This window comes from Danio rerio, chromosome 2 (assembly GCF_052040795.2).
Source record: "Danio rerio strain M-AB ecotype USA chromosome 2, GRCz13ab, whole genome shotgun sequence".
Taxonomy (NCBI): domain Eukaryota; kingdom Metazoa; phylum Chordata; class Actinopteri; order Cypriniformes; family Danionidae; genus Danio; species Danio rerio.
The window spans coordinates 10,994,328-11,112,672 of record NC_141022.1 but is presented as its reverse complement, the minus strand read 5'-3'; the positions used below and the strand labels follow the sequence as shown (position 1 = coordinate 11,112,672).

General features: G+C 36.2%; 3 protein-coding genes across 5 annotated transcripts; 2 read left to right on the top strand and 1 right to left on the bottom strand.

Annotated features, from left to right (window-relative positions):
- Positions 1 to 6,872: 6,872 nt before the first annotated feature.
- Positions 6,873 to 49,968, top strand: wls (Wnt ligand secretion mediator). Of its 2 annotated transcripts, XM_087239163.1 has the most exons (13): positions 6,880 to 7,100; positions 16,719 to 16,994; positions 29,681 to 29,805; positions 29,930 to 30,091; positions 30,408 to 30,544; positions 36,375 to 36,543; positions 38,909 to 39,006; positions 39,138 to 39,201; positions 39,546 to 39,689; positions 41,457 to 41,540; positions 41,638 to 41,791; positions 48,984 to 49,136; positions 49,235 to 49,875. In XM_087239163.1, exons 1-12 carry the CDS (start codon positions 6,995 to 6,997, stop codon positions 49,091 to 49,093), a joined length of 1,629 nt encoding a protein of 542 aa, XP_087095289.1. In that variant the 5' UTR covers positions 6,880 to 6,994; the 3' UTR covers positions 49,094 to 49,136; positions 49,235 to 49,875.
- Positions 49,969 to 53,311: 3,343 nt separating this feature from the next.
- Positions 53,312 to 106,236, top strand: gng12a (guanine nucleotide binding protein (G protein), gamma 12a). 2 transcript variants are annotated; one of them, NM_213312.2, is given in 3 exon segments: positions 53,312 to 53,537; positions 101,908 to 102,016; positions 104,807 to 106,236. In NM_213312.2, coding segments are annotated over 2 exon segments (231 nt in total). In that variant the 5' UTR covers positions 53,312 to 53,537; positions 101,908 to 101,911; the 3' UTR covers positions 104,933 to 106,236.
- Positions 106,237 to 108,791: 2,555 nt separating this feature from the next.
- Positions 108,792 to 112,750, bottom strand: gadd45aa (growth arrest and DNA-damage-inducible, alpha, a). The gene is given in 4 exon segments (NM_200576.2): positions 108,792 to 109,565; positions 111,752 to 111,968; positions 112,060 to 112,161; positions 112,602 to 112,750. Coding segments are annotated over 4 exon segments (474 nt in total). The 5' UTR covers positions 112,643 to 112,750; the 3' UTR covers positions 108,792 to 109,451.
- Between the last annotated feature and the right edge of the window lie 5,595 nt (positions 112,751 to 118,345).

The following is a 118,345-nucleotide window of genomic DNA, read 5'->3' as shown; positions in this document are numbered from 1 at the left end:
GAGAGATATGACTTGGCCCAGGTTGACAGCAGTGGGTAACGTTGTGCATTGTCTTTCCCCCACTTGAGAGGACAAACCATGAGTGAGATAGAGGTCTCATGTCTGCATCAATCTGAACAGTGTGCTGTGTTTCTGCAGTCCCCATGACTGTTATTAGTCGTGTTCCCCAACTTGCAGGCACGTGCACACACAGGGCTCAACCTGTGCAGTGCACATGCCCTTTTTAGTCTTGGATAGAAAGTTCCCTTCCAAAATGATCAAAAGTGCCCCCGCAACGCGACACACCATCCGTCCTGCTTTACAGTACGCGCGCGACAACACAGCTGATAAGAACTCGCGCGACAACACCGCTATTCAGTACGCGTGCAGCGACAACACCCGCTTTAGGGTTTTCCAGCTCTTTTTCATCCCCGCTTCTAGCAGCACACTCCATTTCCGCATTACTGGATCTGTAGCGACAAAAGACCGCAAGGGATGATGGCCAAGCCTGGGCTGATGGGAATTGTAGTTTCCGGTACCTCCCGTTCGCTTCATTCACCTGAGCAAATTTTCTCAGAAGACCTATAGTTTTACCGAGTCATGCGACTACGGTAATACCGAAAAAAATTTATGTTGCGGTATGACGGTATTTACAATACCGTTACATCCCTAATATATATATATATATATATATATATATATATATATATATATATATATATATATATATATATATATATATATATATATATATTTATATATATATATATATATATATATATATATATATATATATATATATGAAAATTATTAGCCCCCCTGTTTATTTTTTCGTCCTTTTTCTGTTTAACAGAGAGAAGATTTTTTTCAACACATTTCTAAACATAATAGTTTTAATAATTCATTTCTAATAACTGATTTATTTTATCTTTGCCATGATGACTGTAAAAAATATTTCATCAGATATTTTCAAGACATTTCTATACAGCTTAAAGTGACTTTTAAAAGCTTAACTATGTTAATAAGGTTAACTAGGCCGGTTAGGGTAATTAGGCAAGTTATTGTATAACGATGGTTTGTAGAATATTGAAACAAATTGTTTAAAGGGGCTAATAATTTTATCCTTAAAATGGTGTCAAAAAAATTGAAAACTGCTTTTATTCTTGCCAAAATAAAATAATTAACATTTTCTCCGAAAGAAAAAATATATTATCAGACATACTGTGAAAATTTTCTTGCTCTGTTAAACATTATTTGGGAAATATTTAAAAAAGAGAAAAAAAAATTCAAAGGGGGACAATAATTATGACTATACTGTAAAACATGTTTGTAAATTTACAGTTTCAAAGTGTTTTCCATACTGTGTTTTCCATCTCTGCTCAGTCGACTTTTAATATAGAAAATTCAACTCTACAGTTTAACAGAGTGACTTTTATTGTCATTTTAGTAGTTTGAAATAATATATGGAGAAGCAAGTCTGTAAAATAAACAGAAAAAGTACTGGCAGCTTATTACAATCACAAAATGCAGTAAAATGCTAATTTACGGATAACTTTTATTTTACCAAATCTGCTTCTTTGAATTACTAATGAGCTCATTTCCTTCTCGATTCATTTTTTTGTTTCTTAAAGGGAAAGTTCACCCATGAATGAAAATTCTGTCATCATTTGTTCTCCTTTTACTTGTTCCAAACCTTTATGTTTTCTTCTTTTGTTGAACACAAAATAAGATAATTTGACGAAAGATTAAAAAAACATGTAACCATTGACTTCCGTTGTATTTTTTTTTTCCTACTATGGAAGTCAATAGTTACAGGTTTTCAGCTTTCTTCAAAAATATCTGTTTTTAGAACCACTTGAGTGAATAGCGAGTTTACAATTTGTTTTTGAATGAACTGTCACTTTTAATATTTGCTATTGTCTTGACAAATGTAACCTTCTTTAGTGGAAAAATCAAATTAATCTTCAAAATATATTCGTATAACTAAAGAAAAAAATGACTCTGCTTATATGTACATATTAGGCAAGTATAAGTATCCATAATTAAATGACCCAAAATGAAAAGTATTCTCTTACTTGACCTAAACAGCAGAAAAGTTATTTAATTACAATAACTAATTACACCCAACACTGCATGACCCACCTCAGAGTTAAACATTTAGCAGGGGAAGGAGGCTGGAGTGAAGCAGCTCTGTGTTGTTGTCATGTTCTGCATGGGAGCTCTCTCTCTCTGTCTCTCTCTCAGACTCGCTTTTGCCTCCAGCACCATCTGAAAAATTCATCGAATTGCATAATTTTAGCCACATAGCTAAGAGCCTGTCGGTGAATGTTGTTCTGTAGAAAGTTTCATCAACTCCGGTGGCAGTTGTGCAGTTTTCAACTGAGAATAATTGTCATCATTAAAGTTTTATATAGTATTAATAATTTACGTTTGTCCAGAGCAACGTACGACTTGGTACAATAGTTAACAAAGCAACAAAAGTATAAAATTCGCAATTCATATAAGTAACTTTTTCTCTCTCTCTTTATATTCAAATATTTGAGCTAGGGTGAAGCAGTGGCGCAGTAAGTAGTGCTGTCGCCTCACAGCAAGAAGGTCGCTGGGTCGAACCTCGGCTCAGTTGGCGTTTCTGTGTGGAGTTTGCATGTTCTCCCTGTGTTCGCGTGGGGGTGCTCCGGTTTTCCCCACAGTCCAAAGACATGTGGTACAGGTGAATTGGGTAGGCTAAATTGTCCGTAGTGTATGAGTGTGTGTGTGAATGTGTGTGTGTGGATGTTTCCCAGAGATGGGTTGCGGCTGGAAGGGCATCCGCACATTCACACACACACTCATACACTACAGACAATTTAGCTTATTCAATTCACCTGTACCACATGTCTTTGGACTGTGGGGGAAACCCGGAGCACCTGGAGGAAAACCCACGGGAAGGCAGGGAGAACATGCAAACTTCACACAGAAACGCCAACTGAGCCGAGTTTCAAACCAGCGACCTTCTTGCTGAGCCGACAGCACTACCTACTGCGCCACTGCCTCGCCCATAATAATAATATTAATAATAATATTAACAATAATAATTAGAATAATATTAATAATAATAATTACAGTAATAATAATATGAATTATAACAACAACAATAATAATAATAATAGCAATAATAATAATAATAATAATAATAATAATAACATTAATAATAACAAAACCACAACAACAATAATAATAATAATAATAATAAACCACACTGGAAAAAAACTTTCATACATGCAATAAAAAAATTTGGGTAATAGTTCACATATAAATTTGATCACTTGAGCCAATGAAAAGTAAATCATTTTCCTAAAACAATATTTTCTATCTTCATGAGAGCAGTTTTATATAACCTGGTACACAGCATATTTGTCTTGTTGAAGAAAGTCAGTTATTTGAAATTCTTGTTTTGTTCTAAACAAGACGATATCAACTGTAAAAAGTGATGAGTTACTTAAAGCGAGTAAACCAATTGCCTTAAAAGCAACACGTTGACTTTACAAAATTAAATTAAGTAAACCCAATGCAACCTGGAACTTTTAAGTTGGCTTAATTATAATTATGCGAATTGTACTTAAAGTAAACTAATCAATTTTTTCGCAATACACCTTTATTGTATTGATTTTTTCCCCTAGCTTTTTTGTATTTACACTCAGAAATGAAGGTACGAGGCGAACTGTTACTGGGGTGGTATTTCAAAAGGTACACATTTGTACTTGAAGGGTACATATTGGTACCTAAAAAGTATATATTAGCACCTAAACATTTTAAGAGGAACACTTTTGTACTCTATGTACCAATATGTACCCTTAAGGTATTAATATGGACCTTCTAGGTACAAATTTCTTTTGAAAAGGTACCACCCCTGAGACAATTCATGTACCTTTATTTTTGTGAGTGTAGCAAAATGATAGAGTAAAATAAATCTGCTCTTCTAGACTCCACGGTGTCTTCTAAATGCAATACAGACTATAATTAGATTTTATAGACTTAGTGAAGCACCAAATATGTAATATTGTGATAATTACAATTAATTATTTGGAAACAGACTTGCTAAAATAGTCTGACACTGTAAAAAAGGATTAGTTTGCTTTAAAAAAAAAAAGAAAAAGAAAAAAAAATACGATTTGCATAATTATACAAATTAAGTCAACTTAACAGTTCCAAGTTGCAATGGGTTTAATTAAATTACTTTTGTAAAGTCAACGTATTGCTTTTGAGGCAATTGGTTTACTCGCTTTAAGTAACTAATCACTCCAGTGTAGCTTCAATCAAAACGTTCATTCATGCATTTAAAAAAAATATTTCAGGTAATGGTTTCACATTGTAACGAGGAGACTGACACGGAGGGATCCATTATATAGTATTTATTAATCACAATCTTACTCAAACATTCAATATGCACAAAGGTGCAAACACACATCAACAGTAGCAACAATGGTCTCAAGGCTGGCGGCTGACAGACACAGAGTGATTACCAGGCATGGGTCAGAGGCAGGCGGCATGATTCAGAGTCCGTGTATCAGGCCTGGGTCGTGGGCAGGCAGACTTCGCACTGAGTGAATGTTTGAGTGCGGCTTATAAAGGGTACGTGGGTCGTTAACTGGGATTCAGTTCAGGTGTGTGCACAATCAGTCTAGGTGGATGATGTAATGCTTAGAAATCCAGGGATGGCGGCCTCTGCTGGCCAGCGAGGGGAATGACTGGGACCGAGTCGGTGACACACATCTAAATTTGATTACTAGGACCAATAAAATATAAATCATTTGCCTTAAAAAAAATTTTCATGGCCATAAAAAGTACAAAGCATATTGAGTTTCTGTTTAATACACATACACTGGCCTGCTTAAGTAACCTTCAAATTTTACATTGGTCAAAACAAATATTTCTTAGTTGAGCTCTTAATAAAAAAAAGATGTAAATATATTTAAAGAGTTCACACTTAGCTGATGATTTATAAAAGCTTGTTTGGCATGCTGTCCCGGGAGAGAGCCCCGAGCTCAAGGGCTCCTCGAGCCCGGGGCTTCCTCCCGTTGGCAGAGCAAGAGGGGAGCCTGAGCTCGGTGGATCTCAGAACTCCCCTGCTGCGGTAGCTAAGGGAACACAAGGGGTTAGACAAAAGCTTGGTTGTTATGTATGTTGAATGTCTTCGGATGGTGGGAGGAAACCGGAGAACCCGGGGAAAACCCACGCGGACACGGGGAGAACATACAAACTCCACACAGAAACACCCACCGGTCCAGTGGAACCAGGGCTGGCAGTGTTCTTGCTGTGGGGCTCACAGTGCTAACCACTGGGCCGCCATGCCGCCCAATCAGAGGTAAAGGAGGCGAATAGGGTAGGAGGGGGGTTTCTTCCAAACGAAGATAAAGTGAACTGAAAACTGTGGCTATTTATAGTAGCTTAGGGCTCATATGATTGGAAGATAGTGATTAGCAAATGAGAGACCGGCCGTGATAAATCATAAGCACGTGATCCTCTCGAAATTAGTTTATGAATAAACTTCACATAAATATAAAACAAATAATGTCAAATTAAAATGAAAGAGGACAACGTAGTTCCAGAGTGGGTAGCACGTTTAACTCACAGCAATAAGATAATAATAAGATAATAATCAAACAGCTTTTCTGTGTGGAGTTTGCATGTTCTCCCAGTGTTCTTTCCGGTTTCCCCCACAAGTTCAAAGGCATGTGGTATAGGGGAATTGGGTAGGCTAAATGTCCATATCGTATGAGTGTGTGAGGATTTTTTCAATGATGGGTTGCAGCTGGAAGGGCATCTATTGTGGCGACCCCGGATTAATAAAGGGACTAAACCGAAAAGAAAATGAATGATTGAATAAAATGAAAGATTGGATGAAGTCTGCTTGAATAGGAAAAATGTTATTATAACTTTTATTGTTGTTGTAAATGTGTTTGTTTATTATTGATTGACATTATTATTATAATAATAATATTATAATAATAATATTGTTTCAGTGTTTCAGATGTGATTTAGTGTATAAACAATGCAATTGTTTTTATTATTACTTTTACAATATACTGTAGGTATAATTATTATAACTATTATTGTTGTTGATGTAAATGTGTTTGTTTATAACTGATTGACATTATTACAACAACAACAACAACAACAATAATAATACTATTATTAATCTGGGGTTGCCATAGCGGAATGAACAGCCAACTTATCCAGCATATGTTTTACGCAGCTGATGCCCTTCCAGTTCCAACCCATCTCTGGAAAACATCCATGCACACTCATACACTATGAACAATTTAGCTAGCTTACCCAATTTACCTGTACGGCATGTCTTTGGACTGTGGAGGAAACTGGAGCATCCGGAGGAAACCCACGTGAACGCAGGAAGAACATGCAAACTCCACACAGAAACGCCAACAAACCCAACCGAGGCTCAAAACAGCGACCTTCTTGCTGTGAGGCGATAGCATTACCTACTGCTCCACTGCGTCGCCTATTGTTATTATCATTATTATTTTAATTATTATTAAAAAGCTCTTAATATCTTTGTCCAGTCTACACATTTTTTTCTAAAGTGTTCATAGATATTTACATTTATTTCTATGATCAGTGCAACGTCAGCTTATTGTCAATGCTGCCGCAAATACAGACTTAGGAAGAATTGAAATGACATGAAATGTGCTTCGTATCAAACTATCAAACAAATGTTTTTCATACACAGTCTTAAAATGAAAACCGCTGAAACCCTAAAAATTCACCTCAAAGTTTCGCACATCTGGCGGAGAGCCTGGCCGTGTGACGTCACGTGCACTTTCCTCGCTTGAGTTCCTGATGCAGGGCGGGTCACGTGGTCGCTCCCTTTCCCCTAAAGTTCCCTAGGAAGCGCGCAACGCAGGCAATTGACTAGGGTTTGAGACGCGCTCTCAATCTCGGGCAGCGCACTGGTCCACCTGGATGCCGTGAATTTCGCCTGCTTGCTTTCAATCCTGTCTGAAGACGCACTTTGAAAATGGCTGGGGCAATTATTGAGAATATGAGCACCAAAAAGTTGGTGATTCTGGGAGTGATTCTCATGTTATTCCAAGCGTTTTCCTTTATGGTCGGAGGGCTGATTGGTGAGTAGCTACTTTTACAGATCTGTCTTGATTTGATAGTTCGGGCTTTGTTGGCGACTGCTGCACAGTGTGTTTCCAGTTTGGTGGTTTTGTCCAGAATAAAGAGTCTTCAGGGAAGCGGCGAAAAGTTGCGGAATGGCTTTGTTACAGGAGTGTCAAAGATGGGCGCTTATTTTCACCCGTCGACTGCTGCAGTCTTTGTGCTGCTGCTGCTCTCCGTGTTCCGCCTGAAGTTTAAGAGCAGACCCGACTGTGATTTTTTTTTTCTCGGTATTTTGAGCCTTGATGAATCTTTTTGTATTCGGCTACCTGTAAATGCCACGAGGAACTGGACGGAGAGACACTCGAGGCTTGTTTAAAGCCAGTTCAGCTTGAATTTGACTATAAAACAGTGTATTTGTCGTTCACTTTTGCTCAGGGTAAAACACATGTATAATTATTTGGCAGTTTTTTGTAACGTTACTGTATGGAAAAATCGTTTAATTAATCGAAACAAATTAAACAACTTTAAAATCACGTTAAAAGGATAGTTCACCTAAAAAATAGTAATTTAACGTTACTCACCCTTTAGTGGTTTCAAACCTTTAGGAGTTTCTTTATTCTACACCGAAGAAGATAATTTGTAGAAAGCTGAAAGCCTGTAACCGTTGACATTCATAGTAGGAAAAACAAAGGAAAGTCAATGGTTACAGGTTTCCAAGTGTTCTTCAGAATATCTTCTTTTCTGTTCAACAGAAGAAAAAAGCTGTAAAGGTTTAGACCAAGTGAGGGTTTGAAAATGATTACAGAATTTATTTTTGTGTTAACTATCTCTTTAACTGAAAGTTTTTCTTGTAAACTAAGAGAACCTTAATATGGTAATTAAGCAACAACTTCACAACCAGTCATAGTATGATATTATGGACCTTTTGACTGTGGCTAAGTTGCTTAACATTTCTTTTAACAACAAGGTTTATAAAAATTGATCATTTTAATGACATTTATATGCTCCAAAATTGGCATTCAAGAATCAAAACAAGTGTAATAGCTTTATTTATTCCCCACATGAAAATATGATCTCTTTTATAACTTTTTCAAAGACTTTTTAAAATTCTGTTGCTAACATAAGGAGGATTTTTACCAATGCATCCAGGTTTAGTTCTAAAGTTGTTGTTTTGGAAGAAAAATAATCTTATTAAAGATTATTATAAAAAATCCTCTCATTTTGGAAATGTCTAACCTGACTTTTGCAACTAATATAGCCATGGATGGATTCAATTACGAAATAAATTGTGACCATTTATGCGCATGTTTAGATAAGTACATTTTAGAATAAATATTTAAATTTGCATTCTTCTATGACAAAAATCTCATCTTTGTCTCATGCTACTGTAAATTGTGCCAGTCTTGCAGAAAAGAGGACACTTTTCAGCCATTAAAGGGTTAAAGGAGGTGCATCTCTAGAACTTTTCTTTGATCTTCCCTCTGAACAGACAAGCCCTCCCCTCCTCTGTGCCCCCTAGCTCTTCCAGCTCCTGCTTTCTGACAAACATTCTTGTTTTGTTGCCTTTTTTGATAGTACTCATCCAGAGTTTCCCTCCTGAGTGTTCTTTTCCATTTAAATTGTTCCATCTGACAACAACAGACTTCAAACCTCAGACTTCCTTTTTGGTTTAAATAGGAAAGGAATCGTTTCTGGGTCTCTTACAGAATTTGGATAAATGGTGATAAATTAGCTTGCTTTGGCTATTCTTGCCTGCGATTGATTTAATGAAGCAGGATTCCTTTGTGTTTGTTCGGTGGCTGGTGGCAGCCGGGGTAATTGAGTAGAAAGGCACGCTGCTTGCCCTGTTATTGGACATCTAAAACACGGCATGAGGTCACCGGGCCGAAAGGCCACTATCATTTTTATGTTGGGATTTTGAGATGGTTAGATCTTCGAATTATGGCTCAACGAATAATTGAACTCAGAGACTGTTAATCTAGGTCATTTTGTTTGTTTAATGTGAGCTCCAATTGAGAGAAGAGCAATTTGTAAATACCTTATTAGCCTTTCGGATTTAACATTTTTAATAGTGCTCTCGCTTATGTAAAAAGGACATCCAAAAATATTTTTTGCTGTTAATCTCAAGCCATTCAAGATGTTGCTGAGTATTTTTCTTCAGGAGAACATTAAAGACGATTTTTTAACTGGAACTGTGGTTTTTGGTGATTCGTAAAAGGCAAATGTGTGTCTAAATGTACTCGCAGAACCAAAAAAGCATATACAGTCAAAACAAAATTAGTGCCTATAGCTCTTGATGATACATTGAGTGCTTATGAAGTGAAATGATTGGTCTGTGCTGTAAAGTTAACGTTATTTACAACATTGTTACCTTTAATTCACATCCTTGTCAAACAATCCTGAACATGTTCATGACAACCTGAAGCCTGAGCTTTCCGTCCAGGGGCGGACTGGCCATGTGGCAATTCTGGCAAATGCCAGAAGGGCCGGACCAATTTTTAAATGTGGGCCGTTCAGTTTTTTTAAATTTTTTTATATGTATTGTTTTTAAGTGAAGACAGCTTTTATCTCTTGCTAGATGCTATTATGATGATGATGATAATAATAATAAATGTTAAGCATTTGGCCCAATCGGCAATTGCCGCCTGGTTTCAAGATGGGCCGACCCAATCCGAGGTTACCTGGACATAATCAAAATCTGGCAAGAATGTCATATTATTTCACCATCTGTACACCAAAATAAATAGTGAATGTGCGTGTCCGTGGGTGGGGCTGTGTCGGTGTGGTAATTTGTGTCGGTGTGGTAATTTGTGTAGCTACAGTGCCAGGGCTGAGTTTTTGTCCCAGTCCGCCCCTGTTTCCGTCATAAGCGTGTATATCAGTGGTTCTCTAACTGTGGTACGTGTTCCACTAGTGGTACGCAGGCTTCGTTCTAGTGGTACGCAGAGGAATAAAATATGTCATGTACATGCTACACACATTTCAAAATCTTTCAAAAATGATGTATAAGTAACATATAATGATAGATGTATAATTTAACATATGGCCTATATTTCTGAGGTAATCTGCCACGTTTTTTAACTGCAGAGTTGTAGCTGCTTTACTGGGCCTACTACGCTACTGTATTTCAATACTGCTTATTTTGGTGGTATTTGGTGAGTAGGGTTGTAACGGTATGAATTTTTCACGGTATGATAATCGTCTAAAACAATACCACGGTTTGACGGTTTCGCGGTATACGGTATGTTACAAATGTTACAAAATAATAGAACAGTGAAGCAAATTTGACTTTTTCTAAATAATATATTTTTAGTTACTATAAACAAAACCACTTACAATGAACAAATAAAAATAAGAAAATAATAAATAATGTGTCAAAGTCCAAATAAAGTCCAAATAAACATGGTGCAAATCCTCAGTAAAAAATAGATATAAATATTTACTATACTATAAATAGTTACATAACGAAACTAGATTCAATATGGAACATCCTTAGGTTTTATGTGCCAGCATAGATATGGTTGTCTGTGGATATGGATTTGGATATGGTTGTCTGCAATGCAGACAAACAGCTGCATCTTCATTTGCGTCTTTTGAAAACAGCAAGAGCAGCAGTTCGTCTTTGCTGTGTCACTGTTTTGTCATGTTTCTGTGCTGCTGTGCATGCAAAAGTACTTAGTATGAGAATTATTTCATGCAAAACTTTTTTTTTTTTGCGTTTTATTTAGCCGCGCATAAATGTATGCCTATCTCTCATTCCGTGTTGTTCAAAAAGCTTGGTCCACAAACAAAAGCGAAACCTATGCTTATTGGTTGTGATATAGCGAGTTTGAACCAATCGGGGCATGGAGGAGGGACAATGCATCAATGTATCATGTCTGATTTGTCCGGAGACACAGTGACGAGCGTTTCTTTGTCAAATCAGCGTTGTCAAATGTTGATGACGTAACCGCACTGACTCCGGAGTCCGCGAATGTTATGTGATACAGCACTGGAAAGCTGAGATTCTCTTCTTTATGCCAATCTTTGAATTGTATGAATCGGATCAGCGGATCAAAAGTTATTAAACATTTAAGAGCAATACTTAATTTTAGCCGCGGGCGGCTGTCTCGGTCTTTAAGGGTTAAAACCGTTGATATGCCATTGTTCATGGTATGATAATCGTGCACGTTCAAATCGTGGTAAACCGTCATACCGGTATATTGTTACAACCCTATTGGTGAGACAATTTTTTTTCTGAGGTGGTACTTAATGAAAAAAGTTTGGGAACCACTGGTGTATAATATATGTTGGGAATCTGTTAGTACTCCCAATTGAGGGTGCGCATGCACATAATCTAACAGTTATAAGAAAATACAGCACAAACATCCTCACTCTGTTGCCAACAAACAGTAGTTGGGTTTCCATGCACATTTTAAAGTATCGCATGAGAAAGGAGTCAATGGAAAACTTGATTTTGGGTGAAAAAGTGCTCGCTTGAGGTGGTTTCAGATTTATGATACAAGAGTTAATGCGAGTGAAGGAAGATTGAAAACATATTTGCAAAATTAATTCTGACATCATGAACATTACATCCACATGACTAATCACCATTATGCTTGCTTGGTATACTGCTGGTTATTCACCTTATTCTTCGTCGACGAGCGGGCGCAGCCACTTGAATCTTTTTGGTTCGAGACTTCCGATCTCAATCACTTCCATTCATTTTTAAACATTGAAAACTGCTCATTTTGCAGTTTGATGTTGCAAACTGATATTTTCTTATTATATTATTCTACTTGGTCTGTAAAGTCATGCAAACATTTGTTTGTAGAGAAAGCAGTTTGATTGTTTTCTAGGGTTTATTATTCCTAGTCATTTCTCCCATAGGCGACTGAATCGGAAGTTTTAAAACAGTCGTGAAAATGGGAGCACTTCCGCATTTGAGAAAAAGGTCAATAGGTTCCCCATACTGCAGTCAGCTGCTCAAACAACTTGATGGAAATGCGCCTAATTCACTTTTTGCTTTTTTTTTTGGTGAACTTTATAAATATTCTCTTAATGTTAGGATGGAAACCCTATTGTCAGCTTTTGTGTATGATTGTGAATATGTCATTATGCAGAAGCTCACACGCCAGTTCTGAATCAACTCATGTCGGTGGATTTAAGTTGTTAATCTTAAAAATAACGTTCAGTGTCTTGCACAGACACAGTCATTTGACTTTAAACAATTAGTTTGTTAATCCAAATTGAATATACTGTTATTAATTACTCACCCTATTAAAGATATTTTAGATTATCATCGAAAACAGTGTTTCTCAACCACAATCCTGGAGGACTACCAGCTCTGAACATTTTCCAGGTTTTCTTAACCTGATTCCGATCATCAGCTCATTAGCGGAGACTGAAAGGCCTGTTATGGGTGTGACACAAAGGAGAGATCCAAAACATGCAGTGTTGGTGGTCCTCCAGGAACATGGTTGAGAAACACTGTTTTCGATGATAATCGAGATTTCAAATCTCAAAATTTGTCCAATACCTCCATTGAACTTAAAGCCAATAATTTGTTCATATAAGAATTATAAATGGCAAAGAGAATGGGATCTGCATACAAGAAATAAACTTATTGAAATGATCACAATGTTGGAAGAAGACTCTTTTGAGTTTCCCAATGGTCTGAGGCCAGGCGGGTGCAGGCTAGTTTACCCGCTGTAGAATTGGTCAATCCAGGATGAAGTTTTTCATCTAAAATAGTAAAAATCTCCTAAGAGAGATATTATAGCGGCCTCCTGATGGTGAATGCAGTTAAACTCACGGATGGTATCATTTGGTAGTTTGGTCATTTATTTCACTAATTTGGCAAACGTCATCAGGGAAACGGTTTAAATTTACGGTTGGTAAAAAAAGAAATTAGTGCTCCGTTTGGGATGGCACTACTTACATATACTATACTATTGAGTTACACACGTGCATGAGTGCATTGTGTATGTTGTGCCATTTGTGACTCAGCTTGTGATAGTAATAGGAAAAATCTGTTAGTAAATATACTTGGGCGGCTGTTAATACACCTGGGCGGCCCACCCAAGTAAAGTCTATGTGTGGGAAGCAATGGAATTGCATTAAGATATGATATTTTAGATATAGACAGGCCTCATGATGTAATACTAGTTGTTTACAAACAAAAAAAAGAAGACATCCTATTAAACTGTATAGTTCTATTCTGAGATAAAAATTTAATATACGTTTATTAAATTTTTTTTAATCGTCCATGAATAAATGTCATGTTTTAAAAACATTGGATACTTTAAGTCATTATTTGGTGCTGAGCAAAACATCTTGACATGTGAAAGCTAACGAGGCAAATCAGGATGTTCAGTTGAATGTTATGCTGCTGGTATAGACATGTCAAATTGGTTTTAAATATAACATGATCATATTGATGTCTGATTATTAAATTTAAAGCCTGGCTCAGACTATTTCTGTATTTGAATCTTTGTGCCACTGGGATCTCTGTGTGAGTGACGAGTGTTTGTGTGCTTCAGTGCCGCACATTGATTTGGATGGTAATTATTTATATTGTGGCTTTTCCCAAGTGAAAAGTAGATTTATTTCTGACGTATCAGCAGCACAGCACACACACAATCATCACATTTTTAACTTTTGAGATAGATTTTCTAGCCCGACTGAAAAAGCAAAGCCCGTGGACTTCAGGCTACCGGATTTTGCGAGCCCTGGAGTCTATTTAATAACAGCTAATAATACAAGGTTTACACGTAAGCAGAAGAAATAATTAAGCAAATTATCTGTCCTACGTACTTCTATATACTTTTTTCAAGTTATTTAGAAAATGCATTTACATTACGTAATTTGTAGATATTGTAATTTTGAAATTGTTTAAATACATAAATAAGAGTTCGGTTTTCTAGATAATGCATGTGTAAAAGAATAAGAGAAAAAAAAACACTTTTACACAGCAAGTATTACGCACTAAAATTGTGATTTAAAAATATTCAGTACATATTCATCTTGTATGTAAATTACACATCTATTATTAAAATAATCTTTTGTAAATATTGTTCAAAATAGTATAAAAAATGTTCTGACTATTTTATAATTTTAAATAGCTAGCACTAATTCATTTCAATATTGATAATAATAAGAGGTAAAAAGCACTGATCGGGATGTTATAATGCTTTCAGAAGGATCATGTGACACTGAAGACTTGATTAATGATGCTAAATATTTAGTAATCAAAAATAATTACATTTTAAAAACTACTGCAAATGCCAAGCTACTCTATTGAAGGGTTCAACGCTAAGGATTTTTTCTACTGGTCCAATCGGGCAAGTGGTTCAGATTTTTACTTGCCCTGCCAAAATTTTCACTGGCCCCACCAAAAAAAAAAGGGAAGTTAATAGCCATGTTTTAGCCGCATATTTTAAATAATGTGTCAAAAATAAAGTCTGCGAATCTAGAATTTCAATACTTAAAAATTTGTTAATAAAAGTGTTATGCAAACAAAAAGAGGAGTATGGAAAATGTGGAAATATTTTATTGTGGTTCGAAATTATTGAACAAACGGTGTGTGACTTGTCAAACTGACGGCAAACTTTGCAAAACATCACTTAATTTTTTTTGTTGCGTTGTTCACACGTAAATATCTGCTCTCAAGACATTAAAAACAGACATTTTCTTTTAGCCCTATAATTTGATGCTGCCGCCATGTTGCCGTTTCTTCGCTGTACTGGTTGTTGCCAGGTTACGGAAAAAAATAGCATGCTCAAAACATAAAATCAGATAAAAGGAAACAGAAAGCAATATGGTGTTTACAATATCACGGAGAAGGTATTGTTTAAAGACTTAAAAGCACAAACTTAAAATGCATGCAATTGACAAATAGTCACAGACAAATTAAATGTTAGTGACAAGGCAGCACTGTCCCAATCGGGCCAGTAATGATCCTGTCTACTGTCCCAAGTGTCTCTCACACTGGCCCTGGGCCACTGGGCAGTCCTTATTGTTGAGCCCTGTCTATTGCAAGAATGTGACAATTATCATATTTATCTTTGATCAAATAAATGAGGACTTGCTCAACACAAGGCACATTTTAAAAACTATTCAAATATCACCAGCGCCAAACTTTGGATGAGTAGTGCATACAATAAAACACAAAGCTAGACAATGAATACAAGACTCGTAAAGTGACTCTCTGATACACTCTTTCTAAGAGGGGTCATTAGCATGAGAAAGTACAGACAGGCTTGCTCCTCCATTCAGGAGGCCGGTCTTGGTAGTTTGTTAAGTACGAGTCAATAGAGCTCTTCCTGGGTCATCGAGGACATCTAAACTGTGCAAATGACCAGGAAGTGAGAGAGAATGTGAACCAGCCTGTATGGCTTGAGGACAGTGTTAAAAGGATATTATTAAAATGATAGTTCATGCAAAAATGAACATTTGCCCTTCGTTTACTCGCACTCAGGACATGCAAGATACAAGTGAGCATATTTTAAGCTAAAATGGCAGACCTTTTAATATCTACCAGCACTTTGAGAGTCAAAAACATGTACAGGCAAAGCTGAATTCATTATTTATGACTTCTGAACATAAAATGAGGACTTTTAAATAGATAGTTCACCCAAAAATTAAGTTATTAATTACTCACCCTTATGTCTTTTCAATCACATCTGGCATCTGTTCATCTTTGGGACACACATACTTTCACACTTTTTAAAAAAAAATCTATCCACTATAATCAAACATCCTCGATCGATTACGTATTTGAAAATTTCTCTTGTTTACATATTTTGTACTGCCCGAGGACTGCCAAAACTCCAAAAGAATCTCACATGCTCTGGAAATCCCCACTCTGGAGACCCACACCGGCCAGGTTTTTTTTTAAATGTTAGAGATTTATCTTTTCCTTTCGCTCTTTAAACCTGTCGTTAATTTTATGCGCACAGTCGCGAGAGTGAGATAAATATTAAATAATAAATAATTTTAAAATAAACGACTCAGAAAAACTTTACTAAACACTCGGAGGACGAAATCTAAATAGGCAAAGTATTTGTACAGCATCAGAAATGGTTAATCAACTATTTTAGAACGACAACGATTTGACATACACAGTGGCGTGTAGCATTTCTGAGCAGCCCTCCTTCCCCTCTACCTCTGAAAATGCACATCACGTGACCACACAGACGCACACACAGCCATGCGCTCGAGACAGCAGGTCCAGGCAGTAAGAGGACTGCTTCAATCTTTCACTCACTTGTACTTAGTCATTTTAGCGAACACCTCAGCTACTGTTGACTGGTTCATGTTGGTTGTGCGTCTTTTTTACCGACGCCATTATAACGACACAGATCACTGCCTATTCACAAGTCCCGCAGTAAAACTGATTGACAGGTGGTAATTATGTGTGTATCTTGCCTTTATTCATTTACTGTATGATTTGTTTATGGGTAAAACAAAGACCATGCAGGTCAGGTAGTTTAAACGGTAGGCTACAAATAATTAATTGGTCATTATTTAATTATTCATAATCGAAAATCGAATCGTGCCTTTAGAATCGAAAATGTAATCGAATAGAGGATTTCTAGGATCGTGACACCCTTATAATTTATTCATAATCATAATCTATAAATCTGTTTTCACAGCTCCGAGCCCCACCGCTGCCGTTTCCTATCTGGCCACCAAGTGTGTGGACAATGAGAAGACCCACCATAAGAACCCCAAGTGGTTCACGCCATGGGGCCCGGACCAGTGCAGCAAGATCAAAGACTTTGATGAGGCCATGGTCAAGAAAATCGAGGCTAACAATATCGTGTTTGCCATCCACATTCCCCCGCCCAACACAGAGATGAGTACCTGGTTTCAGTTCCTGTTGTTGATCCTCCATTTCGACATCGCCTTCAAAATTCAAAACCAGATTGGTGAGTAATGAGAATAAAGCCATAAGCTCACACACACTGGTTATGTTTTAGCTTTATTATGGCATTTTTAGAATGAAAACCCTCCTCATCCATATTGGCGATTTAAAAACAGATTAATAATGTTCTGCTTTGTAACTGTAACCTCCCCCACTGTATAGTGTAAACAGTTCAATATTTATCTTCATGCTGAACTCACAATACAATATTTTCTGCCGACACAGTTGGAAAAAATCCTAGAGGAAACACTATTGCATATGATATCGTCACGCAATAGTTAAATAATAAAACTAAAATAATCACAAATAATCATTCTGCAATTTTTATTAACAGCTGTTTGCGTAGCTTTTCGATGAACTACAACCTTCTGTAGTAAATGTTGGTAATATTAAACCTGAAAGCACGGAGGGAGGAAGGGAGAGAGCTCTTTCTGGCCTTCAGAGGAAATTTACTACTGATAACATCTTACTTTCCTCAGATAATATGCAAGACAATCGCAACTTTTGTTAAATCTTAAATGCTATTTTAGGTTAAAATATCATTCAGCTCTAATTGTAAATCAAGGTGAAATTTACATGCATACAAGTGAAGTATAGCTTAAAAATGCATTATTATACCTTTAGAAAAATATTATTATACCTAAAAAAAAAAAGCTAACTTGGATGAAATGAGCTCAATATCACAATCATATTGTTTACATCAGCGATATGCATTGTCACTTGCTTTTTAATATTGTTTCTCGATATTATGATGCACCATTAAACGACATATTACTGATCACACTGCTGGCATCTATACTGCATTTCAGTCCATCTATACTGCGATGGAACACCAGCATTTCCAAACTAAAATGTGGCCTTCAGCATTTTCAAAACGCATCATCTTCATTGGTCGAAGATGCCGGAGCATTGTAGACGCCAGTCTGTAGATCTGTAAAAACACACACACACACACACACACACACACACACCTACACACACACACACAAAAACATGTTTTCAAATGAAATCGCACTAGTGTAAACGGCACCTGTTTCTGCCTGTTTATAAAGCACACCTCTGCCTCAAACACAAACATGAAATGGCTATACGGTTTATAAGCTTATGAGCTCTTCGTCATTGTGCTGAAAGTGTAAGCAGGGACGCATGAACTCCCAGAGGAATTTCCCATTCTATTCACCCAAAAGTAGATTGGATTTCTCACATGCTGTGAGAGGACTAACAATGATGGATGGCCTGTTTTCTCACTGTTGTAGTCAGAGCCTGAGGGACCTCAATAAGGATTTAGTCAGCAGCATGCAGGTAGGGGGGATTTGCTCAAGGCTTTGGCACAGACAATTGGAGGATAATAAAAAGCAATGTAGTCCTGTTGTCTGGTTTCACTGCCATTTCGCAAATAAAGATACACCTATAAAATCAGCTTTTATAAAAATGAAAGAGCTCCTGTTATCTGTTGTGCACTGGAGAAAATATTTTCCCAGATGTAGGAAAAAAAAACTATAGAAGTCATGGATATTGTTATGTACCATACCATTTGGATGTAAAAATACAGGACACCCCACTACCAAAATGACCCCAAACTATTTAATCTGTTCATCAGGAGCAGTTTAATTGTGTGTGTGTGTGTGTGTGTGTGTGTGTGTGTGTGTGTGTGTGTGTGTGTGTGTGTGTGTGTGTGTGTGTGTATAAGCCTATTGTAACTGTTACAAATATAGGGAGAAAATTAGCTTTAAATGATAGAATACATAGGGGCAACGCAGTGGCGCACTTGGTAGTGCTGTCGCCTCACAGCAAGAAGGTCACTGGTTTGAGCCTCGGCTGGGTCAGTTGGCGTTTCTGTGTGGAGTTTTCATGTTCTCCCTGTGTTTGTGTGGGTTTCGTGCGGTTGCTCCGGTTTCTCCAAAATCCACATCACTCATTGGCCAGATGTTGTTGAACATAATTCCTAAACTGCTTATGGATTGGTCAGAATTCACGTGCAGGAAAATGCTAATGGAACTGCTGCTACAATGTATCATTTATTGCCCTTGTTCCGGACCACATGTAACAAACTACAGATGTGAAAGCACCCTTAGATCCACTTTTATTTGTGATCGACTTAAGGGTGCTTTCACACCTGCCTTATTTAGTTAGATTGAATCGCACTAGAGTTCGTTTCCCCTTTTGGTACGGTTCGTTTGGGCAGGTGGAAATGCAGCAATCGTACTCGAGTGAGCACCAAAATCGGACCAAATAAGCGTACCGAGACCTGTTTGAAGAGGTGGTCTCGATACGCTTTCAAACAAACCCTGGAGCGGTTTGTTTGTGGTGAGAATATGATCCGTACTAAAACAGGTCCAACCGCAAAAAAGTACTGCACGTTTTGGACTAATTCAGCTGCCGTAGGCTAATGCGCTGTGCATTATGGGATATGGAGGAAAAATATTTGTTGACAGTGCTTTACCAACAGAGAGAGAGAGAGAGGGGAAAACATTACCTGATGGATCGTTGGTAATATTTCCGCAAGATGCAGTTTAGCTAAATTTATTAACGGCTCCTCCTGAAGTGACGAGCGATGCATTAAACACTGTTTTCCAGCCGCGGCCACGCTTCATTTTCGTAATGTATAGTTTGTCTAAAGCAGGGATACAATCAGCCAGCGCAGTCGTCCCTCCAGAGTAAAAGGTTTTGTTTACCTGCGGGAGTTCACTGGCATTTTCCCGCACGTGAATTCTGACCAATCAATAAGCAGTTTAGGAAATATGTTTAACAACATCTGGCCAATGAGAGATGTGGATTTTGTCAGATGACTGCATTTTGGATCGTTTCAACTGGTTCGGACCAAAGCCAGCAGTGTGGTGTGAAAACGACCCAAAGACGGCAGAAGATGCAACAATGTATCATTTATTGCGCTTGGTCTGGACCAAATGAAGCGAACTACAGATGTGAAAGCACCCTTAAAGAGAGACTCAATATAAGATTTTACATAGGCTGCATATAACGCCTTCTATACCAGCTCTTTGTGTTAAGTGTCATACAGAGCCCGGGGCATACTTTCCTTGCTTTTGGAAGTGCAAACTCATTTCAAGATTCTGAAACTTTGTTGCGCATAAAATTAGCACAATTTTTAAGATCACATTTAAAAAAAAAAAAGATCCCAGTCTTTTTTTTTTTTTTTTTACTCCCTTCTAAAACACAAGCAATATCGTTGACCCTTGACACAACAGGTTATGAATTGTTTGATAAACTGCTGCTTGTGGCAAGAAAATACATCCTTATCAGATGGATAAAAAAACACTCTCTCCACTGTGACACAATGGTACAGAGAGATTTTTGCAGTTTTCCCCCATGAGAGGCTTGCAGCTGTGCTTAATTATAACATACAGAGTTTTCAAAATATTTGGTCTCCCTTTATAGATCACCTGCCCTCACATGTAAGAGAAATGGTTTGTGTGTCAATTAGTTTTTTTGTGGAGGAAGGCTGTCGGAGGCTCAGGGAATGGTCTTTTGTTGTTTGTTTGTTTGTTTGTTTGTTACTTTTGTTGTTTTTTTATTTTCTTTTGTTCAGTTCTTATGTTCTTGTTTCAAATGGCATGTCTATTTTATAGAAATGTGCTGTGATGAGGAAAATATGTTTAGTTTTATGTGCCTTTCCAGAGACTGTGACTTAATGGTAGTCAATATTAGTACTTATAGATGGTATCATGTTTCCCTTTTTTTTCCTCTTAACTTCATCTATCTGTTGGCTTATTTTTAAGGATTACTATAATTTCTACAACCCATTGAACATGTTTTTTGTAAAACTTTTTTTTCTTTGACTATGTATGTAAAAGCTCATTGTACAATCATTTTGATAACCTTAAATAAACATGTTACAAAAAAACAAAAACAAATTACGGACGTTTCCCGGAAGAGATAACAAAACGTGAGGGTGGCAGGAGATGGGTTTGAAATACAGGAGACTCCCAGGAAAAACGGGAGTGTTGGCATGTATGCTCACATATAAACTCTGCACTCTGACAACTTCAAAACTGTTAATGAGCCATGGTGGACATTTCTCTCTATCATGCGCTAAACGCAGTTGACCAATCACAACTGGGTCATCGGACCAATCAGCGCTGATTAGAGTCACGCTAAATCCTGGTTTATACTTCTGCGTCAAGTGACCGGCATGACCCACAGCGCATGCAACGCGCGTAGCTTTGCATTTATACTTCTGCGCGCTGTCTTTGTTGGTCTGAATTAAGACTTCCCAAACGCTAGTGGGCAGTGAGGTGTTAATGTTCCTCTGTGTCGAGTTTCTTCTCTGCTGTTTTGCTTTTCCTGAACACTTCCTGGATGTACAAGTGGCTCAAACTCGCTCACTTTGAGGCAGGAACCGGCGGTCGTGCAACAACTTTAACTATGGGGTAAAACTTTAACTATGAGGTAACTATGATGGAAAAACTTTCCATCAGGTGCTCCTTCACGGGACTCCACACTTGTAAACAATCGCTCCATTGGGCTCGCGTCCAGCTCACGCGGCTCTCGGTCCCGCCCAGACTCGTCAGCGCTACCAAGCCGGCCAATCACAGAGCTTGCGCTACACTTCGTTGCGACGTGAAGTTACAATTTTTGAGAGTTGCACGTCAGCGACACCGACGGCCACTGCGAAGGGCTATGCGTCAGCGCCGTAGCATACGCCAGCGTTTGACGCAAAAGTATAAATCAGCCTTAAGGAGGGGTTTAGGAACAAATGAATCACTGAATGAATCACATGGAAGTTCATGGGAAAATTTGATAAAAATAACTGCATATTATAAGATTATAAGGGTTTTTTGACCTTGCATGCATATCAGTCTGTTGTTGGAGACTCCCAAAACTACAATATGACCCTTTTAATGCATAACAGATGCTCTTTAAATGGGATGATGGTGGGATAGAATGCTAAAACACAGGAGAATCCTGGCAAACATGGGATGGTTGACTGGTATGTTGTAAACATATCGGTGGCATGTACCAAGGTATTGTTCTGTTGAAGAAAAAAACAAAAGATGTTTTGTTGAATTGTGGAAAGTAGTAATCATTGACTTCCATAGTAGGAAAAACAAATACTAGGGGTTACAGGTTTCCAACATTTTTCAAAATAACTTCTTTAGTGTTCAGCAGAACATAAATAAAAATAAACTTTAATTGGTTTGGATCAAGCCAAAGGTGAGTAAATGATTATCATTTTTAGGTGAAGTATGATCAAGTTTCCAAATCTTTCTTTGCACCTGACTGGTTCCGGCCTGTGAGCCTGTATAGCACTGTTGCCATTTAAAATCATCTGGCTGTGGGAGGGTGGAGATTTGGAAAGGCTCCAAGTCTGCCCTTTCAAAAGACGGGATTAAGCGGATAACACTGGCCACTAATGAAGAGCCATTGTTGAGCCAGAGCAGTCTGGGAAAGTGATCGGAACGTCGGCTCCTTCTAGCCGCAGGAGCACCTTTTGCTGGCTATTCATGTCTTGAGAAATGTAGGAGGAGTCTTTGTGGTTCCTTAACACATTAAGTGCTAGTGCACAATCCAACCGGCTCCTGCTGTTACATAATTTACACTAAAACACATACACTACCAGTCAAAAGTTTGGAAACAATCTTTTTTTTTATGTTGTTAAATTGAAATTCTGCTGACCAAGGCTGCATTTATTTGATAAATATTATTACATTTTTAAATAACAGTTTTCTTATTAAATGTAAATTCACATTTAATTTATTTCTGTGATACAAAGCTGATTTTTATTTATTAGTCTAGTCTTTAGTGTCACATGATCTTTCAGTAAGCATCCTGATATGATGATTTGCTGTTCTATTATGACGTTATTATTGGTACAAAATCAAGCATCAATAATGGTTAATTAATTACATTTAATTTCAGCTCAGATTTTTTTTTGTTTTGTTTCATAGTAAGACTGTGCAGTTCAGGAAAACATGTAATTGCGACATTTATTTATTTATTTCATATATTGTGATTTGCGTTTTTTTTAACTGTGTTGTCAAGCTTCAGCTCAATAATCTGTAAGCCTTGGCAAGAATTATGCAACGACTCTTAAAAATGACCTGTTTTTGTTCAGTGTCTGCGAGTTTGAAACCAAAATATTCCCATATTACTAATGCTGTTTTTCTTTTACATTTATTTGTCTAATAAAGCTTTTGAAGCAGCAGATGCCATCATTCACATTTTTCCGCACTTTTCTGTTTGTATGTTTTTTCATTTTTATTGTGGGCGTTCCGCATAGTCCGGTTGCGCAATTCAGATTGAGCAGAACGAAAGTGTGCTCACTCAATCGGCTAGTATGACTGTTATACACAGACGCAGTCACACATTTGCTATGGGCGGGGGAAATTAAATAATACATTTTTAACTAATTGCAACGTTTCAAATTGCGACTTTGATTTCGCTTAATTGCACAGCCTTACTTTAAAGAAGTGGTGGGCTGTTATCAGTGTTAACGTGCTGCATTTTATTCTCTTATTGTGCGATTAAAAATATCACTGTTATTTTATTCCTAAAGTTGATTCGGAAGCTGGGTCTATTCTACGCAAGCTATGATGACTTTCACCTTGATGTTTTAGTGTGGATGTATACCTGATCGGTGAGCCGTCTGACAAAAAAGTGCCCTTCTGAATCAAATCAGCTGGATGACTGACTTTAACTACTGTTAGGCAGTTTCACTTTAACTCATGAACATTTCATTCATGCCGCCGAGACAAACTGGGGGTATTAGATGCAAATAAGGAGTAAGGACTGGTGAGAGTATGTTTGCTAACAGAGTATATGTGTTAACAGTTAGTAAACACGAGTACATCTTATTGAACATCATTTATTTTCATCACTAGTTATCATAGAAGAACAGTTTCTCAAGCAGTTTGTGATGCATTTCGGAAACAGGAGATGAGCCTTTGGTCTAATGCGCCACCTGAATTGAAACCCGTTTTCAAAGACTTATTATTTGGGTAGCACACATATTCTGAATGCCTTTGGCAGAATTCAAATCAATTCGGAGATTAATCTAGATTAAAAAAATTTACCTATGCCCACCTATACTTTAAAGTATCATGAAAACTGTAATACATTTTACTTTTTAATATTCTTTGATTAAAAAAAAGTTAGAAAAATATTAAATATTATAATATTTTAAAATATTATAAATGTATTTACATTCACTGTTGAACAATAAATTGTTTGTCATAAATGAATGCAAATATTTTTTTATGGTATTGTATCAGTTCCCCAAACGATGACAACAACAGTACATTTTTCTTCATGTGCAGATCATGATATTAGAATATTATAAAATATAAGGATTATGTGACGTGGGAGAAATTCTAATTAAACCACAAGGATAAATAAAATTGACAACATTAAAAAAATTAACAGTTATTTATTATTGTTATAACATTTAGATTAGATTAGATTAGATTAGATTAGAAGTCTTTAATATCCACAGAACTTTGGTCTAACAAATGCACTTGCCATCACAATACAACTCACAAAGCACAAATGGTTCTGTAGAACTACAAATAAATCTGTACTTTATTCTATAAAACATTAAAAGAATATGAGGATGTCATAAATGTAAACGTGGTCATTTGTTTAATAAAGTAATGGCAAATGGTATAAAATATTTCTTAAAAATAATTCATTTTGTGCGGATACTCTTCATCTACCTGAAGGAAAATTTTCACAATTCATTTTCTCTTAAAAAAATCCATAATAAATGCTTATTATAAAAAAGAAGAATCCTACTATTACCAAACCTGTAACTGCTAGTGAATTTTTGTGCAAACTAGAAAACATTAATGAGCATTTTTGCTTATTTGGCCCAGCGTTCTCTCTGTGACTTTACTGCAGGTCTTTGCATTATTACTTATGCATTCAGCGCTTGAAACTATATTTGTACTGTTCAGGGTTCTGGAACATGCTCTCTGAGGACATCCTCCTCAGCCAGATGTTACGTGTTTACCACGAGTGTTGTGTGATCTTTTGCCAGCAGATTCTCTCGTTGTATATCTTGTACTCTGAGCAGGACCTCACAGAGTCTCTTCTAACAAGGTCCTAATAGGGATTCATTTGGCACTCGTTGTTTGCATGCTTACTAGTTCTGCATTGTTTGGAGAGTCATTTTATTTTGGAAATAGTAATGTTGAGGAAAGAAGCATGTCATTGCAATTCTGAATTATAGATGGCTCATGGGTAAAGATACAAGTGCAAATCAGTTTCAAACAAGCATAGAAGAGTTTAGTAAAGCCAAAAGGTTTATAACCCACTTTCAACTCAATGTAATTAAGTTGCATTGCTAATTAAAAATATATATTTAAAGGCACGTTTTGGATGGCTTAAAGATGGTTTTAAATAAAGTACAGTGTATCCGGAAAGTATTCATAGCACTTCACTTTTTCTACATTTGTTTATTAAGTTACAGCCTTATTCCAAAATAAATTAAGTTCATTTAATTCCTCAAAACTACACATCATCGAAACAAAACTTGCCCATAATGACAATGTGAAAAAGTTTTTTTTTTAAATTGTTGCGAATTTATTAAAAATAAGAAACCTGAAGAATCACATGTACATGTCCGAGCCTGAGCACGATTACATCATCGATGATGCGCTGTTCAGTTTAACAGAGGAGAAGTGCTCTCGCTCAGCACAGTGAAGGTTTCAGTTATATAATTTTAGTCGTCTGGGATGCTGTGACAAGCAGTCAAATATTTTGCCGACCAGATCAGCCACTTATAAACAATCATAAAGTCCTCATGCTGCAGGAATTAGGAGGTTTGCTGAAGGTGCAGCTGTCGGGCAGTGAGGGGTTTGCGTCTTTAATAAATTACGATAGTTTGCGTTCATTGAATAGTAAGAATGACTAATAAATCCATGTCAAAAAGTCCCTTTAAAGTCATGTCTCGTCTTCAGTTTCGGGCTCTGAGCCCAAGTGAACCGTGCTTTGGCACAACTCTCCAATTGGGCTAGGGCCGGCCAACTGAACCACGCCTGAGCCTGATTCAGAGCACTCGCACTTCTCAAATGATCTGGGGAAATGTGCCTGGGCACACAACAGTGTGAGTGTACCCTAAAACCACCATTGGTTTGTGCTAATGATGTAATATAGTCATGGCTTTGGGGCTTCACCTTCTTTGGAATAAAAATATCTGGTTCTGTTCAGTCTGAGTTCAGATTTTTGGGATTTATACAAGAAAAAACAACAACACTGACCCTTTTTTCCTGTTTAAAATTTAAATGTCCCTCTGTTTAAGCAATCTGTTGTATAAAATGATACAAAGAAAATGACTTTTCTAAAGTGTTGAATTTCAGAGCTCACCTTGTTTTCTTTGTGTGTATTTTGTTACTCAGAAGGAAGCATGCCAAATATATTTACAGTACATATTCATCTAAATGTCTCTCTCAGCAGTGTGGATGACTGTCGGATGGTTGCTAACAGTATACTTCTTTTACCCCTATGAAAAAAGAAAACTTTTGTCATGAGTATATATCAAGACCTTAAAGGGACAGTTCAGACAAAAATGAAAATTCTGTCATTGTGAGCAGGGACCCTCTCAAAAATTAAAAGGTTCATCCCAGGTGGTGTCCAATTTAATAAGTTGAAATTTTGTATCAAATTAATGGATTTTGATTTATTAAAAGCTGGACAGTCAGTCCATTTTCTCATTTTCACACATTTCCATTACTTAAACTCTAAACTCATTCTGGTCATACAATTCCACCAGTTCCATCAGACATGGCCTATTAATTTAATAGTTGTGAATTAATTAATAGTTGTGAATTGCAATTATTTGCATTTGTTGCACTTTTATTGATTGGAAGTTAGTAACAGATTTTTTTTCTTTCGTTTAATTTGTCCTGCTTTATTTTACTATTACGTTATGTTTCTACTCACTTTAGGGACTTGTATTGAGAATACCTTTTAAACTATTCTCTTTCTTTTTAGACAAAAGTGTTTGAGAATAAACACCAAGATTGGTGTTTTAACTCAACTCATGGCAGCAATATGGAAAGAAAGTGAAATAATTTCAGCCCTTGTGCTCTGTAAATGAAATAGATTTCTTTTTGTGTGTTTACTGAAATATGTGGTCAACCTTTCTATGACAATAATCAGATATAGACTGCTTCCTGCACTTATCTCAAGCGCCAAACATGTAAATGATCTAATGAATGCACAACTGGTTAATGGCAGGTAGGGGGCACGAATCCAACCTGATTGGTCAACCAAAACTGAACAAAAACTGCCTGTAATTCTCACTACATGGCAATTCATACATTTTACCTGCCTCCACAATAAGTACTCGCCAACACTTGCATTTGGAGCTTGGGGAGTCTTAATTTTTGGTACTGGTTACAGGTTTCCAACATTCTTCACAATATATCCTTTTGTGTTCATCAGAACAGGTTTGGAACAAGTTGAGGGTGACTAAATGATTACAGAATTTTCATTTTTACCTGAACTATCCCTTTAAGACCTGCATTTTTACTTTTTCAAAAGTTAAGGCAGCCCCTCTGCTTCATTTGCAGTTGGCTCTCTCTGCCTCTGGTCTCTCTGGCTCAAGCAGCACAGTTTGGCCAGTCTCCAGCAATAACACAGCTGTTGAAATGGCTTAGTCGCCGGGGTGATGCGCGCTGCACCCGGCCGGAATGTTTGTGTGCGTTAAGCTGACATTCAAAGCTTTTTGGCACAGTCGCTTGTAGGTGGGGGCCGCTGCAGACACACTGGAGGAGAGAGAGAGAGGAGAGGGCTAATGTCTGCCGCTCCGTTCCTTCTGCACCTCCCCCATAAGGCTCAACCCTCCATGTGCAGGAATTCTCTTTAGTGCTCTCCAGCTTGTTTCATAACACAACAAGGATCTCTTCAGAGAGGTGAAGTGGAACTCACAGGGCTGTGCAAAGCGATCTAAACCACCGGCTCCTTTCTTACCTCCTGCTTACACAAGGCTCCAGAGAATCACACCACATGACTGTAATACTTTGACAATCCCTCATGCAAAGTTGAATCTGTTTTTTTTTTTTTTTTTGTGGGTTTGTGTGGACTGGAATTTTTAATGTTAGTCTGTGTGCCTCTGGGTGTCCATAGATTAAATGAGTCCAAGGTTACCTTGAGCTGCTTTTAGCCACACTGCTGACAAACACGTTGTTCATAAGAATAGTATGGGCTGTCATGAATCTGTCACTTGACGTATCTGCATTTGGCCTTGTTCATAAGCACCGCTGAGCGTCCACTCTTCAGTCAGCAGGCATTCATTTAGTTACCCAGGTGTGATGGTCTTGAAGAAATAGGTCTTAACTCAAAGTAACATTCTGTCATCATAATTTAGTTCTCATCGTTTTAAGGCGGTTGGAAATGTCCGAAGATTGTTTTGAAGACACTTGATAATTGTATGAGCTACAGACTGTGGGAACGCTTTGGGTGTAGTTTCTTGTTTCTGAGTTTTGTGGTTTTTAAAAAGTTTTCAGAATTTCAAATAGAGGGCGAGGCAGTGGCGCAGTAGGTAGTCCTGTTGCCTCACAGCAAAAAGGTCGCTGGGTCAAACCTTGGCTCAGTTGGCGTTTCTATGTGGAGTTTGCATGTTCTCCCTGCCTTCGCGTGGGTTTCCTCCGGGTGCTCGGGTTTCCCCCACAGTCCAAAGACATGCGGTACAGGTGAATTGGGTAGGCTAAATTGTCCATAGTGTATGTGTGTGTGTGTGTGGATGCTTCCCAGAGATGGGTTGCGGCTGGAAGGGCATCCGCTGCATAAAACCTTGCTTGATAAGTTGGCGGTTCATTCCGCTGTGGCGACCCTGGATTAATAAAGGGACTAAGCCGACAAAAAATTGAATGAATGAATTTCAAATAGGTCCATATTCACATACTTCTAGAAAAATCCAAATTTGTATCTCTTTTTTTGCATCGTTGTATTTATTATGATTGACCAAACTTCCAATCACTCTCTATTTAACACCATTATTCATTATTCATTCAAGCCGTTTCAAGTTTTGCTCATTGTATGTTTGTTTTATGCCGTGAAATCATTGTTAAAGATGTATCGGACACTGTCACCTTGAAGTAAAGGTGTAAAATAAATTGTAGTAATCACATTGAATAATCACAAATTACGTCAACACTTACAAACTTTGGGTCACTAGTGCCGATTCTAATTCAGTTTTTTTCTTTATTGTATTGTTTATAATAGATAACCTGAGGAACACTGAGGCAGCTGATATTATATATAGAAATATAACAACTTCAGGCGTCCTTATTTTGAGTCCCGGCTCACACAGACCTTTTATGATCTCCAACTTTTCTTCCTGTCTACACACAGTCCAATCATAATAAAGTCAAAAACGGCCAAAATAAATCCGATATATATAGCAATTTCACTTTGGTCGTCCCGAGTCTATGATCCCTTCCCCTTCTTTTTCCAGCTTACCATCCTCTGTTGTAATAAATGTCAAAAATAAATCTTCAAAAAAAGAAAAGATATTGAAGACGGGGAAGGGTGGTGAATGAGGTTTCAGGTATCTAAAGACCTGAGGTATGTGTTTAGGGGTTGAGAGCAATGGTATTAGCATTAAAGCTTGTAGTATCCTTGTTTTTGTGTACTTTCATAATGGAGCACAGTAAACTACTCTACAGTGCAGCAACGTTTACTGTTTATAGTGCATTAACTTTAAGACCTGTGTTTTGTGTTGTCCTGTAGCGGATGGAGCTTCGATCACCATTGATGTCAGGCTGGCCTACAGAGACGACAAACTGAGCGAGTGGACACAGATGGCCCATTCCGTAGAGCAACGCAAACTCAGCTGCAATTTCACTGCAGCAAAGGTAAATGATCAACTCCATTCTATGTAATTAGGCACTAAATAGGGAACTAGTGGAATCGATTAAAATCTGGTTGTGTTTTTTTTTAAACTTTGAAAACTTCAGTTGCTTTATTTTGAATTTGCAGACTATAGAAAATGAGGGTCGCCTCTATGATTGTGACCTGTTGCCCTTTATGGAGCTTGGCAGTGTGGCCCATAAGTACTATCTTCTCAATGTCCGACTGCCTGTTAATGAACGAAAAAAGGTCAACATCGGGATTGGGGAAATCAACGACATGCGTCTTGTGGTGAGTCTTCAGACTGTGACTTTGATGAATAAGCTTTTAGGATGCATGTCTAAAACGCACAGCTATGTAGTCGGTTTTGTTTGAGCTTTGTTTGCCTGGGAGGATTTTGGCTAGTCTCGTCTTGTTATAATTGGCACACGCTTCAGGACAGGGCAATGGTTATACAAATGTCAGTGGACCAAGGACATCTGGATTGCATCTTGACTTAATCTTCGCCTTTGTTTGGATTACTCCTCTTATTTGACTCTTAGCAAACAACGATACCCATCAATTAAGTGTGCTTAATGTGTTTCTCAATGTCACTGTAACTCTTCAGGGCATTCATCAAAATGGTGGCTTCACCAAGGTTTGGTTTGCCATGAAGACGTTCCTCACTCCCAGCGTCCTTATTATTATGATCTGGTACTGGAAGAGAATCACTCAGATGACCAGACCACCTGTCCTGCTGGAAAAGTAAGGCTTTGTTTTGATCACTTGAAATGTAAATGCTGTTTTGTGGTTGTCTGGGTGTTCTGTGTTGTAAGTGGCCAACTTAGGCCCCGTTTACACTAGTGCGTTTTAGTTTTAAAACTGCGTTTTAGAATGAAAACTATCCGCGTCCACACTAGCATTTCACCCTGCGTTTCTAAACAGCTCTCAGTCTACACCAAAACGCTGAAAACGCACATCACGTGACCACACACACACACTCTCTGACATGCGCAGCAGCCCATCTACCCAGATGAGTGTTCATCAAAGATTTCCCGCTGGATCTAACCTCACTATATTTGCTAAACTTAATATTTAATTAATCTTGTTGTCTATATCTAACGACTTGTTCCCAGACTTTGGTCTTTTGAATCTAGTACTTGTTCTCGGGTAACGTGTTTTGGCTGAGCGCAAAGATAAGTTGATAATTAATCTAACCACACACATTCTGTATATTAAGTATTTGCTTGCCTTTATTTCCAATAACGTATACACTTATTGTACATTATACTTTTATAATGGCCATTATTGATTATTAAAACTAATATTTAGCAAATTAGAGGGTATGTTTCATAATTTGTATGAAAATGAAAAGAGGCATTAATGTTAGGCTTCGTTTTGTTATGAATACACATACAGTGAAGATGAAGCTCATATATGCAGCACAACGCCTCAACATTTCTGCTGTCTGTTAAGTTGTTAATTTCACAATGAAAAAAGCAGTTCCTTCATGTTTTTATTTTATTGTTAAGAAATTGAAACAATGTAGCCAGAATGATGTGAATAAGGTTATAAAGTACACTGTTCCCTTTGAAGATTTACCTGATATGTTCTCGGGAATCTGTTTTCCATATCAAACTTGCGAAGTCGGCGAGGCAGTGGCGCAGTAGGTAGTGCTGTTGCCTCACAGCAAGAAGGTCGCTGGTTCGAACCTCGGCTCAGTTGGCGTTTCTGTGTGGAGTTTGCATGTTCTCCCTGCCTTCGTGTGGGTTTCCTCCGGGTGCTCCGGTTTCCCCCACAGTCCAAAGACATGCGGTACAGGTGAATTGGGTAGGCTAAATTGTCCTTAGTGTATGAGTGTGTGTGTGAATGTGTGTGTGGATGTTTCCCTGAGATGGGTTGCGGCTGGAAGGGCATCCGCTGCGCAAAAAACTTGCTGGACAAGTTGGTGGTTCATTCCGCTGTGGCGACCCCGGATTAATAAAGGGACTAAGCCGACAAGAAAATTAATGAATGAACTTGCGAAGTCTGAACTTACAAAGAGAGGATGCAGAACTTTAACTGTGTGTAGGCTGCTTAATATTGAAGAAAAGCCCCAATCAGAGAGGCGAATGTCGGCAGCCCCGCTTCCGTTTTCAGATGTCTCTGTTTTCCCCTATCCTCACTGAGACGGAGCAGTAGCGTTTTTGGATGAAAACGACCTCTTTAGCATTTCCAAAACGATCCGTTTTCGGCGCTCGAAAACTCCGGCAGAGTGTGGACAAATGGTGTAGCCGTAGCAAAACTTATGCTTTTTCAAACTAAAACACATTAGTGTAAACGGGGCCCTAAACATCCCTCAAGTTTTTGCTCTGTAAACACACCTGGTGTTAAATAGGGGTGGGAATCTTTAGGGACTTTAAGATTCGATTCCAATTCTGGGGGTCACGATACGATTCCAAAATGATTCTTAAATATTTCTGCTGTCCATTTACAACATTACATTTTAACCAAAATTAGAGTTTCAATGCTTGTTTAGTAATTGGAATATCTGTACGACAGCACTGGGTTGTCACAATACTGGAATTCGATATCAGTCGTACAGAAATTTTAAAGACTTCCATTCCCCTCTAACATTTGAGCACTGTTGAGCAAGTCATTAAACGGCAATTGTGCACAATGAACACAACCATTGTGTTTACGTGTAAATAATGTGCCGGCTCTCTGCAGGTCGCTTGCAGAAGCTAAGTAGGGCTGAGCCCAGTTAGTACCGGGATGGGAGACCACATGGGAAAGCTAGGTTGCTGCCGGAAGTGGTGTTAGTGAGGCCAGCAGGTGGAACTCAATCTGTCCTGATGACCCAGTATAGCCACAGGGACTCCATACTGCTCAGTGAGCGCCGTCTTTCGGATGAGCCATCTAAGCGTGGTCCTTACTCTCTGTGGACGGTAAACATCCCAGGATGTCTGTCGAAAAAGAGTAGGGGTTTAACCTGGCCAAATTTGCCCACCGGGCTCTGTCCATCATTGCCTCCTAACTATCCCTTTATCATAATTGGTTTCATCACTTTGTCTCCTCTCCATCAATCAGCTGGTGTGCGGTCTGGCGCAATATGGCTGCCGTTGCGTCATCCAGGTGGATGCTGCGCACTGGTGTTGGATAAGGATATTTCCCCTAATGTGTAAAGTGCTTTGAGTGCACAGAAAAGTGCCATATAAATAAAAGGAATTAATTAAATTAATTTTTTATTTTTTATTTTGTTTATAACGTTAGGGGTACATGCGTCTCTTGACATCTTTAAATTGGCCTGTGTGAAGTATTTAGTTAATTTAAATTCAACCGTAAATGGTGCCATGCAATATATTTTGCACATACAGTTGATTTATTAGCCCCCCTGTATAATTTTTTTCCCCAATTTGTGTTTAACGGAGAGATTTGTTTTTCAACACATTTTTAAACATAATAGTTTTAATAACTCATCTCTAATAACTGATTTATTTGATCTTTGCCATGATGACAGTAAATAATATTTTACTAGATATTTTTCAAGACACTTCTATACAGCTTAAAGTGACATTTAAAGGCTTAACTAGGTTAATTAGGTTAACTAGGCAGGTTAGGGTAATTAGACAAGTTATTGTATAACGATGGTTTGTTCTGTTGACTATCAAAAAATGTAGCCTAAAGGGGCTAATAATTTTTACCTTAAAATATATATATATTTTTTTTATTAAAAACTGCTTTTATTCTTGTCGAAACAAAAAAAAAAAACTTTCTCCAGAAGAAAAAATATTATCAGACATACTTTGAAAATTTCCATGCTCTGTTAAACATCATTTGGGAAATATTAAAAAAAGAAAAAAAAATCAAAGGGGGCTATTAATTTTGATTTCAACTTTATATTTTGGACAGAACTGTTTAACTGTATTGATCCGGTCCTTAAAACTGCCCCAGTTTCTAATGTGACCCCTAATAATTTTGCTCCTGGAAGCAGATTAAGTTATTGTTAATGAACAGTGAGATTTTTCTACCTCTTTTAAAAGTCTATAAAATATATATATATATATATATATATATATATATATATATATATATATATATATATATATATATATATATATATATATATATATATATATATATATATATATATATATACACATTATATGAATATGTTTATTTGTAGCATTTCTACATTTAAAAACATTAATCATCAAACACTTTTACTGCATTTAAATGTAGTTAAGGAAGTTCAGCCATGCTTGTTTAATGTGTGAGAACCAATGAGGTCCATTCTTGTCAGTTGATGAAGGGCTGCTTGATTGCATTGATGGAAATCATGATTATTTTATGTGATCACAAGTCTGTGGTAAAAGAGAAGCCAAAAAATAAATAAATAAATAAATCAAAACAATTAGACTGAAATAAGCGTGCTCATGTATGAGATATTTTATTGTGCATGTGCCTTTCTGAGCTGCATGTGTTTGTTCCTCTTACTGTTTCTTTATTATTATTAGTCTGTCATTTGTCTGTTTAAGTTTTATGTGGTTAAAAAAATAGTGGTGTTAGAAAGAGGCGCAGACCACCGCTCGGCAAATCTTGCAAATCTTCCTTGTTTTTCTGAAATCAATCTCTTTAACATGTGATCCGATTAACAAAAACACAAGTAGACATTTACTAAGTACAGGTGTAAACAGTGTTTGAAATGTTTTGAGTTGTCCACTTTCGAGCACATCCACTGTTCCCACTTTTGGTTCAGTTGAAAGGCTTTTTTGGCTGCTGATTTTTACATGCCACCAACTTGCACAATAGGCATTGGATGATAACCGCTTTCAAGGTTCACCATACTGTTCCTATGGTAGATGTAAAGTTTTATGTTTTCATGTTTTTTTGTGACTATTGTATTTAGCTTTTTAGGGCAACAGTATCCTCAGCAGAGAATCTACTTTTCCTAAAGAATTTAAATGTTTTTAAAAATTAAAATATCTTGTATTCAATGGGGGAAATAGTTGTTATTATTATTATCTATCTTTCTGAAAGTTTATTCATTTATTAATTTTCTTTTAGGCTTAGTCCCTTTATTAATTTAGGGTCGCCACAGTGGAATGACCCGCCAACTTATCCAGCATATGTTTTACGCAGCGGATTCCCTTTCAGCCGCAACCCATCACTGGGAAACCCATACACACTCATTCGCACACATACATACACTATGGACAATTTGGCTTACCCAATTCACCTGTACCGCATGTCTTTGGACTTGTGGGGGAAACCAGAGCACCCGGAGGAAACTCACGCAAACATTGGGAGAACATGCCAACTCCACATAGAAATGCCAACTGACCCGGCCGAGGCTCAAACCAGCGACATTTTTGCTGTGAGGCGACAGCACTACCTACTGCGCCACCGTGTCGCCTTTCTGAAAATTTTAAAGCATAAATGTTGTTTTGGGGAATATACGTACTGTGGACAGACGGAAATCTCTGATTATATCTCTGATCAGATTTGTTTTTCCCTCTCATTTTAAAGTTAAATGAAAGTCTTGGTTTTTGGAATGATGTGAGGTTCAGTAAATGATAATAGAATTTACTTTTTTGGTAAATTAATCTCTTAATGGAAAGTATATATTCATTGGTGAAATCTTTTTTCATCATTTAAGCTTTCTTCTTTACAAACTGGGTCTCACAAAAATGAAATGTCCTTCTATTTCTTTTTCATCTGGTCCGACACTAGATGTCCCAGCAGACAGAAAGCTCTCAGGCAGTCTTGCGACTCGCAGACAGGATCATTATTTTTTCATGTTGTAAAAGCTTTGCCGCAGCATGCTTTTCCACAAGAGCATCAAGATGGAAACTGGAATCCTTTTTACAACTCTGAGAGAAGGCCAAGAAAATGTGTGACACGGGCTCCCTGCTGATTCTCTTATTATTGAAATGCAGCCAGATTCCTGCTTCTTGCCACTGGAGCAGACAGAGACGTCATGGATGTGTGCTATCTTGTTTATCTTAATTCAGTTTTTAAATTTCAGTATTATTATTGACTGTTTAAAAATGGTTCATATGATATCAATGACTTGATAGAATATGATGGCAGACGTTCAATTCTAAAATCTCAATAGAAGCTTTGAATGTAAAAATGATGTGATCAATTCTAATGGTTCTGGTAGTTTCCGTGTTAAAACAACAACAACAACAAAACTTTTGCAGTGTTTTAAATGATTTTCTTCTTAAATGTTGACACTCCTATCCTTTAACAAGTTTTTTTTTTCACATTGGAAGTAAATTAATGCACTTCCTTACCCTCACCAGAGTTGACCTCACGGACGTTCCTTGCATTCCAACCCAATATGGTCTTTTTCTGCCACATTGAGCCAGGCGGGAATGTGATTCATGTGTTTGAAGTTACATTCCACACCCCATCTCAGTCTCACCGAATGGGCCGTATAATAGCTTGTCCCAGCATGCCTGCCTTTGAACACTAGAGAACAGAGAGATTTGGTTTGACCTTTTTCAAGGCTTTGGTTCTGTCCTCTTAGTTATATCTTGCTATTAGTGTAATGTTTCTTGGTGAGGTGTGCTAACAATTATTATACTCTGTACACTGCGTCCTCTTTTAGGGTCATCTTCGCTCTGGGAATCTCCATGACCTTCATAAATATCCCAGTGGAGTGGTTCTCTGTGGGCTTTGACTGGACCTGGATGCTGCTGTTTGGTGACATCCGTCAGGGCATCTTCTACGCCATGCTGCTCTCCTTCTGGATCATCTTCTGTGGAGAGCACCTCATGGTAAGTGCCAGCTTTCTTGTTTGTTCAAATGTGGATCAATTGGTGCAGAATTACTTTAAACTTTTGTCTTAAAATAAACAATTCTGTCGGAGCCTTTGAGATCTGTACTTTGTTAATACAATTCCCTTGATCTCTTTTCAACTGTCCTATCTTAATGAAGGGAAAAATACACTCTGTCACTTTACTTGGTTAGAAATGGTTTGGACTAATTTTTACCATTATGGCTGCCTTTTTAATTCAAGTCAATAAAAAAATAAAAAAAAATAATTAATCAGAGTTTTAAGATCCATATTGAAATGAAAGCATCATGCTATTGCTGCAGATCCACAATGTAAATCTCGCCTTCCTGCACATCCCAAATCAGATTGAGATATTGGATTGAGATCTGGTGACTGCTACCATTTAAGTATAGTCAACTCATTGTCATGTCCGTGATGATTTGTTTTCCTGCTGGACATAACAGTTAAGATGGTCACACTGTAATCATCAACAACATACGGCTTTGCTGTGACGTTGACTTGGTAAGTCCCAGGCTTTAATACCAACTAAGCATCATATAAACGTCAAAGAACTAACCAAAACCTACTATGTTAACTCGTGTAAGCTATGTGTCTTGCCTGAACTGGACCAAAAAGTTGCACCTCAACACCCCAAACAGATGATAGCCGACTTGGAGCTTGAACTAAAGGATTTATCTTTCCATACCAGCAGGTGGCAGTATGTCTATTGTCAATCCACAAATGGAAACCAGAACTAGTGCTGCACAGATTTAATAAAAACAAAACATAAAATCGTGTTTACATAGCATTTTCACTTCTCACTAACTCCAAATAAATTCGCTCATGCAAATATGTCTGCTAATCAAATAATCTATTTATTTCCAAATATTTAACAAATGCAATGGAATGACAGCTGCCTTCCTTTTGTTCCATTTAAACTTGACGTTGTTTACTTAGTCCCTCTGATGTGAGTTCGACCAGAAGCAAGGAGCTACTCCCATCGGACATAAAACTCAGGATTAGAACAAACTAAACTGAAACTTAGCTTAGCTAGCCAGCTAATCCACCTTCGGTGTACAGGCCTCTGTTGATTTTTACAGTTTTCCATTGTAAGTTTCAGCCATTAACGTAAATTTTTAATCAGACAATCACATGGCAGCAGCTCAATGAATTTAGGCATGTAGACATGGTCAAGACAATCTGCTGCACTTAAAACAGAATGAAGCAGAAAGGTGATTTAAGTGACTTTGAACATGGCATGACAGCTGGAGCCAGATGTGCTGGTCTGAGTATTTCAGAAACTGTTGAAAAAGAGAAAATATCCAGTGAGCGGCAGTTCTGTGCGTGCAAATGCAATGGAAATGCCAGAGGTCAGAGGAGAATGGCCAGACTGGTTCGAGCTGATAAAAAAAGCAACATATGCCAAATAATCACTTGTTACAACCGAGGTATGCAGAAGAGCATCTCTGAATGCACAACATGTCGAACCTTGAGGCAGCTGGGCTACAGCAGCAGAAGACCACACCACTACTGTCAGCCAAGAAGAGGAAACTGAGGCTACAATTCACACAGGCTCACCAAAACTGGACAAAAGAAGATTGGAAAATCGTTCCCTCGTTTGAGTCTTGATTTCTACTGCAACATTCAAATGGTAGGGTCAGAATTTGGTGTCAACAACATGAAAGCATGGATCCATCCTGTCTTGTATAAACTGTTCAGCCTGGTGGTGGTGGTGTAATGAAGTGGGGAATATTTTATTGGCAAACTTTGGGCCTATTAGTACCAATTGAGCATCGTGTTAATGCCACAGTCCTGAGTATTGTTGCTGACCATGTCCATTCCTTTATGACCCCAGTGTACCCATCTTCTGATGGCTACTTCCAGCAGAATAACGTTTCATGTTATAAAGCGTGTATCATTTCACACTGGTTTCTTGAACATGAAAATGAGTTCACTGTACTCAAATGGCCTCCACAGTCACCACAACTCAATCCAATAGAGTACCTTTGGGATGTGGTGGAACCTGAGATTAGCATCATGGATGTGCAGCTGACTAAACTACAGCAACTGCATAATGCTATCATGTCAATATGGACCAAAATCTCTGAGGAAAATTTCCAGTACCTTGTTGAATCTATGCCTCAAAGGACTAAGGCAGTTCTGAAGGCAAAAAAGTGGGTCCAACCTGGTACTTGTAAGGTGTATCTATTAAAGTGGCCGGTGAGTGTATATGTAAATGCATCATGTTGCTGCCATGTAATTGGCTGATTAGATATTTGCTTCATTAGACGGATGTTTAAAGTGTCTAATAATAATTAAATATGCCTTTCTTTCTTATAATTTGATTTTCTTGTTTATTTTTCAAGGACCAGACTGAGAGGAACCGCTTTTCAGTGTACTGGAAGCAGGTTATACCCATTGTCTTTGGCTCCTTCTGCCTTTTCATATTTGATATGTGCGAGAGGTGAGCCAACATTTACTCACATTTTTGGCAGCTCTCTTTAATTCCCATCCAACTTGAGTTCTTTAGTGCTTTTGTAAATTCTGCAATGTTATTTTTTTAATAAACAAATGTATTAATATTTTTATTTGCAGAGGAGTACAGCTAAAGAATCCTTTCTACAGTATCTGGGCATCAGATGTCGGGACAGAACTGGCTGTATCCTTTTGACGCTGTGGGCTTTTCAACTTTCTATAATGAGAAACGTTACAGCAGCTCATTTGCATATAAAGAGACACACAATTATATATATTTTTGCTTCTACCTCAAAATGGGCATTTACATCACAAAATGTTATTTAAAGGTATAATAGGATTTTTTTTTGTTTACAGTTATGCATTTCATATGTACCACACATGTTCACTCTTAACATACTAAAGGCTTAGACTTAAGAAGTATGATTTCCAGGAAAATGTCAAGACCATACTATTGTGATGGTTGCTGTGCTGTTGTGTTGTAGTGTATTGTGCATTGTTTTATTACTTTAACTGGGGTTGGTGCAGATGGCCTTCATCATTGTCGCAGGAATCTGTGCATGCCTCTACTTTTTGTTCCTGTGCTTCATGGTGTTCCAAGTGTTCAGGAACATCAGCGGGAAAAGGTCGTGTTTGCCTGCTATGACTAAGGCTCGTCGACTGCACTATGAGGTAATGTAAACTTGATTTATTGCACAATAAATTAGTCAAAAGTGATGCAGAAGGCGTTTGTTACAAAATAATTGATTCAATTCAATTCAATTCAATTTTGTCCATTAGAAAACTCTACAACAAATGTATCATGATTTTCACAAAAAGGTTAAGCAGTATAACTGTAACACTTATAATAATAATATAAAATATTCTATGATTTTGAATTTTCATCAAAGGAATAAAATTTAATTTTAAAATGTATGTATTAAGTCATTAAAACTTTTTTTAATCAAAATTACAGTAAATAAGTACTACTTACAAGAATTTATACGGTCATGGAAAACCTTTAAAAGTCATGGAATTTTGACATGGCATTTTCCAGGCCTGTAATTGTTTTGGAAAAACATAAAAATCACTAAGTTTTGAAAAGTCATGTAAATCAGTTTAATTAATATCTGTATAATTGAATTAGGGCTGCGCGATATTGGAAAAATACGACATTACGGTATTTTGTATATCTGTGATATATATTGTGATGTGAATACAATTTCGCCAGATGATTTAGCAGGTTTATTTGGATTGATGATGGGGGGGGTGTGGTCACTTGGCTTAGTTTCTAGCACTACAGCATCTTGTTGTCATATTTCATTTACATTGTTTGCTGATTTGATTCAACAAAACTAGCATAAGGTGAGTATTTAGTGTGAGTTTGGTGTTACTTTGCCTTATGGTCAATGCAGTAAGTGACTGTATTATCATCAATACTTGTTAAGCACAAAAGTTCGTAACATACAAAAATATAAAAAACTAAATCTTATCTGAGAAATGTTCAGCCTTTGTGCTTTGTTTTCTTTGTTTGCTCGTTACTGAACCCATACACAGCACTAAAAGTCCAGCATCTTCACAATGAATTTATTCTTGACTAGTGCGGTTGAATGACTTGTGTTCTGGGAGCCCTGTACAAATGTGGCGGTGATATTGAAGCATGCTCAGGGTCTGTATGCAATTTCCTGTGTATATATCTATGTCGCCACACCTTGTTGAACACTTAGATCTTCTTCTTTCATTCACCTCACTGTTCCCTCTGTCCGCCTTGTCACCATGGTGAGCAGAGCCTTCAGCCACTCAGCTCCATAGCTTTGTAATTCAGTTCCTCCTGATCTCCGTAATTTAAACTCTCTTTTCAATTAAAATCTAAACCTAAAACAGTTTAAAACGGCCTCCTCTCTTTAACTCAGCTGCACTTTTTAAAATTGTATTGTATTATATTGACCTGTCATGTTTTTATTTTGATTGACTGTTCTTGCTGTCTTGTATGGTGACCTTGAGTGTCAGGAAAGATTCCTTTAAATATATTGCAATATTATTTCTATTGTTCTTATTAGATAATTTATTCTTTATTTGAATGTTTATTAGAATGTAATATTTCCTACTGAATCGTTTATTTCTTATTATGATCAATATGAATATAATGGGTATTAGTTTTATAAATATTGATATTTTTTCGAAAACCATGATACATTTCATTAAATTTGATGAACAAAGTTCAAAATAACAGCATTTATTTGATATAGAATTATTCTGTAGCATCATAAATCTCTCTGCTGTTACTTTTGGTCAGTTTACACCCTTGTGTTAGCATTGTGTTTGTTTTAAATAGTTAATAATTTCCGTGTCATTTTCATTTTTTCAAGATGAATTAAATAGTTTGAGTTGCTTAAATAAAAAAAAAATATATATATATATATATATCCATATATATATATATATATTTCACTCCTTTAGGGTCTCATCTTCCGCTTCAAGTTCCTGATGTTGGTCACGCTAGCATGTGCTGCCATGACTGTCATTTTCTTCATCATAAGCCAGGTATAAATAAATTTTCACCTTTATCTTCTCTCCATCGAAATATCCTATAGGTAAAGTCATTCAGATGGTCATTGTTATGCGTTTTGTATGTTACCAGGTGAGTGAGGGTCACTGGCTCTGGGGCGGGCACACGGTTCAGGTGAACAGTGCCTTCTTCACTGGCATCTATGGAATGTGGAACCTTTACGTGTTTGCCCTCATGTTTCTCTACGCACCGTCGCACAAACGCTATGGAGATGAGCAGTCAAGCGGTAAGACTCCTGAAGAGCTATCTTTTGATTACTTTATTTATTTTAGATTGTGAAAGCAAAATTAAGCACTCTCATATGAGAGTGCTTTTACCGCCTCCTGATGGTGAATGCAGTTATACTATTACCTCATCGCAGGTCATATTTGGTAGTTAGGTCATTTATTTTAGTAGTTTGGCAACCGTCAAACATCATTTGGGAAACAGTTTGATTTTCTGGTTAGTAAAAAAACTGTTCCATTTGGGATGAGTGTTGAGTGGGTAAGTGCATAAGTAAATAGTGTGTAGTGTGCCATTTAATATGCAGCTAAAGTGTTAAGGCCAGGTCCTCTCTCGTCTTGCACTGCTGTCTCTCCTGCTTTTAAGATCCAGAGCTCTTCTGTGAGACTCAAGAGGTGGCACACACAGGGGACTGTTGTTAAAGGGTCACAAAACACCAAAACACATTTTTATTTTTATGTTGACCGTCATATATGTGTTCCACACTGCTAAAAATACTATTAGGACACATATATTTCACAAAACATTAAAAATGGGTTGAGAGACTTCCAGGTCTTTCCAGACCGCCAATCAGCGCGCACTATTGTGTATGAGGTACAACTTCATTAGAATGCATGATAGCTTTGAAGACAGTTACAGTGTTTAGGCGGCAGAGAGAGGCCACGCTGTGTTGCCAGCCGTAATTAAAACTAGTGGAAGAAGAAAAATTGTTTGGAAACATGGGTCGTCTGTGTTGTTTATAAATATACCGCAACAAATATTAAGTTTTTATCTCGCCGCTATGAGAGCGCAGCTGAACTCTTGTGTGGAATTGCAGTGCTCTGCTAACACGCGACCACTTAACTCCACGCTGCGCTCTTATTGACCTTATTCTTCAATGCAAAAGTGCGCCCGTTTTTGCAATTATTATTATTATTATTTATTTATTTATTTTTTATTAATTAATAATTTTTTAAAATTATTTTTTATGTATTTTTTTTTAAGAACTTCCGATTCAGATACCTATGGGAAAAATGACTAGGAATAATAAACGGCTGAAAACGGTCAAACTACTCTCTCTATAAACAAGTCTCTAGCCAAAAAGATACGAATGGCTGCGCCCGGTCATGCACTGAAAATAAGGTGAATAGCAGGGAAATAAAAATGAATCCTTTGTTGCTGTACACTTGGAACACTGACGACTCGTGTCTCCAAACAATTCTTCTTCTTCCACTCATTTTAATTATGGTTTGCAACACAGTGTGGTGTCTTTCTGCCATCTGAACACCGTAACAGGTAAAAACAGTCTTCGAAGCTGTATCATGCATATTAATGAAGTTGCACCTATCACAATAGAGCATGCTGATTGGTTTGAACTAAGTCTTTCTCTTAATGATGAAAATTCAAAGACGTCACGTTGTACCCACCAGTTCAGACATCCAGTCTCCACACTGGAATACACACAAGGATCTAATTACCGTGACGTAGCTTCTAAATTTCTTTTCAAACCCAGAAGAACGAATTTGCTCGAAATAACTAAAAAACAACCAATTTTCTCTTTTTAGGGAAATATATATGTCCTTATAGTGTTTTTAGTAGTGTGGGACACATATATGACTGTCAACAGTTAAAAAAATGTGTTTTGATGTTTCGTTACCCTTTAGGATATATTATTTTGAGGTCTCTCATCCTCCATAGAGAGCAATGGTCCTAAGATGTTCAGAAAAGACAACAAATTATTACCTTATTAAAACATTTAATGTGACTTCAGTGGCTGTAATCATATGAATCTCCATGAACAGCCTTGAATGCCAAAACAAAAAAACTGTAAAATGGCTTTGTTCATCTATGGCTTCCTCTTCAAACTGCAGGTTTACCAAGTTCACTATGTGTAATATGACTGCTGACCCTACATTCTATGGCCCGTAGTAACCTGACAACCAGACAAGGAAGAGAAGATATAGGTTAAATAGGGTTTTTGGGGAGTACAGTGTTCCGAGCGCCACTGAACCATTGAAGTCATATGGCAGATTCTGACAATATTAGCTAAATATAACCAGTAGTGTAAAGTAACAAGTTACAAATTCTCAAATTACTGTAATTGAGTAGTTTTAAAAATGTGTGTACTTTTACTTGACTCTTGCCTTGAGTACATTTTTAGTGCAATATCGGTACATTTACTCCACTACTTTCCTTCAATCTGCAGTCACTACTTTATTTATTCTTGTCTATGGGGATTAGAAAATTCAGTCCTGTGATTCCTGTCCAATCAATTCCACATAGAAGTAAAGAGGTAAATCGCATTAGAATGAACTACCTCAAGACATGGGCAATTTATAATTGCTGCAAACTGTTTGGAAGCATTAAAGTGTTCAAGAAGATGTCCAAAATCTTTACACGCATTGACCCACAGATTGTTTAGATGAATGTCACTAAGGAAAAACGTACGGATGTTTACTGTATAAATACTCTTTTGTACCCCAATGTCGTGGGGATGTTGCATTTTGCTTGGAAATAAATATCGGTTTGATGTCAGGCCGATGCCACTGTCCAACCTAAACTCAACCAAATATCAATGTCTAAAGTTGTTTCAGCTTAACGTTGTGTGGATGTTATCACTATAACGCTTATTCATACCTGATGAATAAATGTCAGTATTTGACATCAATATGACATTGGTTTGAGATGTTGGCTTGACATTAGATTTTGGTCACTTTCTAACACCCTAAAATCAACCAAATATCAACGTCATTATTGGACATCGAAATAACGTTTTCTTGAGATGCTGGATAGACAATGAATTTTGGTCACCTGACAATACAACCTAAATCTAGCCTAATATTAATGTCTTATGATGTTCGCCTGCTGGACAATAACTAAATGCATTACAGAGTATTACGTTTACACACATGCACAAATTACATGTAAATGCATCAGCTTTTTATAGCATAGTACTTACTACCCTTGAATATTTTTGAAAAGGCTACTTCTTGCTCATACTTCGAGTAATATTTACAACAGATTTTGCTATGTTTTTTTACTCTTTTACTCTACTTGCGCTACATTTTTAGGCAAGTAATGGTACTTTTACTTAAGTATGATTTTTCAGTACACTTTCCGCCACTGAAGTTTCCTTAATTTGTATTCTGACGATGAACGAAGTATCAGAGGATTTGAACAACATAAGTAATTGAGAGAAATTTCATTTTTGGGTGAAGTAACTCTTTAATACTGCATAACAGGAGAACTTTAATAGAGGATCATTTAAGACGATAAGCAATATCATGTTTTATATTATAAATAGCTTTTTAAAGATTTTTAGGTATTGTTTGTAATTTATTTTTATTATTGGCTTTCTGATGCATTATTTGAATTTGTATGAAGAATTATTGGCTGCTTTGAGAAATCACTTTTATAACTGCGGTTTTGCACACAAATATAGACATGACTAATACATTTTTAATTTACTTGCTTTTTTCCTAAATAATTCGAAATGTGTGTAATACTCCCACAAACAACATATATTTTATCAACTGTGTTGTATCCAACTGTACATATTGTATAAATGAATTTGTTTTTAAAAAGAACTCTCCCAGTAGAGTCAGATGATGCTTATTTATGTCTTCAGCACTGCAAACACATTCACTTAGCAGCATGTTACACCGTCTCCAGGGGCCTCATGTACGAAGACTTGCGTGGAAATCATACTAAAACATTGCGTACGCACAAAGCTGTAAATGTGTGTACGCAGAAAAAAATTCAGATGTATAAAACACTGTACGCCGAATCACACGCATATTCTTTGTACATCTGAATGAACGTGAAACTGAGCGCAACATGCACGAGCGCAAAACCCCTCCCTCCCTCCTCCCCCGTATGAATATGCTAATGACTCTACTTTGGCAAAACTCAACGAAAAAGCAATGGCAAAAGCAAGCAAAAAGAGAAAATTTAAACAGAGTGTGAACTGGAGGTGCTGCTTTCAGAAGTAGACCAGAGAAAAGCGGTGTTATTTGCAAGTTTGTCCTCCGGAATTAATAACAACAGAAAAAAATAGAGTGGGAGAGTTTAGCTGATGCGGTTAACACAGTTGAGTCTGAACATCGCACTGATTGGATTTAAAAAAGAAGTAGTGCGATGTAAAGGTGTAAATTTTTATAGTGTCTTAAACATGCTGAGTGGCGCAGCTCGTTAAATGCATGGCAATATGTTTTCACGCGTTCAAGCATGAACTTGTCTGATGAAATTTCTTTTTTTTTTCCGCTACATATCAGATTTTGCCTATACTCTTCATCATCATGAGGAAGACAAGTAGGAATCATTAATAAGTCTGTGCATCATATTTTATTTGCACATTTATTGCATGGAAATGTTTCTGATTCACGCATGCAAATTCATCCTCAGATGGCACCTTTATAGCAATGTGCGTGCAGTAGATTGCTCCGATTACATTGGGAAAACTGGCGACCGCTGCAAATTGCGCTTTAATGTTTGGATGGTCAACTGTATGGTACGGAAACCTTATATACTAGACATGCGGATGAACCCTTCTCATACAGCTGAGAAGACACTTTGTAGTGTGCAGTTTAACACAACTGCCTCTAGGAGTCGCCAATGGAAATAAAACAGACACGCACAAAAAATGTGCGTACGCCAGCCATGAAGTTGGCGTGGAGCTGCGCACATTCCCACGTTCAGTTCATCGTTAGTAAATCCAAACGTGAGCGATTCTGAGCGTGAAACCTGGCGTACGCAAAGTTTTTGTGCGTACGCAGCGTTGATGCATGAGGCCCCTGGTGTTCGGATTTGTTTTAAGTCAAACACATCTCGACAGGAAAGGGTGAGGTTTCTTTTTTTTTTCTTGTGGGAAAACTGGCCTCTTTGGTGGCAGCAAGTTTCTCTAATTTAGGCCAGACTTCCTATTTGGGCTTTTGAAATGGAAACCATCAATATCTTGATGTCACGCTTGAAACTTTCGTCATGCTTTTCTCTTTCTAAATGTCTTTTATGGTTATTAGATTAGTCATTCCAAAGAATTCTCTTCAAACATTGTATTTTTTTATGGTTAAAAAGGTCTTTTTAAGTGCACAATGCCAAGAGGTAAAAAGGTCAGTCCAGCTTTGCTCCAACATAATTAGATGGAAAATGGACTTAAATTGTTTATGGCTTAAGGGAATAGTTGACTCAAAAATTAAGATTTACTCACTATTTGCTTACTCTAAAGGGGTTGCAAAATTTTAGGAGCTTCTTTCTTCTGTTGAACACCAAAGGACATGTTTTGAAGAAAGCTGAAAACCTGCAACCATTATGTTTGATAGTAGGAAAAACAAATACTATGGATGTCAGTGGTTACAGGTTTTCAGCTTTCTTCAAAATGTCTTCTTTTGTATGTTCAAAAGTTTGTATGTTAATGTACATTGACGGATAATAAACATTATATACAGATAAAGTATGTTCATTTAAAGTGTGTGCTGCACACTACTGAAATCATGTCGCAATACATAATAAAATTACTATAAGAAATGTATCAAATGGCTTTTGTAAAACCGCTTCATGCAGCTTTGTGACAAACAACATAAACAGGATCTCTGAGAGGGAGTTTTCAAGGTGCAAATTTAAAGAGGATCTATTATACAAAGATCACTTTTATAAAGTGTTTATAGACCAAAAAATTGGGTGAACATAGGCAGCCTCTAATGGTAAAAATGACTGAATTCTATTTTAATTATGCCACTTAATAACAGTCTGCAGAAACACTTTGATTGACATTCTCGCTTTGTACATGTCATCAGAGGGGGAAAGTCCCGCCCATTGGTGTTGATCTCTGCCTCATTAGCATAAACAGCACTGAGTGAGAAGCAGCCATCCACCTTTTATCTGCTGAAGATAATGTCAGTGACTTAGAGGATTATAAATGTGGAGTTTTGGGAAGCTCAAATGAACATTGTAGTCTCCATATTCTGCTGCCTTCTGAGCTGCCACTTTTGACATTTTCATTTTTTACAGAGATAACGTTAGTCATGTTTGGAATCTGCCGCTATGCTGACACAGGTGTTTGTAGCTCTGCCCTCGTTCGAAAAGAGGGTCGGGAGCACAATCTGTCACAATTTAGATCAAAGTCTGAAAGGGGCATTTTCAAAGAGCTTGAAACTTCATTTAACATCAGAGACTTATTTTACATCTTGTAAAAAGGGCATAATATGTCTCCTTTAAGACATAATACTTTCAATAGGAAAAGGAAATGATAAACACACACACACACACACACACAAACAATGTACATAAAATAATACCAACATATGCAAGCAAGCATCTGTATGCGTGTGCCACAAATGCATAGCCACAGCCATATCACCGTGCAGCCCAAGACCGGTTGCTCACTGAAGCCAAGCAGGGCTGACTGAGCCTGGTCAGTACCTGGATGGAGGATCACATGGGAAAACTAGGTTGCTGTTGGTAGTGGTGTTAGTGGGGCCAGCAGGGGGTGCTCAACCTGTGGTCCGTGTGAGTTATAATGCCCCAGTATAGTAAAGGGGACACTACTGTCAGAGAGCGTTGTCTTTCAGATGAGACATTATGCTGAGGCCCTGACTGTCTGTGGTCACTAAAAATCCTGTCACCTCTTGTAAAGAGTAGGGGTGTGACCACGATGTCCTGGCCAAAATCCCTCAATTGGCCCTTACCCATCATGGCCTTCTAATCATCCCCATCCACCAAACTGGCTCTATCACTGTCTCTCTACTCCACCATTAGCTGGTGTGTGGTGAGCTCACTGGCGCCATTGTCCTGTGGATTGCCCAAGTAGATGCTGCACACTGGTGGTGGTGTGGAGAGACCCCCCTCATGAATGTGAAGCGCTTTTTTAGCATAATAAGATAACCGATAATATAATAAAGATAGGATGAGATAATAAAAGTACATATTACTTACTTACTACATCCATAATGCAGTGATCTGTATTAATGTTGTTTGACACAATTTCAGTTTTTAGTTGTTCTCTGTTCATTTTCAGATGCAAAATTTGCTGGAACACCTTATGTGTTTGTGATTTTTATTTATAAACATTTTCAGCTCATTTTAACAAAACCACAATGATGATAACTGTGATCTTTTCGATTACGGTCATTGATAAATGTTGATACCATACATCTCTAGTTATCGTTGATAAATCTCTAATGCATTTCCCTATTCTCTCTCTCTTTTTTTTTTTTTTTTAGCTGATCAGGTTGGAAACAGCGGTGAAGACACACAGCTGACCACCACTATCACACATGTCGACGGACCCACAGAGATCTACAAAATGACCGGCAAAGAAGCTCAAGAATAACCTCCACCCAGAGTTCAACACGCGTCTCAAGTTCTGCTTTTGTGTGTCCTGTTTGGTCCCCTGCATTTCAGACAAATATAAACAGATATTAAGCCTCTTTTTTTTTTTTCAACGTTTAATTTCCATCCCACTGCGTGTCAGTTTAAGAACAGCTGCTTGTGGAGAAAAAAAGTGGAGTTGCACACCATCTTGTGGGTGCAAGAAGAAATTCAGAAGCCATTCTCGCATTGTGGATGGAAAAAGACACAGGTGTTTTGCAAGGACCAATACATGGAGGAAAGAAAAAAACAAGGTCCTTTTCCTATAATCACGCAGCAATTATTTCCTGTTTCTATATTTTGTATCTGAGATAATGGCTTTCCCTTCATTTCTTAACCTCAAAACAAGGAAGAACAACACTGTCAACATGCTGTATAGTTACGTATGTTTCTGTCAGTTGATCCTTCCTCATCTGACTTCCTTAAACACTCCCTGCCAAATGTAAACACGGTATAAACGTGAATGACTGAGTTCAAACCAAGAGCTAGGGACGGACGTCACTTCACGTACCAATAGATAGATTCAGGTCCTTATGTTCTGAATGGCAAACACTATGTTCATTATGTTACAATGTAGAGATCTATTTTTTATAAAGTGCTTATTTTCATCTGTATGAAAGCATTAGTGGCTGTATTGTATCATCTTTTTGAGGTTTTTCGATTATATCACATTGGAAATTTAGGGTTTTGATTGTTTTTTCATGCTTTTTATGCGAATTTAAATAATAAAAAACACATTTTAGATTTGCTTGGTTAATGGGACTTTGCTTGAAATTATGGTATATATGCACAAAAAGATGCTCTACAACAATAAATCTCAAAATTACACTATCACTGATTGCAGGACTAAATGGTATCTTGTGTAAAACGGACAAATATGTTGATTTCAAGTCTTAAGTTGCACTATATTTTGCTTGGTCTACCTCAGATTTGGTCTATATGCAGACATAATAGTGTTACAATTCACTGTTAATTCACCTTTATTTTTATAGCGTTTTTACAATGTAGATTGTGTCAAAGCAGCTTCACATAAAATAATTATAGTAAATAGAAATAGTGTAGTTCAGTTTTAAAGTTCAGTTTAGCTCAGTTCAGTGTGGTTTAATTAGCACTACTGAGAGTCCAAACACTGAAGAGCAAAACTTCATGCGCAGCTCTACAGATCCCGAACCATGCAATCTAGTGGCGAGGAAAAAGCCACCAATTGGCGAAAGTGAAGAAAAAAAACCTTGAGAGAACCAGGCTCAGATGGATACGACCATTTTTTCACTGGCGAAACATCTTGTGCAGAGCTTCAAACAAAAGCACAGATCAAGCACTGAAGTCATAACATTTACTATATTACAAATGTAAGCTTTTATGTTGTAGAGATTGTTTAAAAAGAAATCATACCATGTTAGTGGTGTTACGGTTAAAAAATCGAAACATTGAAATACTCAATGGGGTTCATGCACAGCTAGTGTTTTTCAGCCAATGATAAACTTCTTGTGAAAGCTTAATGCGACTATTTTCAATTTTATAAGGATAATTTTACAGCATCGACATTGCGATGTAATTAAAATATATTCAGTTAAATAAACTTAAGCATTCATTAGTTGTTCAAGCCTAAAATAAGATGATAGACTGTGTAAACACTAGTGTCATCAGTCGCAACAGCTTAGCGCAGAAACTTGATTGAAAATACTGGGGTAAAATACATTGTCATATTTTGAAGACATGGCAAGGAAAGCGAAATTTTAATGTCGTGATTCTTATCCGGTCTGAGACCCACTTTATATTGTATATCAATCAGGCAATAAGATCACTTATTTTTAAGGAAAACAGAATTTTTTATTATTTAATTTATTTATTCCTTTAATTGTATTTTTTTATGGAAAGACTGAAATCTGGTACACTGAAATTACAAGTCCGTGTGCATATACACCATTGAGATACAATGTAAATATTACATACAATTTTATACTAAATGAAAAATTTGAAAGGCTTCATCAAAAGATAACTCTGGTGGTGTTTACATTTTTTGTTTACATCATTAATTTTTTTGTATTTTTAAGAATTTTATGCCACTAAACTATATTTAGGGAGCAACTATTATCTATCCATTTGACACTTTTTTTCATAGAACTAAAAATGAAAACTGTTGTTTAAATTTATTGTTATGAACAATGCACAGAATTTCAAATTTGACTTGATGTATAATATATGCATAAATCAGTCATAGTTAAGTTCTAATTCAAATTTGAAGTTAGCATCTTTAGATTACTTTAATTGACTAAAATTTCACTCAAGATTAAAAAGAATTAAATTCAGTTAGATTCAATAGATTTTATTGTCATTACACATGTACAAGGCAATGAAATGCAGTTTAGGTCTAACCAGGAGTGCAATAGCAGCAAGTGCAGGATACAGGTATAAGTTATAACAGATGGATGGACTGTGAACATTATATACAGGTTTTATTATCTATGAACAGAGTTTTACAATAGATGAATATATTTGCAGGTTGCTATTAATAATCAGAAGTGTGCAGATAGATATGAACATAATTACAAATGTATATGAGCAGTGGATATGTACAATTCAACATGATTTAGTGCAACGAAGTGAAATGAATATGTGCATTTTTAAATTTAATAGTGCTGTGAAAATGGGGAGAAAAAATTCAAGGAAACAATTCTACTATATTCTTTAGAGTAAATCAGTTTGTCATTCATTTACAGTGGGTTCATTGCTGAATTTTCTGATAAAGACCCTAATTTGTTTTGTGTGTGTGCATGTTCACATAGTGGGTGCCAAAATGTGGTCAAATTTTAGAATGAAATGTGCCTGCCAACACTATAACATTGCTTAGTATGCTGCTCTACTCTTCCTGCTGCCCATCTCTCCAACACAGCAGCCTTTCAGCTTATCTCAGCCTCAACAATCTCCTGCTATGTTCTTTGAGCAGGTGCGGACAAGAGCTCCAATGATACAATAATAGAGCTAGACTGAAAATATAAAACTGTAAATCTAACATACAGTAATGAGTATTTTGTAAGTTTTGTTTTGGTCAGGTCAGTATTTGCCCCTAGGAGAAGAGTGTCTGTCTGTCTGTCTGTCTGTCTGTCTGTCTGTCTGTCTGTTCGTCTGTTAATACAAAATTGAAAAAATTAAAGATTATATTTTATGGTAAACTTAATCTGTTCTATGTGTTCACATGTATTTGACTATGTTTACCTGTGTAAGTGAACAATGTCAAATACATTTCTAAAAATATTCACACTATTATCACACAAACTGTTGCATTTGTATGGTTTTTGATGATATAAAAATAAGTTTTTTTAAAATGCAACCTCTACAGTTTTTAATTATTAATGGCTCGGTTTAGTAACAGAGCTACTAAACGGCAAAAAGTAAGGTAAACTAAAATAAAGCAAAATTATTTGCCATGGGGTAAGTAAAATAATCATGTTTTCAACTAGCAGGTAAATCTCCTTCATTTTGATACATTATTTTTTGTCAACAACAATATTTTAACCTGTCTACAAAAAAGCTTCTACAAAAGATATTTGGACTTGACAAAAAAAAAAGAAAAAGAAAATAATTTTGTTTTTTGCAGTGTATGGTCTAAATCAGGGGTGTCAAACTCAATTCCTGAAGGGCTGAAGCCCTGCACAGTTTAGTTCCAACCCTGCTCCACCACACTTACCTGTGGGTTTCAAACAAGCCTGAAGGACTCAATTAGTTTGATCAGGTGTGTTTAATTAGGGTTGGAACTAAACTGTGCAGAGCTGCAGCCCTTTTGGAACTGAGTTTGACACCTGTGGTCTAAATGGTAAATATAAAAACACAAAAATGAAATATGTTTTCACGATAACTAAATCATTTTGTCTTAATAAAAGGAATGTATTTGAGGTCACTATGTATGCATCTTCGAACCTTGTCAGAGTCAGTCTAGCACATAAGTGCTGTAAAGACACAGCCAACATCACAAAAAGACAAATTCCTGGCCAATATAGCAACATTCCTTACTTTTTGTCAAGGCAAGGGAGCAACTGTTCCAAGGATCACAGAAAGAGGGCGCCTGAATTGAAGAGAATTTGGGAGAAAAGAGGCAGAAAACAATCAGCGGCGTCTCTCTCCACAGCTCGATGGCTTCAAAAGGTCGACGGTGACGTCAGGTCTTGCGCCGACTGTGATTGGTCAGCGTAGGTGGAAGTGCTACAAACGGTGTCATTCACAAAGTAACAAGAATACACTACAATAGTGATAAAGAATTCAATTAACTTCCATAAAATATTAAGATCATTTCCCGAGGAAATTATACAAACGGACATTTTGAGCTTGACGTGAAAGTAACTCGGGGGCGTGTTTTCCGTTTCTTCACTGATTTATCAGGAGATCACTCTTGGGAGATTTTTTTAAAGGTAAGTTAAGAGTAAACTGTCGACGGCGGTTAAGTTTTACGGCTTTAGTGTGCATGTTTTTCACAAGTATCACAAAATGTATGAACTCCACTGCTTAGTTTTGTTGACTATCTGCATTTCTTTGTCGAAGTAAGCAAGAAAGTTGTCGTCTGTTAATCCTTTATGGGAGAGAACTTAAAGTTGTGAACTTCGCAAAACTAACGATAGCACGAGTCACATTCATTGTGAAATGTCAAACTGTAGATCACTGTGTATGTGTGTGTAAATCAAACTTTAGAAACGTTAAAGTTAAAATGAATTCCCAGTGTCCACCCTTTGGTATGCGAGGGAAATTCCTGAATTTGAGTCACTGTTATAAGTTAGTAGGCCAAAATGACTCTGGTACAATTGTTTAATAAAAATGCGACTGTAAAGAACAAGAAATCATTTAAAATATTTTCCAGCTTGTGTGAGACCACCTCAGATACTACTACAAGTACAGACCTGACAGTTGAATTTCCTTCTATGCAGTCAATGACACATACAGAAGGTTCTAGACATGAATTTTAAGATTTAAGGTTCTGGGCTGTGATTTTAAAAGTTCGGATTTGTATGTTTTAAACCCCCTTGTAAATCCCCTCTGAATATGGTCTGCATACATGACTACACTGTTAATGACCCACAGATTTGGGCTCAGTGAGGATGCTTTTCATTTAGCTTTTTCATTGAACTCTATTTAAGGTTTGACCTCTCAAGTTTGTTTTTGGGGATAGAAAAGTGTTACCTGCTCAGGGACCACACCAATTGTGTCTTCATAGGGAGGACAGTGCATTGAATCTAGCCTGATCGAGTTTGAAAGCTGATACTTGGCCCTGAGGATGTCAGTGAACTCCTATACGTAACTTGTATGGTTTAAATCAGATTAGGTTTCTTTACCAAAAGCAAATTCTTTATTTTTTTCCTCCCCACCATGTTGTCTAGCAAGCTCCATCAAAATGGACAAAGAAAGATATAAAAGCTGACCAAATGACTTGAGTGTTGTATTATAATTCTTCTAGACATGCATGATGTGTTTGTGATGGAGAAACCAGAGTTTAATTAAATTTTACTATAGTTTCCAGTCAAAAATGACTTTTCGCCCAACTTGTAAACCATCAAACATCACTATTCCCAACATAAAATCTAGGTTAACATTCTAGATAAAACTTAATATAAAATATAAATTTTGGATGTGCTATCAGGAGAATATTTAAAAAAAACACATCATTTTTTTGCTTACCTACAGTATGTAACAGTGACGGCTGCTGTAGTGATGCAGTGATTGACCACAGTGCTGTTCAAATCTGATTTCTGTTTGTGTTCAGGGTGTTAGTCAGAGGATGTGACTGGAAACATTTTTCTGCCCAAACCAAACCTCAACTGACCACACTGCTGCTCCAACTCAAGAAATATTATTTGAACAATGTGCAACAGTTTATGTTAGTACATAGACCTTTTGTGTGTTTGCGCATGAATCATCAGTATTTATTTGGATTCCAGTTATACCGTTACAGTACAATATAGGCCTGCACAATACATCGTTTTCAACATCACTGAATGTTAGGGTTGTGAATCTCTTGACACCTCACAAACTGATTTCATTACGATTCAGGAGGTTGCGATGTGATGCATTTTATTTCAAGTTTTTGACTACTGACTACTGAAGTAAAGCAGGGGTGCAAACTTGTCACCTTTTTATGAAGTTCGCTGTTTTAGTTATGAAATGGGTCATTAAAGTGAATTGTGTAGATCTTTGACCTATTTCATCCCCGATGAACTTGCACCCCTGGCAAAGTATGTGCAATGACTAGGCCCACACAGAATCTGCACGCTCAGAAATCTGCAGATTTTTAGCCCATCACTGAGTCTGTTATTATTTGTGCAAATGTGTGTAAATTAAAATTTATTCAGTTTTTAAATAAATTTCAGTAATATTATTGACTGATATGAAAATGTTCATTTTATTTATTCACAATACAGTTTGTAAAGACAAATAGGTGGATCTTATTGTATTTGCTTTGTTAACATTAAAGTTAGAGGCGTTATTTTTTATTTCATTTTAAGCTTTTAGTTACGATACTCCCAAAATCATTCCGCAAAAAATCTGCAGATTTTTTTCACAATTCTCTGCAGAATTAGCAAAAAATGTTGGCAGATTCTGTCTGGCCCTAGTAATGACTCTTAATTAGTTCAGTGCAAAGATTTTTTATGAACAAAACTAATAGAAAGTGATCTGGCAAGTCATCAAGGATGCAAATAGAAAAAGTTCATGAAAACCTGTAGGAGCATACTTGTAGCAAGTTAAATTAAGCATCTTCCGAACCACTGACAAAATAATAGTCTTCCAACAAACATGCAAAAACAAACAAAAAACCCACCTTACTTAACTTCAGTTATTAACACTGTCACTTTAATTATAAAAAAAGTCCAATCATGCAACTTTTATAATAATGAGATGGCATGGGATGGTAACCGGTTTCAAGATGTACCGTGGTTTGGAAAAGTCAAAGTTTTAAAACTGCAAAAAAATCTGTTATACTGTTCCTAAGGTATGTACAGAGTTTTTTTTAAAAAATGTTTTATATGTCATAGAGAAATCAGTGGTTTGTAAACGAATGAACCATGCAGGTCAATGATTTGCTTTATTATTTAGCCTGAAATGTTTACTGCTTTAAAATTTTGTAAATGTAAATTGTAAATTGATCAATTTTCAAATGAAATAATGTATATAATGTGTTCAATTTAGAAAAAAAAAAGTTTTTTTTTTTTTACTTAGACGTTTAAAAAGAACTTACATTAGAGCAGTAATCACAATACCTCGATATTGTGAAACCGTGGTATTTTTATACAAGGTTATCATACTTTCACAAACTTATACTGGCCCATGTCTAAATGAGATCTAACAATACTTCAGCCTTTTTATGAGCTTGTTTGCTTGGTCATGTCCACATGGTTTTTGTTAAAAAAAAATCTTTTCTCTCTGTTTTGGCTTTTCGTTCACAGTGAGATGGTGTTTTTATAGGCAATGAAATTGCAACTTTTTGTTAGGACTCTTCAAAATAGATCAATTTGTAAATGGCCTTGTGACTTTTGAAAATGATGCATTTTTATGCATTTGACCAATTCAGCTTAAATAGTGGACAGCATTGTATGGCAGTTACACTTTTATGTTTTCCATTTTGACAGCATTGTTAGTTGTATTGCTGCATCCTACTTTATATTATGTCCTAAAAGAGTGTACTTTTTTTGTGAAGAAAAAGTACTTTAAAATAGTTTACAGAAAAGTATGCAAGCTTTGAGAAACTTCCTCTTTAACGGACAATCATGCTGCTTAGTTACGTGCCCTATCAATCATTTCAACACATCATCCACATTTCTTTCACATTTAATTACTAACTTTATTTTAGATTTCAGCAGCAGGTTAATCTGCCATTCGCGAGTCTTTCATGCAGAAAAATCTCCTCAGGTCTTTGGATAATTGTGTATTCAGAAGGTAATTTCCAAACACGTCTTCATAGAAGTTCTTATAGTTTTTGCTGATAAAATATAATGAAAAACGTTATTTACATATTTCCCAGTTGACTAGATATGAATTAATAGACATTCAATTACTTTTATCAAACCCTCTTTGCTTGACAGTTGGTATTGTGTGTCCGCCATGTTTGTAGTTTGCAGAGGTGTAAAGAGTACCTGAAAACCATATTTCAGTAAAAGTACTGATACCTTACTGAAAAAATTACTCCATTACAAGTTACAAGTCGCCAATTCCAATAAGACTTGAGTAAAAGTTTTAAAGTATCCAATTTTAAAAGAACTTAAGTACTTTACTCATACTGAATGTAGGCTCTAAGATCACCAAGAAAGGTTTTATTTCGTAATATAGAAATTAATTTAACACCTCAATGTTTCAAAATGGCAGAAGAAAAAGAAGCAAAAAGAAGAAGATTTAAAAAATAGAACAAAAGGCCTGAGTCAAACTCAAAAGTTTGAAAAAGGCACAAACATTTTTTCCAAAAAACAAAAAAAAACAAAGTAAACGTATTAAAAATATATATTCAGAGCTGACTTTCATGTGATTCACCTTTCAGTCTCACAGGGGGGCAATATTTTTATTTTGAGTAGTTTTTCAGTTGATTAGGATGTTTCCTCTGTTTTAAAATTAAACAGAGGTGCTGTGTTATTTTTCAACTTAGTAAACTACATATAAACTCAATAAAAAATACATCACAAACTCACAGCTAAATGCACCTGATGCAAAATGTACATTTTCAGTAATACATTTATTCACGTTGCACAAAAAAAATAAATAAAATTAAGCTAAAACATAGTCAAGTCATGTTGCAGTGGTTTTTGCCATATCAGTAACTCTAATAACTTTTGGTTACATGCTTACAATACCATTGTACAGTCAGACATAATTGGACTAAATTCACATTAAATTGACATTAAATAGACTTTTAGCTCAATGTGTTTTCTCAAATTTGATGATAAATTCTTTAAAGTACTTATTTTTGTGGTTTGTGGCAAGCAAAGTAGACACTGCGTCCTGTAAGAGCCATTTTGTATATCGGCAAAGGAAAACATTTCTTTTAGATAAGGCCATGAATGGTCATCAATGCTGGCTGCTTTTTGTGCCGACTTCGGCTTCATCACTGGCTGCAGCCATGTTGTTAATTAAACACCTGGTGTTAGGCAAGCTGCTAATTCATGTGATTTAGCTCATTAATAGCATATAGTACTTTAGCACCCTGCTGATGGCAATATCGCCTCGTCCACCCTACTTGTCGCGCACTATCACAATGTAATGAGTAACGGTAAGTGTCCGTTCAAATGTAGTGAAGTAAAGAGTACATATATTCAATCAAAAATGTAGTCAAGTAGAGAGTAAGAGTTGCTTATATTTTTAATACTCAGTACAAGTACAAAGTAGCCATAAAAATACTTAAGTAATGTATCGAAGTCCATTTACTTGAGTACTTTACGCTGCTGGTATTTGTTTACACTTTTTACACGTGTGTTGTTCTAAACCAATTTACGTCTAACATGTGATGTATTGTTGGCAATATCAGTGGTTAGTGTTTGTGCAGACTGTTCTACACTTCAGATTTACTCAAAATAATAGATCATCTGGGAACCTTTGGCATACTTTTTTCAACAAACTATGGTTTGGGACATGCTAACTCTATTTTTGAAGACTATTTAGTATGGATAGTATGTGGATTGGGATGCAGCACATATCAGTTTGTACATGCTCCAGATTGCTTTTCTTTAAAGACATGGAATGTTTGCTCGAGCTGTTATTTTGGCACCTCTCCCAGTCTATATTCTCACTCACTTGTGCAATTTTATACTCTTGTGTCCCTCACAGCAACAACTACACCTCACTGTCAGTTCATTTACAAAATGTATTTCCCATAATGGTTCCAAGAGCTTTAAAGTAAATAAACTCCACTTGGAAATAGTGCAAGTCAAAGCGTCTTACATCTTAACACATGCTCAGTCAAGGGACAAAAGACTTTTCTGTCATTTTACTGTGGATGACCAAATTTTGTGAAACAATTGAATGCTGTTTTCAAATTGATCTCAGTTACTGTAGATGTATTGTAAATTTGTAAATTATTATATTTTATGCAGATGCATTCCCCCATAAAATAAATTCTTTGAAAATAAAGTTTTTAGTTCAAGCTTTTTTTTAATCGCAAATAATTAGCGCAGAAAACCAAAATGTACCGAAATGTCCGCTTATTGAATTTGTTTAGCCCCATTACATTAATGAGATTGACCAAATAACAAACTTTGCTCACTTTTTTTAAGATACAACTTTTGCTGTTAACAAACCAATAAACTAACACTTTTAGCTCATTAACTTCTAATTTGCTGCTTATTAAAATTTGGTAAGGCAATAGTTTCACGTAGCCAGACCTCAGACTGAAGGTCTGGGAGCTTTGGCCGCTTTGAACATACCTGTCAACCCTCCCATTTTTACTAAGATTCTTCCGTATTTTACAGTTCTATTCTGCTATTATCCCGTAAAGGTATTTTCCAGTATTTCTCCCGTATTTTCAGTCTTTCTCTGAAAGGTGGCAAATAGACATTAAAGAGTCGAGCCTCCCTATACACAACCCATACCGCCGAACCAACAGGGGACGCCCCTTGCTCTTAAATATGAGTCTGTTTTGTGCTTTCGATTTGTTTAGGCGAGAAAACACTTTGAAATGAATATAAAAACGGCGCGATAAACTTTCCTTTTAATTACAGGTGCTGTCACCCCTCCTATGCAATCCTCAAAACAGTCATAATGGTGCATGACTGTTAGCTGACGCGCTTCATAGTGATAAATAGACGCTGTTTCCCAAACGGAATCTGTACACGCGTTTTGAAGCGGAGCAAAAGTCTGGCTTTTTGGTGCGTTTTTAAACAGACATATACACATAATAAATAATAATAACATCTAGTGGTGTAACGATTTATCGTTGTACGATTTATTGCGATGCAAAAATGTCACAATATGCATCATGGCGTTATGACGATTTGATTACGATATGACGTCCGTTTTCTCTTATTAGTTGAGCTGTTTGCACGTGAGCTACGTTCCACCTGCTGTCGCACGTAAGTTCAGATTGCAGCAGCAGTAATGTTAGCAGACCAAGATGAGTGGAGCTGAAATAGAGGATGGCCCATCCTCTCAAAATCAGACGTCTGGCAACATTTCGGTTGTACAGTCATTGCTTTAGACTCGTCCGCTTTTTGACACGCATACTGGGTCAAACATCTAAGTTTTAAAGTCTTCACAGTGATTTAAATACTTTACACAGCGACATGTATACCTCCTAATGGCGTTGAAAGTGTCACATACTGTATTTATAAGGTACAATTCACTCTAAAATATCATTCTGTCTTCATATGATGTATTGGCGGCCGCAAAATCACACCGTGAGCTGTTACTACAGAGGGCGGACTATGAGAGACGCGCGCGTATGGCAAGCCGTTTTAGCAATTAAACCTTTGTTCTGACTATCCATACATATATTTAGAGATATCTCTAATTATATTTTGACTAGTCATAATTATAATTCGACTAGTCAGAATGACAATTAGAGATATCTGCAATTACAATTGTACTAGTACAAAATCAGATTGGAGATATCTGCTAATATATTATGACTAGTACATATTCCTCCATTGACTTCCATTGAAAATATTTGTAGATATCTCTAAATGAGTTTTGACTAGTCACAATTGTAATTAGAGATATCTCTAAATGAATTTAATTAAATATGAATTTTATATATATTTATATAGTCAGAACAAAGGTTTATATGCTAAAACGGCTTGCCATACGCGCGTGTCTGCTTCAGTGAACAGAAACTGCAGGTTGTGACTAACAGGTAATAAAGTAGCTAGTAAACAACATTCAGTTTGTGGAACAGAGTGATCGTTCAGGAGCCGCGTGGGAAGTATGAACAGCACTTAGCAGTGGAAATGAAACCAAAAACGTACACATTATTTAAACAATCATATCGCATTTTAGAGTTATGATTACGACGAGCATTAACCCTTTTGAGTACAGAGGTACACAAAAATGCACGTCAACATGATACACTTGATAGCGCCGACATCAGCGACACCGAAGAAATAGTAAACCTGCCTAAACTGCTGAAAAGAGCCACAACTGTCCTGTGTAATGAAAAGACGGCCACCCTGTCACTCATCAAGCCCAACATGAAGACATCCATCCATAAAAACCTCTCAGACAGATACACATAAGTTCAGGATTATCTTATAGAACTGCTGATTACCTGGAAATGTGGATTTTTTTGCACACACAAAAAACGCAAGTGACCAAGCAAAGCCTTAAGCTCTTACTGTTAAATTCAATTGAATAGAAAGCTTTTTTTTTGCACCTTTACTTAAATTGTTCCTTAATTTTGTCTCTGTCATTTCAATATTATTTTTAAAGAAGTTTTTAAATTGTTTTATTTTCCAGAGACAGGACCTGTTTAATTTATTTTCTTAAAGAAGGTTTAGTTTAACAAGTTGAAACAAAAGAAATACATAAAAAATAGTTTACTTGGTAAAATTTGCATTTCAGTTTAATTTTCAATTTTTATTCCAAATATCGTGATACATATCGAATCGTGAACATTATATCGTGATACACATCGTATCGTGAGCTGAGTGTATCGTTACACCCCTAATGATGTCGATCTTGGTGTTTTTTATTTCAAACACAACTAATTTCATCTTAAATGAGCATAATAAATTAGGAAAGCAATCGAATTCTTTCATTATAATGTTGAATGTGTGCATTTTTAAAGTGACACCTGTTATTTAATGTAATCACACGAAAAAAATCTAAATAAACGAGATTCATTCATTGCTCTTTAATCAAAATGTGTAGGTTATACAGTGAAGAAATGACTAATGAGATTTGATAACTTGATTCTAATTTATTATAAACATATATGTTTGCTAATGTATTTGCTGCTAATGTATACTATTTATTTTTTCTTTTGTAAATAATAATAAAACATATTACTGACCATTTAATTGTTTATTTACAACAAAACAGCTCCAAATGAACGTATTTAGTAATTTGGGGATTTTTTAAAGGAGCGGGGGTGGGGGTGGGGGGTGTCCCTTATTATGGGTGGCATATCTCTTATTTTCAAATCCCAATGTTGACAGGTATGGCTTTGAATGGTGAAGGACACAGTTAAGCAACCAATCAGGATTTGTTTTGTGCCGCATCATGTGTAGGGGTGTAGAAATGTCCACAGAATAACTCTAAATCATAGGTCTCAAATTTGATTCCTGTAGGGCCGCAGCTCTGCACAGTTTTGCTCCATTCTTAATCAAACAGCTGGTCCAACTAATCAAGGTGTTCAAGACTACTAGAGACTATTAAACAGGTGTGAGTTGGAGGTGGTTGGCGCTAAACTGTGCGGGGCTGCGGCCCTCCAGGAGTTGAGTTTAAGACCATTGCTCTAAATGATCTGTCAGCAAAAGATCTGGGAAAGCAGCACTACATGTATTGTTCTGAGATAGCTTCATTATATTGGTGATGCTTTTTTACATAGAAATCATGCAGACTGAGATGACAGATGACTCGGTGAAAGTTTTCTTTGTTCTATAAAAGCAAGGTTTTGTTGTATTTGGGAGTATCTAATATAAACTACACTTTAAAATTTTGGATGATGTCTTTCTTTTGTCTTTATGACCAAATTGACAATATTAAAATTCATTAGAAAAAGGCAGTATAATCATTACTGGTTAAATATTTTATGCTTTGAGTTTTACTTTTAATAATTCAGCATTTAATTCAAATTGATGAATGTTTATCATCACAAATTTATCCTCATAGTAACAGACGAGTGTGCAGGAAGTTAATCACAGATTCATGAATGTCTCAGAAGACATTTTTACCAAAACATTCTGAAATCAGGAATTTGAAGAATCTTGCATGCAATGCAACTGGTAATGAGTACTGTCATCATTATAAACATCACAGTTATTTTATCTGATCAGACAGGCTGTTTCCAGACAGGCTGGTTAAGATTGTTTGATACCTGACTCGCAGAAAGCCTGTATATTTAAACCAGTCAGAGGATGATGACTGCTAGTGTTTCTAGTAGAGTTGCACAATATTGGAAAAATCTGACATTGCGATATTTAATTTTTCTGCCGTATATATTGCAATATGAATGAGCAATTCTAGCATTATGGATGTGATATTTGTAGTAAAAACTCAAAACATAAATTCGCATAGAAAGCATATGTTAATATTACATTGAAACCTTTGTTTATATTTTCCAAAACAACTGACCACAGAGTTAAGGGATCAGAAAAATATCAATCTGCAAACATTTTTTATATTTTAAAAGAGGAAAGTAAACATTCGTTATGGATGTGACAAAAAAAGTCTGCAAGATTACAGTATACAGCATACTTTTCAGAATTTCTGTGAATAAAACTGCACAACCCAAAAGAAACAATGCTAATCAAAAGGATAATAGTTGTCTCTCTATAGAACAAAAAATATTGGTTTTATTTAATTTAATATTTTCACATTTATGAGGAAAAAGTGCCGTTATGGATGTGACACTTTTCCGTTATGGATGTGACAGCTGTGAAATTGCCACTTGGGTTATTTTGGCAAATTAAAACGAATAGTTTGAAATTTATGAGTATTTATAAAGTACTGTAAAATACTTGCTTATAGAAACAGTTTCTGGGTTTTTTGTGTAACTTGGTGAAATTTTTTTTTTATCATGGCAAGGTTGACATTTGCACGGAATTGCTCGAATACAAATTTGGCAGATGACTTGCTCTATTTGGAATGAAATCATTAAAAAGTGAATCAAACTAATTGGTAGCTTCAATAAAATAAAAGTCAAATAAGTAGTCATATATTCAGGTACAGTAATATGATACGATATTATCACAAAATTTTTACCCCCTGTAAAGATAATGGCGATGATGATGATAATGATAGATCAGAAAACCTTCCACAATATATCATGATATTTGTTAAGGAAGGGGAAAAATGCATCAAAATGTAATAGGATGTATTTCTTTTATTAACAGCACATATATTTTGTAAAACTGAAACATTGATGTGTTTTTGATCCGCCGTTATGAGAGTGCCAACTCATGTTCTGCGGTAAACAGTAGCAGTGCAAGGCTGATGAATGAATTCAGATCTTTTGTACCCTAAATACATATTACTATATTATTATATACGATACTTGGCTACATCAATAATGTATCGTGAGGCTGAGTCCCACCCCTATTATTGAATAATCAATTGTAAAGTATAATAACACTGTATATTGGTTATTGCTGATCAGCTATAATCCCAATTGCACATTGCAGATCTTGCGATGCGATATTTGCCAATGCACACAATGTGATATCAATTCTGAAACGATATATTGTGCATTCCTAGTTTCCAGAAAAGTGTGCCATATGCATTAGACATTTTCATGGGTGGTGTTTGGCATGTCTTAGGCTGAGACAGTTTGGATTTAGCTATTGGGTAGGATTAGGGATGTAGAATAAGATCGTACATTAAAAGTACTAATCAACAGCCTATATTTACATATAGTAATAAGACAGTAGCTAATAGTGGAATTGGTACTTAAACTAAACAGGTACCCAAACGCTTTTTAGACAATAAGATCAGTAGTTTACTGCTATCAAAGAGCTGCAGCTTTAATACATTTGTCTGCAATACTGCATAAAATATTTTCAGAATCTGCAAACAGCTTTGTTTTCCCGTTACACATGATAATGTAAAGATGCTGTCTGCTCTAAAAATACAATTATGTTACTGCTATATTAAGCATCAAGACTATAATGGTAAAAAAGCTGACTAGCTGTAGAAGCATTGTAACATTTAGCCAATGTTCGTACTGTAATTGTTGCAATAGTTCATATCCTTTCTCCATTTGGTTGAGAAACTTGAGCAGTTGCACCACTTTGGTTTCCTCAGAAGCCACATTAAGATTTGTTACATTTGTCTGTCATCACTCTCACCATAGTCATAGATACACCTCAGAGCTCAGTAAGAAAAATATTTGAATCCAAATGTCTTAGCGAGTGACTTCAGTCCATCCCGTGTCACCTCCCACCTTGACTTTCATGCTGTTTCACAGAAAAAAATGTCTTGGTCGCAATCATTATCATACAGTCACTTACATTCTTAGCAAAGACTTAAAGAGTTGCCGCATGACTTCAGAACTGCACTAAATCAAAGACAGAACTTTGGAAGATTAAGATTATGCAATAACAGCATTACAAGTTCATGCGTCACTTTAATCAATGGTTTCCTAGTTCTCATGTCAAACCTCAAAGCTTATCCTGGCATTTAAAATGGTTTCTTTATTATTCTTGTTGACTTTTCTTGACCTCCTTGGTTAATCATTTTGTTTTAGTTTGTAATAAATATGATGTACAGTTTATTACAGTGCATATGATGGGTGAACTGATGGACATAAGAACATTTTTGGATAGGTTCGTCTTTGTCAAAAGATCTGGTGTGTTTGTGTTGGACTTATAGCACTAACAGCTTCTATCTAAATAGCGTTATTGTTCAGTATGGAAAAGAATGATCATGATAGCATTTTTGTAATATCACCCAGCTCTACTTGAATGCCATTCATCAAAAGCTCAATCAGTTTTTATATTAGATAAAATTAGATTATTTTTTATCAAATATTAGATTTATATTTGATAAAAAGCTATTATCCACATAAAAGTTTTGTTAAAGTAGTTTTTTCTCATTTCTTTTAATGATTAAGACACTTTTGTTTGCTACATTGATGTTGTTTTTGTGAAATAAAACTCCACACGTAACAAGTATTGACGCAGGTGTCCTGTATTGTAACAACCTGCACTTCAATAAATATAGTTACTACAACTTTAGTTTCTATTTATATGGTGAATGAAGATGATATTTTATTACTATTATTAATTGTGTTATGATTGATGATAATAATTTTTATATAAAATATATATAATTATCTTCATATGTATAATGAAATTATTTTAATTATTAGTATTATTATTAGTATAATAATACTAATAATTAAAATGTTCTATTATATTTTAATTAAAAATAAAATATATAATATATGAAATTAATAAATATATAAAATTTACATTTTATGTATGTGTATATATATATATATATATATATATATATATATATATATATATATATATATATATATATATATATAATGATAATATTAATACTAATAATTAAAATATTTTATTTTATTATAACAAAAAGAAACATTTACATTATATCACATTACATGCCAGGAAGCAACACATAAATGTATTTTTTCAAAAGATTCACAGTTTTTACAGCTTTCTGATTAGTAGATTTAGAAATCAAGGACTGAGAAAGATTTAAATCTTCAAGAAAAATCTGAAAGAAAGGTTTACATTTACAAAATTTACATTTGTGTACAAAATATTTAGCCAAAAATATAATAAGATGAAATAAATAAAATCATCTGGATGTTCATTCTGATGGTTATGTCCTAAAAAACACGCCCAAAATGGGCCCATGGTAACCTTTGATTTGGTTCGTCATGCTGTCTGAAAATGGTTTAGAGATTGTCATTTCAAATTTAATGTAACCTTATATTTATTTGTTTATTATTAAGCTACAAAAAGATATCTGAAATCGAATGTTTCAATGCAAATAAATGAATCAGATTTAGTTTAGTAGTAGTAGACAAGTGTTTTTATTGAATTTTTCAGTAAAACTTTTTAACAGAGCAACTCAAACATGTACAAGAACAAGTACATGAAAAAAAGTAGAAAAAACAAGGTGAAATAATAAATAGGTAAATAAATAAATGATAAAATAAATAGATTGTACATGCTAAGATAGTGGACAATGCAAAGACTTTGCTGAGCGAATCAAGGCAAAGGCAAATTGTGCTTTATTATATTCAGCATTGAACTCCACTGTTATTACTAAGTTGTTATGATCAAAGTAATATTCTCTGTTTATTTTATAACATTACAAAATTAATTTGGAAATGACCCATGTCAATTTTAATTTTAATTAGTTTGGTATTTATCTTTGGCCCACGGCTTTAAATGCTATTCAATTTTTGGCCCTTCATACGAAAAAGTTTGGGCACCCCTGTCCTAAAATAACATTTTCATATTTCAACATAACATCAGGCATTTTACCACAAAATATGCCCAATACATTTTTCCAAACATTTTTGGTATTTCCACAATTCCAAAAAAGGTGAGACAGCTCTTCACTTCCTTCAGAAATGTATCATTTTATAAAAAACAATTCATGAATTTTATTGTACATTATTAATTTCGGAGATAAAGACCATTCTTTTTTTCCAGTTGATATCACCTATATGTTCAAATAATAGACAGCATTAGGACAAAAGATTATCTTATGCTAAAAAAGAGATCAGATATTATTTTTTATTTGGCTTTTTGTGGTAATTAGTTCTGTTTTTAGCACATTTAGAGTAGTATTGTAATATTTGTACTGTCAATATCCAAGCACAGACCTGACACACTGAACAATCCTATACTACTAGATCGCCATCTTCTGGTAGTATGTTCATGGGCTGACCTGTGTGTGGCCCTGCACAGCCATTTGTCTCCAAAAGGTGGCGTAAGTGGATCACACATGAGATTCTGCCTTTCTAATATTTTTGGATGAAATCAAATAAGGTTCTAGTAAAAAAAAAAAAAGTGCTGCCTTTTGACACAGTTTTCCACTGTAGAGTTTGGTAGGGGTCATCATGGCGAGACAGCATAAACACCCATTAATACTGACAGATGGTCAGAATGACACGTCCCCCTTTTAGCTTGACCAAGACCAGTTGGGCAAAGTTTACATTTCCTTCCTGTCTGACAACAGCATTAGGAATGATTAATGCCGGGTAATTCTAAGATATCATATCTGTTCATTAACTAGTCCAGATTCTCTATAAAGGTCATTTTTCACAAATCAAATCAATAGGGCACAGCAATACCATAAATGGAAATCTTATAACAGATGTGTCAGAGAAAGATATCAACACGAGATTATGCTTTTGTTACTCTATAACCTGACCTTATCCTTTTTGAGGTGCTGTTTGCTATGGTGCAGTGGCATCATTAATCTTTATATAGTAGTATATATATGTTCTGACTGCATTTACTACATTTAAGGAGTTACCAGCAGAATGCATCAGGTTTATAATATACTTAAAAGGCTGTCCAATTGTTTGTGGGAGTACTAAACAGGTGCTAAATGTAGTGTGTCTTTGCTGTCTAGGGATGTAAGTCGTAAAGATTTGTTTTAGTATTTGAATGTTTTAAACAAAAAGTGCAATGGCACTAATAAATAATGATATTTTACTAATAAGATTAAAACTTTTTGCAATAATATGTTTAATGTAATTGTTACATTGTTGCTCTTTGCTCTTGGAGCGGTTCGCTTTCACACTGCAAAGTTTCCAATCGGACCAAAAGAGCTAAAACAAGTCACGTGTGAGTAAACTCTCCTTACATTGGTCATAGTGTATGGGTTTATTTTGCAGAGTCCCGTTCAGCTGTCAGGAGAGGTGGTGTTTTGGTGGTGTTTGACAAGGTGCGCGTGACGTGTCTTAAGAGTGAGGAGAGATGCGGTGGGGAGGGGTGAGAAGGGTGCGCGACGTATTTGAGGACCGGGAGGGAGACGCGCGATTACCGGGAGATTATCTCTCGTTTGCGGGCATCCGGGAGACTCCTAAAACTTCCCGCCCTACTCATAATTCTCTCTTCATATAGCCGTATGCCTATTACATATCCATAAAACACTGTGATATAGCCGCGCTCGGATTGTATCGCTTTCTCACTGCAATCAATCCGCACCAGAGTTTGTTTCAATCGAGCTGCGACCAACTCATTCAGGCGATCTTGGAACGATTGATTTGGTGCGGTTCCTAGTGCGATTGCTCGTTTCACATATGTCAAACGTACCGCGCTAACTGGGCAAACGAGACTGGTTCCGAAAAAAAAAGTGTAGGTGCGAAAGGACCCTAAAATAAATATTGTCTGTTTTCTTTCAGAAATTAGAGAAATGCAGTCTAATGATAGTAAATGTTAAGCATCCATATGAATGCATAATGTGTTTCAACCAATTCAAAACTGAATGCAGTGCAGTGTATGTTTATAATAAATAATAAAAACAGAAGGGGTCAATCCTAATTCTGATGATCTTTTGGAATTGTATGCATTGGACAAGTGCATTTATCTAAAACAAAGTACAATGCATTCAAGGTTAACACTTTGCCAGTATGTGTTTCCTCTGGGAATCAAAACCACAGCTACTTATTCTTACATAGACACAACTTCCGCATCTGCACAGAAATCTGCCAAAATGAACTTCCTGTTGGGAAAGTGGCGAGAGCATTTTCCCACTGAGTAGCAATGGACAAGACTCAAGGAAGTGGCTCCCACGAAGAATAGAAGTCATTGATCCGGCAAGGTGTTTCTTGCTGCTGTAAATTGAGAAAGTGTCCATCGCAGTGAGCAAACTCAGGTGGTTGAGACACTGTGGGATGAGGAAACAAAGCTCCATGAAAGTCCAAGGGGATATTCACTGGGAGGATGAACAAAGCAAGGATTATGAGAAGTTTGGGAAGCTTCCTCAAAGACCTGTGGTTGGCTTTTGGGGAGGCACTTGTCAAGGGAGTTTTGTGAGAGAGGTTCTGTGTGGGAGAAGCTCACACTCAGGGTGGCCGCAGGGCCCCAATGGGTTTTGTCCTGCCTTTTTTCTTTGGGGAGAATGGAGCGTGCAGGTGGCACAGAGTTATACAAGTGCTCTCTATGTTCAGACAGTCATCTCATTTACTCCTCCTGCTTTGTAAATCTAGCAGCCCCAACTGAACTTGATGTTAAAAATGAAGTCTTCAATTATAAATGCTGCCCCTGGTTATTAAACCCATTATTGACAAGAATGTCAGTTTCTTCCTGAGATTGCGCTGGCTTCTTGTGTTGGACAGCCATCATGGGCAAGATTACTAACTATCTTGCTAATGGGCTAACCCCTGTGATTAAGAATTTACTAAAGACACACATTGAAAAAAGAGCTATGATATGTTGCAGATCCTATTGTAACTTTCAGTCTCAGGCTAGGGTTGCACAACACTAGAATTCGGTACCAATACTGACATTTTAAAAACGTCCATTTCACGCTAACATTTGAGTGGTATTTAAGGCCCGTCAGTAAAAGTGGTGGAATTAAACCTCAGTACCCTGATCTCTTAGCATCAAGCGTTGAGTAGACACACTTATTCAAATCAAGCTCTGAGCAGGACGAGTCAAACCAGGATGTTACACATAATTTATTTATACATGATCCTCGCATAACATTTGTGTCTGAGATAGGGTTGTCCAGTACAGGAATTGGGTACCAATTGATAGTAAAAAAAAAAAAAGCCTATTTCCCGCTAACATTGGAACGCAGTTGAGCATGTTCTTAAACACCACTGATTTGCCATTAGGTTCACTTGCTCAATAGAATTAACTGTCATTGGTCATGAAAGTCATCAGTTTCCGAACTCACTGCTGTTTACTAAGGGCGTACTCACACTATACAGTTGCCTTGAACCAGGCCAAAACACGCTTGTCCCCCCGTCTGTCTCCCCCGACAGCCCGCACTCACATTACATTTGGGCCTGGGCATGCTTACGTCATCAATGATGCGCTGTTCAGTAAGAGCTTTTGCTCGGCACAGTGGAGATTTCTTTAATTATATTGTTTTAGTCATTTGGGATACGGTGACACGCAGTCAAATATTTCGCCGAACAGATCCGCCACTATTGACGCTCATAAACAATCATAAAGCCCTCGTGCTGCAGGAATTAGGAGGTTTGCTGAAGGTGTAGCTGTCGTGCAGTGAGGGGTTTGCGTCTTTAATAAACTACGACAGTTTGCGTTCACTGAACAGTAAGAATGATTAATAAATCCATATGAAACTGTCCCTTAAAAGTCACGTCTCGCTTTCAGTTTCTGGCTTAGGCACGTTTTGCAGTCACACACAAGCGTACTGCGCCAAAGCGCAAGTGAACCGCTCAATATATATATATATATTGCAGAGTAAAAAAAAAATCACAATGTATAATTTTTCAAATGTCCTGCAGCCCTACTCCAAAATGTATACTTCAAAAATAGCATACTCTGTTTGCCAGGTATGTCCTATAAAATAAAATAAAACATCTAAACTACTTTTAAAGCCTATATCATTACGGAATGAGTTTTGTGCTACTACAACTTAGTGAACGTGATAAACAATTGCATTTTCTTTATAAAATATATAAATATTCAGATATCCTGTACGTAAAGCTGGAAAACAAAAAGCTGAGACATTTTTTTTTTCTTGTTTTACAAGAAATAATTTATTTAGGCCTATTTTTCATTATACATTAATTTTCATTATTCGTTTATTATTATGTACAATAATTGAGACATAAAATGAGATAGTAAAATATAAAATAAAAATAATAAAAACAGAAATAAAAACAAATGAAAATGTCTTGTCTTAGTCCTATCAAAATAGCAAACACTGAACATCTTTCTATATTCAGGCTGCTTTATTTATTTATTTATTTATTTATTTGTTTGTTTGTTTGTTTAAGAATACTTATTTGTACTGAATGTTTACTTTCATTTTAATTGTCTTTTATTTCTTCAATTCTATTTTCCAAAACGAATCCTCTTTGCACTTAAAGTTTACAATAAAGCATGTTAACAAATTTTAAATGATTAATGAAGGAATTATAATGCTTTGACTTATTGTTTAATCTCATTTACAAGCACAGTAGCATATTTAAAGCTGCTGTATACGCTATTTCTGTCCGTTCACATCCCGCCCCTTTGCGCCTTATTCACAAACTGCAGTCATACTCTAAAAACAGAGCGGGACCTATTTCAAACGGCAGCGGTATATATAAGGTAATAGCCACTTTGAACTCTCACCTACTGTATATGCCTCCTGTGTCAGGACTTTAGCCTCGAAAGACACTTTTAAAATATTGATTATTCAATGGAAAATGTAGTCTTTTAGATTGTGTGGATTAGGGTATCTCATTTAATCATACGTAGACATTATGGGACTTTTCCCCTCTATCCCTCTAGCAAGATAATTTTATTGATAACTGAACATAACAGATATAAACCAAATTTCATTTTTGGATTTTCCCATGGAAAGTAGGCCATGTGCTGTTGGTTGTTGTTGTATTGTGTCAAGCCCCTTTTTGGAAATTTTGCATTTATGCCTTCTTATATTCCCAGTTGCTTTCCTTTTCCCTTTACCATGTAAAGGGACTTTCTCCGAAGTCTGTTTCTGTGTGCTTTCTCGTCCTCCAGTCACATGCTCAGTGCTCATTTGTCCTTGACATACTCTACTCACCTGTGACAAAAGCATGCTTTGTGTTTTGGACAACCCCTTTTTTTTCCTTTATTGGGCATGTGCAATTATAGTGGTCTCATGATGCAACTGTAGATTGGCTGAATCGACTTGAGACGGTTGAGTTTAAATCACTTTTTTTATTATAAATTCTTGAGAAACAAGCCTCAGATCCTTGGCATTATCTTTGTGTTCGTTGTGGATCACAAGCATCAGACAGAATCTGCTAACATTTTTTGCTATTTCTGCGCAGAATTGTGTTAATCTGCAGATTTATGCAGAATGATTTTGGGAGTATCATAACTAAAACCTTAATATATGAAATAAAAAGTAACACATTTTTAACGTGTATTTAATGTTTACAATGCAAATCCAATTAGATCCACTAATGGTAAACAAAGCAAGTCTGTCATAATATCTAGTAAAAGACAGAAAATATTACTTTACAAACTGTTTTGTAAATAAATCAAATAAATGTTTTCATATTAGTCAATAATATTACTGAAATTAATTTAAAAACTGAATAAATATAAATTTACACAAATTTACTCAAGTACAAAAACAGAATCAATGAAGGGCTAAAAATCTGTGGGATTCTGCGCACGCAGATTCCGTATGGGCCTAGTCATCGGAAACAGTTTGTGCCATCATGTTCTGAGGTTGTACCTGTTCCAGTTACCTTCCATGAAATTGAAGCACCACACACACTTCTGATTCAGAGAACGAAGAACGGTGCTGCTGAATGAAAACAGTGTTCTGTTGTAACATACATGCCACTCTTGGATCTGCTGCCTTAAACCTTGAAATACTGTGTGTCTTTTGAAGAACAAAATAGTCTGATGATGTTATGTCACTTCGAACTTCGTTTGTTCCAGTTCGTTCTAGAGAAGTTTTGCAGTTTCATAATTGCTGTTATCTCACCACAACAGTTTTATTTGAATGTTTATTTTATAATTAAGAGAAGAAAAAAACATGCTGCATGCATTTGTATATTCACGTAAAGGCCATTCTCAGTGGCCTGCTGGCTATATGCAAAAGTATCTCCAACTCAAGCATATCAAAATGTTGCACCCCTAAACGAAGAATTAATTGTAAGTTTTAGGTAGTATATAGACCAGGGGTTCTCAACTGGTTTGGCCATGGGACCCACATTTTTACATGGTCATCAAGCCGCGACCCAAATTTTTAGGAACTATAATACAGTTTAAGTAAGCCATCATAAATACTTAATTTGTATTTACTTGTTACATAAACAATAGTGACAGATAAATCATAAGAAATTCACCAAGACTTACAAATAAACAATATTGTATTGCTGTCATTTAACAAAATGGGAAAAATTATAGAAATATTACAAACTAATAACGACAAAAACTGTTAATAATAAACTGTTAATAAAACATGTTTTATGGTTTCTAAAGGTTGCTTTAATTTAGAAGGTTTTATGAGGTTTTATGAGGTGAGGTCACTACATATGACACTGAGGCTTTAAGTCTTTTTTGTCATATATATATATATATATATATATATATATATATATATATATATATATATATATGTATGTATGTATGTATGTATGTATGTATATATATGCATTTATATGTATATATATGTATATATATATATATATATATATATATATATATATATATGTATGTATATATATATATATATATATATATATATATATATATATATATATATGTATGTATATATATATGTATATGTATGTATATATATGTATATATATGTATATGTATATATATATATATATATATATATATATATATATATATATATATATATATATATATATATATATCCATACTTTGCATATTCGAGGTCGTACTTGCGCTTCGACATATTTGTTGCAATAATTAAATGAAATTTCACATCTCAAACGGTAGGGTTGTTGCGCACGAATTTTAAAATAAAAGTCCGATATAAGCAAAAAACAAAACAAAAAAACAATAAAAACTGTAACTGTTTTTTTTTTTGACCACACACTCCGCGACCCACTGATAATGTTCTTGCCACCCACTTTTGGGTCATGACCCACCAGTTGAGAAACACTGATATAGACCATTTCAATGTGGTTATGTCACTGGCCCTTGAACAGTTCCTGCTTGTTATCAAACGATTTCATAACTGTAACGAGACAATTCAGTCATAACCTAATGTAAAAACCGCTATCATAACATTATCAATATGCGGCTTTATTTGGATTCTCGGAAGCTATAGAAATTAAAAATGTACAACAGGAAATGCGTTGGGACCATTGTTTTTGTTTACATCCCTCAAAATGGTCTATTGCATGTCTTTTATGATGTTCTGTGTGACACAGTTAATGCACAGATTATGATGCGTATGATGTCACATGTAAAATACGTATGACACAATCTTATATGTTTATGTTTAAGTTGTGCAATTTTGGAAATGCATTTTCAACAACCAACACATGTCCTTCCAACATTACAGATTAATCACATGCTTGTGAAGAATGTGACTAGTATGATTATTAGTCTTTCTAGTACAGTATGATGTCACATTTGCTGTTCAGTGATTTGCCTATAGAAATCCACTAGATTTCACACTGAGTTCAGTTGCTTGTGCATTACCGTGCATGCACTTAAAAACTACTCCGAACACTGCATACAGTAACACCATGATTTGGTGGCAAGTTTTGCATAAGTACACAGCACTTGTATTTTTCAAGAAAATCCAAACTTCTTGGTTTAGTCTAGAGTGTTTCTAAAGGGGTGAAGTTTGTGTTGTGCTTGCTTCACAATGACCAAGTTTCTGTTGAATGTCACTTATCAGTGACACAGTAAACACAGTTCTGTTTATGAGACCCTATCGCGCAGCGGATTTTCTCCTGTATTGCATGCTCAAACCTGACACAAACTCCTGTAGGCCTTATTCCTGCTCTGCAGTCAGTTGACCAGTATATCATATGGGTGTTATCATGTGCTGATGAGTTCATGGAAAAGATCTTCGATCCCATGATGACACATTCATTCATGTGACATGCAGAAACTCTGGAGGCGTGGAATTCTTTCCAGTTTGTAAAAGGAAACCGGATTGACTGGATTTCTTTTTAACCAAAGCACACTTTTTTTTAGTTTGGTGCCCAATTTAGTCTTTCTAAGTATTATTTTCACTTTGCTGTACAAAGGCTAATGCTTTTGTGCATATTGTTAGAGGCTGCATTTCTGAGAACATGAATGGCTTATGCAAACACATGCAAATCTCTTGCGTGTCTTTGAGTTCTCCCGTCTATGTTTTCACAACTTAGTTTGTTGCCTGTCTTACTCCTCCTCCCATTTGTACAGTACATTGACTTTCCTCTTCATTTTCAAGCATCTTCTGTTCTCATTCTTTATGGAAATAGTTAACATTTTGCTCTCAGCCCTCTCTGGTAAACACTCCATTCAGATGTCTGTGGAGTCACGAGAGAGCATTGTTCCGACTGGGGCATTAATCATTAACAGTGTTTTGTAGGTTTGAAATAAATCAGTGATCTGCAGAATTATAGTTTGTAAGGGTGCTTTCACACCTGCCTCATTCTGTTTGGTTATCAGCGTTTGTTTGATTTTTCTGGTGTGGTTTGGGCTTGTGTGCAAGTGGCAACAGTACTTGGGTGTGCACCAAAAGCAGACCAAATAAGCATACTGACCAAAAACCTGCTCAAGGAGGTGATCACTTTTGTGAGTTGAGCACATCAGGTTCCTGTGCATTAATTATGACTGGGGCCCTACAGAATCTGTGGACGTTTTTGCTATTTATGCTGAGAATTTAGCAAAAAATCTGTACATTTATAGATAACTAAAAACATAATGAATTAAATAAAAATATAGCACCTTTTTAACTTTTATTTAGTGTTTACAATGCAAATCCAATTAGTACCGCTTCTTTGGTAAACAAAGCAAGTTTCTCATGTAAAAGAATATCTACTAAAATACAGAACATATTAATTTACAAACTGTATTGTGAAGAAATCATATGAACATTTTCATATTTTTTATAATATTACTGAAATAACTTTAAAAACTGAATTAATTTAAATGTACACACATTTACAAGAGTAAATAAATACACTCGTTGGGCTGAAAATCTGCAGATTTCTGCATGTGCAGATTCCGTGTGTGCCTATTTATGACCAATCAAAATGTGTTCAGTTATTTGTCAATTCAGTCATTCATCTATAACTTGATGTTGTTCTTGACAAATTCTGTTACGTTCCCCTCAACTCTGTCTAGAGGGACACGGGTTACGCAAGAGAATGTTAGTGGAGTTGTGTGTGTATGTGTGTATGTGTGTGTGTGTGTGTGTGTGTGTGTGTGTTAGCAATGAGGTCCCATGGTCCCAACCTCTCAAAGGACTAAACAAAAAGAACTATGCAACCTGAATAAAGGTTAACAAAAGATTTATTGAAGGATTGAGAGAGGATTAAAAAAAAGAGCTTCAAGAGGGGGTTCAAGCCAAAACAACAAACAAAAGTTATCTAACTGAGAGAAAAGGAAGAACTAAATAATCTAGAAAAGAAAAGAAAAATACACCACAAATACTCTCACTCCCTTACTAACATAAACAGGAGAAAACTGTTACAAAAAGGAAAATGGCAACACCTCTCTACTAACCCAATCCCTAATTAACAAAGAGTAAAGAGTGGTTAACAAAGTAGTATTGAAAACATTAATTAACTTACAATCAAAAAGAGGTTGAGACAAAAGCTGTATGAGATGGTCAACAGCATCAACAGAACTTAAACAAATTAAAGCTCCTAATCAACAAAGAAAATATTTAAAGTCTCACAAAAGAACCTCCACAAACACACAAAAACACACTGTTCTATTGGAGACATGCTGCTTACATGCCCACGACTTTACTTGTCCTCCAATCACTGAGTGGTTCATACGTGGCAGCAGGTGACGTTCATCATCTCCTATTAGTGTTTAGCAGAGAAAGCAAGAAAGAAAATACAAAACAGAAACAAATACGTCTTGGGACGTAACACCTTTAATCACACAGGGGAAAAAAAGAGATTACCATATTGTCATTTTTTTAATAAACAGCTGATACCTTCTGGATAAATGTTGATGTTGTCTGGTGGCTGTGTCTAGGTTTGTTTCAACTGGTTTGGTTCAGAGCAGTTGGTCTGGTTTGAAACTGAACCAAAACGGCTGATAAAATCTACAGTGTAACCTGGTTCAGTTCATTTGCGGTGTAAACATGAACGGGCCCCGAACCAATCTAAATACAAAAAAAGTAGCTTGTTTTTGATCTCACAAGCTTCCATAATCAGCTGTGACATGCATTCTGGGATGAGAAAATTTTATGAGACTTTATGAGACCTTACCACAATTATGGCATGTTGTAGACAAACGAGGAGTTGTGAGGAGGTCCAAACTGCCTGCTAAATTTTCCTCCACAATGCTCAGTTTCCTGAGCATTAATTATGACCAATCAAAATGCAGTTCAGTCATTTATCTATGACTGATGTTGATGTTGACATGTGACTGCGTCTTGGTTTGTTTCAACTGGTTTGGGCCAGAACAGTCTGTCTTGTTTGAAACGGAACCAAAACGGCTGAAAAAACCAAAGAAAACTGACTAAGGGCCTACTCACACTATGTTATGCGAACTAAGCCCAGGCTTGTTTCCCAGATCGTTTGAGAAGTGTGAGTGTGCTGAATCGGGCTCAGGCACAGTTCACTTGGCCGGCCCTGGCCCGGTTGGAGGAGGTGTGCGCGGTAAGTTCACTTGGGCTTTGGCGCGGTACGCTTGTGTGTGAGTGCAAAACGTGCCAAAGCCCGAAACTGAAAGCAAGACTTGACTTTTACGGGACTGTTTCATATAGATTAATGAATCATTTGTACTGTTCAGTGAACGCAAAATGTTGTAGTTTATTAAAGACCCAAACCCCTCACTGCACAACAGCTACACCTACAGCAAACCTCCTAATTCCTGCAGCACGAGGATTTTCTGATTGTTTATGAGCGTCAATAGTGGCGGATCTGTTCAGCGAAATATTTGACTGTGTGTCACTGCTTATCAAACAACTTAAATGATATTACTAATGAAATCTCCACTGTGCTGTGCGAGAGCACTTACTGAACAATCGATGATATAAGTGTGCCCAGGCCCCATTGTAATGTGAGTGCGGGCTGTCGGGGGAGACGGGAGTGGGGATGCTTTGGCCCGGTTCAAGGCAACTGTACATAGTGTGAGTACGTCCTAAGAGTGTGAAAGCACCCTAACTCATCCTGCTCAGTTAAACTTTAGATCATTTACCTTTTTTCTTTAAAATGAAGAAGTTATGAAGTTTAATTATTATTTTATTAGTGGCAGTTGAGAGGTTTTTGTGATGAATGCGTAAGGTTTAGTTCAATATCGTATTGTGAGATTTTGATAGCTCTATGAAGGGCATTTTGTGTCCTGCATGCTACGCACAGCTAAGTAGATTACTTACAAATTGTAGCCTGCTACTGGTTACAAATTGACCCAAAAAAGTTTAGACTACATGTTATATCTAAATTGCATATTAACCTATATTGTTTTAGTTTTCCCAAATTCAGAAGCATGGATCTACTGCCCAATTCCTTTAATTTTACAATTTTAAAAGAAGAATCTTTAAACTACACATTTGTTGTTAATTTGTAATCATTTAATGCTTAAAATGAGTGGTGCAGTGGGTAGCATGATCGCCTCACGGCAAGAAGGTCACTGGTTCGAGCCCTGGCTGGGTTAGTTGGCATTTCTGTGTGGAGTTTGCATGTTCTCCTCGTGTTGGCATGGGTTTTCTCCGGGTGCTCCGGTTTACCCCACATTCCAAAGACACGCAGTACAGGTGAATTGGGTAAGCTAAATTGTCCATAGCGTATGTGTGTGAATGAGTCTATGGGTGATTTCCAGTGTTGGGTTGCAGCTGGAAGGGCATCCACTGTGTTAAACATATGCTGGATAAGTTGGTGGTTTATTCGACGTGGCGACCCCGGATTAATAAAGGGACTAAGCCGAAAAGAAAATGAATGAATGAATAAATAATCCTTAAAATAACTGTCAATAAAACCAGATTTTAAGCATTATATTTAATGTAATATAATCTTATTTTGATTAGTACATCTGATTGCATAACCTGGATTACCTGTTCAAGGCTCAAGCAGTGATGTCCAACTGTGAATGAATTACACTTATGTACAACCGATTCCCTTCAAATAGCCATATGCCAGTTTTGAACTTACTTTGAATCATTATTGCTCTGTCTACAGTTTATTTAAATATTATCTTTTTTTTAAAATATATTGCAATCACATTTTACTTGAATATCCTTTAGAGATTTTTGGTCCAGGTTTAGACAGTTGTTCAAGATCTGCATTAGCTTACCGATTTGAAAAAGTTTGCATGGTCTGATGAGTCTTATTCCTCAACATGTGGATAGTTTGGTCAGAATTGGTCATAAAATTATGAAAGCATGGATCCATATCCAACCTGCTTTGTATTAATAGTTTGGACTGCTGCTGGGGTTGTAATGATTTGGGTGAATTTCCTGTCAATAAGCATTATTTAAACACCACAGCCTATGCAGGGCTCAACAATAAGGACTGCCCGCTGGCCCGGGGCCAGTGCGCAAGACGTAAGGGACCGTATACAGAATGTTTACTGGCCCGATCGGGGCTAGTGCTGCCTTGTCACTAAATTTTAATTTGGTTGCAACTGTTTGTAAATTGCGTGCTTTCATGCAAAGACTTTTGTTTTGGAACCCGTCTCGTTTGCCAAATAAGCGTGGCTCGTGTGGCTTATGTGAATCCCACAATCGTCCTCGAGTCCACGCCACATCAATTGGTCTGAGACTGCCAACATGAGGTGGTCTTGGCTTGATTGAGCGGATCAATTGTACTGAAACAAAACGATCCAATGAACCAGGCTATGTCCATATTTTGTATTAGGCTCAACATTGCTTCATGATCTGACTGCAGTCTCTGTGTTGTGCCGAGAAATGCACCCCTGCACTGACCCCCTTTATAGATTTTCTTTAGCATTCTTAGTCTACATTAAAAAAAATAATTAAAAACTCAAATTACAAAATTGATCAAAATGTAGGCTAATATGATTTTGTTATCAAGCAAGAACAAGAAGTGAAATGCATTTTAAATCTAGGTTTACAAATAAATGAAAAATAAAAATATTGACAGTAGTATAGATTGACGCAATGAGCCAATTTACAAAATTAGGCATTTTGGTGGGTTTTAAACAAACAAAAAAAAAATATAAAATTGTTGTAGTTTTAAACTAAACCATTCACTTAGTTAATTAATTAATTAATCTAATCAGTATTGTTTTTAAATTATATCATGTTTAAGTTGTCAGTTGTATTCACAGAAAAGTAATGCTGAATAAATAAATGGCTTCTTTTTTTGGTGGGGCTAGAGAAAATTTTGGCAGGGCAAGTAAAAATCTGAACTACTTGCCCAATTGGGCCAGTAGAAAAAAAATCCCTAGCGTTGAACCCTGCTATGTGAGCATTGTTGCTGACCATGTCCTCCGTTATGACTACAAAGCACCCATCTTGTGATGCTTCTTTCAGCAGGTTAATGTGCCGTCAGAAAGCTCAAATCACCTCAAACTGGTTCTTGAATATCGCAGTAAGTTCATTACTCACACAGTCAGCAGATCTCAATCCAATAGAGCACCTTTGGGATGTGCTGAAATGGGAGATTTGGATCATGGATGTGCAGCTGAAAAAATCTCAGCAACTGCGTGATGCTATCATGTCAATAAGGACCAAAAGCTCTGAGTAAATGTTTGCAGCTCTATGTCACAAAAGAGATTATGCAAGGTGTGTCTAACTGGAGAGTTATGCATACTGTACAAAGTAAACTGTGAACACGGTGAGGCTTTAGATTTTTCCAGTCTAGAGTTCTGTGCCAGAGCTATATCTAGGGACTAGCATATCATAAAAGACTTTGGAGTGTGCATGCAAGGTGTCTGCCACCACCCAAAAACACCCTGGCAATCCAGAAAATTACATAATATATGAAAAAAACATCTGAGCAACAAACTTGAACCCATAAAAAAAGAAAGAAAGAGAAAGAAAGAATGAAGCTTAGTCCCTATATTAATCCGGGATCGCCACAGCGGAATGAACCGCCAACTAATCCAGCACCTTTTTACGCAGCGGATGCCCTTCCAGCCGCAACCCATCTCTGGGAAACATTCACACACACTCATACACTACAGACAATTTAGCCTACCCAATTCACCTGTACCACATGTCTTTGGACTGTGGGGGAAACCGGAGCACCCGGAGGAAACCCACGCGTATGCAGGGAGAACATGCAAACTCCACACAGAAACGCCAACTATGCCGAGGATCGACCCAGCGACCTTCTCTGCAGAGTATTATAAAACAAACATTAAAACATTACACTATATAGAAATGATGCATTAGTCCATATAGGGTTTCATCAAGTTAGCATAATAGTATGACTGTTTTGGTCAAATTGCTTGTTTTTCTTTTAAACAGAAGTAAGGATTGTAATGGATCATAGATTATCAATAATGTCTTTTTTCTTTCTTTACACCACTCAAGACACTTGTCAATAATTGAAGGTGATATATTATACAATGAAGACATGGGCATAATAATATATGTGATTCTGAGCAACTTTAAATGTTTTACAAAAGATCCCAATGAATAAATATCATAATAAATAATATCCATTATCCCAATGAATAAAAATCAATCCCAGAACCCAATCAATGAAAGTCAGAATTATCAACCCCCCCCATTTGTTCTCCAATTTATGTTTAACTGAAAGTTTTTTTTAACACATTTCTAAACATAATAGTTTTAATACCTATTAATAATTAGATAATTAAGAATCTCTAATAATTGATCATGATAATGATTTAGTTTATCTTTGCCATGTCAATAATATTTGACTAGATATTTTTCAAGACACTTCTATACAGCTTAACGTGACATTTAAAGACCTAACTAGGTTAATTAGGTTAATTAGGCAGGTTTGGGTAATTAGGCAACTTATTGTATAATGATGGTTTGTTCTGTAGACTATCGAAAACAATTATAAAAAAAAAAAACAAATAAGACTTTCTCCAGAAGAAAAAATATTATCAGGAATATTGTGAAAATTTCGACATTTCAAAAGATTGCAGAACTTGCAAATAGAATCGATTCGACACGGAAGAAGTGTCAAGCGCTAGTGATTTACATGTTAAGTCAATCCAAAGATGCGAATAGACATCTAGCGGTGCGATACACACGAGTGGCGTGGCGCGCCTACCATTTTAACTAACTAATAAATAAATAAAGTTACACACAAATGACCACCTGTCAATCACTTTTTCCGCCACACTCTGGCATGAATAGGCAGTGTGATCTGTGTTGTTATAATGGCATCAACAAACTTGGTTGGTGAAAAAGGTGCACAACCAACAGTATCTGAGGTTTTCGCTAAAATGAGTAACTACAAACGTATAAGCGAAAGATTCAAGCAGTGTACTGACGCTGTGACAGATTCAAAAAGACTGAAGAGTCGTTAGATAGAGACAAGATTAATCAAGTATCACGTTTAACAACTATAGTGACACACGATCCAGCAGTACATCCTTGATAAACTGTCCGACGTGCACTGCTCTCTATGGGTTTTGTGCTTAAAGCACCCGCTGACTGCTGGAGCTCAGATGCACACGTACGCTGTGTGTGTTTGTGGGCACATGATGTGCGTTTTCAGTGGTATAGTGTGGAATGAGGTCTTTTCAGAAACACTAGGTGAAACGCCTGTGTGGACATGGATCGTTTTTGTTCTAAAATTCCATTTTAATACTAAAGGCTGATTTATACTTCTGCGTCAAACGCCGGCGTATGCTACAGCGTTGACGCATAGCCCTTCGCCGTGGCCGTCGGCATCACTGACGTGCACCTCTCAAAAAATGTAACTACACGTCGCAACATCGCATAGCGCAAGCTCTGTGATTGGTCTGCTTGGTATCGCTGACGAGTCTTCGGCGCTAGCCCAATAGAGCGATTGTTTACAAGTGTGGAATCCCATGAAGGAGCTCCTGATGGAAAGTTTTGTTTTGTGTTTACCTCATAGTTAAAGTTGTTGCACGTCCGCCGGTTCCTGCCTCAACATGAGCGAGTTTGAGCCACTTGTACATCCAGGAAGTGTTCAGGAAAAGCAAAACAGCAGCGAAGAAACTCGACACAGAGGAACATTTACACCTCACTGCCAACTAGCGTTTCGGAAGTGTTAATGCAGACCAACAGAGACAGTGCGCAGAAGTATAAATACAAAGCTACAGGCATTGCATGCGCTGTGGGTTACGCCGGTCACTTGACGCAGAAGTATAAACCAGGCTTAAGACATATTAGAGTAAACGTGTGTATTTTTCAGGAGCGGGCCGGAGGATTGTGATGCCGGCTCAGCATTGTGATAAAGATGGCATCATCTATCAACCCAACCCTAGGAGAGACTTCAGCTTGGCAATAGATCTGAGATAGAAAAAACTTTTTTTGACTGCATTAATTTGGCGACCAAAAATAACATCACATTTTTTTTATTTTACAGAGGAATCTATTTTAATTATCTAGTAACTAATTACTAAGTTATAATTGCTAATTCTGACATCACTTACTTGCACAACGTTGTGTTCTGACCTATGGCTAGGCCCGCACGTAATCTGCGCGCACAGAATTCCGCAGAATTTCAGCAGATTTTTAGCTCATTATTAATTCTGTTTTTTAACTTGAGTAAATGTGTAAATCTGAATTTATTCAGTTTTTATTCAGTAATTTATTACTTTTTATTCAATATATTAACGGTTTAGTTAATAACTAAACCGTAATTAACGGTTTAATAATTAACGGTTTAGTAATTAACGGTTTAGTAAATACTCCGCTGGATACTCCCAAAATAATTCCGCAGAAATCCGCAGATTTTTACCAAAATTCTCCGCAGAAATAGCAAAAAACGTCCGCAGATTCCGTTTGGCCCTGCCTATGGTTTTATTCTTCTGCAACAACAAATACAACAAATCACACTACTTTGAATATTTTTGTGCAGGTTTAGATGAACAAAGAAGATCATTTGTTTTCCATAATCTTGCAGCAAGTTTTTTTTTTTTTTTTATGATGTCTCACTTTTCCTTTAGTGGAGCCCCTCTGCACAAAGATCCTCCCTGTAAAAACTCAACCCCAGTCACTGTGTGACATTACAGTGTTTCCCTGTTATTGAGCCGTCCAGCATATTAACAGGGAGGAGCTCGGCAAAGACCTTTGGCCTTGGATAGATATATAATCTGATGCACTCATACACACTGGAGCTGCCAGTGGCTGGAGCTTCATAAAGACTGCTTTGTTTTAGAGTTGTAGTCTAAACGCAGAGCTCTGTTGGGGTGAGTTTGTTGTTCGAAGTTGAATAGTTGTGCATTTCTCAGCTGCTGAGATGAATGGGGGCTTTTAGAGGGAACTGGCAGGCAGAGAACACAATAGATGGGAGTTTTATTGCACCTCTGTTGCACCAGCATATCTGGCATCATGCCCACAGATATACGCACAAGCTCCCCTTCACAGCTGCATTACCCGCTCTCTGTGGAATTCCCTTAAAACCACACACGCACACGAAAAAAAAAAAAACCTACTCTTTCGCTTTAGCTTGTTCCCATGCCCAAAATTTTCCTGGGTTGCCTGACTTTGGGAATTACCTCTGCACCACTACGTCCCCTCTCCACAAACCTATTTGTTTTCCGAAATAGTGAAGCCTGCTGGTTATCTGGCTGCACGCATGCTGATGTACATGAGACATTATCTGCAAGAGCCGGTGTTTGTTTAGGCCCCAGGCGCTGACTGATAATGGCCCATTATTGCAGCCCTGGCTCTGTGTTGTTCATCGTGGACTGGCTCTTTTGTGGCCTTGTTCACATATTCCCATCTGCTGCAAGTCACCGCACAGTGGCTATTTTTGACTTGGCCATTAATACTGCCTGGTGCTTGGACAGGTGCAGGACATCAGCCTTTTTTGGTTCATACTGTTGGTTGCAAATCAGATTAAGTTAGTTAAATACTCTTGTTGAGGGTTTTATGAAACATCATTTATTATGCAGAGTATACATTTACATTATACATTTGAAAAATCTTAAAATATTATGAAGATAATCTTATGTTATAAAATTGATGCTATCTCACAGCAATTGCATATGAAATTGTATGATTTCATTAATACAATTTGTGATTTGCTCATCCCCCAATGATGGTTGGGTTTAGGCCTGGGGTTTGATGCCATGCCTTGTTTTAAAAATTGCACGTTTTCATACGACTGATTTATTTGTGAATTTGTACGAACCAGAAAACTAAACAAAAAGAAAAAAGTGTAAAATAGTTACACTTACTTATGAGATCGAGCTGTATAACAATGTTGATGTTCATCTCAAACTGAAGGCCCATGCGCACTGGGACGCTCTTTGCTTGTGTTTTTACGTTAACGTTTTGCGTTTAACGTTTAACGTCTTGTGACTAAGGAAAGGGTGCTAATGTGATCTTGCACACCAATGCGCAAAACGGCAGGCGTAAAAGCATAATTTTAAAAGAAACGCCTCTTGCTCGTTTTTTGTTTTGACGCGCCACATTAAAACCTTCTCCACCAATAAGACTTGCACTTTTGTTCACGTGCATGGAGCTGCTGAAGTTAGAGTAAACAGCAGTTGGAGGCGCTCAAGCACAAAACTGTCAATGTGAGCGCACATTGAAGAAGATGCCCAGAGGCGATATGGACGTGGAGTTGATTATTACACTGGTGAACAATAATCATTTCTTCATTGTTAGAGCTGGAGCTGTTGCTTGAACCATACATGCTTGTTCGAATCGCCAGTAGCTTTAACTTGTAACTGTGTTACAAGCAGGTGTCAGAAGCTTAATGCTGTGTAGCGCCATCTAACGTCAAGGAGTGATTTTGCATACTCTTCTGCTCGACGCCAGTGAAAATCGATTGGGCTCGACGCCAGTGAAAATCAATTGGGTTTAAATCCAAAAAAATGTCTCAAAGCTCTGACGATAAACGCAAACGAAAAGCGTCCCGGTGTGTACGAGCCTAGAGGCTGATGTAATTTGCGCCTAGATGCAGAGTGCTAAAGGGCGATAAAGATACATCTGAAGCAGTTATACTGATATGCTGCCGCTTACTTCTGTTCCGATGCAGTGCGAACCTGTTTTGATTGTGTTTAAAACGATGGGATTTAATAATTCTTTGGTTTATAGCAAGGCATAAATTAACAAAGCATAAAGTAAGTGTCTTGACTTCTAATTAGGGGTGCACGATATTGGAAAAATCTAACATTGCGATATTTTTTAATCTACAATATATATTATGATTATCAGTACAATTTCACTAGATGACTTGAATAAATATTTGATAAATAAAAAGATATAATTTAAGATTGACTGGGAAGATTCTGTAGGGGAGTGCATTTGCGGAAAATAAACCATCTACAAGCGTAGACTAACTTAAAAAATAAAAAGATAAAAATAAAATAAATAGCATGTAATTGTTTTCCTGATGTGTCTAACTGTATTCAGCATACAGTGATTTAATAATAAATGTAATAATAAATTTAATAATAACATGTTTTAACAAATGTAAAATAATATTGCATAGTCTTGTGTAAACAATTTAATAAAATTATTCGCTATTAATTTTTCAGAGTTACAAATGGTACAATTTCCTGTGTGCTTATGCTTTTTAAAATGCTCATACAGTCACAGGCCTCAAAAAACACTTGCAAAGTGATAAATTATATTCCAGACTCAACATTGCATGTACTCGCAATATGACTATTGCGAATGATCACATTGCAATAACGACGGTATAATGTGCAGTTCTACTTCTAATGCTTTTATGCTGGTTTTATAAAAGAAGTTTACCAAATATGCGAGACTTATTTCAGTTTTGTCATGGTTTGCTTTGATAATGCAAATTTGACTTTGTTAACTACCTTTCCTTAACTACCTATTTTTATGCGTATTTTGGATATCGGTTGATGGAAATGCCAAGATGCGCATAAATTTTGAAAATGTGCATAAAAAAACAAGTGTGCATCACTGAGCAGGATAAACGTTTTATTCGATAAGAAAAGATGCAGATAAACTGCGATGGAAACACTTTTACCGAACAAATTTCAGTATGCGAATTGACGCAGCTTCTCCTACCACAGTAAATTTAAGTACGTTTCTTTTTTTCTATTTCTTTTTTCTTTGAACAGTTAAATAACACTTGTACAATTTTAAACATGTATTAGTCATTATTAAGTAGCGCTATTAAATAAATTAAAATGCCATTTCAGTGTTTCCTCTAGGATTTTTTCCAGCTGTGGAGGCTAGCCTTTTTTTTTTTTTTTTTTTTTTTTACACAGATCTACCAAATACCTGTGGCGTTATTTCAATGACAAATGTCATGAGCGCAGTATTAGAAGTCGAGATCGCATTTATGTAATAACCTATATGTACGAGCATGTGAATCTCTGCTTGCGCACCGATTTTATCTGCTCGTGTACAAAACTTATAGCACGCCACCTCAAATAAAGCCGCTTCAAGAGCGTGCAGATCTTCTTGTGCGCTCTCAAACAAACGCTGCTGAGTGCGATTTAGTGCGTTTATGTAACGAGTCTGTCTCCTCCAGCATTTAGTAGATTTGCTAGGAATGTTCAACAAAGTCTCTAATAGACCTACAGAGTAGCATTAATGCGTCCTGAAGTAAAGTGAAACGGCTATACGTTGTGTTTGCTGGCCTCACGCATCACGTGCCTGTCAGCCAGTCAGTCAGTCAGTCAGCATGTCACCTTAAAGGGTTAAACAAATAACGCTCAGCACTTACTACGGTTACAGAAAAGTTTGTGCTGTTATAATTCACTTACCTTTTAATACGTTTTTGTGTGATTATTATCCGCTATTAAAAAAATAAAATGTTTTGAATGTGAAGCTGCAATGTAGCTGTGGCGAGATTAATTTTGGCATGGCGCCCTGCCATGGAAGAATGAATGCAGCGGAAACCATGCATTTGATAAATGAAAGTAAAGTTAAAATACTGTAGTTTTGCATGGTAAAAATGTACAGTTTTTCAGTATGTGTACCACTATTGTAATTAGTGTTACTGTAAAAAAAGTAAAATTACAGTATGTGTTACATTTTACAGTAAACACAACACTGTATTGTAATTAGTATCACAGTAATTTGACTGTTTTATTGAACACAGCAACTACTGGTTGCTGTATTGCTGTTGCCAATAAGTTACTGTTAATTTAACAAACAAAATAAAATACAGTGTATTGTTCTTTTTAGTTTTTTTTTTCTTCATCAGTTACTGTATGCACAGTGTCTTACAGTCTGTGGTTAGTTTTTTAAAGGAAAGAAAACTTATTAATAAAAACCCTCTTTATTAATCCAGGGTCTCTGATTAGCGGGTGGCACAGCACTTTAAACCGAATCAACATGTTTGTAACTTTGTTTTACACGTTGCAACAATTTCATTCTGTGCAACAGAAACGGTTGGTGTTGCAGAGCCTTTATGGTCAATTAACCAAGCTGTTTTAAAATGTGGGTAAATCTGTTAATCACTGCATATGTAATCTTCGTAGTATTGTGATGACTCTTGAGGTACTCTGTTCATTTTGATAAAAAAAAAAGTTATATCAATAATTATTTAATAACAAATAATCTGTAGACCTTTAAAGATTGTACAAAACCAAATGGAAAAATGGAAGGGCACTAATTCACTAATTCATGAATCTGATTAGGTGGCATTGTTGCACTACACTGGGAATGTACAATAGAATGGTACCGTATTGGTTAGTGGTATAGATTGAGTTTATTTTCTCTCTAGATTTTCACTTAAGATTTTTTGTAAATGTTTTGAAATACCACTTTGTCATCTAATGCTGATCTTTAAACACAAATATTTTAATAACAATATAAAACTTTACCTAAATCAAAATCTTAACATTTAATTTTGCATAGTGTATATTCTTATATTAAGTTTGTGCCATGACAGGAGTATTTACATACAGTTAACCTAATTAACTTAAGCCTTTAAATTTGACTTTAAGCTGTATGTAAGTATCTTGAAAAATATGTAGTAAAATATTTTTTACTGTCATCATGGCAAACATAAAATAAATTAGTTGTTAAAAATGAGTTATTAAAATTATTATGTTTAGAAATGTGTTGAAAAAAATCTCTCTGTTAAACAGAAATTGGGGGAAAAAATAAACGGGGGCTAATAATTCTGACTTCAACTGTACATGTAAAATATTAAATATTATTTCTATAAATACAAATAAATAAATTTGGTAACACTTTATTTTGATGGTCCATTTGAGTATAAGTAGACTGCATAATATCTGCTGATACTGCTTCTCCAACAGAAATTTAACTGAGCGTAAGAAACTTTGCAAGTACATGTCACCTTACACTAACCCTGACCCTAACCCCAACCTTACAGTCTACTTATAATCTAATAAGAATTAGTTGGCATTTAGAAGCAATGTAGCCTAAATTCAATAGACAGACCATCAAAATAAAGTGTGACCATAACATTTCACAGTATAATGTTGTTTTTGTATGTTTTTATTATTATTTGTTCAAATAAATGCAGCGTTGATGAGAATAAGTAACTTTTTTCATAAACAATTTTTTAAATCTCATCAATTAAAGGGATAATTCAGACAAAAAATTAAATTCTGTCATCATTTCTCACCCTTCACTTGTTCAAAACCTTTATTTTACAGAGTATCTTTCTTCTGTTGAACACAATTGTAGTTATTTTGCAAAATGCTGGTTATCGGCACCCATTGATTTCCATAATAAACTTTCCCTACTATGGAAGTTTAAAATAAATTTTGTGTTCAACAGAAGAAACTGATAAAGGTTTTAAACCACATAAGGGAGAATACAAGGTGAGGTAAATGTAAACTATCCCATTAAACTTTGCATATAATTTTTAAAAAGTGCACATTTGAACAAGTCATGTATGAGTATGAGCATGAAAATTACCATGAGCTTATCTTCATTGGCCAGAACTGTACTCTGCGTTTCCATATCTGTAATAATGGGCGGGATACAGTTGTCGTAGAATAAATACCAAGTAATTCTGCAGAGAAGTTCTGATATATGTTGATGACACATGCTTTTCATGCACTATGATAAAAATGTCTAGGCTGATGATTTCCTTAGAACAGTTGGGCAAGGGCTCTGTTTGTCAGAGAGCTGCACGCTCAGTCAAATGTGAAGTGCTTTCGAGAGAGGTTTCTATACAGCTGTACCCTGGGGGTTAACAGACTGCTTTCTGTAGAACTGACCTCTGACCTGCCTAGTCAAATGTTCATAAAGTCGTTAAAAGACAGAGGAAAAAAGGAGGTTGTAAGATATGAGCTGGCTATCTACTACATCTCTCGGCCTGTCAAACATTCTTTATGAAATGACTGTTTTATAGTGTAAAACCCTGATGCCACAGATGTTCTCCAGATGCACAATGTGTTCTTGTATGTATTTGCTGCACTCCCCGCTCAGCATAAAAAGTTTTGTTTAGGATTTAGTTTTCATCCCTTATTTTTGATCCATTCCTGCACCTTTTTTAATTTCTGATCATAGTCGTTTTCCTGCCTCTCCTGGTTTCAAATAGTTAGACATTGTGAGGTTAATAAAAGCTTAGATAAATGTGAAAAAAGCAACAACAACAAAAATTTTTTTTTACCTAATCTAAAAAATATTAACTAACCTATCTAAATTTGAAACATTGTGGCCAATCACACAAAAACCGGGACGTGCATATTAATTATCCTACGTTTTACACTGACAAGATTTGCAAGAGAACGAGGAAACAATAGTGTTTGAGGCTCAGGGTATGCCATTTCCACATACTGAACATACTGAAAAGCACTCCCCTTTTGTTTCTTCGGAAATATAGGCTCATTTTACAAGTACCCTGCATTTGTTAATCCATTCAAGCCATCTCTGGGTCTAATGGGAGCTTGTTTAGCTTAGCATAAGTCATTGAATCGGATTAGACCATTAGCATCTTGCTCAAAAAAAAAAAGGTTTTGATCATTTGTCTAATAAAAGCAATGTGTCTTCCATTTTTAGGCACAAAGACACATTCAGTGTTAAAGGAACTCTGTAGTGATTGTGTAACTGTGCGACTGACACATCTGGACTGACTAACGGTAATATTACACCCCGTAATATATTAAATAGAAGATACACATGTATTCGTTGAAGATCATGTTGCATTTTGAAAATATTTTATCTACTGAATTTTTATTCTCTGGCAAACTAAAGATACCCAATGGTTTCTAATTGAGAAGCACAAGTGTAAAATGAACTGAAATTCAGCTCATTACATTTATCGAATGTTTAGCTTTTAATAAGTAACAGATACAGATATTCTTGTAATGTTTGCTTACTTCATTCCAGTTGCATGCTAAAATGCACTTCTTCCTTGTACTGCTTTCATACTAAATATTCTCGTCTCTCTGTGATTTATCTACCAGCACACTTTTTTAGATGGCTAAAATTACCAAAACTCAAGGTCTGTGAAATATCAAGATATTTATCTTGTGGACAAAGTAAAATATATTTTTGTGTTACAAAATACATTGTTTATGGTTATACTTTTTCATAATTTATTTGAGCACAATATTACACTATTTACAGGGAGGCAGGCAGATACATAAGTATCATTAGAAAGTTGCAATTTTGAAAGTACAATGATAACATTTTATTAATGATTGCATTTAATTTAACTAGAGAAGATTACTTCAACACATTTCTAAACATAATAGTTTTAACAACTCATTTTTAATAATTGATTTTATTTTATCTTTGCCAAGATAACAGTAAATAATGTTTTTCAAGACACTTCTATACAGCTTAAAGTGACATTTAAAGGCTTAACTAGGTTAATTAGGTTAACTAGGAAGGTTTGGGTAATTAGGCAAGTTATTGTATAACGATGGTTTGTTCTGTAGACAGTCGGAAAAAATTAGCTTAAAGGGGCTAATAATTTTGTCCTTAAAATGGTTCATAAAATTTAAAATCTGCTTTTATTCTAGACGAAATAAAACAAATAAGACTTTCTCCAGAAGAAACATTATTATCAGACATGCTGTGAATATTTCCTTGCTCTGTTAAACATCGTTTGGTAAATATATAAAAAAAATAAATCAATAAAATAAAGGGGGGTTAATAATTCTGACAAATATATATACTGTAGACACACAAATAATATATATTTTAAAAAGAGAACAAAAACTAAACAAAAAAACACACATCAGAGTCACAAAACACAATCAAAGTTTAATTCCCAAATCTTTTCCCCAGGAAACGTTAAATCTCATAGAGGATACTGTAACACAACTTGCAAATAAATACAAATTTAGAAATAAGGGAGGTTTATTCAAGAACGAATGATTCTGACAGATCGGTGCGTATACAGATGTCTCTAGTGTGGTTAGAGCTTTACTTATTTGGTTAAAAATTCTTACACAGTTTTTTACAAAAAGCTCAGTTTATTTAAAACTTTAGGCTTTTCCAGCTTAGAGAACAGTAACGTCTTTAGGGAGGTCCAAATTGGCCTCCACCTGCACCCATAGAGGGGTCTCTGCTGCAGTTAACTAGCGCATCCTCCAGCAAGAACATTACAGCTCTAGCGTTGGCGGCCTTAAATATTGGCATACCCAAGCCTTATGCAAACCTAGGTTTTTGAAGATGGATTTTTGAGACTCTGTATGTTTTATAGTTTCAAATAGAAGATATTATTCTAGAATCCAATTCTTTGAAAAAAGCTCCAGTAAGGAAAATAGGGAGATTTTGACAAAGATATAAAAATCTTGGGAGAGCAACCATTTAAATTGAATTCATGCAACCTATCATAGAGAAGGTCAAATTTCCAGTTATTAATATTATTTTTAAGTTTTGGAAGAAATTCTACAAAGTTTAATTTGAATATTAATATTGAATTTAAAACATCCGTCCACAAGAAATTTTAGTGTTTGTAATTTTACATTATATACAAGATACAAGTAAGATATATATACAAGTAAGATTACTTTATATACAATAAAGACTAAGCAGTGTTGATTGTTCAATATCTGTACCTAAATACTGTTAGACTCTCCAGAAAAGTAATATTTACTTTATATTTGCTATATTTCATTTATCTATGCTTGCAAGATATTTGTTATATATTCTAGATCCAATCACCTAAAAAATCTCCCCATCGATCTAAAATGAAGTCTTTCTAAATAAAGCTGCATATTGGTTATATTGTGATATTTTTGTGATATATTGTGAGTTTTTTTATTTATTTTTTGTAATATTGCACAGCTAATGTTGCTTTTGTCAACTAAAATTATGACTAAATATCGTCGTCAACAAATTTTATCATGTGGCGAAAATGAGATGGGATGTAAATGCTGGTCATTGTAAATGATGAATTTAATTATAATTACCATGCAGTATTGTTAAAAAATAAAACAAGACTAAATGTCTTTTCATTTTTGAAGACCAAGACGAACGTCATTTGTTTAGTCGCATTATTATGATTACTATTTTGCAGTAAGTTCGCACTGTGCAGACACAGGCGATGTCGCTTTCTCAAGCCTCACCCACAGCTTCAATTAGAAGATGACAGCAAACAAAGTTACATCTGACACAGAACCTACACTAACTGCTTTCACACCTACACTTTTGTTTCGGAACGTATCTCGTTTGCCCAGTTAGCACGGTTCGTTTGGCATATGTGAACAGGGCAATTGCGATCTGTTCCGCGCCAAAGTAATCGCTCCGAGATCGCTTGAATGAGGTGGTCTCGGCTCGATTGAAACGAACTCTGGAGCGGATTGATTGCAGTGAGAAAGCGATCTGATCCGAGCGCGGTTATATCACAGTGTTTTATGGATATGTAATAGGCTTACGGCTATATGAAGAGAGAATTATGAGTAGGGCGGGAAGTTTCGCGAGTCTCCGGATGCCCGCAAACGAGTGATGATCTCCCGGTAATCTCGCGTCTCCCTCCCGGTCCTCAAATTGACATCGTCGTGCACCCTTCTCACCCCTCCCCACCGCGTCTCTCCTCAGAGACGTCGCGTGCGCGAACCCTGTCAATCATCACCAAACCACCACCTCTCCTGACAGCTTAGCGGGATGCTGCAAAATAAACCCTGACACTCTGACCAATGTAAAGAGAGTTTACTCGCACGTGACTTGTTTTAGCCCTTTTGGGCCGATTAGAAACTTTGCAGTGTGAAAGCAAACCGCTCCAAGAGCAAAGAGCAACAATGTAACAATTGTAATCTCTGTTTCGGAACAACTGAATCGATTCACAGGTGTGAAAGCACCCTAAAATGAAAAAACAGGCCACCAAAAACAACATTAGGTCCAGCCCTATTGAACACTACACCAGCAGGTGTGATGTGTCCAAATGTGCTGAGTGAGAATGAGTTGCGGTCCTCCGGTGTGTCAGTTGTTCAGGTCGTGCTGGTGTCTCTGCCAGATAATGTGACAGTGAGTCTGGTTGATAACATCTGCTGAATGAACATGTTTAATGGCAGCCGTTGGTGACCCCAGAGCAAACAGGACACAGAATCACACATCCTTACACCCTTATGCTCAATGTAAAGTCTTCAGCAGATTTTCCTCACCTGAGCCACAAGATGTAATCTTATCATTTAAAAGATAACAAATGAAAATTCGTCATAAAACATCATTAAACTCCAGCATGTGTACAGTAAATGATGGCATTCTGTGTACTTTGGATCTTCTCTTGCTATGTTTAGCCTAAATGTTCCAGCATATTATTTAGACACAATAAACCATTGAGGAATGTTCCTTGCTTGCTTTAGGGGTGCAAAAGCAAGAGAAAGTGGTTCAAAGATGTCTTGTCATATGGAGGAAAAATGCAGGAATTTCTGTAAAACTTTTTTTTATTACATTCTTTAATTTTTTTCATATAAATGTGATTTAAAAGGGGGAGTATCATAAAATTATTGTATTCAGTTATCCACATGTTTTATAAAACTAAATTATATTTATTCGTCTGTCTGTTCTAGTAACTGTTAGGTTATATAGACCTGAAAAACGTAATTTCCAGCTAAATTGGAATAAATTTGGAATTCTTTGGATCCTTTAAATATGGGCTGCATCTGAAATCACCTACTAATTAGTGGGTACTGCATTTGAATTTAAACGTGCTACTCTGCCGTTAGAAAAGTACGTTCTATACAGTATGAATGTGAAAAGTATAAATGGAATTCAGACGTACTACATCTGCCATTTTGTCATGGTCACTTGACCTACCTGCGTCAGTTGCGTCGCTTTACTGTCATTCATAAATTCTCTCGCGGGACATCATGAGATAGCGCAGCATGCATGGGATGCGCACTCTAGATTCTAGCCGGAAGTAGTAAGTCATCCGGGTACTTCTTGCATACTGTTTTTCGAATTCTTGGAATTTGGACATACTACTCGGCTCGCATACTGATTTTAGCGTACTATATAATATGGAAGTATGCGGTTTCGAAATCATGGTTTGGGGTTACATTTAGCATGAGGGTATGCGAGAGATCTGCAGGGTGCGTGGCAACATCAACAGCCTGAGGGATCAGACATTTGTGCTGCCCATTACATTACAAACCACAGGAGAGGGCAAATTCTTCAGCAGGATAGCACTCATTCTCATACTTCAACCTCCACATCAATGTTCCAGAAAGCAAAGAAGGTCAAGGTGCTCCAGGATTGGCCAGCCCAGTCATCAGACATAAACGTTATTGAGCATGTCTGGAGTAAGATGGATGAGGCATTGAAGATAATTCCAAAGAATCTTGATGAACTCTGGGAGTCCTGCAAGAATGATTTCTTTGCCATTCCAGATGACATTATCGATAAGTTATTTGAGTCATTGCATATATGCATGGATGCAGTCCTCCAAGCTCAAAGAGTCTTACACAATATTAATTCTTTTCCACTGCACCTTGACTTTATATTCTATACTGTACATTATTTCTAATGTTTATTTGTTTAGTGACATTATTTGTTTAGTGACAAGACTTTTGTCAGACCTTACTGTCCTAATTAAATAATTAAAAATCAAGACGTGATCAGATTTTATTTTAGTAAAATAAGTGTAATCTAGAGGCCTTTGCCTTGCTTATAAGCCTCTTCTTGTACTAAATGATCAACTAGAAGTCAAGTTATTTTTTGTTGTTTCTAAAACTTGGATATGCGATATAACTTTTGTCAGGTAGTGTATCATGCAAAGCATGTTTTAATATTTAAAAGTTTTTTTTTTAAATAATTTTTAATTTGAAAAGTTTTCCACATTTGAAATCACTCAAAAAATTACATTAAGAGCACCAGAAGTGTTCAGTACTACATAATGTTCTTTCTTCATGATCTATGCTGTGAAGTGGACTAGTCCCTTCTGCAGCAGAACAGCCCCACAAAATGATGCTGCGCCCCATACTTCACAGTTGGGATGGTGTTGCTAGGCTTGTAAGCTTTCCCCTTTGTCCTCCAAATGTAACACTGGTCATTATGGCCAAACAGTTCCATCTTAGTTCCATCAGACCACAGGACATGTTTCCAAAAATGGTTCGTTTTCCCAGTGTAATTTAGCAAATTGTAATCTGGCTTTTTTGTTGATTCTGGCTTGTTGATTTTCCCATGTTGTCACACAAGGAAGCAGCATGTTTGAGGTTTTCCTTAAATACTATTCTACAGATGTGCCTCCAATTAACTTAAATGTTGTTAATTAGCCAATCAGATACCGATCTGAGCTTTTTCAGAGGCACAATAATCTTATTGTATGTAATCTTGACTTTCAATTATTTTATCTTTGCCATGATGACAGTAAATAATATTTGACTAGATATTTTTCAAGACACTTCTATACAGCTTAAAGTGACATTTAAAGACTTAACTAGGTTAATTAGGTTAACTAGGCAGGTTAGGGTAATTAGGCAAGTTATTGTATAACGATGGTTTGTTCTGTAGCTTCTCTAAAAAAAAATAGCTTAAAGGGGCTAATATTTTTGTCCTTAAAATAGTTTTAAAAAATGCTTTTATTCTAGCTGAAAAAAAAAAACAAATAAGACTTTCTGTGTATATATATATATATATATATATATATATATATATATATATATATATATATATATATATATATATATATATATATATATATATATATATTTATTTATATATTTATTTATTTATTTATTTATATATTTATTTATTTATTTATATATTTATTTATTTATTTATTTATTTATTTATTTATTTTTATATATATACATATATATATATATATATATATATATATATATATATATATATATATATATATATATATATATATATATATATATATATATATATATTTTTTTTTTTTTTTTTTTTGCCATTATATTACCTGTATGCTAAATTGCAGTTGTTCTTCTATCTTGCATATACATAAATATTTTCAAAAATCTGTTGTTTTGGCACAATTGAACTTAAATGGCTTACACTGGACAGTTAGGCTCTGCATGTTTTTCCGGAAGAGTTTGTGTTTATGTAATCTTTCCCCATGGCACGCACCGTAACACTGTCCTGCTTTTGTAAGTGCTTGGCATCATTTCAGAGCCAATCTTCCTCAAGCCAGGTAAAGTAGGACATGTCCCGTCTGAAATAAAAAAAACAAACAAAACACCATCAGAGGAAAACAATGATTTGATGTTTCCTCTTCCTTTACCCAGAAGTCAGCGAGGATAAGCCTTTGTTACAATGTTTAGAAGTGACAATAGATGCTTTTCACTGCCTCATTGTGATTTGAAGTTCAGGCAATGCAGGAACCTGGAAGTGTTATATGTGTGGCTTATTACTGGAACTTTTGAATGGTATGTTACATGTGGGTCAAGATGGCTGCTTTACCCGATCGGATGTGGGAAAGAAGAAAAACGCTCTATACAAATATTAAAAGAATGGGCAAGTAATAAGATCATGGTGTAAGAGCTCTTTGGTTAATTTTTTGTATGTGGATTACATAATTAGCTGTATTTGATTTTTGATTCCAGGATCGTTTTATGTAACCTAGACTTATGTGCCAAGGAATGCATTCTAGAGAACCAAGAAATACGTACAAAGGATTACTTGTTTTTGCAGTTTTTTCAAAATCCACTAGAGGCATCTGTGTACATTTTTGACAATCTCAAACACATTATTGGGGCATGTTTTCTTATGCCATTTCTAATAAATCCACCAAAGGCCACTGTGTACATTTCTGCCAATCTTAATGTCCTTCTTATGCGTGTCCGTTAGAGAATCCGGTTGGCTCGTTGTGCATAGTATATCAGCTTCATATCGACTGACCCACCGCACCCTTTCCATAACCCAGCCAATAGTGTTTTCAAAAGCCATCACTGCTGCATGCTTGCATTATAATCTCACGCTGCCCTTTTGGGTTTTATTTTACCTGGTTTCTGTAACGGTCCTTCACCGGACTCAAACTCCGGTCTACTCTGCTTCCCAAGTCTGACATCATAGCTTTCATTTTACACACAAAACACAGTCATATGTGCCTTTTAGCACATGTTTGTCAGTACTAAAAAATGTATCCTTGGGCACATATTCCTTATGAACTCACCCAGGAAATAGCAACAGGACACACCAAGTCAATGCTTAACATCTAGCATCGATGCTAACCAGCTAGTTGCCGCCTCATCTAGGGATGCAACGATTATAGATTTTGGTTGTACAATTATAGTCTAAGGCAGGGCTATTCAATTGGCGGCTGTGGGCCGAACCCAACCCCCAAGGCAATTTGTTTTGGCCCAACAAATAGTGTGACCAAAACATCAAAAATAAATTTAGTTCAGTCAAAAAATGGTCGCTTTAGTTATGAAGTGATGTGTGTCCGTTCAATACAGCACGAGCTGCAGTTGAAGGCTGTGCATAGAGTGAGTCAAGTGACCATAAGCAAGTGGTGCAGGCAGCTAAAACATTTGGATATGTTTGTAGGAAGGCCTTATGTACAATGCTCTGATATTGTATGTAGGGTTGCAATGATTAGCCGATTTCACTATTACCCATGCTTAAATTCATTACAGTTAATTAATCGTAGAGGCTTCTCAATGCTGCGGTTCTGTTGCATAAAACAAACAAGTGTAACAATACAGAGGTTAATACGCACGCACATTGCATTAACTAAAGCAGCAGGCCATTCAAATATTGCGTCTTTTCCGCACGCAAGTTCATTATTTCCAATGGAGATGTGCGCATATTGGGAGCGGAGTGTGCACAGCTTAAACAGGCCTAGGCTGGTTGTCTGGTTTTAGCTGGTTGACCAGGCTGATTTTAGAGGGGTTTTAGCTATTTCTAGGCTGGTTTCCAGCCATTTCCAGCCTGCTCTTAGCTGGTCAGGCTGGGAGATGACCAGCTGGTCAAGCTGGTCAAGCTGGTTTTAGCTGGATTTAGCTGGTCATTTTCCAACCTGTCGAGACGTACATAATATGTAGCCGACAGCTAGCTCTCTGCAACTCTCACATGGTCGCCAACTAAAGCTAAGCAGGGCTGCGCCTGGTCAATACCTGGTTGGGAGACCACATGGGAAAGCTAGGTTGCTGCCGAAAGTGGTGATAGTGTGGCCAGTAGAAGCGCCCAACCTGTGGTCTGTGTGGGTCCTAATGACCCAGTATAGTGACGGGGACTCTATACTGCTCAGTGAGCACCGTCTTTGGGATGTGACATTGAACCGAGGTCCCGAATCTCTGTGGTCGTTAAAAATCCCAGGATGTCCTTCGAAAAGAATAGGGGTTTAACGCCAGCATCCTGGCCAATTCTGCCCACTGGCCTCTGTCCATCATGGCCACCTAACCATCCCAAAATCATAATTGGCTTCATCACTCTGTCTCCTCTCCACCAATCAGCTGGTGTGTGGTGTGCGGTCTGGCACAAAATGGCTGCCAGGTGGATGCTGCACACTGGTGGTGGATGAGGAGATTCCCCCCTATGTGTAAAGCGCTTTGACTGGCCAGAAAAGCGCTATATAAATGTAAGGAATTATCAATATTATTATGTGTGTGTTCTGCTTCATGTGCACATTTCAAACAGCTTGAAGGTAAACAAACAGCGGTTTATCATAAGCATTTTATCAATCATTTTTTACACAGTTTGCATTAAGAAGGAACATAGAAATGTTATCTGACTAACATCTAGCAGCTAAATGTGTCTAATTTTCTGGAAAGGTCTCTATGTGTGAAAGGGGCTACAGAAATCAGTTAATCGTCACATCCCTGGCCTCACGTTGTATTGCATCTGCACTAAAAAGCTGTACAATGCAAAACCAATTATAACCATTTGTTTGGTGAACAAAGCTCTATCGTATAATACATCAACTAACAGACGCAATATAAGAGCTTGCAAATTCTATTCTATTTCTTCACCAATTTAAAACATTTGAATATTATTCAGTAATATAACTGAAATTAAATCTGAATTGATATATTTACATTCATTTACAAATTTAAGGAAATCATTAGACTCAATGACTGGCTCACTGGTGCGATTCTGATTCCAGCGTGGGACGATTTCTTCCATTTAAAATAGATTATGTATTGAATGGAGAGAGACATTTTTATACGTTATTAATTAAAGCATTAAATGTTTAAAAAAACAAGAAGAATTTTAAACTTCCAAGCATTCTCACCCATCCCTTCTTTGATCACAGAAGCTATTCCTTCAATGCATCCTGTTAGACTGGCTAATCAATCGAACTACCTTTAAAGATTCACGTCTTTCAGGGAAGATTAGTTTAAGTAGCAACAACAATATTCAAAATGAAAGCCCTGACGCAACTGCATAATAAACGAAACTGTCATAACATAATGAATCCAGTAGTGGAGGTAAATCACTAAAAGCTCAGGGCAGTATGTGTTTTCCACATTAGACACATTTCTGTAATAGTTTGCTTTCTGAGAAGGTTTCATCATTTCATCTGCTGAGAATCAAGCTTCATTTCAGTGTCTGTCAGTAATTGTTGCGTAGCTAGTTCATAACCTTCCTGTCTGTGTGAATGTGGAGGAGTGTAGAGGACAAAACATGTGCTAAATACTGACTCCAGTTCAGTCAGATGTTGTCTAATTGTGCAGACCATTCTCTTTTGAATTCATTTCATAAGTCTTTATAAGAAAAATTGCTTTAGATTTGATTTGTTACTGTTCTGGTGTTTTGTCAATGCAGTGTTGTCGTAACTTTCTGCCAGTGCGTCAGGCATGTTCTGTTCCCTAATGCTACTAATGTTGCAGTCTTTGCTGCTGTGATTTGTGCTTTATGACATCTGTAGAGTCTGTAACTGCATTTATTTTATTTTTGTTGCAGGTATATGGTTTTGAAAATGTCCTCTAAAATGTCGGGCTCAAACAATCTGGCTCATGCTAGGAGGATGGTACAGCAGCTGAGAGTCGAGGCCAGTATCGAGAGGATAAAGGTTAGTCATCTACTTTATTTAAGCAACAAAGTCAGTTTTAAAAAGGTGGATCAATAGAGTGAGTCTAAAAAGAAAAGAAATCTTAACATGAAGATTTTGTTTTTTCAACTGCAGACTTCTACTTCCATGGATTTCTTTTGTTATACACTACCTGGGAAAAGTCTTATCGCCTATCCAACAGCATACAGTATAATAACTTGACTTCTAGTTGATCATTTAGTATCAGAAGTGGCTTATATAAAAGGCAAAGGCCTCTAGATTACGCTTATTTTACCAAAATAAAATATGATCAGGACTTTATATTGTTACGACCCTGGTCTAGGGTCAAGGCGGCAACATAAAAGAACACCTGACAAATAAAATTCACTTTTATGACCCTTTTGTATGGGGTCTCTTTATTTGTCTTTTTTTTTTGTCTTTATTTTTTTTTATCATCCAAAAAAAAAAAACGTGAAGCCAACTACATTGGAGTGAACCCACAGAAAAATAATGAACAAAAACTACACACCAACTAAACACTCAAGTGAAACTTACTACACATATTAAAATGACAGACATAAAAATACAAAATCTACACCTACCTTCCTGACTAAGAACAAAAACAGGAGAAAATATTTACAAAAAAAAAGTGTGGCGTCCACCTCTACTGCCTCTTACTGTGTACAATATATTTACAATATTAATCAACAAACAAATAAAAAAAACTAAAATAAAATAATAAGAAGGGGAAACACGGATGGATATACAGCACAAAGTCAAAACTTATACAACAGAACAGGAAACACATTCAACGATAACAAGTTAGCAACAGGAATAATTTTATCACATCAATTAAAAAACAACACGCCAACAAAACTCGCTTTCCCGCCCCACGCCAGTTGTTCCCTTTTTAAAGGATGCCTTGGGTCTCTTCATCCAATCCCAGGGCACGTCGCCTGTGTAGTTAGGGTGGGGCCTGCAGTTATAATGAGATGGAGAGAGAGAGAGAGAGAGAGAGACAGACAGACAGACAGACACACACAGACAAATACACCTGCCAACGCAACATTATTTAATGATTTAATTTGGACGGTGAGGTCTGACTTTGCTTAAACAAAAGTCTTGTCACTTAGCAGAAATAATGTACAGTATAGAAAATAAGTGAAGTCTATTTATAAACTAATTTCGAGAGGATCCTGTGTGTATGATTGAACACGGCTGGTTCTGCATTGGCCTGTATAATCCACCAATCAGGCCATTCCTTACCCACTATAAAGAGCCAGGGTTTCTCACTACAGCCATTTTTGATTAGAAGAATCCCCCCTTCTACCTCTCCACCTTTTTTGCATGTTCTTCCCGTGCTCGCGTGGGTTTTCCCCGGGTTCTCCGGTTTCCTCCCACATCCCAAAAACATGCACTACAAGTGAATTGATCAATCTAAATTTAGTACTTCAGTCAAACTCTCATCGTGCAGCATATCTCTTCATAACATTCATTTTAGTCATCAGCTCTTATCAAGGGAGGAGTTGTCGAGATCTACCCAAGCTCAAAGCTCCCTCTCGCCCTGCAAACGGGAGGGAGCCCAGGGCTTAAGGAACTTTTGAGCTCAGGGCTGTCTCCCGGGACAGCATGCCAAACTTTCTTATAATCAATCATCAGTTAAGTGTGAACTCTTAAAAGTCATGGTGCAGTAGAAAAAGAATTAATATTGTGTATGGCTCCCATGAGCTTGGAGGACTGCATCCATACATCTCTGCAGTGACTTAAGTAACTTATCGATTAAGTCATCTGGAATGGCAAAAAAAGAGTTCTTGCAGGACTCTTGGTGAAATCTAACAGGTACAATCTGTTCTTTTTTAAATAGACTGGACGAAAAGCGATGTGCACCCAGTCCAGCTGCTTTCAAGAGCAGATTTTTTTTAAGGTCTTTTTGTAAGCAGGTTGCTTTCGGTTTAACCTTTCACATGATCATCCTTTCATTATCGCACACCGTATGTTTTTCAACTGCTTTCTTTGGCTTAGGTATTCATTCATTTTCTTGTCGGCTTAGTCTCTTTATTAATCCAGGGTCGCCACAGCGGAATGAACCGCCAACTTACCTAGCAAGTTTTTAATCAGCGTTTTCCTTCCAGCTCCAACCAATCTCTGGCAAACTTACTGGCTTAGTTATATTAATTTAATTTTATTTATTTTTTTGGTGTGGCCAAAGAAAATTTGGGTAAATTCTTAGTGTTGATCCCTGAAAAGTCATGAGAAATAAAAACTAACTGCAATGCAACACTATGAAACCACAACTCATTTGCTTAGGCTCAATGAGCAAGAACAAACAAAATACAATACACAAAAAAGTGAAATGAATGAGGAGGCAAGTGGAAATCACAAAATCTAAATTAGGTAATTTTAGCATGCCAAAGTCAAATATTATGCATTTAATTGATATTTTCTTAACAACAAAATTGTGAAAATGGCGAGTGGCTAGTAATGTTGGAAAACTACTAGCCACAGTGGTTAGTGATCAAAAAAGGTAATGTCAAGCCCTGATTCTATACTATACTATACTATACTATACTATACTATACTATACTATACTATACTATACTATACTATACTATACTATACTATACCATGAAATTTGCAGTTCAGACTTCACCATTGTTGAACTTTGGAACAGCAATATTTTGTATGCGTTTCCCATCACTTTCATTCATAAACAACACACAAATACAAGTCAATGGAATGAAACTGCAAGTGTAAACTCAAGTGCAAATATCCCACCAAACATTTTTCACATCCTCTTCTTACCACTTCCAGGTATCCAAGGCCTCCGCTGACCTGATGCGCTACTGTGGAGAAAACGCCAAATACGACCCTCTGCTCATGGGCATCCCCGCCTCAGAAAACCCCTTCAAGGACAAAAAGCCCTGCACTATATTGTAGTCCAACAAACAACCACAGGCGTTTTATTTAATTATTCTACTCAACTTCACCTTAAGCCCACCTCCTTAGTATAACTTTGTGCCATGTCTTAACTATATTTAGCTCTTACAGTATTTATTACTGTAAAATAAACTCCAATCACTACTAGTTAATTGCCAATTTTGGTGATGGCTAGCATCGCCTCTCATTAGCATCCCTCGTCTTTCTGTTTGGTCTGGAGTCAATCCAGGGGATAATCCCATAATTCAAGGCGAATAGCTGTTTTAAAGTTCCTCTTTCCACCAAACGGTGCCTTAAGTTACACTTTGTGGTTGAAATAGGGAAGTAGCAGATCACAGTATGATTTAAAGAGCTTGAAGCTACACTAACTGATTAAATGACTGATGACATTGTATATTCCTCTAGTAGCACAAATATGAATGATTTATTAATAGCAAAGGGACTGAATTAAATGGAATTTGAGGATCCATAATGAATCAGATGTAACTCCTGCAATCATCAATGGTCCAGTGCATGATGGGTGAATGAAACCAGAAAGTAAATCATTGACCGATTTTTCCGAGAGGAAAGTTGAGAGTTTCTGGAGTGGTTTAAAGGGGTAGTTCACCCAGAAATTCTGTCATCACTCACTCTTATTTTAAAACATGATGAGTTTGTTTTGTTAAACACAAAAGGAGATATTTCGAATAATAGGAAACCTGTAACCATTGACTTCTATTGCATTTCATTTTCTTACTATGGAAGTCAATGGTTACCGATTTTCAGCTTTTTTCCTAAACAAAAAGAGTAAGTAAAATTTTATTTCTGGGTGAACTATTTTTCTTTAAAAGAAAACAGAAGTGATTCTATTGGCTTGCACTTTCAAACCCATGTGCCTTAGTTTTTTTTAGCATTCCTTACTTAGTTTCAGTGTATACAAATGAAATGATGATCCTTTTTTATCTGTCGACCCTTTTCTTCTGATTTTTAAGTGCCTTTTTGTGTCTTTCCTCTGACAAGGCACATTTTTAGACCACTGCTGAATTGAAAGGATTTTTTTTTTATTTGCTTTGTGAAGCAGGCAGTCGTGAAACATTACATTAGCATTCAGACTTTGAATGAACCGTATTCGTGATGCTGCTGAGAAATGCAGTATTTGAGACTCACAACCAAATCCCTGTGACCTCAGTATCTCTGTGAAGAAAAACATTATTTTCTTTTCTTATTTCAGTATTTTTTTTTTTTTGCAAGCCTTCGTAACATGTGCTGTACGTACTGTACCTTGAAAGAAAGATTGATTAAAATTGTGAAATAGTAAAACAAGGCATTGCATATGTGTGTGTGTTCCTTTACACTGTGTGCTCTGTGTTGCGTCTCGTACACGTCACCATGTAAAATGTAATTTCCTTTATTGCATTGCATACAAGTACAAACATATTCTTGGTGGGCATGAAAGTAAAAAACATAAATTAGGTTATTGATTGTCTTGCGTGAAAGATATATAGATATATATTGATATATATATATAACAATATATAGATGTGTTACCACATGAAATGTCTCCTTGCATTACAAATATACAAAAGTAACTTTTGTTTTATTCTTTTTTAATAAGTAGTAATTGTCATTAATACAGAAATGCTCATAAGAAATATTTTTTTTCATTGATTTGCATAAAAGCAACAATTTTCCTGCACTGTATAATCTCTAACAAAAAAGTCTTTAACCCCCCACCCCCACCAACATAGACTTAATAGGACATGTTACATGACAGGACTTTTAGCTTTAAAGTATACATCTAGTTGAATAGTATAGGCAAAAAATAGTATAGAAAAAATATAGAAATATTATATAGTTGAAGTCAGAATTATTAGCCCCCTTTGAGTTTTTTTTCTCTTTTTTTAAATATTCCCAAACGATGTTTAACAGAGCAAAGAAATTTTCACAGGATGTCTGATAATATTTTTTCTTCCGGAGAAAGTTCTATTTGTTTTATTTCTACTTGAATAAAAGCAGTTTTTAATTTTTTAAATGCCATTTTAAGGACAAAATATATAGCCCCTTTAGGCTAATTTTTTTTCGATAGTCTACAGAACAAACCATCATTAAACAATGACTTGCCTAATTACCCTAACCTGCCTAGTTAACCAAATTAACCTATTTAAGCCTTTAAATGTCACTTTAAGCTGTATAGAAGTGTCTTGTCTATACAAAATAGAAAAATATCTAGTCAAGTATTATTTGCTGTCATCATGACAAAGATAAAATAAATCAGTTATTAGAAATGAGTTATTAAAATTATTATGAATACATGAAATGTGTTGAACAAATCTTCTCTCTGTTAAACAGAAATTGGGGAAAAAATAGAAAGGGGGGCTAATAATTCTGACTTTAACTGTGTGTGTATATATATATATATATATATATATATATATATATATATATATATATATATATATATATATATATATATATATATATATATATATATGTTAGACTGTTAGACACCTAACAGATTCGATTGTTGTACTGACCTTATCTGTCTGTTCAAAACTCGTTATCGGGAGAAGACGCCTCAAACTGTGTATACGCAGTCTTCGACCTACGAGGGTTAATGATTTTACAATTTCAGTTAAATTTAAATTTATTAAACTATCTCAAGACAGTCACACCACAGAATAATATCCAGCTTCTCCATGATGGACATCCAGTGTTCTTCATCATTCAGTGCCTGTACTGCAGCTTTGCACAAAAAGTTTGGCCAGAGGAGAAATGGTTGTGCCCAACTGAACCTGGTTTCTCTTGAGGTTTTTTTTTTTTTTCCTTCACTTTTGTCAGTTGGTGAAATTTTGTTCCTCTTCACTGTCACCACTGGCTTGCTTGGTTTTGGGACCTGTGGAGCTGCGCATCAACAGATTTGCTCTTCAGTGTTTGGACTTTCAGCAGTGAAAATGAAACCACACTGAACTGAACTAGGCTGAACTTCAACTCTGAAAACTGAGTTTCAATTTACTAGAACTTCTATGTTAAGCTGCTTTGACACAATTTACATTGTAAAAGTGCTACAGAAATAAACATGAGTTGAACATAGAATTTAAGATTTGGCTCAAAATTATAAAATAAAAATGGTTACAACTTTTTAATAAGAATTCCATAAAAAGACAAAACAAATGTTTACCCATTTACTGCATTTTAAATGCTTACAATAGGAATTACATAAATTTTTGTCGTGTCACAGTGAAAATGCAACATCACATCATTAACCCACTTTTGAGAAATGTTTTTTCTTCATCGTGAAGTTGCAAGTTGAATCCAGTTTCTTTGATGTCACATGACATGTCAGGGGTTTACCTGCATTGCACGGCCCAAACATCAGCCAAATCTCCCTTGCGTCATCACCTCTGTACAGAGAAGTGGTGGCTTTCGCAACAGATTTACTGGTATGTGGCACCTAAAACTCCAACCCAATGTGTGCCAGCCATGTGATAAAAACCGCACCTTTCAGAGAGGCGTCTCCAAGCACTTCCGTTCCCAGCTGGCTTTGCGCAATGTGCTTTCTACACGCTGACTTTTAACCTACAAAGCCGTATCAGTTCAGCACAATTAAGAGCAATTCTGATTTACAGCAGCATGTTTGACCTTGACGCACGCAAAAGCGGTACAGTAAGCTGAGCCCGAGCCATTCATTTCAGCTGAAAAAGGAATCTGATGAATAGACGCAGTGGTCACGCTATACTAAAGCAGGACAAAAGAAAGGCTTGGATGGCTTTTGTGAGAGTCACGAAGGCCATGGAGTCCAGCGTGACCCTGCTGATCTCAACCAGTCAATTCTGCTAGTCCAGAAAGGTCTAAAAGAAGAGCAGCACACGTGACTAGCGTATTGAGTTTAAATGTATTTTTTATTACAACACAAAACTCATTTCACAGTTCAATATATAATAGTATAAAAAGTCGTACATAAATACTCATTTAAATTAATATAATAAAATAATTTAAAGACCACAAAAAAACAATTATGTAAAATAAGAAATAATAATAATAATAATAAATGGTACAGGATATCATGAATGCATAGTTTTGATCTCAATGGTTATGAAGCAAGTCCCTTTAAAATCATTTCATTTGCAACATTCATAAACAAGTACTGCTGATATATTATTCAGAATTGATGGCAAATCTACAAACAAGGGAAGCCCCCTTTGGAAAACAGTCCACTGAGAAATCTGCTATCCTGTCATTATCTGAAGTGCTTTATGACACTCCGTCAATAAACTATCACAAGATACTCAGGTGCTCACTTCCATTCACAATTAGCTTCATGTGACGTCCTCAGAAAGTCCCACAAACAAAGCCAAAAACTGCTGAATCATTGCAAGAGAGAGCTCCTCCTCCTCCTTCTCCAGGGTATTCTGAAGGAGCTTCCGTCCGGTCTGAACTCTCAGTCCTTTTTGTGACCACCTTTTTCAGCTTTTATCTTTTTTTGCTAGATATTTTTTGATTCGTGTTGTTTTTTTCACCCGATTTTGGGTTTCAGTTCTGCTCATCGCTCTGGAAGGTTGATAATGGGCACCCACTGATCCATACAGCGGCTCTCTCTGCAGAAGCGGTTCACTTTTCCCAGAGCCGGGTTCTTCCATGTGGACGCATGTGGAACCTGGGAAACAGCAGAAGATGAGATTAAATACTGTTGGAATCCGTTTAAGACACTTGTTCATCCCAATATGAAAATTTCCTCACCATATATTTGAACCCTTTCAAGGTGCACACTTTGGCCCACGCATTGATTAATATACTGACACAAGTCTTATTAATAATAATAATAATAATAATAATAATAATAATAATAATAAGCAATTACAATAATAATGATAGCCTATGGATAAAAGGTAGACCAGGTGGTTACGATGCTTGTTAAAGGGTTAATAAATTTTGAACACAATTCTGTTAAACACAAAATAAGATATTCTAAAGAATGAACAGGCTGTTATTTTCCCCAAAGCTCTTGATTATATCTTTCTGGTTGCTCTTTATTTTAATGTACAATGCACACTTTATAAAACACTAGCATAAAAAAAAACATTAACAAAAATTATTAGTTCATTAAACTACTAATTCGCTGTTTATTAATAGTTGGGTTTAAATATTGGGTAGAATTAGGGATGCAGAATACAATCTTTTTTTTAGTACTCTTTAACACCTTAATAGGCAGGTACTGTAGGTGATAGTGAAAATTGTTACCAAAAGTGTTCCCATTGTTCTTTGTGTTCAAAAGAAGAAAGCCAACAGGTTTGGAGTTAGTAGAAGGTGAGTAAATGATGGCAGAATTTGATTTTTGGGTGAACTACCCCTTTAGGTAGGTACTTTGAGAGGAAATGCATACACACACATTTTTATGTAACACAGTGCTCAGCATAACTGAGTACACCCTGTTTTGAAAATGAATGTTTTTACCCATTTCTCAGTGAATATAGGCAATGCATTTTGGTGCATTTAAACCAAACTGATTTATTAAACAAATATATTTATTAAAACAATATTTAAGTCACCAAACGTATTTAGAAATTGAAAGATAGTACAATTAAATTCAAGCAAAATATTGCAAAAATAAATTACAACCTACAAAATGTCAACTAAATTTTTCTAAAAGTTTGCTTCTCATGATCTGTCCTCTTTTTAAATTTGTATTTAATATTTTTCTGTAACATAAATTTGGCTGTACTAGTTTTTGTACCGTTATCGTAAGTTATTTTGTTAGGTAAGCTCCAGTTTTGGCTTCCGTACTGACTAATCTAATGTATATGCACAAATATAACGTTGTATAGCTTCCTATTAAAATTAATATTTTTAAGATAGATTCATGAGGGGTGTACTTATATTTGCTGAGTACTGTACATAATATAATAATCTAATGCATTATATAGCTGGCATATAATGCATTCATAAATTTTAATTGTTTTTATAAAGGTAAATGTTTATCTTTTTAAGTTTTTCTCTGTTGTGTACTGTAAGTTTATCCTACATACTACTCTGTAAACTAGTGATTTATTACAAATTATGATGCACATCTAATCTTCAGCACTGACCCGGTAGGCAAAAGAAAAGCAGGAAGGCCTAAACCAATATGGCAAGACTGCATTAGCAGTGACGTTAATGTTTTAGGAATAAGGAATTGGTGGGCAGTTGCCCGGGACAGAGAACATTGGTGGAAATTACTTCGCACTAAGGATGATGATGATGCACATCTAAGTTTACATCTAATCGAATGAGAAAAAAAGTTGGACTAGACATTATTTTTTTGATGGTTTACTATTGATCGACCTCATGAGATTGACAAGTCATATGAAAAGAGATGTATACTGGAGGAGGAAATTATTTCGAGTTTTAAAAATTGTGCATGGACATCATTTATAGTAAAGTCTATGATATTACATGAACTGTAAGAATTGGGATTTTGCCATTGCAGGATGATATGATTTCTTAACAATCCCAAGTACAAATCGTGAGTAGGAATAGAAATCAAAACCAAACAGTGATTCTAGCAGTATGCAAATTCTATTCAGTGATTTCATCATCTCTTTAAAGAATAAATCCATCATGTTGCACCTGTTTGACTGCAGTGTAGCAAAGCCAATTCATATAGCAAGCTGAAACTTTGTCAAGAATCTCCTGTTTTGCATATGAATAGGTGCAGACTACATGCTCTACATGCTACATGTCATGAGGCAGTTTCACCTGAACATGTCCTGACAAGTACCTAGAGGAGTGGCTTAAGTGCTGTTTACTGTCCTGCTTAGACTGTCAGCCTATTAGGATGTACACAAACACGTGAAATCAACTTACCGTGACCAGAATGCAGTGCAAGTCCATCTGCTCGCTCCCGTGCATGCCTGCGCCCCCGAGGATGTTCGCAAGGCGCCGCGTGTTGTTCACGCGCAGGATGTTGATGTCGTTCTCGCAGCAGAAAGCCTGGATGAGAGTAAAGTGAATCTGAAGCGCCACATCCTTCACATCGTCGTCATCAGTGGCCAGAATGCACAGCACCACGTTATCTGGGTCCCTAAATGGATAAGTTGAGATTTCAGTATTGTTTTTAGATTGAATAACTAATAATTTAGTGCACCTGTTGCAGTGGCGTTCAGTAAACTTACACATTGAGGGACTTTGCAGCCTCGTAAACCCCGACTGTAATACATCCCTGCGGTAATGCGGAGCGCAGGACCTCCTCCAGAGCCTTAATCACCGAGTCCATCCTGGAAAACCACAATTTTGGATAAATTAAGAAGTTATAAAACAATAATAACGACTTGAGCAGTTTGCGCTTACTGCTATTTAACACGCTGTTTGTTTAGCTTGTCAACTTGGCTTACAATAAAGCATTGGATAAAAGAATATAAATTGGCAAAAAACCCTAAACATGTCAAAAAACAAACTACAGAGTGCACGAAGGGTCTCGTGAGACTATTGCTGGAGACTCGTGAGCTGAAGCTCGTGCCTGACAGTTCACCCGGTTCATGCGTTTGACATGTTTGTAGTTTGCTTCATAGTGGGAAAATATAACACTGTGTTTCAAAACTAAATCAGCATGACATTTTAAAGCTTCTCTTTCTATATTTATCTGTACATTATTAAGCTATTGGAAAAATTACTGTAAACGTGCTAAATTGCCAAAATAAATGCATAGCAAACTCACCTTTCAATAGAGTAATCTCCGTTAAGTTCTTCAAAAGTCATGTTGCATGTAAAATCCAGAACGGACTTGAATAACTTTCCTTTGAGACCTGGATAAATCCACAAGAGTTCTCGTTGGTGTTCTTTCTCTGGCTGTCACCGGCTAAATATGACTTTGCGATGCGTTACATTAGATTTCATTTCGCTGGACACATGCAAATGAGGGTGAGCAAAAAGCACTTTGATTGGTTATCGCGCCTGCACCAACAAGTGGCCGCGGCTCTCATTCGCCCGTGCGAATTTGTCGGGGCGAGGCCAGGCAAGCTGGGTGAGTGACGTTGTTTTTAACCTTGTTGGAAAACTTGCAGTGGCATGCCAGGGCAAAGGGAAGCAGGGATTCACTCAAGACAAGAGATAGTGAACCACAGTATTACGTTATTGCGTAGCATACACCAACACATAGGCTACAGTAATGCCCTTCTTTTCTAAATAAAAGTTTATTTAAAAAAAAGCTACAAAATGCAACAAATAATCAAATTTACATAAATGTTTTTAATTTAAATAAATGCGAGATGGAGGGATTTAAGCATTTTAAATTAAACAATTCTAAAAGTAAAAAAAAAAAATGCAGCACAAGCAGTCAATATGAACATTTGTATTATTATTATTATTATTATTATTATTATTATTATTATTATTAAACAGCAAATATACAATTTACACATGACATCGAAAATATACAAATATAACTAATAACATAAATGAACAAAAAATAAATAACATAAATTAAACAAATAAAAAGACAATTCAACATAGAGATCTTTATAATGATATTATTTTAACCTAACCAGTTATCAGCAACGTCAATAAAAACATTTGTGAACACTTTTGTAACTCAGTTACACAACGCAATCCGCTCGTCTTTGTGTTTTATACAATCTGGTGTGTTTTTTTTTTATTCCAACACTGACACCATGAGGACAAATCAACACATGGCATCAATATTTAGCAAAGTTAAAGGTATAGGTCAGTGATTCTCAAAGTGGGAGTGGGGACTCCCTGGGAGCGTGGTGGTGATTTCCAAAAGTCAAATACAATTTATTAAGCTATTAGAATTAGCATATTTTATTCATAACCCACAAAACTTAAAAATACTTAATAGTTACATAAAAAAGCCACAAAAAGCTAATAAAAAGCCATCTGTCTTTTATTTTTTTTTCATAGTATTGTTATTGTTAGATTAACAGCACAGCAATTGCATCAGCTGTAGCAGATTGATTTTTATAGCACCAGCATACAATAGATTATGAATTATTATAAAGAAAAATAAATCTACACACAACCTACTGAATTAATGAATCTAGCTGATTTCTATATGGCTACAATTCTAGAAAACATTGAGATGAACTAATGTTTGTTCCTGTTGGAGTTGCGATTTTTTTTTAGTAAAATTTTCAGTTATGTTTTAATATAAAGGCGTATTCATTCATTCATTCATTTTCTTTTCGGCTTAGTCCCTTTATTTATCAGGGGTCGCCAACGCAGAATGAACTGGCAATCCCTTCCAGCTGGAACCCATTACTGGGAAACATCCATACACACTTATTCACACACATACACTGTGGCCAATTAAGTTTATTCAATTCACCTAAAGGCCATGACTTTGGACTGTGGGGGAAACTGGAGCTCCCACAGGAAACCCACGCCAACATGGGGAGAACATGCAAACTCCACACAGAAATGCTTGGCACCAGCGACCTTCTTGCTGTGAGGCGACAGTGCTAACCACTATGTGCTAGCCACCATGTCGTCTATAAAGACCTAAACAACTGACAATGTTTTTTTTTCTTCTCACAATTAAAAAATATCAGTGTCTTTATTTGCAAAAAACAGTGACAATAGGTCAATATGAATTCTGATTTAGTTTTTATTTAGTTTATATATATATATATATATATATATATATATATATATATATATATATATATATATAGTTTTAGTAATTTTAGTTTATCGTTTTAGTAATTTTAGTTTATCAGAGTTCACAGAACATGTGTCAACCAAAGTTTAGTAACAGCTTACATTATCTAATATGCAAATCTTGTAGTACATATAAAATAATTGTTTGAACAAACACTGAATCCAGTGCCATAGCTACAAATGCAACAAATAAACAGTAGTGTAAAGTAACTAATTACAAATATTCAAACTACTTTAATTGAGTAGTTTTTTTTAGGAATTGTAATTTAATAAGGAGTTTTAAAAATGTGTATGTTTACTTTCCCTTAAGTTCATTTTTACTGCAGTATTTGTACTTTACTCCACTACTTTCCTTCAACCTGCAGTCACTACTTTATTTATTCTTGTCTGTGGGGGTTAGAAAAATCAGTCCTGTGATTCCTGTCCAATCAGATTGCACCTTGAAGGTAAATTGCATCATACTGAATTACCTCAAGACATGGACACTTCATAATTGCAGCAAACTGTTTGGAAGCATTAAAAGTGTCCAAAAAGATGTTAATGACCCAGAGACTGTTTAGATGCATGTCACCAATGAGAAGATGATGGATGTTTACTGTATAATAACCAAAATGGCCTTAAACACTCAGCAGGCACAAGATGTCAACATACCACCAGACTGGAAATGAAAATCGAGTTGATGTCAGGACTCAACGTCAGGCCAACGTCAATGTCCAACGTCCAACCTAAAACCAACCAAATATCTATGTCTAATGATGATACAGCTTCACGTTGCATGGACGTTACCACTATGACGTCTATCAGATGTTGGATTTTGGTTGCCATACCTGATGAATAAATGTCAGTTTTTAACGTCAATATGATGTTGGTTTAAGCTGTTTACTCGACGTTGAATTTTGGTCACTTTCTAACACAACCTAAAATCAATCAAATATCAACGTCATTTGACATCATATTGGACATTAAAATAACGTTGCCCTTAAGACGCTAGCTAGATATTGAATTTTAGCCACCTGACATCACCTAAATCTATCCTAATATTAACGTCTTATGGTGTTGTGTCTGGCCAATAAGTAAATGCACTACAGAATGTTACGTTTTACACACATCTACAAATTAGATGTAAATGCACCAGCTTTTAACAGCATAATACTCACTACTCTTGAGTACTTTTGAAAGGGCTACTTTTTACTCATACTTTGAGTAATATTTACAACAGATACTTTTACTCTACTTGGACTACATTTTAGGCAAGAAGTTGTATTTTCATTTTTAGTATGATTTATCCACCACTGCAAATAAATCTTCTTCATATTAAAGATCATACTGTATATTTAGTTAAGTTAAACCTGTAGTTAAACCTGCCAAGTTTATATTTTTAGGGGGGAAAGAAGAACATTTTGAACACATTGTATAGAAAGGATGTTTTAGTTTATACTCTTGTACTTGGGTGATGCGTACCTGTTAAAGCGCCACCTACAGGTGTTTCAGATGATTATTTTTAAAAGTCATTTTAAATAATTTTTGCTAATAATTCTTTTATTTCACTTTTTCAGTCACTGCTTTCGGTTTCGTTTTAGTTTTTCATTCATTGTGAATTTTATTTTAAAAAATTCAGTCAACTGTTGTCCAGTTTTTGACGGACAGTCTTAGTTTTAGATTTGGTTTGCTGAAATAATCTTGCACATGAAGCAGCTAATCACACTTTTCAAGATCATTTAAAATCTACAATTGGCTGTTTTTTAAGCAGGTTGGACATACACAATTACTTAAATGTGTAATTTTGTTGAAATTGTTGTAATAAGACCTCTTTTCAGCAAAATATATTCATCCGCTAATTTAAAAAATTGTGGTGTTATACGTTTACAACAAATACTTAACGGGCTATGAAAATCAACCGAGTAAGGGCTTTTTGAAACTACTGGTATTGTCTGCTTACTATGTTTATACAATAACGTGTAGTCAAACATTTACTGAGAATATAAGACTATAACCTACAATTTCACAATTTACCATCAGATGGCGTCAAAACATAACCAAACGAACAGAGAACGACAGCGCAGCAAGAGGAGCAATTTATGAAGTGTTCATGTCAGACAGCCTGAATGAATTTGATTGAGATTTCCCAGCATTATTAATGAACCTTAGTAATATGACACCAGAGACGAAACATTGCTCTATGACATTTCAAGACTTTATTCCAGTTATTAGAAATCAAGGTGCAAAACGCCAAATTTCGACAAAAATATCTATAGATGTAGGCTAGGTTTAGGATTTGATCATTAAATGAAGATTTAGGCCTATTTAATTTATTAAATATTATTATGCGATAAACACAATTTACCAAACCCAAAGCACTTACCGAGGGCGTAGGTTTGCACTTGACATTGGTGAGCACGGGTGAATCATACACAGGTATATATATATACACACACACACACACACACACACACACACACACACACACACACACACACACACACACACACACACACAAGTCAGAATTATTAGCCCCCCTTTGAATTTTTTTCTTTTTTTAAATATTTCCCAAATGATGTTCAATAGAGCAAGGAGATTTTCACAGTATTCATTCATTCATTCATTTTCTTTGCGGCTTAGTCCCTTTATTAATCTGGGGTCGCCACAGCGGAATAAACCGGCAACCTATCCAGCATATGTTTTACGCAGCAGATGCCCTTCCAGCTGCATCCTATTTCTGGGAAACATCCATACACACTAATTCACACTTATACACTATAGATAATTTAGCCCAATTCACCTACCGCATGTCTTTGGACTGTGGGGGAAGCCGGAGCACCCAGAGAAAACCCATCCGAACGCAGCAAGAACATGCAAACTCCACACAGAAACGCCACTGTGTCTGATAATATTTTTTCTTCTGGAGAAAGTTTTATTTGGTTTATTTAGGCCAGAATAAAGGCAGTTTTTAACTGTTTTAAACTCAATTTTAAGAACAACATTAGTAGCCTGACAACCTTGTAAGACTGACACCTGCAATTTCACAATTTACCATCAAGTGGCGTCAAAACATAACCAAACAGAGAACGACTGCGCAGCAAGAGTAGCAATGGCAGTCTTTAACAAGTGTTCATGTCAGACAGCCTGTATGAATTAGATTGAGGTTTCCCAACACTGTTAACGAACCTTACGGAATATTCCTCCATGACATTTCAAGATTTTACCAGTTATTAGAAATCAAGGTGCAAAATATATATAGATGTAGGTTTAGGATCTAATCATTAAATGCAGAATTAGGCCTATTTTATTTAGTAAATGTTAATATGCAATATATACAATTTACCAAACCCAAAGCGTACATACATAAATACATGAATGAATTCATGAATGTGCTTAATAAAACAAATAAGCGAGCTCCTCTTTGTATTTTTCTAATAATGTCTAATAATCGTTTTAGAAAACATTTTAAAACAAAATCCTCAGATTTTATTGCTATTTACTAAGTAACTTTATTTAGAAATTATTTTTTTTTGCATTAATGTTATTATTATTCACTTTAATTGCTGTCACCTATCAGAAATTTCTAACATTGTTAATGTGATATGTCATTTTTGTTTTCTGTATTATTTTTCACACGCTACGTTTTTGTATGTAACACTTTGACTGCTTTCAGGTCAGAGTTCAGGTTTCAACCAATTATGATAAAAAGATGCTCTCAAGTTTGAATCAAAGTATATTTATTCACAGCAAGTTTTCTTTCTTCAGTAGTGCCATTTTAAACTGAAGCAGAATTCAAAATTAAATCCC

Bases quoted from the DNA above. Each gene is read 5' to 3' on its own strand.
- wls (XM_087239163.1), top strand. From the start codon at position 6,995: ATGGCTGGGGCAATTATTGAGAATATGAGCACCAAAAAGTTGGTGATT. The intron at 30,545-36,374 runs GTAAGGCTTTGT...GTCCTCTTTTAG, and splicing joins CCACCTGTCCTGCTGGAAAA to GGTCATCTTCGCTCTGGGAA. The intron at 39,202-39,545 runs GTATCCTTTTGA...GGGTTGGTGCAG, and splicing joins ATGTCGGGACAGAACTGGCT to ATGGCCTTCATCATTGTCGC.
- gng12a (XM_087239171.1), top strand. From the start codon at position 101,912: ATGGTTTTGAAAATGTCCTCTAAAATGTCGGGCTCAAACAATCTGGCT. The intron at 102,017-104,806 runs GTTAGTCATCTA...TACCACTTCCAG, and splicing joins CCAGTATCGAGAGGATAAAG to GTATCCAAGGCCTCCGCTGA.